This window comes from Coptis chinensis, chromosome 8 (assembly GCF_015680905.1).
Source record: "Coptis chinensis isolate HL-2020 chromosome 8, ASM1568090v1, whole genome shotgun sequence".
Lineage (NCBI taxonomy): Eukaryota > Viridiplantae > Streptophyta > Magnoliopsida > Ranunculales > Ranunculaceae > Coptis > Coptis chinensis.
This window is the reverse complement of record NC_141463.1, coordinates 77,589,501-77,707,752: the sequence shown is the minus strand read 5'-3', so window position 1 is coordinate 77,707,752 and position 118,252 is coordinate 77,589,501. Positions and strand designations below refer to the sequence as shown.

Here is a 118,252-nt window from a genome sequence, read left to right as displayed (position 1 = left end):
GATCAGTCCCAAAATGCACGTATGATTGTATGAAACACCCCACTACATAGTATGGGGTGTTTCAACAACTTCTGGATAGTCATAGAATCAAAATGCACGTATGATTGTATGAAACCCCATCAACAACTTCTGGATAGTCATAGAATCCAATCCAGATGATCGTGGGTCCTTTTCAAAGAAGAAGCCAATAATCAACACATGCAAGCCAGAATATGAAGATGTGTAACAAAGTAATGCCCCCTCAAGTACTTCTAACAAGATAGAAAGAATGAGAAGATCAATCGAACAAATGACACGGGAATATAAAGGAAAAAAACACCCAGGTATATAACATGATACAAAACAACTACATCTAGACGTATACATGAAGTTACATCCTAATCCATTTGCAAGGAGTTACTTTTATGTATCTCTCATACAAAGTTTACTTATTGATTGAACAATTTAGCAATGTTTCTGCTGTGTTCTAGTAACTAATAGCATTGTCAAGTAATCAGGAAACATGTAGCTGTTCCTTTGCATTGTCATACTCTACTGCAATCTGTATAGTACTTTAAGGTTGTAATTATTATCTTGTCACCTTGATGTAAGATTTTTCGCAACTATGAAGATGATAACAACAGAGTGGTGTACAGAGGAACGTAGTTTCATGATCTAGTATGGTAAAAGCACCTCGCAAACACTAACTTATTTTGAATGTAAAACTTAACATCAAGCATGTATTTATTTTCCAATTAATATCAGAGAGTCAAACAATGAAAAGGAGATGTAGCTAGGTTCTTTAATCATTAAACATTAAAAGGATCTCAACGAAATTCCAGAACAAATACTCACCATTTGCTTGGAACAGATCAAAATATTTCCCAGGGGAAAAGAAACAAACCCTAACACATTAATCTCATCATTTCTAAACCATGATATCAAAGCAAAAATAGAAATGCGTGCAGACTAAGCCTATATTCATGCAGCACCGCAACATCCAACAAATTAAGCTCAGACTACGCCTCTAAGAGTAATACATAAATTAAGGAGGCCCTATATTCCCAGAATTACATTCGATGTGACTTTGAATATATCTGACTATCAAAAGCTCCTAGACGTGATGAAAAAAATCAAATCAGCCAACAATGCCAGTATTTTGGTGCTGGATTCACACAAAAAGGAGTAGAATGACAGCAACAGACATTTATCAAATCAAATATCTCCCACTACCATAAATTCCTCAATTAACCAGGAAGACCAATTTGTAATCAAATAATACTTCCTAAAATCTCCTTTCTTGCAGTTGTTGTGAAGATAGAAATCAAATGAGTTCTGAATATAAGCTCATTTCATTATGGTTCTACTAAACATCTTTGAAGGAAGAAGTGTGTTTTTCACACTATCAACAATCTCCAGCAAAACACAAATAAAGCATTGCCTATCAACTTTGGTTTTCATGAAACAGGAATTATACTATTTCTTCATTACAGTTAAGTACGTTGGTACTTTACAATATTATATTGTCTAAATCAAAAGAAAATAAAAGTTTAGCAAGTAAAACTCACACTGAAGATATTTTGCCTAAACTTTCATCTTTGCACCACCTCTGATCAACAACCATGGACTCAAACACTTCCAAGAGATTCTCCAACTCCTGGCAATCATTCCCAAGTGCTTTCATGGCGCACACAATACTCTCAATGGTGGATAAACATATGAAGTCATAAGGTCTAATAGAGATTAGATGGCCACCTTGCTATGACAATGAATAACTGGAGTGATCACGAAAGCAAAACGTTAAGAAAAAAAAAAAGGAAAGTGCTTGGAAAATATGTACAAATATATGAAGTCAAAAATAATCAGACTACAAGGATACAATTGAGAAGAAGATAAATCCAACATGTGACCAGCTATGTTTTTCCATGGCTATATCAAAACCCATATATATGAATATGCAGAAAAATATGATTAGGTCACAATAGGTACTGAGATGTAATAAAGCTTAAAAATATTAATATCAGGTAATGCGACAATAATAAGAAACCAAGCACGGTTACTAATCACTAACACAAAAGTTTCTGCTAACGATGATATCAAATGGAAGAAAGCAGCAAAAATTTGTTGTGAGTTTTCTGACAGATTTGAGAAGGTGTAGTGCTTCATAACCTGAAAAAAATATTAAGAAACACAAATATAAAAAACAAAATAACCAGTAGTTATAGACTTTCTGCCAAGGATATTATTTTCAAATCACAAAACAACTTACCATTCCTATGAACAATATTGACACAATAGCATAAAGATCAAGACCTTCTGCAAGCATGTACCTAAGGATAAGATGATCATGAATTCAACCTTCTAGGAGATAGTTAAAGAAAATCCAGATATGAACAAAGTAAAAGCCCAGGAGATTGCTTACGAGAAATAAGGGAAAAGAACGAACAGGCAACACTCCAAGTTCTATAAAATGGACAAATTGATTGAGTTAGTTTTGGTTAATCAAAGGGCAAGAGTTAGAAGAAGAAAGAAAGAGAGGCAGAGAAGGAGAAGAGTGGCATACTTGCATGGCCACACAATCTCAAAGTTTATATAGTTTATATTTAACCTAATAGGGTGTGGGCTATGATCCAGTGGTCCTACACCTATTACACCCTTCCAAAACTCCCCCTCAAGCTGGAGCATATAAATCAAATATGCCTAGCTTGGAACATAACATATTAAGGATTACTCGACTCAGTGGCTTTGTGAAGATATCACCTAACTGATCTTCAGATTTGACATAGGGAGTAGCAATCAATTTATGCATCAAAAGGTCTCGGATAAAATGACAATCAACTTCAATGTGTTTGGTGCACTCATGAAACACAAGGTTATTGACAATGAAGATTGCAGCTTGATTATCACAGTACATCTCCATAGGCTGACGAGAACGTATCCCAAAGTCATAAAGCAAAGACCAAACCCATAACATTTCACTAGCAGTATGTGCCATAGCACGATACTCAGCCTCTGCACTAGATCGAGCAACCACACTTTGTTTCTTGCTACGCCATGTGACAAGATTACCACCAACAAAGGTGCAATAACCAGATCTAGAGCGTCTATCCATGATGCTACCTGCCCAATCGGCATCGGAATATCCAGAAATCAACAAATTTGAAGAACGCCGGTAAATCAAACCTCTGCCAAGAACACCCTTGAGATATCTCAAAATGCGGATTACAGCGTCCAAATGAGGCTGCCTAGGAGCATGCATGAACTGACTCACAACTCCAACAGCAGAGGTGATGTCTGGACGAGTGGTAGTTAAATAAATAAGACAACCAACCATGCGGCAATAGCGACCAGGATCTGGGAAAACCACCCCTTGCGTAGCATCTAGTTTTATAGCTGGATCCATGGGAGTGTCAACAAGTCGAGAGCCAAGAAGCCCAACATCAGAAAGAATATCTAACACATATTTTCTCTGTGATAATGTAACACTGTCCTTGGACCGTGCTACCTCAATGCCGAGGAAATAACGAAGAAGACCCAAGTCTTTGGTATGAAACTAAGTAGCAAGGTGAGCTTTCAAGTTTGCGATACCAGTAGAATCACTCCCTGTAATGATGATGTCGTCTACATACACAATCAATAGGATAGTACCCCCAATAGAGTGATGAACAAACATTGAGTGGTCAGAGGATGAACGCTTAAAGCCATATTGAAGTAGCACTGAGCTGAGTTTATCAAACTAGGCCCTAGGCGATTGCTTCATCCCATAGATAGCTTTCTTGAGACGACAAACCATATGCTCATTTCCAGACACAAAGTAACCTGGAGGTTGATCCATGTGCACTTCATTTTGAAGGTCTCCATGTAAAAAGGCATTTTTAATATCAAGCTGGTACAAAGGCTAGTTATAGTGGACAACAACAGATATTAAAATTCGCATAGAGTCTAAACGAGCAACTGGAGAAAACGTCTCCATATAATCCACCCCATAAGTTTGTGTATACCCCTTTGCTACCATCCTTGCTTTAAGACGTTCAATTGAACCATCTGGTAGATATCCAACAATTTTCTTCCCAGTGGGAAGATGAACAAGTTCCCTAAGTAATATTGGTATGAAGGGCATCTATCTCCTCATTCATGGCAAGCTTCCACCCTGTTGAAGAAAGAGCCTGTGTATAGGAAGTAGGAACAGACACAGTAGACAAAGCAGCAACAAAGGAATGGAAAGATGGAGATAGGCGGTGTCAAGATACAAAGTTGGAGAGCGGGTGTTGGGTGCAATGGCGAGTACCTTTCCTTTGAGCAAGATCAGAAGGAGGAATTTCTGGTGGGGGTTGTGATTGTTCAACTATTGGAGCCTTTAAGACAACCGAAGAAGGATTGGTGCAATGGCGAGTACCTTTCCTTTGAGCAATGGGTACATCAAGGTTAGGAGGGATCTCTAGCGTAGACTGTGATTGTTCAACAGTAGGTGCTTTTGAGATTACCGAATTTTCAACTCTAGGTGTTTTTGACACTGCAGAAGGAACCTCATGTGAAGACTGTGATTGTTCAACGGCAGGTACCTTTGAGAGCTCACGACAATTCTTTTTACGTTGATAAACCTGAAATGGGCTCGGAGTTACTGTGGGTGGAGGTGGAGACACTACATGTGGAGACAGAGACACTGTAGATGGAATCATTGGTAGCAAGAACTCCCCCTGGCCAGAGGAGACCAGGTCAGTATCATAAATCTGACCAGTGGACGAAAAATACGGAATTGACTCAAAAAAGGTAACGTCAGCACTAACAAAATAGTGACGAGTCGCAAGAGAATAACATCGATACCCTTTTTGGGTATGAGGGTAGCCAAGAAAGACACACTTGGTGGAACAAGGAGCTAGTTTATCTTGACCAGGACCTAAGTTATGAACAAAGGCTACACAACCAAACACCCGTGGTGATAAGGCAAATGGATTTTGGGAAGGATAAAGTAAAGAGAAAGGACTCTTTCGACCCAAGACAGGAGATGGCATTCGATTAATGAGGTAGCATGCAGTAAGGGCAGAATCAGCCTAAAAGGTTTTGGGAACATGTGTAGTGAACATTAAAGTGCAGGGCTACATCCAACAAGTGTCTATGTTTATCTCAGCGACACCATTCTGCTGAGACGTATGTGGACAAGTGGTCTGATGAATAATGCTCCTTTTAGTACAAAAGGCTTGGAGAGTAGTACTCCTAGCATATTCAAGAGCGTTATCTGAACGCAAAATCTTAATCTTTTTGTCAAATTGCGTCAAAATCTCATTGTAAAATGACATAAAAACACGAGGTAATTCAGATCTATCTTTTAATAAAAACAACCAAGTCATGCGAGAAAAATCATCCACAAAGATAACAAAATAAGAATAATCAAGAGTGCTTTTTATTCGAGCAGGACCCCAAATATCGGTGTGTATAAGATCAAAAGGGCTCGATTGACGTTGAACACCACGACTAGGAAAAGAACTATGGTGGTGCTTGCCTAATTGACAAGCATCACATTCCAATACATACACTGGACTCAACTGTGGAATTAACGCCCTTAACCTATCAACTGACGGATGACCTAACCGACAATGCCACTGGTAGGTAGAAACTGAAGCACTCAAAGCTGAAGGTGAACTTGACTTTGCAGCATCTAGATAATATAACCCATTTTTTTCATGCCCCGAACCAATCACAGTCCTCATCGTGAGATCCTGAAATACACAAAATGTTGGGGTAAATGTTATGGAACAATTCATGGACTTGGTCAATTGGCTCACGGATAACAAATTAAATGGAAATGTTGGAACATATAAACCAGATTTTAAAGTTAATTCTTGGTGGGTTGTAAGACTCCAGTTCCAAGAACCAGTCGAGAGGATCCATCAGCAAGAATAATATTGGATTGAGAAGGCACAAAACGATCAAAATGAGATATATTACCAACCATGTGAGAGCTTGCACCAGAATCAATCACCCATGATGAGGGTGAAGTACCCATAAATGTTGTATTACCTGAATCAGCAAGTGTTGCCGTTGCAGGAACATGATTAGAAGGCAACAGATTTGAAAGTTGGTGAAGAATTTGATGCAGTATCTCATCACGCGTACCGGCAGATGAAGAAGTTGGGGAGACACCTCCCGCTAAGGGAACAAAAGCATTAGAAGTATAAGATTCCTCAAAAACTTGATTAGCCCACTCAGGTTTGCCATATTTCTTCCAACACCTGTCCTCCAAGTGGTTAGTTCGACCACAAAAGGTACATTTTAGATTACCCAGGTTACCTCGGCCTCCACGACCACCACCACGGTTGCCACAAACATTACCACGACCACTACCACTACCACGGCCTCCACAAAATCCTGAAGAAATCAATGTTGAACTCCCCATAGGGTGTGGTAAAGTTACTATGTTTTCCTGTTTCTTCCTCATGAGTCGAGAAAGAGCTTGAGAGGCCATGGGTATGGTCTCACCAGCAAGAATTCGGTCTTTAAATGCAGTATACTCAGAATTGAGACTATGTAAGAACATCATAGTCTACATTTGATCTCGTTGTTCCTTTTGAATCTTAAGATCCGTGGTGTAAGGGTGATAAACAAGCCATTCATCCCAAAGTCCCTTAAACTTGCTAAAATGCTCATTAATATAGATGTACTTTCTGCTTGTTTCAAGTCAAACATAGTCGGGAACATATCATGAATTTTTGTGACATTATTTTCTTGAGAGTACATCTCGTGTAGAGAAACTCAGAATTTCTTTGCTGTGTCAAGCAATTGCACATTCACAGCCACATACGGCTCCATACTATTCCAAAGCCAAGTCATTACCATTGAGTTTTCAGCAAACCAATCATCATATCCTGAGTCCTGTTTATCCAGTGGTTCATCATTAACATACTTCAGTTTCCTCTTTCCAATCAAAAAGTGTGAGATAGCGTGCTTCCAGGTAAGATAATTGTGTCCATTAAACTTGACAGACGTAAGAGACTTACCAACATACGAGAAGTCATCAACAGGAGGGTAGTTTTGGGTTCAACCATAGGGCAAAACAGTAGCTCTCAAAAGAGAGAAACAAAGTGTAGCGAACGCGATAAGGAAGCACTAGACGACAATAATCAGATCACTAATCCAACAATCCATAGATACCCTATCATACCATCAAGTTGGAAAAAAAACAACGAGAGAGGCAGATTGAACAATATCAGTAGAGTATCATCATAGGATAAAGATCCAAGTTTGGAGCAGATTGAACAAGGGAGATCGGAATTCCTCCCCCTGTTAGTTGGAAGGGAGAGAAGAGATTTGATAGAGGAGATTGCTCCGATACCAAGTTAGTTTTGGTTAATCAAAGGGCAAGAGTTAGAAGAAGAAAGAAAGAGAGGCAAAGAAGGAGAAGAGTGGCGTACTTGCATGGCCACACAATCTCAGAGTTTATATAGTTTATATTTAACTTAATAGTGTGGGCCATGATCCAGTGGTCCCACACCTATTACACCCGTCCAAAAGATTGAACATTAGTACCCCAAAAGAACAAACTTGAACGCTAAATGTTAAAAAAAAAAAACCAATCATATAAAAGTACTCATCAACATTGAGGCCTGCACACTTAAAAAGGTGCTATGTGTTTAAGGGATCTCAAAATATCATTTAGCATAGATCTTTAAGTTTGAAATAGCATAAAAAGACATCACCATTAAGTAGGAACTTAAAATAGATATGTATAGAACAAAAAATTCAGTTGATGTAAGGTTAAAAAATACGAATTAGTGAAAAAGTCACTAAATATTGTCAGCTTCGTCTTCATCATCACTGATGTCAGCATTATTAGCAGAAATCGGATGGTCAAAGCCATTATTGTGAATATCCTCACAGTATTGTGCAGGATCACCAAATGGTTGTGGTCTACAGGAGAGAAGAATTACATTATTTAGACAAAGGAGCCAATATTTTTGCATTCCTGTTTTAATAAATGTGAAATATACCGCGGATTTCGGTTAGTTGATGATGATGTAGAAGTTGAAGCTGCATTTGTTGAAGGTGGTATTGGATGAACTAATGATGAGATAGTAGACACGCAGTTACCCGCACTGCAAAGAATATAGAAGAAAATATTATAGATTTTTTTAAAATGTCAACCAGGAAGAACCAAGAGAAAGGTTCATTGAACCCCGTACTAATCTTGCATTTTGGTGAGACCGCGTTGGCACGAAGATCTCATTGTCATGGGTACTTGATGCGACATGTTCTTCAGGGAGTGTAAACAGCCTGACAGGATTAAGGAATGATAGAGATTTCTGAAGAAACTCAGAAGAAGGAAGACGCCTATATGGTGTCGTACAAGGTGTAATCGTAGTACCCTGTGCTCGCCACCTATCAGTTGTAGATGGAGTGCGGGGAAGTGAAGGAGAGGTATTTAATGCTGAACCTATCAGCTGGTGGCCAATTACACGACGCGCTTGGTTGGCGAAGTCTGAGCTGCCTTTCTCTTGCCCTTCGAGCATGCTGACCTAGCATTCCTTTTGTTAGTTATGTCTCTTTGTTGGAGGAAGGGGGTGTTCTCTACACATAGACGGATGGGGAGAAAGAGGAATAAATTAGATATGAATAAATCAATAAACGGTAGTTATAATTAAATTTTAAAAATGTGGGGACCAGAAGGAAATGAATAAAACAGTAAATGGTAATAAACCAAACACAAAAATGGGCCAACAGTAACGACAACGTAAGTGGGGAAATATATATAGGCGAGATAGAGATAGAAAAATAGGAGCAGTAAATACCCAGAAGCCAGGAGGCGGTTGAAGACTGAGCATATCTTGGAGGGCAACAAAAGCATATTTGTTCTGCTTGGAAGGTTCATTAGAAGGGTCAAAAGGGCGTTTCCCTTTGTTGAGGATTGGTGGCGTCAGAAGCTATATAAACCAAATAAGCAGTTCAAAAATGTAATGTGAAACCAACAAATTGGCAACATAATGAGCAAATAAGCAGAGTTCAAAAACGTAATGAGAATTGGCAACATAAGCAGTTTTTGGTCAAGCGCAACTGAGCAGAATGGAGCCAGGCGAGAGTAATACCCGGGAGCGAGCAGGTCGTTGAGGAGTAGGTGGTTGGAGGAAGAGTCTATCTGCAACCGGAACAAAAATCTGGGTTTTCTTGTTCGATGGATTCTTAGAAGGGTCCATTGGACGTTTACCCTTATCCATGCGATCCTGTAAAACAGAAAAAGATTAACAACGAAAACGAAAGTTTGGAGTTTGCAATGGCAATAATACTGAAGTACGTACCATGGAATCGTAGAAAGTCGAAGATGTACTGTTGTTTTGGCCAAAAAGTGAAGTACGACACTGATGAACTCAACGCGCCTTTGGCGCTACCTAGTACGTACTATCTCCTCATGTTTTGAATCCCATATTCCCAACAGTGACGATCCAATGACATTAAGTACTATAAAAAATGAAGTACATACCATGGAAAGCCAAAGCGGTAGTGTCAGAGTGTCTTAAAAAACACAAATTAGCATATATAGAATTAATTAGTGATCATTGAGAACACAAACATATATCAGAGAAGAAAACAAAATTATGTGAATATTGTTTGGCAACAAACTTTATGTGAATATTGTCTGGCAACAAACTTTAAGTCTTAGTATTATAACTAACTAACCTTGAAGATGAATAGGTGAAAGTGTTGGATTAGTAACTTTATGATAAATAGATTCGGTCTCTATAACATTACTCTCATAACCCATTTCACAACACCTGATCATTATAAAGAAAAAAAAACAAACAAAGGGATCAGTTACTTATTCAAACCAACTTGAAATGAAGAAAACGGGAGTTCATGAACTGATTGTAGAGCAAGGGCAAAAGTTGTAGCCCCTCTAAGTCCTGTTACAAACAAAACTGCTGATATTTCGCAAAACCAAAAAGTATTGTCCTTTCGTAGGATAGTTTGACCTTGATGAGGACGAAAAAAAGGATGGAAAAGGTTGTTCTTTTGGGGGTTTTTAAAACCAATAAAAAAGAAAAGAACTAAGAGAATCAAAAGGAATAAATAAAATGGTAGCAAACTTACCTTAAAACAGCTAGACTGAAGAAGGTAAGAACGACCAGTAAGAAGTCGAGCACTAAAAAAGAGTGATATGGGAGAGAAGCAGATGGACCCAGATATTGCGAATAGAAACAGCATACCAGGTGGAATTCGTTTTTTCTGCCAGGTCATAATTTGGTAAAAAAAGATTTTGGGCCATTGGATTGGGCCCTTCGGCCCCACACCATTGTGCTTTGTTAGAATACTAGGGTATGCCCGTGCCTACGGCCCGCGAGGCGTCGTTGTGCCTGCGGCGCTACCTCGACGCTCGACGTGCGTTGCGTTACGGTCGGTCTATATGGGTTCTTTCGTAGCATGCTCTTGATCATACGTTTCCTGCAAAGTGAACGCGATTCCATCTTAACTGTAATTTTTCTAAAAACTACATTTAAGATACAAAGTCTGAAGACATGTTTCTGACAGCGACAGTCAAGTACCCTCATTTTATTCTGACCTTCATTTTCCGAAGCATCCACAGAAAACATCCCCTACACTAAAGATCAATATTGCGAATAACATAGAATCAATGATACAATAACCACCACCATTATACTAAACATTCTGCCAAACCATTTCTAATCCAACCCCTGGGGCTTGACACTTTCAACATCCAGATTAAGACAAACTCATAGTAAGAAATCAATATACTACAATAACATACCATAAGTTTTGGAATTCTTATCAAAACTTGTATAATCACAGAGACACCAATAAATGCCATCCCCTGCACTTTAACTTCTAGAGAAGCACCTACTCGACCTTTGTTTCAGCAACAATCACAAGAAAAACTTCCACTTACGAAGAAAACATGACGAAATGTAACCATTCAGAATTGCCTTTTATTGGGTAAAACTACTCCTAAACAAATCAAGTCCAGCCTTCATTCTTTGTGCAGAACATCAAGAAAATATTCATAATAAGATCATGGATGATTAGATATTGTGACATAAAGCACTAAATATCGCATACTGCCCTAGTACACTTCAAGGTATTCACTTAAAAAGCACCTCCTAGTCCCCTTTCATTCAGAGAAATGACCAGAACCAGAACCCCTATATAAATCCAATAGTAACAATATGAAAAAGCTGATGCCTGATGCAACTACCATTTGAAGAAAATATTTCAAACACGAAAAATAGTGGCATTTTTCACAATATATTGACCATCAAAACAGGAATAGCTCATCAAGTTGTCATGCCTACCATGCCGACAACTTTATTCGCCTTAGCAAACTCATCTTCATACATTCCCTCCCCTTCCCTCACATGCCACCATGTTCGTATTGCTTCAATCTCGAACGCTGCAAGTGTTGATCCAATATCAGTAGCCCTAGCTCGTGAACAAAGGTCCTCATCATTTGTGAGCACCATAAAATTTTTCATCAGCTCCAAAACCCTTTCAGCATATGGAACAAAGGCTTGTTCTGCTGCAGTGGCTACAGAACCAATTGTAGACTGTGCAAGCATCATCGTCGTTTTAGAAGAAAAAAATTACTTAAAATCAAAAACACTAAACCAGTATTTAAAAATTAAAAGTTTAAAACTTATCACAAAAAAAGCAAAAATCAGATGGCAAGTATACCATGCATGTCTCCTGTAAATTTCGGGAGCTATTCTGGAGTGCTGTGAGTAATCTCCCCATCAAGGGATCAAGAAAAGGAAGTATTTCCTCACCCATGTTATCACAAAATGCAGCCAGTGCATAATATGATTTTTCCTGTAGAAGCAGGTAATACCATTATGCATGTGGTGTACATAAATAAACCATGAAGCATTTAACCTCCATCCAATACTTACCTTCACTTCATCAGACACATCCTCAAGGGCATTTAAAATGCATGGAAGAACGATTTCATAGTGAGATGTAATTTAGGGTTTAGGGTTCAGGCTGCAAATGCTCAGCAAATTAGCCTAATGCAAATGATGCTGCTCCTCTTACCATTTGTTCTTGATACCTTAGAGTTCCCAAAATGATATGAAGGATGGGTTCCATTTTTTCTTTCATCGGTTAAAACAACCTTACAAACAACACCTAAAGCCGCCGCAGGCGGGGTTCACATTTTGATCGCTTTCAATGAAGCAAACTCCAAAATTGGTGGAAAGACAAGCTTGGGAAGGTTTATAGCCATTGTATCGATGACTTCAAGGCTCGCTCTGCTTTGCAAGATCATCCAATTCAACTCCTTCAGTTGCTTCTACAAGTGAAGGGCACATAACTTTGCAAGCCATGAGATTATATGAATAGCGATGTGGAAGCAGAGAACGAGATTGTGGGACATGAGCATAGCTATAAAATTAATCTTGTTGAAATAATCAATTCATAGATAAAAGAGAATTGATGCATTTGACATTTCCAACCCTGATGGCGTGTATTAGATTCCAAATTTTGACTTGAACAAACTCCAAGAGATTCAATTAGCTCATCAAAAATTTCAAAAGCAATTGCAGCAACATCCTCCTCACCGTTCGCAAGGCATTGCCTTGATACGTTCAGGATGCTCGGAATGAATTCTAGAAATCTCACCTACAAAGCAAATTCCAAAAAGAAACTTGTCTTGTGGAACATTGAAGACATAATGAAGAGCCACAGTGAGTTCAACCACGCCGAGCCTTGAACCGAGGTAGCTACCAGTCTTGGAGACGTTAAAGATACATCGAGCTGCCAGATTCATTAGTGAGTTACTTCAGTTCCTGGATCAACATATAATATTAAGGAGCTTATAAGTTGATTCCCCTTATTTTGGACTTGGGTTTACAGGAAAGGAAAATGGCAAGAACTCGTATTGGAGGTAGACTATAGAGGGAGACTTTAGGGGTGGGAGTGGGAGTGGGAGGGACTGATGCGGCGGTCAGGGCAGATGTTGGAAGAGAGATTAGAAAAGAAAATCTAATCTCATGGATCCAGACGCTATGGATGAAAGTAGTATACCAGGTGGGATTCGTTGTTTCTGCCAAATCATAAATTGCTGAAAAAGAATTTGAGCCTTCGGACCCCACACAGTTGTGTTTTATTAGATAGATTAGATAGATATATAATATATATATTAACTTACTCAGTGACGAGCATATTATTTTAGCTGCTTGGTAACAGTAGGAATAGATAGTGCAAACAAAAATTGATACATTGATACTATAAATCTTTGTAACTATGAAGAAGAAAAGACCCCACCCCAACAAAATGAATAATAATAATAAAATAAAAAAACCTAATTGAGCAAAGTAAGATGTATCTATACGGTGAGAGGCAAAAGTGAAATGCATGTCCTCATTAGAGTCTCGACTGTATAGTGTATTCTCTACCATTTTTTTCAAAACGAGCAAAATACAAATTTCACACAAAATTCAACTTTTCCCTGGCAGCAAAAGAAACTGTAGAGCAACATCCTTATGTATATAATGGTGCAACGCAAGATATACAGCTGCAAGCCACCCTACAACCGTTCTACTGCATCGTAACATGGCTGATATTGCACTCCCTTCTGATGTATACTTGTATAGTAGTCCACCATATTTTACAACACTATATCAGTGCAGGCATCCGGCTCAATCTCCCTCCCTATTGTTATGGACCAGATGTGCAGCTCATGAATGTCCACCACCTCAAGCATCTCACAAAAGCTTGCCTTGATCCTCGATACGTCAATTTCCCTTGGCGTGCTCTCCATAAGGACCTCAAATATGTTGCTAAGCATCTCGATGGTTGTCCCTAGCACTATCACAGAAAAGGTGAAGGTGCATAGCAGATCAATAATCTTCAATTCAGGTTTGTGCCATAAAATTGCTTAAGCAATCATTGCCCCTATACTCTGGATGGAGTCCCCAATTACATGAAGATAAACACCCTGCACACTTATATTCCAATGCCGCTTTTCACTGTTTACGACCTCTGTATTGTTCGCTTCTCTAGTGGAATCACGATTATCATTGCTGTGACCACGGCTATGATTGTGGCACAATACCACAGCCATTACGATATTAACCCCCAAGCCAATAGCTGCAACAATAAACATCAGATATCCCTTAACTTCATGCGCAGTGTGGTTGATCAGTCTGCAAATGGCTTCATAGACTAGTATACCAATTAGAAGCCATATCAGCAGGATGGAAGCCCAATGTGCCCAGAACTTCATTTCTAAAGAACCCGTAGGAGTTACAAGGAGTTGCCTCCCACCCTGACGCCCACAAAGGAGAACAAAGACACAAAAAGAAGCTACATCTGAACTGAGATGTGCTGCATCAGCTAAAAGTGAGATTGTTAGCTTTAATGTCTCCAATAACTTCCACTGTCATAAAGATGACACAAAGAACAATAGCAATCAAAAGCTTTGCATAGATGCCTGTCATGCTTTGGCATCTCTTGAGTTCATGAGTTGGTTAGGCGATTTGCAAATTCACAGCCAGCAACTCCACAAAACACATTTAGCTCCCACACTTGGTCTCCCACTTGGTACAACATTGATTTCTATGATTCTTTCGAATTGGTGATGTGCCTCCATTTCTGAAAAGTATTGATGGAAGGTTCAGAAATAAAAGGAAACAAGAGGTGAGTCATTGTGGATCATTATATATATAGAATGTTTGGCTTCTATTTTTGTTAAACATGAAATGTCAACAACCTTGGAAACTGGTACATACAAGGGCAGAGCAAAGAGAGGGCAACCCCAGGGTAACTGGTAGCTGTGCTTGTAACTTTACCCAGTCACTACTCTCTCTTCTTATTTTTGTAGAATACTTTTTCTGAATCTCTCTCAATGACATCAGACATGATTAAAATTACCCTCTAATATTGCAACACCAGATATACTTACAGAGTAGATTTAAATCGATAGAATTCAGATCAAAGCTAACTTAGCTCAATATATAAAGTATTAATACTGCATTTAGCTCAAGATACAAACACATAATACTTATTCCTTTTCTAACCAAATATCATTTTACACGCTCATTTTAATTTCCTTTTACTATAAATAATAATAATAATAATAATAAGGGGATAAAGATTAGTTGGAGATAGGAAACGTGGGTAAAGAGGATAAACCATCTTCCCTGTTTTCGGGGGTTTTAAAAACATAGAGGAAAAGGGAGAAGTTTTGTTGGAGATCTACTGAGAAAATGAGGAAGATTGCGCAACACTTTCGGTCTCGGGTTTTACAACAAATAAGTTTCCGTTTAATGAGTGAGTAGATTTTATCTTTCACTCAACTTTTTATTGAAAGTTTTTTCTCGAAACAAAAGGTTTACTGTTTATATAAAACTGATTATATATAACTGGGTTAGGATTAGAATGCTTAAATTGTGGAGAAGTTATATTCATTCTGTGCCGTTCTATAGTTATTTTGCATGCTCTGTCAAATTGTCTGAGAATTGTTTGCATACTGTTGAATAAGGTGCATTGATAACAATTCGAATTACTTGACTCTAATCTAATGGTTACATATACTGCCGAAAATTGTTATGTTAAATTAATTGAGTTTTCGCATGTTATTATACTGCCATTTGTTTTGGTTGGTTGAATGGGTTGTTGGTTGATGTCAGGTGATAGGTAGATGTTTGGTTGGGTACTGTTGAAGCCGCTCAAATGGTGGTTAATGGCGTCGAGATCGATTTTTGGAAAGTGTTGGAATTGGGTTTTGGTTATGTCAGGGTTTTTTATGATGTTGATGGTCATGCTGTCTCGGCAGTGGAGAAGGAGTTGTTGGAGGAGATGACCGAGAGCATATGATCCAGTGCTCTCGGTCTTGTTTAGTTGAATCAAATTGGTCTAATTGAGTTGGGCTTAGGCCGAGATATAAACATGTGGGCTTAAGTTTTGTTTAAGTTTATTTGGGGAAGGCTAAAGACTTTTGGGCTTTAGTCTTTGGTTTTGATTAGATGGGTTTACAACTTGTTGACCCTTGGCATGTTGACTATTGTTGACCAAGTTTGACTTTTAGCTAGGATTAGGTCTATTAGGATAGGTCTAGGACTATTAGTGTGTTGGCTTTAAGCTAAGACTATATTTTTGACATAATTGTATACGTGTATTAATTACTACGTAAATTTTCATTCTTACTATAATTCTTTTTTGATAAACGACACTATGACACTTAGACATAGTGATAATTAATAACGCGTGAACAATGATATACGAAACAAGATACTTCTCTTTACGCTGAAAGAATATACGCAATACGATTCAATAATGTTCTCAACAGGTCAACCACACCCTTTAGAACTCTCCATACCTCCAGATTTGGAAATGAGATATTATGACTTGTGATGTCATGTGATAGGTGGGCATTTATTGAATGTGCTATGAATGACCCATGTTTGCTTTGTTTTGGCAACGTTGGTGTGTTCTGGGAACATAGGTGGAAGGCAGTTGAACTACGGTGTTTGATTTGGATTCGTTTCTGGAACAGTCCGTTAGTTTATTTTATTAGGCCTGATCCTTTTTGGAAGTATGTAATAATGTAATTTTCATATTCATTATGATTTGAGAATATGATGTTGAGGACTTAATTATTCTTAGAGTTTTGTTTGATGATTTTTGGACGGAAGATAACCATTTAATAAAGTGATGGCGAATCCATATTTGGGATTATTTTTTTCTTAAGTTGATTCTATTATAATATGGGTTTTCGGTGTTTGTATGTGTTGTATCCACCCCGTCATAGCCTGGGTTTTAGATTGAACATAGTGATGTTTGAGATATTTATATTTCAAATATTTAATTTGTAATTGTTTAGAAATTCGGGTCGTGACATTTTACATTTTACATATTTGAAATATAAATATCTAAATAATTACAAAGTGAATATTTGAAATATAAATATCTCAAACATCACTATGTTCAATTGTCTACAAACCCAGGCTATGATGAGATAGATACAACACATACAAACACCGAAAACCCATATCATAATAGAATCAACTTAAGAAAAAAACTAATCCCAAATATATATCCGCCATACTTTATTAAAAGGCTATCTTCTTTCCAAAAATCATCAAACAAAACTCTAAGAATAATTAAGTCCTCAACATAATATTCTCAAGTCATAATGAATATGAAAACTACATTATTACATACTTCTCAAAAAGAATCGGGCCTAATAAAATAAACTAACGGACTGCTCTAAAAACGAATCCAAGTCAAACGCCGTAATTCCACTGCCTTCCACCTATGTTCCCAAGAACACACCCATGTTGTCAAAGCAAAGCAAACATGGGTCATTCATAGCACATTCAATAAATGCCCACCTATCGCATAACATCACAAGTCATAATATCTCATTTCCAAATCTGGAGGCGTGGAAAGTTCTAAAGGGTGTGGTCGACCTGTTGAGAACATTATTGAATCGCATTGCGTATATTCTTTCAGCATAAAGAGAAGTATCTTGTTTCGTATATCATTGTTTACGCGTTATTAATTATCACGATGTCTAACTATCATAGCGTCGTATACCATAAAAGAATTATGGTAAAAATGAAATTTTACATAGTAATTAATACACGTACACACTTATGTAAAAAAATATAGTCTTAGCTTAAAGCCAAGCACACTAATAGTCCCAGACCTATCCTAATAGACCTAATCATAGCCAATAGTTAAAAATCAAACTTGGTCAACAAGTCAAAGGGTTGACTGGTCAACAACAGTCAACATGTCAAGAGTCAACAAGTTGTAAACCCATCTAAACAAAACCAAAGACTAAAGCCCAAAAGTTTTTAGCCTTCTCCAAATGAACCTTAAACAAAATTTAAGCCCACATGTTTATATCTCGGCCCAAGCCCAACTCAATTAGACCAATTTGATTCAACTAAACAAGACCGAGAGCACTGGATCATGCTCTCAGTCATCTCCTCCAACAACTCCTTCTCCACTGCCGAGACAGCATGACCATCAATGACCACCAAAATAGTTCGGTTTTACTCCCCATCAAAAACCCAATATTTTGACATAACCAAAACCCAATTCCATCAGTTCCCAAAAATCGATCTCGATGCCATTAACCAATAACCACCATCTGGGCAACTTCAACAGTACCCAAACAAACAACCAAACAAACATCTACCCATCACCTGACATCAACCGACAACCCATTCAACCAACCAAAACAGACGGCAGTATAATAACATGCGAAAACTCGATTAATTTAACATAACAATTTTCGACAGTATATAACCATTAGATTAGAGTTAAGCAATTCGAATTGTTATCAATACACTTTGTTCAACAGTACGCAAACAATTCGCATACAATTTGACAGAGCATGCAAAATAACTATAGAACGACACAGAATGAATATAACTTCTCCACAGTTTAAGCATTCTAATCCTAACACAATTATATATAATCAGTTTTATATAAACAATAATCCTTTTGATTCGAGAGAAAACTTTCAATAAAAAGTTCAATGAAAGATAAAATCTACTCACTCATTAAACGGAACCTTGTTTGCTGTAAAATCTGAGACCGAAAGCGTAGCGCAATCTTCCTCCTCTTCTTAGTAGATCTCCAGCAAAACTTCTCATTTTTCCTCTCTGTTTTTAAAACCCCTGAAAACAGGGAAGAGGGTTTATCCTCTTTACCCACGTTTCCTATCTCCAACTAATCCTTATCCCCTTATTATTATTATTATTATTATTATTATAGTAAAAGGAAATATAAAAAAAAATACGGGGTGTTATACTCCTAAAGATTCTCGAAGCACTCAATTCACAATGTCATAGTTTCGGTGTAAATTCATCATGTTCATGCTGTCAGATTTCTTTGTTTTTGCATTGCAGATTTTTTCCCAAAACTCGGGTTATCACAAGATTAAATGTCTGTTTTTCCTTCCTCACAAACTGGTTCAGCTTGTTTTGGCAATTGGTGACGGCTCCACTAATGCTTTGCATGACTTACTACAATAGTAACACATAGTATCTCTTGCACTGGCAATACTTTAGTGTTCAATGAAAACTCAGGAGGCGTTAAAATTTGCAGCACTCATATTTCAGAAACTATCGTCTGAACACATTTGATGCAATTCTTTTCATTCTTTTTCGCGAGATCGTTTCTTTTTGTATAATAAAGTCAACTGTTTTACTGACAATAAACATTACGATAAGACAAATCTAAAACAATGATTTTGTGTTCCATTAATTACATCATACAAACATTACAACTGTGATATATGTGTGAGGAGGAGCGGGGGGATTCATTGTGCATTAATTTTTTGATGATTTAGATTCTGAGCTGAACACTGAATCCTAAAACGTGTGTTAATCTTTAATTGCTAAAATGTCTTAATAATTGCAACTTCTCTTCAAGATAAGATAAATAAATAAAAGAGAAGAAAATGGCATAAAAGATGAAGGGTTAATCTAACTTGATATTCAACAGTAGTCGGCCTTCTGTTTTTTCTCTAACATTTGTTTTCATTTACAGCTATTTTATGACTAGTTCATGACAGACTCAATTCAAGTGAAGAACTGGTTAAGAATTGTTTCTTATACTAACAAGATCCGTCCTCCAAATGGAAGGATTGTCTTAAAATCTCTTCTTGAATAATATTGTTGATGATAATTAACAATTTGATGTTTACTCTTTTCAAAAAAATTATAGAGGAAGAAGAAAACAACCTGATGTTTGCTCTTTTCTGAATTTTCTTGACCCCTCGAGTGAAAATTACCAATAATCCATGCAAGAGCAATTGCCTTCTTTAAAATGGTGGAACCGATACCGATCCCTCAACAGTATCTCCCTATCATAAAGCTTGGAAATTAGCTTAGCAACTGAATGGCAGTCCCCACATACTCGCAGATTTTTCACAATGCGAATTGGAACTGGCGATCTTATACTAATTAGGCCATAAGCTATTGCTAACTTCTCACTATGCAGATATAATGCCTGATCTTTCATATCCTCTTCTTCAACATCTTGCAATAAATGGGATTTGTCTGCTATATAACCAACTGATTTTAAATTTAGTAAGATCTCATCCAACTTCAGATAAACTTTTTTGCATAAAGGGTGCGAGTTGTCCCCCACTAGAAATTCATGAACTGAACCATCAACCTCTATTGAGCTACAACCAGGCTCTTTCTTGATCCCAAAGTCTCTCATACGCTTCCTTAATCTTGTAACACCATTCCATAAACCAAACTTGGCATAAATATTTGATAACATTACATAAGCCCCATGATTTCTAGGCTCCAAGTCAATGAGACGGTTAAAAGCATTTTCAGCTAGCCCAACGTTTCCATGGGTTTTACATGCTGCAAGTAGTGCACCCCAGACAGAAGCGCCAGGAATTATTGGCATTTTCTCAATAAATCCGTTAGCTTCTTCTAAGAGGCCAGCACGGCCTAGGACATCAACCATACAAGCATAGTGCTTGACCTGTGGTGTGACTCCATACACTGGTTGCATTTGGTTAAAATAAAGTCTGCCTTCTTCCACTAATCCAGCATGGCTACAAGCAGACAAAACGTTAGTGAAAGTGACAGCATTGGGCTTCACCCCAGACTCTTGCATCCGCACAAATATATCAATTGCATCCCTACCACGCCCATGCATAGCCAACCCAGCAATCATGGCACTCCATACATAAACATCTTTCTGTTTTGAAGATCGAAATACCTCAAGTGCTTTTTCGAGATCCCCACACTTTGCATACATGTCAATGAGTGAGGTTGTGAGATGACAATTCCACTTTAAACCCTGCTTCTTTACATAAACATGGATCCAACCACCTAGATCCATAGCACCCAATTGAGCACAAGCTGAAAGTGTGCTAACAAGAGTGACCTGATCAGGTTTCGCGTTCTTACTGAGCTGCAATTCATTGAAAAGAGCCAGAGCTTCCTTTGGATGACCGCTCTGTTCATAAGCTGAAATTAGAGAATTCCAAGCAGTAATATCTTGACTCGTCATTGCATTGAAAAATTTCCGAGCAGTAGCAAATTCCCCCGATTGTGCATACCCAACAAGCATCGTCGTCAATGAAACAACATCCTTCTCAGGCATCTTATCATACAAAATCTTAGCTTGTTCTAGACTACCGCATTTTGTATACATATCAAGCATAGCATTACTCAAAATCAAGCTCATTTCAATCTTATTCTTCTCAATAAAAGAATGAATCCATCTTCCAAGTTTCAAATTCAATTTCTTCGCACAAACCGAAATAACACTAACCGTAGTCACATCATTCGGCCTCATACCTTCCCCTTGCATTCGCTGAAACAACTCCAATGCCTCCTCAAGGCACCCTGCCTGCACAAAAGCAGTAATCATAGAATTCCAAGAAACCACATCTTTCTTAGGAATCATCAAAAACACTTTATAAGCTTGATCCAAATCTCCACAAGTAGAATAAAAATGTACAAGAGAATTAAGAATAAAAACGTCGGAATCTAGCGACATTTTCACCGCCATACCATGAATAACTTGCCCCTCAAGTAACCCCAAAATCTCCGACCCAGCTTTAATCAAGAAAGGAAAAGTATACTTATTAGGAGGATCAGAACACTGACAAAGCATTTGGTTAAAAATGAAGAAACACTGAATGGGATCAGAACTAGAAGCATAAGCGCGAATGAGAGTATTCCAAGTGTAGATATTTGGCTGAGGAATTTGATCGAATAGCTTGCGAGCGCATTCAAGACTTGTCGAAAAAGGAGATACAGTACAGAGAGTGAAGAGTCTACTAGCTGAGTATGGATCAAAAAACAGGCCAGTTCGAAGCATGTGAGCGTGGATTTCTTTTACTTGCTTTCTGTTTGAGCATTTGTTGATTAGTGTGATAACCGGGTGGTTCGACAAGTATCGGTCGTTATTATAGTTATTGGTGGTGGTTAAAACGGTTGGTTTTGTTATGTGGTTGTTCTGATTTGGGAGGGAAATGATTGGGGGACTAGTATTTAAAGTTGCCATTAGCTTTTCTGGTTTCTAGTCCTTGCCCTATTTCAAAGATCTCAATACCGATATTTCATCCAAAATTTCAGTCGAAATCTTATCATTGTTATCTCGGAAGTTCTGCAAATAAGCACAAGAACAACTACATAGCATTGGGCGTGAGCAAAACCAAAACTAGTAGCAGCTATGGGCACATCTAGAAAAGTGTCTGTATGTAGGAGTATGCCCTGAGATGGGTAAGAAGGGCTTGAGAGAGTGGTAACAAATATGTGAAATAGCAAATTCCAACTTGAGTTCATGCTATTAGCAGTAGTGACACCCTCATAACCGATTAACTCAACCAGTCAAAGCCAACAAATACCCAAAATTCAGATGTCTAAATATGGTTTCACACTTTCACCAAACAAGCAGTGCAGATGAGGGCTATTCACTATAACATATTAACATCAGAAGTTCAGAACATACAACTCCAGTGACTATTCACTATCAGTGAGATTGATTACGATAAATAATCATGCGTATATAAGCTATCCAAACTTAAAAAGCAATGGCAGGAGAAAAGGCCCTGCAGTGACAAACAAAAGGATGAGATGATGCAAACAACTACCACGGAACATATGGGATGAGACCAAAAGCCATGCAACTAAACATGTCAATGGGTGCAATAGTCCCTACAGAAACCGTATACAAAATATAAAGAAAACAAAACCCATTACAGATTTTGCAGTAAAGTGCGAAAATCAGCCAAACACACCCAATTCTGACATGAATCACTTACAAAGATCACTAATCATCACAGCAGAATCAAAGAAGAAAACTTGACAGTAGAGTCCATAATTTGACCCAGTGCACCTCAAGGTAAAAACTCTTCTGCAATCCAACCTGATGAAATGATGAAAATGCTATGGAAACTCTTCATGGCGCCTGTCACATGTTTCCAGTCATTAAACATGACTAAGAGCTGACTTACTGACTAATTCATTCACCGCATTGATTCTGACTGAACCTGTCATATGGTACTAAGAATTTCATTTCCACCTTATAGTGTCCAGTATAAAGAAGTAAACCAAATGTACTTCTTCAGCAATATCTCTCCTCAAGCTCTCTAAATATCACTAATCTACTGCCTTCAACATTATCCCTACATAGCAGTTTTCTGTAAATTCACCACAAGTTTTTGGTGTGTCAGTGCATTGCACTTCTCAAGTCACAGTTACCATCTTACAGATAGTGCAAAACTCAGAGTAGCATTTTGGCGCATATTCAGTATAGCTATTTTTCTAAATCAGCCTACTTGCTATATTTGAACCTTAAAATTATATGTAGAGAAAACCTATATCTTCTGAAATCAGCCTTGTATGTTTTACAGTGGTCTAGCAATCTGAACTGAGACCTTAATTTCTCACAATAAAGTTTTCTGAAACAATAAACCCAATCACACAATTATTCAAAATATAGCTAAAATAAGGCCAGAATGCATAAATAAACAGAGTTCTATACATACATCTCAAGCTTAAAACCCCAAAACAGAACAACATAAAATTACAGTAAACAGCCCCACCATCCAAAAACTCAAAACTAGATCCATATTCCATATTCAAGAAGAATCCTTGTTTTTTTTCTACCGTTTAAAATTATCATAATCAACAACCTCAGAATCCGTAACAGATCTAGAATGCTGAACAATTGATCTACCAATAGAATTAATCCACTCTTCTTTCTCCTTCTCAGAATCAGCAATAAAATACATAGTCTCAGCATTAGTAGACAACTCAAAAGCGAACTGTTTATTCAAAACATCTTCAGCACCTTTTACGGTTAAACAAGAACTAACTGGAATAACGCCACGTGGATTTGAGGTACGATTTATGATCGACTCTTTGAACCAGAATAGTTTTCCTTGTTTAAGAACAAACCAACGACGTCTCCATGTTTTTATGTATTCTCCTTGTTTTGTTAGCCAACCTGTTCGTTCTGGGTTGACCCAGAATTGGGTTCCGTCGTATTGGGTTTCTTCGGTTTGTTGTGTTGATGTTGATGACCCGGTTGCGTATCGCCAGAAACTTGCTATCATCTTTTTCTAGTTTTTGGGGTCAGATGAGAAGTCGATGGAGAGAGAGAGAGATAGACAGATGGATTGTTGGAGTGATAGATATGTTAAGTTGGAAAGAAGCAGCGTACTTTTTAAGAATTGTATTGGTGCAGACCATCTCCAATAATCATTGAACAACAAGATGCCTTACCAATCAAAATAGATGTCCCTCCTAAGTCCTAAGGCTAATTCTAATGGTTTAGTGTTTAGATTGTAGGGTTTATTAAATATTTTGTGTGCTGAAAAAGCTTTACCAAATGTTTCACACAAATTTTCGAATCAAAATATTTTTTATTGAAAATAAACTAAAATACATTAATGAACATCGATTATGGTGTATAAGTATTTGGAAACTAAGGGATCAAATTGAGATAGCATCTTCATTTTGTGGTTTAGGATATTAATCCGTAATTTTCAAATAAAATTATCTTAAATTCGATCTAGCTTGTATAATAGTTTTATTATATTTATGGTGATTTAATTAGCGATAAATCATCACCGCTTAGCTTATGTACTAATGTGTACAAATCACTAAAACAGATTGATTGTTTCCATATCCTCAAAGAATAAGCTACTCCCACTTGAAAAGATTTATCACATGAACGTGTCTTACGAACGGGTGTCATTATATTAAATCATTCTAAAAATATTAGCAACTATGTATAGCTATGAGATATAAAAATTATATTAATTACTCATTTAAATTTCTTGCACCCCTTTCTATAAAAAGAAATCATCAAACATTGATAAAACTCATCGGCTTCTTTTTATTGTTAGGTTTAACAATAGAATTTTGATTGAAGTTTTGTGAGAATGTCCAATGTGGCGAAGATAATATTGAAACTACTTGAATAGCAAGACATTCTCAATCACAATAAAATAATTATGATAAATACTACTTAAAACGCAAAACTATATTTGTCGAGACATTTATTCCCCTTACATATAATACAAATATGTTTTAGGGTTATTAGTTCAATGCAGTTCCATCAAATTTCTGATTTTCCATTAATTATTCTTTGAGGTTAGTTTAATATAGTTCGTTGCATCCAGTTTCCAATATCTCATTAATTATTCTTTGAGGTTAGTTCAATGCAGTTGCATCAAGTTTCCGATTTTCCGTTAATTATTATTTGAGGTTAGTTCAGTGCAATTGCATCCACTTTATGATTTTCCGTTAGTTATTCATTAAGGTTAATTTAGTACAGTTGCATCCAGTTTTCGATGTTTCGTTAATTAGTATTTGAGATTAGTTCATTGCATCTGCATCCAGGTTCCAATCTCCCGTTAATTACTCTTTGAGGTTAGTTCAATACATCTGCATCCAGTTTCTGATTTCCCGTTAATTGTTTTTCTAGGTTAGTTTGATAGTTTACAATTTCTATACATTTTGCATACATGTAAGAGTCTGTTTTTATAAACTCACTTTCGTTTTGGGTTCCTAATTACTCGTAATTACTCATGTGAGAATGCTAAAAAAGCGAACATTTACGCTTTGAGGTCAGTGCGATGCAGTTACATCCGACTTCCGATTTCCAGTTAACTATTTTTTGAGGTTATTTCAATGCATTTGCATCCAATTTCTAATTTCCCGTTAGTTAATCTCTGATTTTAGTTTAATGCAGTTATATCCAGTTTTTGGTTTTCCGTTAATTATTTTTTGAGGTTACTTCAATGCATTTGCATCAAGTTTCCGATTTCCCGTTAATTATTTTTTGAGGTTAGTTCAATGTAGTTACATCGAATTTATAATTTCCCGTTAATTATTCATTTAGGTTAATTCAGTACAATTTCATCCATTTTTTTTAATATTTCGTTAATTAGTCTTTGAGATTAGTTCATTGCATTTGGATCCAGTTTTCGATTTTCTGTTAATAACTCTTTAAGGTTAGTCCAATACATCTGCATCTAGTTTCTGATTATTTATGTTTTGAGGTTAGTTCGATGCAATTATATCTGGTTTCTAATTTCTCGTTAATTATTCTTTGCGATTATTTCAATGTATTTGCATTTAGTTTCCGATTTCCCACCAATTATTATATGAGGTTAGTTCAATGCAGTTGCATTCAGTTTTTTATTTTCTCTTTGAGTTTAGTTCAATGCATTTGCATCCAGTGTCCAGGTTCCCATTAATTATTATCTGAGGTTTGTTTGATGTATTTGCATACCGTTTCCAATTTCCCGTTAAATATTTTTCAAGGATTTGCATCTAATTTCTAATTTCCCGTTAGTTATTATCTTACGTTAGTTTAATGCAATTGCATCCAGTTTTCGATTTATAGTTAATTACTTTTTTAGTTTAGTTTATTGCATTTGCATAAAGTTTTCGATTTTCCGTTAATTACTCTTTGAGCTCAGTTATGTATTTGAATCTAGTTTCCGATTTCCTTTTAATTATCCAATGTGAAGTATAATACCAACTTCTACTGATCTATATGTAGTGTCCTTGCAAACATGACATAAAAAGTAAATTATGTTTGATTTACTATGTGGGGTCATCGAAGATTATCCAATTCCTGATTTTCCATTAATTATTCTTTAAATTATACATGACTCACTATGTGAAATCTTCAAAGATTATCTACGAACGGGTGTTGTTATATTAATTATTCTGAAAAATATTTGCAAATATGTAGAACTATTATATATTAATATTATATTGATCACTCAACCAAATTTTTTATAACGTGAAAACCTCACTCTCTATTAAAAAAAAAACTCATCTTTGATAAAACCCTTCAACTTCATTTTGTTGTTCAATAAAATAAGTTTGATTGAAGTTTTGTGAGATTGCCTAATAAGGTGAAGTTCATATATATTAAAGGTACTTGAATAACAAGGAGTTCCCAATCATACGGAAAAAGATAAGATAAACACAATTTAAAATACAAAACTATACTTATCGAGACATTCCCACAACATATAACCCAACTATGTTTTGAGGTTAGTTCAATGGATTTGCATCCAGTTTCTGATTTTCCGTTATTTATATTTTGAGGTTAGTTCAATGCACTTGTATCCAATTTTCAATTCCTGTTATTTATTTTTTAGATCAGTTCAATGCAGTTACATCCAGTTTCTGATTTCTCGTTAATTATTCTTTTCGGTTAGTTCAATACATTTGCATCCAATTTCTAATTTTATGTTAATTGTTCTTTGAGGTCAGTTCAATACATTTGCATATAGTTTCTGATTTTCCGTTAATTATTCTGTGAGATTAGTTTAATACATTTGCATCCAGTTTCCAATTTGTCGTTTATTATTTGGTAAAGTTGCATTTGTATCTAGTTTTCAATTTCCCGTTAATTACTGTTTAAGGTTAGTTCAATTAATTTGCATCAAGTTTTCGATTTCCCGTTAATTATTTCTTGAGGTTAGTAGAGGTCTCTGCTTTAGTACATAGATAATAGATGTTGGTGCAATAAGGCGTACAAGACAAAACTAAATTTCATAAATTGCTAGCCGCCACTCTTAAAGGCGTATGTCAATTTTTTTTTTCCTTCACATTTTGCCCTTTCTCATATCTGTCTTGCTTTCCTAGCCGCCATTTGCAGTGACGTGGCAGCCCACGCTTAGCATGTAGACCTTACGCCATTTTGCTAAAAATTGTGTTGTATATAAGTAAATTAATAGCGATAGCGTTGACGGATTGGTGTTTGGTGTTTTGACGCATCATTAGATCACAATTTTCGTTATATTTGGTGGGATGGCGCACCATTGGACCTAAGTCCAATCCAATAACGGGCTTTGGGCCAAAATTGTTGAATCCTTTCTTTCACTCAATTACTTGTGCTCCTATGTCGATAGAGAAATGCTCCAACAGTCCACTACTCAGAAATTAGAACAAGAAGAGAATACAGCATACTAGATGAAGGCATATAACGTAGATGATATTTTTTTTTAAATAGTTAAGTGAGGACGTTGGAGAGACATATTCAAACTTTGTCTCTAAGCCTGATCGGGGTGGGGGGAACTAGTTTCTTAGGAGCAAATGGAAGGATGCAATATTCCAAATTGCCGGCCTACGACTCATTTATTATACTAAGAATTTGTTCTTTCAAGGTTCTTTCTTGTCGTTTTTTGAAGGTCTGAAATGGATCAGATCATGTTCCTTTATCAACCAACGCATATTTCTTTAACATAAAGATACTAAAAACTATGGGTCGGGTGCTGATCCTAATTAGTCCATTTTTAAGACTCTAATTCTGCTGTTCTTTTGAGTTGTGAACAGGGAACTACATTGATTTCTTATTCAAATTGTGAAGCACTTGATATTATTTTTAGCCATCAAAACACGTTCTTGGGCATGTTGGAGATAACAGAAGAACATGATGAAGAAACTTATTGGACTAAGAATACAGAAGCGCAGAAGGAAAGGATCAGACAGATTATCAAGTACCAAAAATCCACGTATTTATCTTCATCTTCCTTCTCCTCAGCTGCTTCTTGTTCTTCATTCTCTTCTTCAAGCAAAAGCAGTAGTTTGTTAGAACTAATGAAAGGAGGAAGTACATCTTTAAGAAGATTATTTGATATGGAACATATAAGTCTAGCAGCTCATTTCAAAGATTATAGTGGATCACCTATAATAAAACCTATACTATTATGGGGAAGTGATAGTGAAATTGATGGTGGCATTGGAAGGTCTATATCATGGAACGCTATTAAGCAATTTAGACATAACAATGTATGTGGTTCAGATGATCTTAGTCAGTTTGCTTCTAATGGTAGTTTTGTTGACGGAGAGCCTGGTTTTTCAAGTATGAAAATAATGAAGAGTAAAGGAAGGTTGATAAGAACAAGGTCATACAGGAAATTACCTGGTACTAATTTATGGATATGCAGAGGTTTCAAGTTCAGGTTGAAATTGAGAAGGTTGAGGATCATGGTTTGTGGCAAAAAGTTGTGACCAAAGTCTCATTTAGCTCAAGTTGCAATCAAAATTCAAAACTAGGTAGTTGAGTAATTCATACTCCAAATTCTTTCACGAAGGTATGAAACTAATATATGTAGTCATGTAGATATGCTTTGTGCTCAGAGAAATATCAACTTAACGTTCATGTGCAGTTTCAAATTCACTTCTGTTACTTTAACAACTTCCAATGCACATAGGCCATTTTCTTATTGTGCTAAAGAAGTTTGATGTACCATATGATCAAGAAAGACTAACTTTAATTAAGTTGTATGGCTTTAAGTTTTGAATTACTATAAAGTTCTTGTAAAGTTAATGCAAATTATTTTGCATACAGCAGGGCGTGCTTAGGAATACTCATTTCAGGAATCTTTATGAGTTTCACAAGACATTAGGCTTTAAGTTGGGTTCTTGGGCATGGCATCACTATGGAGTTGGGTCATGGTCATGGGCTCGTTGCACTACTAGGGAAGCTGGAAATGACGATTACTACGTGCAATGGGCATGTTCAGCCTAGACCCAACAATTTAAAGCACCCAAAAAATTGGCCTGGGGAGTGTTATTGGTGTTTGCCTCTGCAAGGAGTGAGTATAGTTAGCACTTTGCACCGGATGGAGCGTCTAAAGAGCCCACTACGCTGAAGTATGCCATGGTTCTCAACCAAGGCGTCGGTCAAGCCTAAAGGATCACCTGCCATGGCAAGCTTGTCGCTCGTGAGTGGACGACTCATCTACTTAACACCTTATTGGGGTTTTATATATATATACATTTTCTGTTTATGAAATGCAAATAGTTCACAACTTCACATTCGTCATGTGTAACTTGCCATCATCAAATACATTTTCATGTGAGACTTGCCATCAAATATGTGCAGTACAAGTATACAACTCACCGCCTCACCGGTCAATTTTGTAAAAGCGCATGATTGGTTTCGGTATCAATAACTAGAAAAAATAGTTAGTAGGACAAACATGATGGGTCAATGTACAATTGCTGTTGTAATTTGTGATTCGGGAGTCTCATGTGTGCTGTGTGGCTTGTAGCAAGTCACCATTCATCCTCTCTACTTCGGCTTTATTTTTTAAGTACTAGATATTTAGATATTGATTGAGGAGGACATTCATTAATTATTATATCGTATAGCAATATCCCTTGACACGCAAAGGTAAGCATCGCAAGAACAGCAAATTACGTAAAATCAGAGTTAATTTAAGGGATTTAAATGACAAGCAAGTAAGCAAACATCCAGATCAAATAATGACAACCAACAGGGCAATGTGATCAAACTTGAAACAAATACAGAAAAAAGCCATATGCGGCATAGAAAGTTCCCAGCTTGCAACACAATTAAGGGACATATTTAGGCACTGATAGTTCCTTTCCTCTACCGAACCCAGCTTTATCATGAATACCTAAATAATTGGCCAACTTCATCACTGGAGTAAGGTCTGGCGTGCATATTCTACTTTTAGTACATTAATGTGGACATTGGTGCCTTTGCTTGCATGTCTCTTCTTCCATACCAAATTTTTTGCCTGCAAGACATGTTAGTAGCAAAAGCATTTCATATGAATAAATAGCACATTTACACTTACCTAGCTAGTAGATGGATCGAATTAAAAAGAGGAGAGAGGGATGGAGAAGGAGAAAGACATTTGGTGATGATGACAGGAGAGCAAAGAGCACACTCCCAACAAAAGAAAAGACTCTTTAACTGATGCTGGCTTGTGCTCTCTCTCTTCTGTCAACATATCTCTCTAGCCCTCATCTCATAACCCGGCCTCTCATGAATCCATGTGCATCCATGCATTTCCACCAGTAGCACACATGTTCCTGAAACAGAAGTAAAAATCCATCAAACTTATCATGTTATATATATTTGCATGTGTAACATAACAACTAACTACACTGTGAACACATAATGCGTGTGTATATCCAAATGGCTCGAGCCGGGGAGCTGCCAGGGAGTGCAAATTTGAGGAAAATTTTTGCAGTAACTCGATCTATAATCATACTTAAGCTGGTATGAATATTTGAAACTACTGTATACGGACAATCCCAAGATTTCAAGAAAATTTGACTTGCTGCATCCACAGTCTAACTTATATTCCTAGATCCATCACTCTATGCCTGTATGAGTGTAAATTAATGCACGATCCAAATGGTTTGAAACCTTTTAGCAGCATATGCCTGTAGGCATGCCCATATCATCATCCAAATGATTGAGCTATTTTGGTCCACAATATATATTGGGTATATTTAATAAACAAAAATTTAAAAAGCTGAAAAGGAAAAAAGTTTGATCAATGATGGAAGTGGTAAGTTGTACAGGTGTAGAGTGCTTAGATTCTATATACACTATAGACATATGCATACATTCCACGTGCAGCACATGAACCCATTTAGCATTACTAATCATCTGTTATGCATGCATGTAAGACACATGTATTTTAAAGATAAACAAAACATGTACACATATAAATATATGTATGTACATACATATAGTTCGCCTTGATAAATAAAGAACAATAACAGATTAAATGAGGATTGAGGGGATAGTTTTGAGATCATGATCGAGAGCATATTTTGAGGCTCCAACCCAAATCCAAGTGATCACAAACAGTTAAGCTAGCTAACCCAAAAACAGAGAAGACCCACAAGGACAACAAAAAACTAAAGTTATTAGAATCAGTGAATAAACGCACCTAAGTAATGTTATTAGCAAAGAAAAGAAAGAGAACTTAGAAGAGAAAGATAGCCAATAGAATGAGGAAAGAAAGAAACTAAGAAACACACTTGTATAGAGAAGCACAAAACCTCAAAACTCCACTTCATAGAATGGAACAATGATAGTCTTGCCTTCTTATAGAGAATAGAGAGCAAGGGGCAAGGGCCATGACCGGTTGCAGGAGGTTAAGTGGTCCACATAAGCAGCTACATTTGTCACTATTTGCAGTTTCTCTGCATAAGAGATTCTTCTCAACATGGCAATAACTTTGCTTTCACATTTATTTGATTTTCCTAACCACATTAATCATATCTCACCAGGTTAAATGAGATTGAGTAGCAATTACTAGTAAAGATGGTGATGGATACCGGTTTTACAAGTTTGCAACAGTGGATCTGTTTTAACCCTACATTACTACTTCTTGCGTCACTTGAGCTTGACCACTTCAGTTCCCCTTTTTCTCTACTTTCTATAGATACCATTTCACTATCTACCAAAGTACCATATACGCAGTACCAACCAAATAGCTCTTTGATGATTTAAAGGGTTCCAAATAACAATATATATGACTTAATGAGTGATGGCTTTTGAGACATGTAGCGTAGAATGATAAGAGGTGCGGCTCATGATTTATATATTGATTGGCTAGGTTTTAGACACCCGATATAGAATTATAATCTCAACACGCCCTATGTCGCTTAATCTTGAGCCTAACATATAGAAAATTTTTAAACGGGTGACGTGGAATATTGAAGATGGACATCCAACTTAAAATCAATTGGTGATAAGTGGAGCGGTCTAGAATTTATATATTGATTAGATAGGCTTTAGACTCTCCATATGGAATTATAATCTCAACATTCATGACCCTCGATTCACACATTCAAACCTATTGGTACTTCGTCATGTGTGCGTATACTTTTTTGAATAGTAATAACTAATAAGTGTGAATGTGTGCAGTGGCCTTCCCTAGCTAAGGGTTTTCCACAAACAAAAACGTGTGAATAGTATTATGTGGTCACTATGTCACCCATGAAACTTTTCTATAATGTTGAGATGTTGATAGATATACCCTTGGGATTTTGTGAATTATTAGGGCGCTCAAGCCGCAATTTTTAGGCTTAGGCTATTCGACCTGGTTTTATATCAACTGCTTAGAGCAAGTCCAATGGGGGGTTATATGGGTTGCTAAAGGCAAATATAGCACCCTAACCACAAAAATGTCATTCTAATGGGGCTGCTAAAAGGGTCTTAAATTTGGAAGGAGTCAAAAATCCAACCAAGTTAAGACCTTCGCTAGCAGCTACCATAATAAGTTCCGGGAGACGGACATCATAGTTTCTGCCGTCTGTTGGTTATTTATGTACAAACGGCATAAACTATGCCGTCTGTCTCCTGTTTTAATTAAATGGACGGACGACAAACACTGTATCGTCCGTACCTTCTAGACACTCAACACGATTTAGACTTAGCCAAATTCAACCAATTTTTCACTCACATACAATTACTTGTCATCAAAAGCCTCAACCCTCAACTCCTCAACCATCAACTCTTCAACCACCAACCTCGTTTCTTGTGTCAACTTTATAGACCACAAATTTCTCAACTTTACCTTCACTCACACTTTTTGCATTCATATTCTCAACTTTGCAACTTTTTTTCTCACATTCAAAATGGCTTCTTCTTCTCTCTATGTTGAATCAAGCTCCTCATCCGAAGATGAGAATATGATGAATGACGATGAGAACATGTTTGTACCTATTTTCTCGTTGTTGCAAGACATGCATAAAGCTACTCGTGATCATCGAGGCTCGGTCCTCGATAGATCGTGATCAAATCGAGGCTCACAATAAGATTATGAGGGATTATTTCGTATAATACCCGAAGTATCCCCCGATATCTTCCGTAGGAGGTTTAGGATGCACCGTCATCTCTTCTTCCGAATCTTGAAAGTCGTCTTCGACCATGACAAATACTTCACATACAAGGTTGATGACATTGGAAAGCCATATTTGACGAGTATGTAAAAAGTGGTTGTTTGCATTCGTTTGCTTGCATATGGTTGCAGTGCGGATGCGTGAGATGAATATGTTCAAATCGCAAAGAGCACCCTTTTCGAAAGCTTGAGGCATTTTTGTGATGTCATATTGGCGGTCTTCGAGAAAGAATATTTGAGGGCTCCAAATGAAGAAGACATTCAACGACTACTTGCACAAAGTGAAAATCGTGGCTTTCCGGGTATGCTTGGAAGTTTGGATTGTATGCATTAGCAATAAGAAATGTGTCCTACGGTATGACAAGTTACACATGTAGGACATAAAAAGAAACTTACAATCATTTTGGAAGTTATTGCCGATAAAGACTTGTGGATTTGACACGCTTTTTTTGGTATGGCGGGTTCAAACAGCGACGTCAACGTTCTCACCTCTTTGACAAATTTATGCGTGGTGATGCTTCTCATTGCAATTACACCGTGAATGGTCGGCAATACAAAATGAGTTACTATCTAGCCGATAGAATTTATTCTAAATGGTCTACACTTGTACAAACAATCCTTCACCCAACAACTCAACGATAGCATTCAGCTAAGTCGACTTCTCCACCAAAGGTCTAGGGTTCAAACCCGCTTGTACACTATGGAGAGTTACTGGTCTCTTTAAAAAGTGAAAACAGAGGTTTGCCCACATTTTACAAGCGCGAAACTGTAAACTATCAAAGTTGGTAAAATATATGGGTGATGATACCAGAAATATGAGATTAATCCCCGAATTAATGCTGTCATTTAAAACTTACAAAAACAGGTTTGCCAAAAAAAAAATACAACGACTTCCCCACAATCAAAATTTGGGAAATACGGCCTCCATTCATAAAGTGGACCGTGGGAAGTACACTAGTCAGATTCATCATTTACATTCTTTTCGCGAATCGCACGATTACAGAAATCACCTATATCCCCACTTTGTCGAAGCTATAAAAGATCGCATCAATTCATCATCAGTCCATCACCCGAGAGCTGATGTTCAATACTTCAACCTTTGCTTCCAACCTTTTCCACAGCAAAACTTATGCAAAATTTTGAAATATTGCAGTATCTATTGAGTCTCACGAATTGGCATAGTTATCTAATTTTTTTTGGTAAAGCATATCTATATAGCAAACCCAATGTTACATTGTAGAAATTTCGTAATTTATTCCGCTGAGAATGTCCACAGTCCACACATGAGACATGACATATCGATAAGTATTAAAGAAAGCTTCAACATTTCAGGAGTCACTGAGTAAGAACTTCCACGCATATATGTCATTTTTAACTATTCCCATTATTCATAGTTAGCTAGCTTTCCATGTCGATAATTCATAGGCTAAACTTACGGTTTGGATACAACCAGTAAAAGCACACCACACATGGTGAGTAAAGTCTTAATTATCGAAAAAATACATAGTGAGTAAAGTCTTTCAAATAGTACAACAAAAACACATCTCTCCAAAGTCCAGAGTCATTTAAGAGCAGTGCACCTTGAAAGGAAGGAAAAGGAAAAAAGAAAGTGAGGAAATTCCATTTTTGCGGATCCACATCGTGTTGGGGGATTTAAACCCAAAGCAGAGATCCAAAAAAGAGAAGAAGAGAACCGAATTTGGGATGTAACCACACAAAAAACACACAACACAGAAAACCAATTCCACACTATGTCTACATCCACGGGCAGCTATGAAATACTTCCCTCATTGATAGAGCATTATAGGAGAATCACAAGAATGATTTCTCAATGACGCTCGAAAGATCTCACACCTACCCTGACATCTCCTCACAACAGCCTCAAGGATCTCTCTATTAGCTCTCGTCAAAAAATATATTATAACTTCCTTTTACAATGATAACTTTTATAACACCTCGTTTTTTTTATTATATTCTCCTAATACAATAAATAATAATAATATTAATAATAATAGATAAAATAAAAAAATGATAAAGATAGGAAAGATAAAGAGATAAATTTTGGTTCCTGTGTTTTTGGAGGATTTTCAAAAAAAAAATGACACATAGAGGAGTTTATACAGGAGTTCACACGGAGATTTTTTTTTTAACACAGAGGGAGTTTTATACAGAGAAAAAAAAAAAAAAAAAAAAAAAAAAAAATAGTTTTACACATAGAGAATAAAGGAGGCTTCTTACTAGAAATTTGTAGATTATATTTACTTGATTGAATTCCAAAGAGATTACAATTGTTTATATAGAGTTTACAAAATAGGAAACAACAAAATTCGGTGGCTTGAGAAACACGGGGCGCGAGTCGCGCCCTGTTTACACTTGAGACGAGCGCGGGTCGCGCTCAAATCACTAGAGTCTCGAAAGCCTGAGGCGCAGGTCGCGCCTTATACACACTATATCTAAGCGCAGGTCGCACCCTATACACAGAAAACAGAATACTGCTTTCTACACTCCCCCTCAAATTGGTGCATAGATGTCAATCATGCCCAACTTGTCAACTGAGCTGTCAAACACCTTGTGGGATACACCTTCGGTAAGAACATCAACTAATTGCTCCTCAGAGGTTACAAACGGAAAACGAATAACCTTCCTGTCAAGATTTTCTTTAATAAAATGATGATCAACCTCCACATGCTTTGTCCTATCATGCTGAACTGGATTATGTGCAATTTGAATGGCGGCTTTATTATTACAATGTAAATCCATAAACTTTTGACGTTCGAAGCCCAATTCCATCAAGACAATACGAATCCATAACAATTCACATACTCCCTGTGTCATACCTCGAAATTCAGCTTCTGCACTCGATTTGGCAACAACTTTCTGTTTCTTACTACGCCAAGTAACAAGATTTCCACCGACAAAAGTGAAATATTTTGATGTAGACCGTCTATCAGTTTTATCATTAGCCCAATTTGCATATGTGTATCCAACAATATCCAATGCATCATACTTTCCAAATAGTAAATCTTTGCCAGGTGTTTTTTTCAAATACTTCAGTATACGAAAGACTGCATTCATATATTCTTCACTAGGACAATGCATAAATTGACTAACCACACTCACAGCATAAACAATATCAGGTCTAGTATGAGATAGATAGATTAACCTTCCTACAAGACGCTGATACCTGCTTTTATCAGTAGGAACTTGGTCAGAATGAATGGCGAGTTCGTGATTCTTCTCAATGGGTGTCTCCATCGGTTTGCAATCCAACATCCCGATTTCAGCAAGCAAATCAAGGACATACTTCCTTTGTGAGAGTGAAATCCCCTTTTTAGACCTTGCAATTTCAATACCCAGAAAATACTTTAGTTGTCCTAGATCCTTCATTTCAAATTCCTCCAACAAATACTTCTGCAATTCATTTATTTCCTTCAGATCATCTCCTGTAACGATCATATCATCAACGTACATAATTAGAGCTGTAATCTTACCATCCTTGTGTTTGATAAACAAGGTATGGTCAGAATTGCTCTGTTTGTACCCAAAAACTTTCATTGACTGTGTAAGTCTTCCAAACTAAGCTCTTGGAGACTGTTTCAGGCCATACAAAGCTTTCTTCAGTTTACACACCTTTCCAACATCTTTGGGATGGTTTTTCACACCTTGAGGCATATCCATGTATACTTCCTCCTCCAAGTTCCCATTCAGGAATGCATTCTTCACATCAAGTTGGTGCAAGGGCCAATCTCTATTTGCTGCAAGTGAAATTAAAATCCTGACTGTATTGATTTTCGCTACAGGTGCGAAAGTCTCCTCGTAATCAATTCCATAACGTTGTGTGTATCCCTTGGCAACCAATCTCGCCTTATATCTATTAATAGTTCCATCTGCATTAAGCTTCTCAGTAAACACCCAACGACATCCAACAGTCTTCATTCCAATAGGTATATCAACTACCTCCCATGTTACATTCTTTTGAAGGGCTTCCAATTCTTCATTCATTGTTTTTTTCCATTTTGAATATTTCAAAGCATCCTGCACGTTACTAGGAATAGATACAGTAGACAATTAATTTATGACAAGTGCATGAGTTTTAGAAAGGCTATGGTTAGACATAGAGTTAGCTATAAGATATTTAACATTGGCTTTGATGTCTGGTTCATATTGTTTCTTAGGAACTCCCTTACTAGCTCTTTGTGATTGTCTAGGTTCAAGACTTTCTACCCCAACAGACTCATTAAATGTTATAGAAGGTACCTGAGGCAGAGCATTCTGATCGAGATATGTAGTTATTAATGTAGAAGAGGAAATGTCATGTACTACAGTTTCAGATACATCCAGATCATGTGCTTCTATGTCTACTATTATAGGATCAATTTCTGCTTCAGGAACTTCAAATCGTTCCTCCAAGTGTTCCAATTCTTCAAAGACATCAGGATTCCCTTCACCGCCACTCTCCCCTTGAAGGGAAGACTGGGAAACTCCCCCTGAGTAATACGGGTCTGATTCATGGAATGAGACATCAAGAGATATATACATCTTGGCATTAATCGGATCATAACACCTATACCCCTTCTGAAACTCAGCATAACCCACAAAAATACACTTCTTCACACGAGGATCGAGTTTACTTCGTTTTGGTTGTGGAATATGAACATAAGTTGTACATCCAAATACCCGAGGCTCCAAGTTAGGCATAGATGGGATGGACAAAAGTGTATGGAGTTTCTAATAAGGATTCTGGAACTCAATTACCCGTGAGGGAGTACGGTTGATAACATAGGTTGCTGATTTCACTACTTCATCCCAATAGGATCAAGGTACATTCATGCCAAACAAGGAAGCATGAACAACCTCCAACAATTGCCTGTTCTTCCGTTCGACTAAACCATTTTGTTGGGGGGCACCAGAATTGGAGGTTTGATGACGAATTCCAATTCTTTTGCAAAATTCAAACATGAGGCCATTCACAAATTCTCCACCATTATCAGACTGATAGACCCTGATAGATTGTTGATACTGCGTCGCAACCATTTTGTAAAAATCAGTAAACATCCCATATACATCACTTTTGTTTTTCAGTAACGACACCCACGTAATGCGAGTGCAATCATCAATAAAAGTCACATAATATCTAGCTCCAGAAAAAGAAGAAACTTTGGCAGGACCCCAAACATCAGAATGAATTTTCATAAAAGGAACATGACATCTATTAATACTTGGTGAATATGAAATACGGTGGCTCTTGGCCAGTTCACAAATGTCACAATGAAACTCAGACTCACTAACAACTGAAAATAACTGAGGTTGTAACCTCTTCAAATAACTAAAAGATAGATGACCTAATCTACGATGCCATAACCAGACAACTTCTTTTGCATTCTCGACCCTATTAACCTAATTAGCTTGCCCCAGAAAATTCTTTTGTTTCTCACCAGTTTCTGTCAAGTCCAGGTAGTACAATTTCCCCTTTCTAACACCATAACCAAGAATCTGTTAAGTTAGAATGTCTTGAAAAACACAGAAAGATGGATAGAATGTCACAGTACATGTAAGTGCGAGGATAATTTGACAAACAAACAATAGGTTATAAGCAAGGGATGGAACAACTAAGACAGATTCAAGAGTGAAGGTTTTAGATAACTCAATAGACCCTTCTCTGCTAACCGGAGTTGGAGTACCATCAACAGTAGAAACAGCGGTCTGAGGTGAAAGTCTAAGACTTTTCACAAAGTTAGGGTCATTTGTCATATGGTCAGATGCACCTAAATCAATTATCCATGTATTATTCGAAATAACCTTACCATTTATACCTGATTGCACGACACTAGCCGAAACATTGTCTCCATTCACAACATTAGCAATGGCGGCCTTGCTTAAATTCTTTTGTGGCCTCTTCGAGAAGTCCCACCAATCAGGATAATCAATCACTTCATAACATCTCTCCTTGCTATGACCCAAATCTCCACAAACATCACACTTTTTATCTGCCCAAGGATTTGATTTACCTTTAGGATGGCGTGGAGGACCAGAAAAAACTGGAGGAGTTGTCTTGCTATGAACAGCCAAGACAGAGGATTCAATTGATACCGAGCGCCCCATAGCCTGTTTATCAGATTGAACCTTACGAACGTAAGCATAGCTTTGTTCCAAGGAAAATTTAGGTTCTTTCCGAAGGATCTCTCCACGCACCTGATCATACTCCTGATCTAGGCCACGTAAAAACATATGAACACGCATTCTGGACATCGTGGACGTTTCATGGACTACAACTTCAACACTGTTATTATGGGAGGTCACCCTCTGATCAATCTCCTAGAACATAGCCACTAATTCGTTGTAATAGGAAGGAATAAGTCTCTCATTCTGCTTTTCTTCAAAACACTTTGTATTCAATTCAAAAATTCGAGTTTCATCAGAGTCATCATAGAAGGTCTTCTCCACAGCCTCCCAAATATCTTTTGCAGTAGGAAGACGAATATAACGGTTCATAAGAGAAATTTCCATAGAATCAATAAGCCAACTTTTTACCTTTTCATTATCTGTTGCCCAAACTTCATATTCGGACGAATTCCTAAGCGGTTCAACCTTTGCATTAGTCAAATAACCAAGCTTTCCCCTTGCTCCAATCTGCATCCGCATGAAAGGAGCCCAGATGGTATAGTTGGACTCATCTAATGGAACAGTTTTTGGGAATGCTGAGTTGTCTTGTGGGGTGTAGTGGTGATGAATGATCCTTGAAGAATTGTTGTCAGATTCAGCCATTGCAGAAAAAAAACAAACAATTTAGGTTTTTGAAGAAAATAAAAAATAAAACTTTGTGAGAGGGGTTTAAGATTCAAGAATTCAAGAATGGGTTTAAGATTCAAAGATTCAATGCAACGAATTTCAATGGTTTGGCTCTGATACCATGTAGAATCAGAGAATTCAATTCAATTCAGTGTATATTTACTTGATTGAATTCTAAAGAGATTACAATTGTTTACAAAATAGGAAACAACAAAATTTGGTGGCCTGAGAAACACGGGGCGTGGGTCACACTCAAATCACTGGAGTCTCGAAAGCCTGAGGCGCAAGTCGCGCCCTATACACACTATATCTGAGCGCAGGTTGTGCCCTATACACAGAAAGCAGATAGCAGGAGCGTATCACGAGTGAGTAGATTTTTAAATCTTTCATTGAACTTCATTGAGTGTTTTCTCTCGAAATAAATTGATTTCATATAACTGTGCTTATACAAAAATGATTTCATATAACTATAACTGTGTTAGTTAAGTGTTATTCATTCTGCTGTCGTTATAGATTATTTTGTGTGCTCTGTCAAGATTGTTCTCTTTAAAGTTAAAACAATGTGTGTTTGAATACTTTTATACTGCCGGTGTAGATTGGCTGTAAGGGTTGTGGTATACTATCGAATGAATATATGGGTTGTTGTGTTTTAATCAAGTGTTTGGCTGTTTAAATTTCTTGGTTGTTGTTGTAAAGTGTTGGGTATGTTAAATTGATGTTTTATTGGGTACTGTTGAAGCTTTGAAGGGTAGTAATGGAGCCAAGATCGAATTCGGTGGAGGTGAAGAAATCGAGTTTTTAGTATAGCATAGTGTTGGGTTTTGTTGGTGATCAAAACCCAACTATTTCGGTGGATTTTATGGGTGCTGTTGAAGCTCTCAAGGTTGTTAATGGCGTCGAACACGATTTGTGAGAAGTGGGGGAATCGAGTTTTGATTGTATCGAAAGATTGGGTTTTTGGTGAGGGTTAAAAACGATGGGTTTAGAGGGGACAAAGGTTGGTGGTTGATCGGTGGAGGGGTGAGCTGTTGATAGGGCTGGAAATGGAGCGGGTTCGGGTCGGATTTTCACTCAAAACTCTTTACCATATTTGGATCCATCCGAATTCAGGTTGAATTTCGGATATCCATATCTATTAAAAAACACCAAAAAATACACTATTTTAATGATTTTTATATATAAATGTAAGATATAAATTAATTTTTAGGCATCAAAATATAAATCTTATTAAAATGATTCGGGTTTTCAGACATTCGAGTCGGATTCTTGTCACAAACATAGAAACCATATCTATTAAAATGGATTCGGATATGTTCGGATTCGGGTTGCATCTTGTACCATTTCCAGCCCTAGCTGTTGAGGAAGAAGGAGGTGATGGCATTTTTTTTTTTTTTGTTGGGCTTGGGCCGAAATAGAACTTGTGGGCTTGAGTGTTTTTTTTTAGATATTAACTTTTGGGCTTAAGTTTTGTTTGAGTTGGACTTGGGCCGAAATAGAAACATGTGGGCTTAAGTTTTGTTTAAGATGGGCTTTGGGTGAGAGTTTGTTTTTGGGCCGAATTTGTGTCTGGTTTGGAATCGAGTTTTCACATAGCTAGAGTTAGATTCAAACTCTTGCCAAAACATGAAAAAGTGAGTTTTCTGAGGCTTCTTTCCAACTCAATTGGCCTCGTCACATTCCGAGGTCTGTGGAATTAATTATGGTGTCTGGAAGTTTGACTAACATAAAATAGTACGTCATAAATCAATTTGTGCACTGTGTTCGAGCCTAGTTTTCGAACTTTTAGAATGAGATTGAGTATTTTTGTAAAACATAAGAGTAATTTCTGTGTGTTAGATTTTCAACGCAAAAAGCCTTGATGCATTTGGACACCTGTGGAAAGCGTTGTGTCATTCATAAGATAGTCTGTCATAAATCTAATTTGCTGAAAATTTGGATTTTTACCAAGTTTGAACTATTTTTACTCTGAGATAGAATGACATTGGGACTTTGAGTTCTACATGAAAAAGTAAGTATACCTATCTTAGTTTTCAAATAATCAAGTGGTGTATCATTTGGATGGCTATAGGAAACGTTATTGTTTTGGCAAGTTACCTCGATAACCTACCATGGTTTCTTTTTAAAGGAGCTCTAGTTAACTTTTCTTATTGTAATGAGATAAATGATTTTACTTAGACATATGAGTGTCTGGAATCTTGATTGCTTAATTTCACATTTGTATTATATTCCAAGTACAATTGTTGCATATACACTAAATGTTAGTATAGATTTATGTTATATCACGTGACAAGTTACATTAAAATTTGTGCTTAATATATATATATATATAATTGAGGAATGAAAGGGAAATGAAGTGTGCAACCTTAAAGCATGAATTTTTATTGTTCTTTGACTTTGACTATGTGGCTGATAAGAACTACGAAGGCTTGATTCTATTCTTGAAAGATTTGGATACGTAAGCAGCTTTGAGCAAAAGTGCAGCCACTATATTATATATTAGTTATTAGTTATTAATTATTATGATAGCTATATGTGTACAATGTTAGTACTTAATTGTATACGTGATTGTGGTTGTTTAAAATGTATTCACGAGACATTTAACTAATACGTTATTCCTGATTGAACATTTTGATATCTATGATTTATATAATTGATAATGAGGTGAGTTAATTAGTTATTGTGTTTGGAATCTTTAGTAATGATTCTATTATTGTTTGAGACAATGTTTGTTTTGTAATGAAAATATTATAATAAATGAGAACTCTTGTATAACGCCCGTATTTGTAATTTGTATTTATTAATTTATTAATTTATTATTTTAAATTCGGTTGGATTGAATTTGGGATAGGTGGGCCTGATTTATGGGCCCGAGTCTGTGTCGGGTTTAGGTTTCAAACCTAGGTATATATTTATATTTTTCCAGAGAATAAGGTTTTTGGATAAAAATAAAATAAAAATGGAGACGGCTCGCTTGCTAGAGGGTTGGAGCGCGACGATTCGGACTAGGAGATATTCGTGGAGCTTTTACTTAATGTGAGTAGTTATATTTTAAATTTATTTTACCGAATCTACGGAAAAAGCTTTACTGTTAGAGTTTTGTTTCCGCTCAGTATACATTTTTATTGTTATGCTTACTGTCACTATTTTTCATCCTGCTGAATTGTAGTAAATGTTGTTAGCATATTGTTTTGCAACTGTGAACTGGGGAACTCTGAAAAATATAGTACTGAAGCTTAATGGGCTCGTTAATGGCAGCGCGAGCCCAAGAATCGTCCTGCCTTTATTTGTTTGAACTCTTTGCTGTGGTTTGAACTTGTAGTGTTGTGGTATGATTGAAGAGTGTTGTGTTGTTATTGTAAAGGGTTGGGTATGTAAATGGAGGTTTGGTTGGGTTCTGTCGAAGCTTCGAGAAGTTGTTGATGGGGGCGCGAATGTGATATTGCGATACTGTTGTGGTGGTGGTGGTATATTAATTGAACTGTTATATTTGTGTTATATGTTGGTTAATTTACGGTTGGTGGTCGTGGGTGTGTGTGAGTACTGATGGAGAGTGCTGTTGAAGCTTGAGGTGAGTGTTAATGGCGGTCGAGATCTAGATTTGGGAGTGATCTCGACAGTGGATGAAAGGGAGTGGTGTGTGTATTAAAGTTGGTTGGTTTTTGACGAGGGTCAAAACCGCTGGGTTGAAAAAGGGGGAGGAGGAGAGTTGGTGGCCGGAATTTGAGCTGGTGGTGGAGGAGAAAAGCTGGTGAGGGAGACAACTTGGTTGGGCTTGGGCCTGGGCCTGGGTCAGAACTAAGTGGGTTGGTTTTGTTTGGGCCAAAAACTAATTAGTTTTCTTGGGCCGGTTTCTAAGTTTTGTTATGGGCTTAAGTAATTTTTGTGGACCTGTGGGCCGGAACTAAGGTTTGTTTCTTTGGGCCAGTTCTATTGTTATTTTGGGCCGGTCCATATAAATTAGAATGGGTCAAGTTGAGCCTTTAAGTGTTTAGACTTTTGGGTTTTGGTTTTGGGCTTTGATTGGGGACTTTTGACTGTTTAATTGTGCTACGTTTTATGTTGTAAATTGTATGGACAAATCAAATGCTAAAATGCTATGGAAGCTTGTATAAATTTATTTGTCATTATCTAATTAAGATTGACGTGAGTAGTGTGTAAAGCATATAAATATTGGCACGTAACAAGAGGGTAATTCTTATAAGACTTAGGGGCTATTTGTTTTTTTGGGTTAAGTTATAAGAGGGTCTTATAAGACCATGTGTTATAAGAGGGTCTTATAAGATGGTCTTATAAAGTGGTTTGTTTTTCATTTTAAGTTCTTCTTATAAGCACTTGTAAAAATAGAAAAAACAAATACATAACATCTTATAGATGGTTATTTGACAAATATAACCCTACTTTACATCACATTTAACATGAATAGATTAATTTGAAACAAAAATATAGTTTGATTTTGATTTCAAATCAATTTTTAGTTTTGGGAATTTTTAGTTGGCAGATTGGTAGTAGTGGTTTAATAGCACGGTGATTTGCATGTCGATTTTATCTTTGTGTGCCTCCTTTTAATGATCTAATAAGGATAATTGCCTTTAACCCCATAACTATTTCAAAAAAAAAATATGATAGTGGTTTGGACTTGAGTTGTTTTTCTTTTAAAGTCGTATGTGGTAGTGGTGGTTTCATTTTGACATTGGTAGAATAGACATATAATTTGATTATGGTGGTGGTTTATTTGGTGGTGGAGGTGATGATGGTGGTGGTAGTGGTGGTGGTTTTATAGCACGGTGGTGGTGGTGGTGGTGGTAGTGGTGGTGGTGATAATGGTGGTGGTAGTGGTGGCGACAAGTGGTTGAAAAGAAAAGAAGAGATAAATGAGGTTAGGGGTATATGGACGGGGTGTTTGAGTCATTTTTCAAGTTATAAGACTTATAGAATTGAAGTAGATCTAATTTTGGTACTTATAGAATTGGAGCCACTTATAAGACATTTATAGTAGAATGCCTCTAAGAGGCAAAAACAAACCAAAAATAATCATTGTAATGAAAAAAAAAAAAAAAAAAATTGGGCCACATCTTATAAGAGGTTATAAGACCTCAAGGTCTTATAAGAGGCAAAAACAAATGGCCCATCTTAGATATATACGTTTTATGATAATTAAACTACATATGGACTTAGATTCATGGACTACATTTAATTGAGTTCATTTGACTTGTGATTTAAATAATTATTGAATTTGAATTGTTTTTCTTTTAAAGTCGTTTCATTTGACATTGGTGAATAGACATATAATTTGATTATTTATTTACTATTTATATGCACAATGGTTTGAGCATAAATATATTGAAAATGATTGATTGAGTTGTATTAAATGAATTGTAGTATTTATGAAGGCTTGAGATATTCCATATGGTGTAGTGCAATATATGATTGGCACGTGAAATAATAAGTTTTTAGATTTGATATAGAGATGCTTGGATATCGTGCAATGAATAGTATTGGCACGTGATAATGTAGATTTTTATTATAACGAGAAACATTGAGCTTCAGTACAATTAAGTATACTGACATGAGATAGAACAAGAATTATTATTGAGATTTTCCAAATATGGTGGCTTAGTGCAATAAGTTATTTAGCACATGATAGAGTGAAATGGTTATGAGATACTAAGGTATGACACCTGAATAAATTACGTAACGAAAATCCTAGAATCTAGCTACCACAACTCATGTGATTTGGCCCTAGTGATGGGCATATGTGATATGATTGGCCCTTCTGGCGTTTCAGTGAATCTGAATGGCCCTTCTGGTGTAAGTAATTTGATTGGCCCTTCTGGCGCTTCAGTGAATCTGAATGGCCCTACTGGCGTAGCCGAATAGTGGTTTGATTATTCCGTTCGCAAAATTAGAACGAGACGCGCGATATTTTTATGCCGAATAGTAGCAGTACTCACATAATGGCTTTTGTGTAAAGGTTACCTGGTATGCGATATCCCGCTTAGGGTAGCTACGCACGGAGTGGTTCATTATGTGAGGGGAGGCATGTGGATGTACATGTTCGGCGTTGGGTAGCGATTGTGGTAGCCAGGGAAACTAGATAAGACATAGATACGACGTGATTTTAGGGACATACAAAGAAAGCCTTAAATAATATAATTATGGTAATATGTTGGTTAATGATATATCTTTAAATATATGATTGTATATAGTTTTGCAGAAGGGTGGGTCAAACTAATTACTTGTGTAGAGACGAACCACTCTATAATTGAGCATGAAATGCGGTAAGTATAGAATATGTTTGACTAGTTTTTAGTTTAGTTAGAACCTAAGGTGCCTCGGTGGAGAAACTAAATGCCTTTGTATTATGGTTGGGAAGTTAAGGCGCCTCAATGGAGGAACTACATGCCTTATTTATTATGCATATTGTTTGTTGTGTGGTTAGTGGAAAGTTAAGGCGCCTCAGTTGAGGAACTACCTGCCTTAATTTTTGTAATTAAGAATGTTGTATTAGTCGTTGGAAGTTAAGGCGCCTCGGTGGAGGAACCAAATGCCTTATGGATTGTGTATATATATATGTATAAGTATAATTTGTATTTTAGGGCTACTCACACCAGCATTATTTATAATGCTGACCCGATTTGCATGTTTGTTTATCGGGTGTGTTCATTAAATGAACATAGTTGATAAGTCTTGGCAGGATTAATGTTGAAGAAGGTTGGTTACTGCTTGTGGTTTGCATTAGCGTCGCATTCAGGATATGTTTTGTTTTCCCTTAAGGTGTAATAGATTTTAGCTTAGACAAATGTTGTTTTGTATTTTCAGTTATAATTATAATTAAAGAGTTGTTGAAAGGAGATTTGTAATTTAATCATATTTGTGAGTTCTTGGGAAATGAAGAGGACTTTTGTTTATCTTAAATTTTTATTGGTTTTTAATTATCTGCGTATTTAAACTGATTACGGATTTTTGGGAGTTGAGAGTGCATCACACCTCGAAAATCGAAGAGTCGGGAACAAATATTATTTTTTCAATTCTGTCGAAATTTAGGGTGTGACATCTTGAGTGTTAAAATCTGGTGTAAAAGTATCCAGTGAAAATTTAATGTGTCGCCCACATCTTTAGATCTCTCCACGCCTCTTTGATGAAAAGAAATGAAAAGAAATACTTATGACTAATGATGTCATGTGAAAAGCCGCCTTAGAGAGGAACCAAGACATTCGTCTTGCGGGTGAGCTATATTTCTTAAGTGTACGAGAATGTAGGTCTGAATTCCTTGAATGTGGCGGGAATGACCTAAGGTATTCATTGAATGTGCAATGAATAATATGTTAGTGTTATGATGGGTATTCTTTGAATGTGGTGGGAATGACCCAAGATATTCATTGAATGTGCCATGAATGACCTGATATTTTGTTATGCCCAAAAGAGGCTTTGTGTATGTGTATGGAAAGCCCAGAGATGGCTGTGACTACAAGTTATGAGTTTATAAGATGAAAATATGTTTTCTGGAGGCAATATTCCCACTTGGGACATATGTCTTGTAGTGGTACTCGGTGTGAGTGAGGCACACGGATATGTGTGATTTGGCAAATGTGTGAAGTGCAAATCGTGGAGTATGAACTAAAGGTTGAGCAGTGTCTTTTAATAAATGAGTCAACGAGATAATTAATAAGCAAAGTAAAATATTGATTTTACTTGTGACCGAGTTATTGCATATGAATATTTATGTATTATGATGTACATGATTTCTTATGAGAAATATATACGTGGTTTGTGTGATGTTGATACTCACAAGGGATGAATGTACTCCTTGGTTGTGATATTTTTCTCGTTCTCATAAGCAGACGAGTGGTTTTTAAGAAAAATATTGGCTTTAAGTATGAGCGAGTTGTTGGATATGATTGATGATATATTATGATATAATGGATATGGTGATGTGACATGAATGTTAATATTGGCAATATATTATGCCGTATTATATACTCATGATGGTTGCAGTGAGAGTGAAATAGATGTATACTATAAATGATTACATTTGGGAAATCTAACTTTGTTTTGCAGGAGGGTAGGACTTAATAACTTTTTATGCACAGATGTTGTCCTACCCTAAGACGACGTGCTAACTTAAAGGTAAAGTGTATCAAACTCATATTTAAATAAGTTGTCATATGTGTATGTAATATGTGGAATATAAGTGGTAATTATATTGTGAGTTATTTTGGAAAGTAAGAATGATAAATACTGTTATATGAGATTTCTTGGAAATATATATTGGTGGTTGAAATCTTACTTGGGAAGAAACTGCATGCCATTTTGAGAATACGAAACTAAATTGTCTTCCAAGTTGAAATGATTGTAATAGTATATTTCTTGATTTGAAAGATTGAACATACTACTATACTATTTTATATTTTTAGTCTTACTCATACCAGCAAATTCAATTTGCTAACCCATGTTTGCTTTGTTTTGCAACGTGGGGTTGTTCTTGGAAACATAGATGGTGGAGTGCAATGGATGAGGACACGTGATTTGGATTTGCTCTTGGAGTATTCTAGTTTAATTTTTTTTGAAGTGTACAGTTTTGTTTTGAGACAGATGTAATAGAGTTAGTTAGTTTCTTTGTAGTTTAATAATGTGATTGAAGGATTGTCCCTTTTGGTTTTAAATTTGATCTCAGATTTTAATATTGTGGTTGATAATATGTTATTAGGGTTTCGTTTCATCCTGACTTTTCAGATAATTGAATAGGGTGACAATTGAGATAATTATATCTTGGATAATTCTCTATTTTAAATTTTCTGTAAATTTGGGGTGTGACAACTTTGGATTACATAAACTCTCCACCGTTTTCCTAAGCCCCGAGACCATATTTAAACTTAATAATTGGAGCCATAATGGAGGCGGTGCTGAAGCCATGTGTGAGGTTGGTTCCAAAAGCCCAAACTGGGATGAAGCCAGGTATCTAAATTCTCATTGTGTGCAAACACAACACATGATCCTGTCCACTACACAATGCCGAGAAGGGCAATCACTATGCTCTCTCAAATTCTTTGGAGCATATACAGAGGAATACCTTTACACCATATCACCTTATGACCCCGAAACACCATCAAATCGTTATTGTTTCCATTCAAGCCAGTTAACTTGCAAGATTGCATGAAGAAGCGCAACTGTAGCCGATTACCTTATGAATAGAAAATGTTGGGGCCATTACATAAGCACGTCCATCACCTAAAAGCCTTACAAACCTTGATGTATCGCTTGGTGGAAGAAACGTTGTTTTTCTATCGAATCAGTTTAACGTCACAATAACGTTACCTGAAACTTGACGAACTTCCTTTGAATCAATTGAAATTCACAAAGAACTTACTTAAAAATCGAAAGACATCCAAGACTTGTTGATCCTACTAATAGAATACCAAGATATGGGGAGATGAACAAGAGAAAACACTTCTCTAAACAATTTTCACTAATCAATAAGCTAATTTTGTGTTACATCGTAAAGCCATATTTATAGGCTTCCAAACACTTTAGAAATAGAAACATCCATAAAAATCCTAAATTGATACTACTACCTATCTAAAATGACTTAAAACTAAATACTTAAAAAACAACTTTGGAAACTTCTAAAAACACCCTAAAATCCTATATAACGAAAATACATAAAATAAGTAATTTCTAAGATCATATATATTGATAACCATAAAAATAATAGAATCCTAAATATTTGCTACAAGAAATTCCATCAAATCAATTTGATCAAAACATATTTGACTCTTAAACCCTCAAGACTTAAATGAATTCAATTATTCAAACCTAGTGATGTTTGGTGTTTAAACTAAAATTAATTATAAATTTAAGACAACTAAATCTAAAGATTCTAAATGAAATTTAACAAACAATAATTAAAATCTAACATCAATAACGAAATGACTAACAACCAAGAAATAAAATTAGATAATAGATAAATGACAAAATCGAATTTGATCAATAATAAAAAATCTAAAAGCAATAACCCTTTAAATTAAAACAAGGGAAATGAAAACTAATAAAAAATGGAGATTCAAAACTAGATCTAGATCTAAAACTAATCTAGATCTATCTTTTCTAACCCTAAACTCCATTAACATTAGCTTCCTAACCTAACTGCCATTAACAAAGATTAAGCTTTTGATAGATCCAAAAATCGTGCATGGGCTTGGAGCCATGAGACATTGGGCAATGTTCGACAGATGTTTCTGTCCACTTCTACTCCTCTGATTGGGTCAAGGCTTGGACCATTAGCTCTTTCCGAGCCGGTCGCCTAGGCCCATTCGAGGTCCGGAGGTCTTTCCAAAGAAGTTATTGGTACGCTAAGCCGGTCGTTTTGACGGGTAGGGCCCAATTCGAGGTCCGAGTCCAAAGATATGGCATGAATCTTTGCCTGAAATGCATAAAAAACACGGGCTTATTATTCACATAATTGGTCTAACAGTATGATTATTAAGGGGTTAAAACTACAGTTTTGGGCTCTTATCATATATATAGACATAAACTTTGGAATTCCATCAATCTCATTGATCTTGACTTGCATCAAACCTAGATTAAATACTTCTACAAAAGGACAACCTAAATACCTAATAAAAATGATAAAACAAAGCCCCATCCCTCCTCTGTAAGTACTTAAGTGATAGAAATTGAGACATTGCAATGTTCTAAAAGTCTGCCTATAAGGCCGCCTAGGCCGTGCTTGGATGATTTGCCTTAGGGCTGACTAGACAGGTTACTAGGTAATCTAGGCAGCCGACTCAGTGGTAGGTGGCCTGCGTTGATCAGGGTAGAAACTCCCAACCAAAAAGGCCATAAAGGGATAAAAACCAAAAGCCTACAAAGGATGATCCAAAAATACTGAATCTATGTTTTCTAAACTTATTAAAGACACATAATCCACTTTTTAGGAAAACAATGAACCGGATTTTATAACTAATTACCAGTTCTACCACTATAAACCAAATTGTGAATTACAATTTCATTAGTTGGACATAAATAGTATTTTCTAAACTAAGAATCTCTAAATTAGAGTGGTAACTAGTAAGAATCTCTAAATTACAGTATATATAAGATTATACAATGCAAACTTTAACATAAAAAGTGGAGGGTAATCCCCTAAATACACACGAAAAAAACACGGTCAACCAGTGGGGGGTAATATTCGTTAACCCTTTATGATTAGAAGAGGAAACCTTCATTTACAAACAATGTGAGAGTCTATCTTTCAACAAAACATCTATTATATATACACATATATGGAAGTGTTATAGAGACTTGAAAAGGTTTGATCGTTTGTAAGTTATAGATGCTTACATATATATCCTCGTTTCAAAATGCTCTTCCATATTCTGCAAAAAGATACGCTCAATAAAAACTTGAACGTAATCGAAATATCAATACAATTAACTCTGGCCAAAAGCTTACAAGTCTCTAATATAAGCAAGTTATAAGACCGAGAAATAGTATTGCAAAAAGTATCTCAACTTTAAGTGGATCCTACCACACTCTTCCCCACTGATTTTTTTTTCCCTATACAATAGACAAAGTAGACATTAAAAGATGGTTCAATGATACTATTTTTGCAGAGTATGTAATAGATTACTGAAAAAAAAGATATATTATACTTCAGTAATCTCACCACCCTCGAAAATCGCATCGTTTCATGGATATGGAAATATTGGTCCCTAATGAAATTGACCAAACCACACATAGAAGGATAATAATATTTTTTTTAACCGTCAACACATGCTCCAAACAAAGTTTCAAAAATTCATGACTTTCAACTTTTGTATCTCATCCTCATGCAATATTGCTTCCTAGATATATTATTATAAGTGGCAGGACGGATACAATATATTACTTTTTTCAGCTTTAGACAAGTAATTAACAAATGTTCTCACCCCACGCCCACATAGCTGGATGTTTTGAAATTTTGCGAATAACATCCATGTCCCTATAAGACAATATACGGGTTAAGCAAGTCAATAGATCAGGTTTTCAATCATTAGAATAGTTGCAAATATCAAGAAAATGTTTTCAAACAAAAGATGAAAAATGGGTATTTTTATTGCAGGATATTTTTTTTGCAGGATGTTCAAGAAATATACGAAAGATGTTTTTATTGAGTGTATGTTTTTTGCAGGGTATTAAAAAGTATTTTGAACCGAGGATATATATGTAAGTATCCCATTCCAACATATTGTGTATGCCAAAAATGCTCGAGTGACAAATGATCAAACTTTTTTGAGTCTCTAAAACACTTCCATATATGTGTGTTTATAATAGGTATTTTGTTGAAAGATGCACTCTCACACTGTTTGTAAATAAAGGTTTCCTCTTCTAAATCGTTTTTCTTTATAATTTAATAACATAACATATTTTTAACATACTTTGTTTTCTCAAAAGAACTTTGTTTTCTCAAAAGATTGTTTAACCATTACATCCTCTAGTAGCGGCTATCACTCTAATTTAGAGATTCTTAGGTTGGAAAATACTCGGAATAATCATTAAAATTAAAACAAAAATGATTTCTTAAAAATTTGAGAACGTTGAAAACCGCCCTCCTGTTCAATTCAGAGTCTGCATTATAGAAGTCAAGGATTAAATCTTTAAGTGCCTTGTACGACTTTACTTCCTCTAGTTTCGATTTCTTCCCCTTCCCCTTCTCCTACTCCATGTTGGATTTTCATTTCCCCATTTTGAGCGAATTTGTTTTTTAGCTAGGGTTTAAAGTATGAACGTGAGAGAAAACTACAAAAGAGTGAATAAGACAAGTCGAATGATTTATTTATATATAAAAGTAAAAAAGGTGTAGTCATCTAATGGTGTAGATCATGACACATGTACGTAAATGTAAGGAATTGAAAGTCTGAAAATATTTCATGAAATGTTCATTTTCGATGGGCACCTATGACGTAGAATATTCTCAAAAACTATTCTGATATTTAAACTCTTCAGCATAGATGGCATAAACACAAGGATGGTGAAATTCTGGCTCTTTACACTAAAAAGTAAATTTGGAATAAGGATTATTGCACTTTCAAATTTACTAGCCACTATGCACGTGGTACCCACGTGGGCCCTATTAGATTTTTTTATTTTTGGGTTTTTTAGACATACCCCCCACCCCACTTTAACGTTTGATACCGGTCAACTAGATTTGACTCTCATTAACCGTTAGTCCAGGTTTTCTATTTTCTTCCAATAAAAAAAAAAATAATAATCTAAAACTCTCATATGAAATACCGAATGTCTTCAATAATTTTTATTCCGTATGCAATTTGCTATTAAAAATCAAGTCTTTCTATTATACTATTTAACAAGCATGAATTGATGAACGCGCTTAATGGGTGTTTAAAGTTTTAATTCATGTATTTTATAGCCATTGAGGGCATATTCGATATTTTATCATGAGAATTTTAGATTATTATTATTATTATTATTTTATTGTAAGAAAATAGAAAATCTGGACTAACTGTCAATGAGAGTCAAACCTAATTGACCAGTATCAAGTGTTAAAGTAGGGGGGGGGGGGGGTATGTCTAAAAAACCCTTTATTTTTTTTCACTAATTTATACATATGAAATTATTATTATACCCCTAGGTGTAAAACTTTCTCTAGACACGAGACCCACCGACGCCAACACATTTTACAAAAAAAAATTATATTAAAAAGAGCAAAATTACCATTTTACCCCTCAAAAATTTAAAAAAAAACGTGAAATAAGGATTTTGCCTCTGTGACCTACGCAAAAGGTATTATTACTAAAAGCATCTCTAGGTGGTGGAGGCATCCAGTGTCATGTTTGAGGCTAAATTTGAAAGAAGCATCCACAAATAATGACCAACTCTAAGTGGTAGGAACAAATCAATAGTTGGACCCATTTTTATTTTAAATATCTATTTTGTTAAAAATGGGTCTCAAGTTAGTTTTTTAAATTAATAGAACTTTGTTTTTGCCTAAAAAATTGGTGAGAGTTGCCCAAATAAAACCCCACAACACTCTCAATGTCGCACAAGACTTGGAATGTCACCCAAAATGTTAAAAAAAACACACACACACACGACAATTGGAGTGTCGCGCCGCATCCGCATCCGCATCCGAAACAACAAATTTGCCTCCACGGATGCAGCCAAACACTTGATGCCTCTATGTTTGCCTCCACCTAGAGATGGTTTTTGCCGATATTCCTAATAGTTAAGGCACACTTAACGTATCCACCACCTAGAAATGCTATAAGACCCAAGTAGTTAGATTTGGTCAAATTTTATTCAGGGTAAAAAACCACTAAAAACTAATTATAGGAGTCTTCATCTGAATGAATACTATTATAAGGAGAAAACTTTTGGATTCTACTGGGTATCAAACATAGATCAATGTAAGACAAGATAGGCAGGAAAACATTTACAAAAAGAATTTAACTAACGGACTGAATAGAACAATTTCCTAACTCAAATCTGCTCAGATGCTAACCACGTAAAGGAAACAAACAAATGTATACGCTGTAGATGCAAAAATTGTCTCACTATAACCCCCTACAGCAACGAGTTATTTTATTGACTTTTTTATTTTTTGTTCCCCCCTTTTACTTCAATAAAACATGTATGACAAATCCTATTAGTTCATCAAGGATTCGGTTTCCATTGAGAAAGGTAAGGGATATGGTAAACACACAAGTAGACCTAAGAGCAAAACCGCGATGCCAAGAACCACAGACTTGTTGTCAGGATCAGTAATTTCCTCAGAGAGTGGAGCAATCGGCCCTCTCTGCAAGAAGAATATCAGAACCACCCAGTAGAACGCAACATCATTAAACAGTGACGATAATCCCAGCAAAGCAATGGCTGCACCTGTGACACGAGTTGCAGCCTGCAAAACAAACATATTAGTTTTTACTTTTTAAGATGTTTCTTTTTATGATTTTACATTTGTATGTCAAGATCAGATCAACTGTGAACTTTGAACTTAAACCACCAAATCGGGTCTGGCACCTTCATGTGGAAAACGTTAAGCCACTTTAAAATGCTAGAAATTACATTGCGCATGTTTGGCACTCCGCAAATAAAATACTCAACTTGAATTTCCAAACAATAAAAAAAACAATGATATTCAATAGTCACTCAGGATGAAACGAAAACCTAATATCTTGTAGGCTATCAAACATGATATAAAAAAAACCGAAATCAAATGAAACCAAAAAAAATAACTCTTCATTCACAAAATATTACAATAATTTCAACTTGGAAAACAAGTAAGTTCCGTTTTCTCAAAACGGCGTGTATTTTCTTCCCAAGTAAGATTTCAATCTCAATATACATTTCCAATAAACTCATATAACAGTACTCATCATTTCCATTTTCCAAATTAACTCACAATATAAATACCACTTTCCTTCTACTTATTAAATGCACATATGATAACTTATTTAAATATGAATTTAATACACTTTACATTTACATGCAAGCACGTCGTCTTAGGATAGGATATGTACGTCCCTGCATACAAGATTAACGGATCCTACCCTCCTGCAAAAACAGAATTAGACATCACAATAAAAAGATTTATCTTAACCAGTCAAATTTCCATTCATAATCAAAACCTCATTTAATACATTTAATCCTAATTGATACCACATGGTTCGTCATACATATTAGGGAATACCACTTATCTTTACACTAATAGGTCATTCAAGGCACATTTCATAAATACTTTGGGTCATTTCCGTCACATTCAAGGAATACCCATCATAACACCAACAAGTCATTCATGACACATTCAATGGACATTCAAAAAATACCTATCATAACACCAACAGATCACTCATGACATATTCAATGAATACATTTTTAAACAACCACTATCACGTACACAATTTAATACTAACATTGTACACATATAGTTATCACTAAAATTAATATATAATATGGTGGCTGCACCTTTACATAATGCTACCTACGTATCCAATCTTTCAAGATTAGAATTAAGCCTTACGTAGCTCTTAACCAATAAATATCAATATCCTTGTATATACTTTTAAAGAAAACAACAATTTATACTATATAGAATCACAAACAATCAGTTTCAAATACTCCCACAATCATATACGTATAGTTTCATACCCAGAGATACAATGTGAACCTTTAAATCCAAAAACTCAAAAAATAGATATTTCTCTACTTTTGATTCTCCAAAAACGATCTTATGAACCATGTTGGTTCCAAATAAAACCACAGTCTGAAAGTAGACTACAAATACTATATAAAACCCTTAAATTAAACACCTAACAGTTTCCATTACAACTTAACAAATATCAATAGGCTTGTCTTTCTATACTGCATCGACAGATAACAAACCGTTGGATCTGTCTACCATTTAAATATGTCACACCACTATGTATGATAACTTTACTGATTAAATTTCAAGTCAATCCGGTAATGGATAAAACTCCATTTAAGCAAAATAGTACAACTACACACTGCAGTGTTCTACTGTAGTTTCAACTACAACCAGTCTGGCTAATGAAAGCCTCGACAGATATCCGACCAGTGGATCTGTCTTAAATTATAATATGTTATTATACTATGAGTTATATATCTACAAATTTAATTCGAGGAAAATCCATGACTGGGTCATCGTTCATCTACGCCTAAACATATGACTGCGCAGTGCAGTTTTTTGACATAGTTTATACTTCGACCGGTCACGCTTATGCAGGCCTCGACAGAAATCCAACTATTGGATTTGTCTATAATTCGAATATGTAAAACCACATAGTCTTAGAAAACTTCAGATTAAATTTTAAATTCATCCAATAATGGATCGACCTCCATCTAATACAAAAATTTTGACGGCACAGTGCAGTTTTCTATTTACCTTTTTACTGTTCTAATAATGGCTTCCTAGTCATAGTTTTTCATATCAAAACAGTTACACATGATTTAAAACATCTACCATCACCAAATCATCAAAAGAAAGTATGTTAACTTAATCTAATAAAGTAGTACATAAACCTATGCATGAATCATCGTAATTCAAATCTCTTTAACATCTAGTCTCTAATTATCATCATATGAACAACACAAAAACACAACATATCATGTTTCTACTAATAACATAAATTCTAACTCACCTTTTTAAAGCAAGAATGAAGACAACCGAAAATAAAAATAGTTACGGCGAGCCAACATGTTCTTCTTTCCTCCTCTTCCTATTCTTCTTCTCTTTTTAATCCTTTCTTCTTCTTTGGGCAGTACTCTCTCTCTCTCTCTCTAGAAACGTGGGAAAGAAAGGAGAGAGAGATACGTGAGTTTGTTATTCTCCACGATTTTCTTCTATTTTAACTAAACCGGTTTTCTATATTTACTAAATTACTAAAAATTATATCAGAATGAAAAATGCGGGTGTTACACTTCTGCTCTTAATCACTTTTGCAGCCACAATATAAAATGTGGGGTCAAGATTTATACAGAGTAGAAAGAGTACCTGTGATTAGAAGAAGCGCATCTTGGAGTTGTGTGTTTGTGAGCAATGGTTTGCAGGTAGATACAATTATACAAATATGTGTTCTTTGTACTTTGCATAAATCTTGACCAGACATTTCATATATATATATATATATACTAAATTACTAAAAATTATATCATAATGAAAAATTGGTGTTACATACAGCTCTCAATCACTTTTTGGGAAAAGCCACAAATATAAAATGTGGGGTCAAGATTTATCTGAGTAGAAAGAGCACTGTGATTAGAAAGAGTTGTGCGTTTGTGAGCAATGGTTTGCGAGGGTAGATACAATTATACAAATATGTGTTCTTTGTACTTTGCATAAATCTTGGACATTTCATATATACTAGCATGATGCAATGCGGTTCCGCACATGATCTTTGAGTTCATCCCAAATAGTTGACTAATCCAAAAAGTAAACATAACTAAATTTGTAAAGGTATAAAGGTAAAATTATGTTCGGACAAAAATTGAAGAGACCAAGAGGTACATAAAATAATAATATTTCTTGCCCAGGAGAATCCCCGTAGATGAGAGTTCATTGATTATTATAGTATTTTAGATATATATATATATATATATATATATATATATATATATATATATATATATATATATATATATATATATATATATATAGTGTCAGATTTACCACACTTTTTATACCATAGTTTATACCATACCCCCCTACAAAATGAGTTAAGGGCTAATAATTTGTGGATATAATCTACTGATCATAGATAGCATCTACACAAAAATTCATCTCATTTGGAAATCTCTAATCTAGTTAAAAATCATTGTCAACTTTGAATTTTTTTTAACGGCTCAAATTATTCGATTTTGCAATCATCTTTTGACATAGTTAAACATTATCAAATGATGTATTTAAAATACATGGATCCCATGGCATCAAATGGTCGATACAGTCAACTATAGCAAGAGAACCCACGGAGATCCTGAAGGCAAAGAGTTCCACCTTATGGGCCAGAAAGTAACAACGCTTCGTTTTTGTGCAAAAAATTCTCACATTTAGAAGAAAAGAAAAAAACACTGGAGAATCATGGGCACTGCCGACATAATGATGCACAAGTCCCTTGCTTGTGCAACACATGTCCAATTATACTTTGGATAGATAGTTGTCAGAATAGTTGTTATCCAATTTGAACACACCTGAATTAGCAAATTCAACCTTGAAAGTAAAGAATATACCTTTCTTCCCCATAGGGCAAAAGAAATCCGGCCTCCATCAACTTCCCCAGCAGGTATGCTGTTAATGGCATTGATAAGAAGTCCTGCCCAGGCCCATATTACAAGTGGATTAACTGATAAAGGAGTTCCTTCTTTGAGAAGATCTCCAAATAGAAGCTTAGCTGCAGAAAAAAAAATATACCCCATCTCAGTCTCCTTCAACATGTTATCACATAACGTCAGGCGCTTATCAAAAGTCATTGGAAGGGTAGATGAGCTCGGCATGAATAACTGAACGACGAATCATAAGTGTAAAACCATAAGTACACAAATTATAAATGTTTGAGCGTGAACCACTTACCAATCCCACCAACAAGGAATGATTCGTGGAACACAGATGCATCAACCACTACCCCAATACCATCACTAGGGGGTAAGATGAACCCCACGAGGAGAAGAATAAGACCCAGGGAGAATCCAGCCAAAGGTCCAGCAGCTGCAAGCTTCAAAAGGTCCTCACGGTTTGGGACGATGTTGATAATCCTTGTAATGGCACCAAAAGAGCCTATCTGCCACAAGTCAGTTCATCAGATATTCCATACAGCTATACAAAACATTATTCTTCTTCTTTTCGATTTTGTGAAAGACCACCTAAAGCCCCATGTATTCTATTTTTTTTGCACTCAGTGAAGCATCTAACTAAGAGAAGACATGTGACATTATCACATTCCCTTTAAGCATCAAACTACAAGAAGACATGTGACATTCCCTTTGAGTGTTTTGTGTGTAGATGGGAACAATATACAACAGCAAAGCACCCAGTATATTCCCACACCCACCCTCATGCGAGTCTCTCAACTGAAACAGAGTAACACAACAGCTCCTACCTGCCAACTAGGAATAAAGTATGGCACCCCAAGTTTGATACCAGTGCTCCTTGCAACAATAATATGAGCAAGTTCATGCACCCCAAGAATAAGTGTGGTGACAAGAGCTCCGGGAAGGCCATCCTTCAACGAGTCAAGATTGTCAAAAGTAGATCTGAAAAATCAAAGAAACTTTGTATTAGGACTAAACAAACTGTTTACTACATAGCAAAGTCAGTAGACATGAGTAATGAATGTATTATGTATAGCACATATCCACTAGAAGAAGGTCTAAATGTAATAGTGTAAAATGATGCAAATGGTACTCTGTACTCAAGATTTTCATGAATACAGGTTGGGGTCAGCCTAACCCCTAACAGTTTCAAAAAAAAAAGGGGGAGGGGGGGACTGAACAAGCATTAAATATTGTTGTTGAGATGTTTAGTTTAGCCCCCACATGTTTAAAACCTTGCAGTATTGGTTGTGAGTTGGATGTTCCTAAAGTTTAAGATGGTATCAAAGCAGACTATTGTGTTCGGCCCAAAGGGCCCGTTTACTCCACGTAACCCAAGTATGTTCACGTGCAAGGTTCAAGTAATGCCACGCATCACGCGTGAGAGGGCGTGTTAAGATGTTTAGTTAAGTCCCACATGAGATGTTTAAAGTGTTGCAGTATATCTAAATGTTCAAGGGCCTCTCTCGACCTCCACTCATCACCAGTTGTTTTTGAGTTAGATGCTCCTAAAGTTTAAGAATTGCTATAGACATCTACCAATCAACAAACCTCAGAGCTCAAAACTTAAGCATATAATAGAGAATCACAAGGAGTCACGGAGATAATGTACGTGGATTAGATGAGCAAAAGGGCTAGAAAATTGATTCTCTCGTTAATATTAAAATAGCATGGGAGATAGTATTTACTAGTCTTAGTAGCACATGTTGTAGGGATTGGTGTTGACTCGCCATAAACCTGTTGGGTATTTCTTTGCTGTTGTTTCTTCGTTAAATTTCTCTTGGTTCTCGATTCCTCGTTGATGTCTATGGATACCCCTGCTAATGTTAATGCCCAATCCATCACCTCAGAGAAGTTAAATGGAAGTTGACACTATTTAAATTGTGTAATAGAGATTTAAACACAAGCACAAACTTAAGAGAAAACAAAAAACTCGCCACCCTATGGAAATCCACCAAAGGGATAAGAGTTGTGTCACTAGAACTCGCCACTCTATGGAATCCACCACAGAGATAAGAGTTGCCTCAGTAAGAAGAACTCCTCCTTCTCAATAAAATTACAATAACTTCATTCAAAAATACATCTCTCCTTTTCCACTACAAGTCCTACATATATTTATAACTAAATACAAAATGTGAAACTCAAAGCCTATGGGAAATACGAAGAGACAAGCATTAAAAACTGGTGCAGATTTTTCCCTAGGTTCACAGTCAAAACTGAATCTTCACAGTAAGTTTTTCAAGGCATACCATATACCACTTTCAGCTCTAGAAGTTTCCAACCCAATTTATGGTTCGCAAAATGGAGGTTCCTAGAAAAAGATATGATCATTTTTCCACAAGGTGTTAATCTGGAATCCAAAAACGAATTAGGCCTATTTGAGCTGTTTCTTGGACCTTTGATCAGATGTTTCGTCATCAGAAGTAACTTTAAGACATGGTCTGTGGTGATTTTCTATTATTTGACCAGTAAAGCAGTTGAAGGATTGGTGGATGGCACTTTTATATTCGTCCGAGTGAGACAGGAGAAAAACTTCAGTCAATGGAAGAAACACAATAGTATGGTTATTTAACTCTATGGACTCCAAGGTTATTCAAATGTTTCTATATCATAATAAAGTGGATGATTTATGGGCTTCCCTTACGGAGACATATGCACACAAGAGGAATGATTCCCGTGTGCTTCAGCTTTATCGCGAGATCCATAGATACTCGCAAGATAACAAATCCGTCGCAGAGTATTTTGGGTATTTATAGACTCGTTGGGAAGAAATTAGTCGCCATGATGCCATTGTAGAGCTCATTGGTGAAACCGCAAAACTTATTGCTCATTCCATGTGTGCTTTTATGATGGATTTGCGACCTGAGTTTGAGCTGTTGTGCTTACAAGTCCTTGGTACTCGTCATTTCCCGTCCTTGATGACTGCCTTTTCTATCATTGATGATGAGGACAGGCGACAAATGCTTCATCATAGTATTAGTGAAAACAAACTTGGGCCAGACTTTTGACATCAAGGACTTGGGACCCTATGAGATATTTTCTTGGGATTGAGGTAGCTCGTTCAAGACATGGCATTTCTCTCTCCCAAAGGAAATATAATTTGGAATTATTACATGACATTATGACGCTGGCATGATGGGTTGTCGTCCCTCTTAGACTCCTATTTCCTCTTATATACTTGACTAACACGAGGCCAAATATTGCTTTGTTGTTAGTATGGTTAGCCGATTCATACATTCTCCTCGTACTACTCATATGGATGCAGTTGACCGTGTTCTAAGATATCTCAAGTCCAGGGCTAGGCTTGTTTTATCCAGTAGGAAGTTCTCCTAATCTAGTTAATTCTGATGATGATTATGCCGGTTCTCTTTCTGACCGTCGCTCTACCTCTGGTTTGTGTACTTTCTACGGTGGCTGTCACATCTCATGGAAAAGTACGAAACAACGTGTTGTCTTACGCTCCTCTGCAGAAGCCGAGTACTGGCTATGGCCCATGGAGCTTGTGAAATCTTATGGTTGCGATCTCTCCTAACCGACTTACGTCTTCCCCCCCCCCTGAAGGGGGGGTGCCCTCTTCATTGTGATAACCTAACTATTCATGTTCAGTCTTCAGATCAGTTGGCAGACATGTTCATAAAGTTTTTAGGACCTACAGTTCTCTGCTCCAATGTAGTCAAGTTGAGGGGGAGTATGGAAGTTAGTATTTACTAGTCTTAGTAGCACATGTTGTGCACAGTATTTACTATTCTTAAGTGCACACGTATATATCCCAAGGGGATCTTTGTAAAGTCTAGTGTTTTAGACATAATATATGAACGGGTATCTCTCTCACTTGAGGGAGTTGAGGGTTACCCTAATAGTTCCATCTATTACTTTTAATAGAATAAGGATACCGAATGTTAATACGTTTACCAAGCATTTTTATTCTAAAATATAGTAATTAAAAAGATCCACAGAAAAAGGAACATACAGCAAATTTGACTGCAAAGCAGGTACACTCCGGAGAAATAGCGTGAAAATGGTGACCAATCCAAAAGCACCTGCTGCAAACCATTCTGGAACCACTGCAACAAGAATGCCAACCAAGTTACAGTTTAAATTATAAAAAAAGTAAAAAACTATGGTTAAAATTGTTACACTCATATTTCGGAATTCAAAATAACAAGAATGCTTGACAATTTAAAATACACACGTACTTCTCTGAAATGACGGGGGAGGGGGGAGTTAGCACGTTCCATTAACCTGAATGAATTTAGGGACTAGATAATAAGAATTACCAGTTGCCTCTGGCTGCAAGGTCCTCTTTGGAACCACTACTGCAACCGGCTTATCATCTTCTGGATTGATGAGAAGGAACAGCGTATATTGATCCTTAAACTTATCCTGCAAACAAGATAGGCTGAAGCTGAATATGCAGATGGAGCCTGGATATTTAATTTGTCAAGTTTCAAACTGTGGAAACAAGAGGTAACACCTACCTTTAGCCTTTTTGTTATCTTCTCATAACTCTTAGCTGCCTTCCCTCGCAAATTTCCTTTGAACAATACTCCACTCTGGTGAAGTAAAAGTGTAAAACACAATAAACAAACAAAATGAAAGACAGACTTAAAAAATAAGGAAATTATAAAGAAAAGGTTACAGACTGGGTGTTTGTTTTTAGTACTTATAAGTAGTTTGCCACTTATTCTAACTTGTATGTGGTGGACCACTTTTTTTTGGGCGTTTGTTTTTCAACTACTTATAAGTGGTATGCTTTACTTTGGTATATTGTGCTACTTATAAGTGCTAAAAGTGCAAGTAGCAAAACTTGACTTACCCAAACTTATAAGTAGTAAGCACTTATAAGTCATAAGCACTAATAAGTAATAAAAAACAAATAGGTAATTATAGGCCGAGTAAAATTGTATTGTTGTTAGTGGAGAGGAAGTTTGGAGAGGAAAGAGAGAAAGAGGATACGGCTTTATTAGTTTCAGCCTTGTATCACTTTACAATAATAGAAACTTCCTAAAATATTCGGGTCGGGGGCGAAGAAGGGCATTAAGAAGCAACATAGCTACCAACTTGATGGGATTTCATCCAACTTTTACTGGGTCATTCCACAGTGCAAGAGACTAAGAGACAATGGTCTCAGCTCTCGACCAACAATAATACTGCTCTTCTTTTTGGTTAGACATGAAAAGAGAATTATACATACTTTAGATTGTACTCTGTTTAGAAAGTTTCCATAAAGGTTAAAATAAAACAAAAAAGGAAACTGATCCACATTATAAGCTAACCTCATATGGCTCTTGACTTGTTACGAAAAATGTATCAAACCCAAATACTTGGTCCTTGAGAATGTCAATGGTTTCCTTTGGAACCCTGATCGGCTCACCCTGTTGCTGAGGATTACAAAGATTTTAACCACACCTTAAGTCACTACACAGAGACAAATGAACCAGAAAACAAGAAGATGTAAAACAATTAAGTTCTTCTTGGTTCTCATTGAAGATGAGCTTCCAACTTAAAACGAATTGGTTTTAAGTGAAGATGCCCCAAGATTAATATACGTTAATGCGTGGCTTAACATATCCTGTGTGGGACTAAACATCTCAGCAGTTCTTAACAAGAATTATCGAAAGAATAAAAGAAATCCATCTTAGTCACCTTCAGACCTGGCAGAGGAGATCCACTCGCAACTTCTAAATTATCATCCTGCAGTTGTAAAAATAAATAAATCAAATACGCCTAGCACAACAGATTTAATCAAACAGAAGTAAATAGGATACAATTATGCTTTATGACTACTAAATATGCATTTGATAACAAGTCCAGTGAAAAGTGTTAGCTGATAAATCACTCTAAATGCTCAAACTTCTGGAGGACAGAACTTAATGAATATCAAAGGCAGTCAGTCATAGAACTGACAAAACAATCAGACTTGATTTGCTACTAGAATTTAGACACAACATTTCTCACATTAAGGTTCAAAGTGATGCTATTGATTTGATTAAGGAAAATCCAATAAGGATGAAGAAGGTAACTGGGCTCAATAGATGTTCGCTGATATCAGAAAATTGGCATAACTCTTCAACTCATGTTGCTCTTCACACAAATACGATAAAGTAAACTAAGTGGCAGATTAGTTAGCGGGTTTTGGAGTCCGAGCTAATGAGATTTTATTAACTCTCACCTATGTTTAGATAACTTCAGCTTTACTTTACCTAGGAGAGCCATTTGTGCTTTCAGATCTAAATCCATACCCCCCACCCCCCAGCACCCTTAACCTCTCCCTACCTGTTTCAACGACACGCGCCTCCAACATTCCAACTAATACGACATGTCCCAAATAATTAATTTAAAACAACTACCTGGCTGCTACCTTGAGAATTAAGCTCCTGATTACTTCCCACCGAGTCCGTCACTTCAAGCTTCCCAACCTCCGTGGGCATCTCATTCGTCTAACAAACATTGACACAAACAACGAAAACTCAATATTTTTGTCAGTATAATAGGACACAGGAAAAATGTAAACATAAAAAATATAAGGATCAGCTCTTACTTGATCAGGTTGGGTATTAAGGTGATGCCCATTATCTTCTCCAACTGAATCAATGGATGGTGAAACTATTTCATCTTCATTTATCTCTTTATCCTGAAAAATAAGCATACCTAGCATTACTAAAAACAGCTTAAACAACAAAATTTAAAGAAATGACTTGGTAATACCTTATCCTCATTGCTTTCAGGTTCAAGCTCTTTTTCTGTTACTTGACAAACAAGTACTCTTTGCTTTCTCTGATACAATAATCTAATGCCAAATAAAATATATTAAATTTTCATCCTAAAGCTTATAATAATAGTAACCAAGAATATATATATATAATATACCTTGAGACTGAGTTTACTTGCAAACTACTCTTTCCATTACAATTCTTTTTAAGTTGAAACGAAGAAGAAACAGTAGTAGTGAATGGATGAAACTTAATATTATTACAACACGTGTGACAATGTAAAATGGGAGGGAAAGACAATGTTGCAGGGAAACTCATTTTTCTGGTGAGTTTAAATACAATTCACGGAAAAATGAATTTGACTGGGAAATAAATGATGAAGAGTTTGACAACCTCTTCTTATCTTGTTTCGTGTTTTTTTGTGTTTTTTGGGTTCGTGGTACTCGAAACTCGAAAACCCGCTCAAAATAACTGTTTTCTAACTCGAGCATATTCTGCCACGTATTCTCCAATTATTATTATGCTACCGTAAGTCGGTACTGTTAATTGTGAGCTTTGGGCTTTGGGCTTTTGCCTTCTTTAGTCGGGTTTGTGAGTGGGCAGGCCCTCCACTGGACCTTTCGAGAAAAAAAAGACATGCCATCATTGTGTTAGGAGCATCTCTAGGTGGTGGTAGTAGTATCACCTCCCAAATTCTTCAAATTTGCTTTTAAAATTCGGAATTTTACGGAAATCCAACTTTAGGTGGAAGCAAATTCGGTCACATCACCTATCTAGCCGCATTCTTGTTCGCAAATTTGGGATTTCGGATGCAGATGCAGAGCGATAGTGGTAATGTCGCGCGTCATTGCAAATGTTGTCCCAATGGTACTGTTGCGCACCACTCCTAATGTCGCGTGGATTTTTTTTTTTTTTTTACTTTTTCAATTTGGCGCTACATTGAGAATGTCGCATGTATTTTTTTTTTTCACTTTTTTCAACCTGGGCGACAATAGTACTGGCGCGCGACATTACCAATAGCACGCGTGGTAGGGTCTACAATCACATTTGCGGTCGATATTTGTGACTACTTAGAGTTGGTCAAAATTTGCGTCCAATTTCTTCAAATTTTGCTTTCAAATTTGAAGGAAATACTACCACCTTTTTTTTTTTTTTTTTTTTTTCTAAGTTAGCAAAATTGTATTAGAATGGGAAAAAAGGGGTACAAGTTACATGTAGTAGTTGGTTTGGGTTTGTACAGTCCCGAACCACCTTTAAACAAACCTATAGTAGGTCGCCGAGGGAGATTCCCATCTAGTAAGCCATTCGGGTCTTCCCTCATACAAAAGCGTGATCCCGTAACCGAAGTGAAAGCGCATGATTTGCGGCTAAATCGGTACAAAGTTTGCTTCCGCCAAATGCTTGTAATCCGCAATAAGACAACCTTCTTTGAACTCTCTTCCACCTTTGTTTTAAGAACCATGGGAGTTGGTCCTCTCAGAAGGCCATGATCTGGTTTGTAGAATCCGATTCCACCCAAACTTTATTCCACCCTTGCTTACTGCCTCCTCAATACCCTCAAGAATACCCCGGATTTCAGCTATGTAGCAAGTGTTAAAACCAATATTTCTACACAGAACTTGTAAGATTTCACAATTCGAATTCCTAAAGATTGCACCATAACTTGCTTCACCGGGATTACCTTTGGACGCACCATCTGTGTTGATCTTAATGATGTCGAGATCGGTGGGTACCACTTTACGTTCGATTTTTGGGCTCTCGGATGTCTTGCACAGAAACCCCATTTTTCCGGAATCCTCATATCGCCGCACCATGCATACTTCCTTTTTAGAGGGAGTAGGCATTGTGTATAAGGTTTGGAGCTTTATCTTGCACTGCAGTAAGTGAGGTCGTTTGTTGTCAAAGACTATCAGGTTCCTGTGCTTCCAAAGGAGAACCATACCTTCCATTACGGTTGCAGTCCACAAATGTACAAATTGATTGTATTACATCTTGATATTGCCTCTTTTAGATTTGTAAAGCCTCGGAAACCAAAACCGCCATGCCACCCACTCCCATAGGTCCTTTGCGAATCTGCGGTCCCCCCATATGTCTTTGCCGGAGATTTTCTTCCACTGACAACCCAAGTAGCATTTGGGCCATCATCGAAGGCCTCTGCGTTGCATGGCGGCGTCTGTTGCCGCGACACTTTTGGCAAAGTTTCCAAAGCCGTCCCCTGCAGGTTCGAGGATGCACATACTCATTCCACACTTGTTGCCGCCAATCCATCGTCGTGTTTTTTCTTGGATGGCTTGAAATCTTTGAAGAGACTGAAAAGTTTCCCTTAAGGTCCTCCTTCCGCACACTACAATCCCTTTCATCTTGCCTTATGACCGGAAGGTTTCTCAGGTCCACTCCCATATGTTGCAACAACACCAAAAGTGGAGGAGGTATATTCCATACACCATTATGAATTATCGAATCGAAGTTTTGACGCAATTCTTCAATTTGGGTTGTAGAAAGTTGTAAAGCTGTTGGATCGATTGCTTTCACCAACCCGGACATCTCTCCAGAGGTCCACTTTGTTCCCATCACCTATAAGCCTTTGGGATCTTGAAGTAACCGTCGTGTAGAGCCCATCCGATGCCCTGGCCATAGCGATGACTTTGTATACTATTCGATGGGTTCATTGTCTCTAGTAAAGTATTTACCATAAACACAAAGAAAGTCATCTTCTTTATATTTGACATGCCAAGCCAATTTCATTAACAATGCCATATTGAGCTCCCGTAACCTTCTAATGCCCAGCCCCCCTTCCTCCTTCGGTTTGCAAACTTTATCCCAAGAGACTGTTACACATTTCTTGATCGCAGGATTACCCGACCATAGAAAGTTTCTGAATATAGACTCTGCTTCTTTAATGACGCTAGATGGCCACTTGTAAACCCCCATATTGTATACTGGGATGCTAGAAAGAACCGACTGTATAAGCACACGTCTCCCTTGAAAGGAGAGAAGCTTGCCTTTCCATGCAGTAATCCTTTTCCTGATTTTGTCCAGTAACGGAGTCACTGCTGCCCTAGTGATTCTACCTGCTATCAAAGGCACCCCAAGTACTTTTCGAGGTAAAGCACCTATTTGAATGTTTAAAATGTGATGGAGATGATCCTGCCTTTCTTGAGCCATACCACCTAGAAACATCTTACTTTTTGTCTTGTTGATTATCTCGTCACGAAGATACTTGGTATCTTTCGAAGAATTCCGCTATGTTAAGCCACACTTCTATAATCCCTCTTGAAAAATAATGATATCATCTCATACGGTAAGTGTGTTGGTGCACTCACTCCTTTTGCACTAGTTAAAGGCATAGTTTCCCTTATTTTCTCGAGTTTGTTCAAACCCCGACTTAGTGTATCCTCCGCTTAACGAAAAGAGAGTGGGGATAGGGGATCCCCTTGTCTCAAGCCCCTACCAACCGGTATATACCCAACTGGTCCACCATTTAGAAGGACGGATAGTCTAGCAGTTTTTAACAAAGCCATCACCATCTTTATCCATTTTCTCTGCAAATCCAAATCTCTCAAGCCGCGACAACTAAGAACTCCCAACTTAGGGTATCATAGGCTTGGGATATGTCGACTTTCAAAGCAAAACTCCCCCGTAGACTTTCTTGTCTAACGATTCATCATCTCGAAAGCAAAACCAATCTTTGGTTTGTGGCTCTCTCCCTTGATGAAACCACTTTGCTCCTTTGAAACCAATACCTCAATGAAGTTGTTCAAATTTAATCTGCAGAATCTTTGAAAAGATTTTTATGAGGAAGTTACTCATGCATATAGGCCGATATTGGGACGACTTACTTGCATTTTTATCTTTTGGAATGAGGGCAATGAAACTTTTGCGTTAAGCCCTTTGGTATGATGGCCTCTGAAAGAAGGACTTGACTGCCATACAAACATCCTTTCTTATGATATCCGAGCATTGCACATAAAAACAGCCTTGGTAACCATCTAGGGCACGGGGAGTCATGCGCATTACTACTCTTAATGGCTTCGAAGATCTCTATATCGCAGGGGATCGAACATAGCATCTCGTTCATATCAGAAGTGACTCTCTTAGGAATGAGATTCGTTAAGGCATCATCGATCTTTACTTCTTTGTATTGGAACTTCTCTGTGTAATATTGAACAATGTGCTGGGCTATCTCCTGCTGGGTGAACAAGACATTTCCATCTTCTGTTTTCATCTTTGTTATCATAGATTTAGCTTGCTTGATGTTGCATACCCCGTGAAAATAAGCCGAGTTCTTTTCACTCATCGAGAGCCATGAAACTTTACTTTTCAAACTTCAATGAATGCTCTTTGCCTTATAGGCCCGATCCAAAGCTTGTTCCTTACTTCCCATATCATTCAGAATATTCAAATCCGTAGGGTTAGTATCAGCTGTTTCTTGGGCTAGCGCAAGGTTGTCTTTAGCTTTCTTGATGTTATCCTCTATATTCCCAAAAACGTTAGTATTCCAGCCTTTAAGAACCTCTTTAAGCATCTTAAGCTTCTTACCTACCCTGAAGATAGGTGTACCTGCTATATAGTGCAGCCAACTCGTCTTCATCAGATCTAGAAAACTTTCATGACTGATCCACGCCTTGTTAAATCTGAAGGGCACATTACTCGGTCTTGGAATATTTGCCATACCTCCAATTAATGGTGCGTGATCTGACCCTGCCTTACTATCCACCCTGTATCTCCACTCTGGGAACTTTTGTAGCCATGCTTGGTTAAAGAAGATTCTGTCCAACTTAAACACGATTCTTCCCTGTCCATGCTGATTGTTGCACCATGTATACCTCGAACCCACAAAAGAACTTTCCTGAAGATTACAAACATTGTACCAATCATAAAATTCCGACATTGCAGCTCTTCTTGGAATCAATCCCCCTTTCTTTTCCGTGAATTGTAGGACCACATTAAAGTCGCCTACCACAACCCAAGGAGCAGAGGGGTTTAGAGATGAGAGGTCCTGCCATAAAGCTCTTATGTTAACCATCAGACAATTGGCATGGACAGCTGAAATAACACAATTGTTTACCATAACTGTAATGTGCTGGGAGGATGCCTGAATCAGAGCTGCATTGATGCCCCGTCTCCATAAGAACCAAATATTTCCTATTCTACTATCAGAGTCATTGTGGAAAAACTGATAGTCAAAATATGCTAGCCCAAGACTTAGCAGAGTACTACTAGTAGGCTTAGTCTTGGGTTCTGCTACACAAAAGATATCTGGACTCACCTTCTGAATCATGTCCTTTATTCTTATTAAAACTCGCTCCTTCCTAATTCCCCTCACGTTCCAATATATTATCTTCATAAGGAATTAATGAAGTATTTGGTACCTGTACTTTAGCTCTAGTGCAATGCTCACCAGTGCTGACGTACTTTCTGTTCTTACTGCCAGGGGGTCTGCCAATTCTTCTTGTACCCTCCTCTTGTTCCTGTTCAGTCATGTTAGCCCAACTCTTCGACACTTGTTCGATTTCTTTAAGGAGTTGCCCTTGTCCACTGGACGTAAGTGTTTTTGCAGCAATCTCCATTTCCTCATATCCCTGTTCAGATTCTAGAAGCACAAAAGAATTTTGAAGCTCAACTGCATGCTGTTTACTGAGAGATTGTTGGCCATGTCCAGTAATGGCCATTACCTGAGCATCCTCCTGTACCACTGCTAGATCATAACCCTCTACCCATGTTGTCTCTTCATCCTGCAAATCAAAACCTTCATCATGCATTTCATTATCCCCACCCTTGTCCACATCATAAAAGACCTCATTTTCCGCATTAGAAAGGGGCATGTCGGGGTCTGGAATGACATTTATTACTGCTTCTTCCATTAACTCCACACTCACTCCATTAGCTTCATTCTGTACTTGGATTTCCCGATCACACTAGTAACACCTGCATTATCGTGTTTGAAATCTCGGCTTGTTTGTTCTTTTGTCTCCACCTTTTCTTCTGCCGTTTTGATGCTTCTGCTGTGTCTTTTGTGATCAGTTCTCCCTCCTGGTCTTTGTTTGATTCTTTTGCGCTAGGAGCTCCAGTTAGATCCTTCTTCAACTGGCGACATTCAGTGACCAGATGACCCACAATCTTGCAGTGATTGCAAAACTTGGGTATCTTGCCAAGTTTTACCTCTTGCCAGAATTCATACGACTCATCAACCTCCACTAGTATCTTATCAGAAATGTTTTTTGAGAGATCAATATCAACTAGGACGCTCGCATAATAGCCATTGTCCCTTTCCAGGGAGTTCTTGTCGACTCTCAGTGGACACCCAAGAGTACGACCCATCGCCATTAAGGTTTCCACCTCCCAATATTCCAAGCTGAGTCCCGGGAATTTGACCCAGACATGAGCAACTGAGTTTCTATGGCTTTCTGGTGAGAAATTTGGAGTCTAGTTAGACAGCCTAAGTAACTGGTTGCCAAGGTACCAAGGACCCCCAAAATTAACTTTTTTGAAATCTTCCTCATTGGAAAACCGTAATATGATGTACCCCTTACCTAATGGTGAGATTTTTACTGCATCTTTCAAGCCCCACTTAGTGTTAGCTTCTTGCCTTATGCTTTCCAGCACTATGCTCTCCATATCCAAACCGAGCAACCAACGATTGCATATTTGCACGCTTCAAGTCCCTTCTCATGACCTTGCGGAAGTCTTATGGAAGGTGTGTCTCCTTGCTTGTTTGGTATAGGTAAGGGACTTGAGATCAACCTGATTGAGTCATACGATTCTTTGCTTTCTCAAAGATATGTAGGTTTGGTCTTTGCTACACCACCGGTGAACCTGCTTGGTTTGTGGGCATTAAACATGCCGTAGCTACCGCTTGTTGTACTTCAGATGTTTGTTGTTGGAGCACAACTACCCCTCTTTCAGTAGGACATTCAAACTCTGAGAGGTCCATATTCTAGCAAATAGGAGGAACTCACACTGTAATTCAGTGGAGGATTTTACCCTAAGAAAAGAGGTAGATCACCCACCTTTTCCGAACTCACAAGAGATGCTCTGACACCTGCATATTTGCATCTGAAATTTGACAAAACTTTCCTCAAAATCTGACCAACTTTGGGTGGCCGCAAATTTTACCCACAAATTTCACCTCGCGCTTTATTGGTACTGTGGCGCGACACCAATGTCACCCCAAGTTGAAAAAAGTCCCCCCAATAGATGAGCCAATTAGGATTCCCCCTCCCCCTACTAAATGGGGAAATTAGGGTCTCCTCCCAAGTACAAAAAAAAAAAAATCAACTTGAGTTGACTGTGTTTTTTCTGTGTATTTGGGGGGAGACCATAATTGGCCATCTAGTGGAAAAAATCCTAATCGCGCCGCATCCACATCTGCATCCGAAATCGAAAATTTGCATCTAAACATGGGGCTAAATAGGCAGCTGTGAATGTTCCACTTAGAGTTGGAATCCACCGAAATTCCGAGAATTAGAAGCAAATCTGGAGGTGATGCGGCCACCTAGAGATGCTCTAACATACTTTTAGAGTGGTCATTATTGAAAACGCACACGCTAAAAGTATGCCCGCTTCCCCTGCTCTCATGGTGTTTTGCTTACGACATTGGATGGACGAAAGAAACATTACGTACCGCATCCTTATTTTATTGTTGCTTTATTCTTTTACTATTTCACTGACTTTTTTTATTTAGCATCCTCATTTAGCAATAGACGAAATGAACAGTGCTTCCTTGTTTTTAATTATCTATTGCTTTGACTGAAAAAGGAAAACAAACAATAATGGTGGTGTGAAGGCCCGTCACTTTACACGGCCAAAGCATAAAGAAGCCCAGTTTTTATGGGAGAAGTGGGAATAAAGGCATTGCTATCCTAATTCCTAAGAGACTACGACCATTTTTCAGTCCATACCATGGATAAGTGCGAACTTTATAGTAAGATCTTCAATTCCTATTTCCTAGCTATCAACATCTGATAAGAAGCCAAAACACAAGCTCTTCATCTTTCTATTGAGCAATCCTAAAGAACAGATTCATTTTCAAAAAACCAATTCTCTTTGCTAATCAACCCAAGTAAAGCAGACATTTGACTAATTGAGACCAAACTTTTGTTTCAAAGTTGAAATGCTTAAACAGCTGGATGACACCCTAATATGCTTTCATGTGATAAACCAGATTGAAAAGTATAAAAAGTAAAGGAGTCAATGGCTATATACATGAAACTTAATGGATACTATCAACTCAATTAAATAACAATATGAAGTAAACATAGATCATGTGGTGATCACATGGGATAAATAAGAGTGGCAAGTGACAAAGAGGTGCATCAACACGCAACCATGTGGACAGACCAAAACTTACTCCCCTCCTTAGAAATGAAATCAGAAGGTTCTTAGAAATCAAGTCCGTGTGGACTTAAATAAGGTTCTGCTGCTACATTACAGGTAACAAATGATCAATTATTTCCTTCGTCGTCTTCAGAAGTAGGAAATAAGCCAAGTTTTAATGACCAAGTGCAACTCTATACGGTCGTATCATTTAAATATACAAGAAAAGAGGGTGAAACAGAATCTATATTGATTCAAGTACCCTACGTTTTGATAGTGAAGTAACCAGCACCACACAACTTAAAAAGAAAGACAAAAAATAAATAAAACTAGAACCTAGCACATCATATGAGAGCAGAAACACTGCCTATGTCCACCATGTATATCACAACTACATTAAGAGAATAGTGTTGGTTTGTTCATGTATTCGACTCAATATGAATCTTGGGTTCAGTGGTGCTGTGGTTGAAGTGGTGGAGCGGCAACTGGGGCCTTCGGACACTGGTAACATTTAGCAAAGAGTCCAAATGTATCGACTTGCTTTACAAAGTTAGTCATGCTGGCCCAACCACCAAATCCAAAACCAACGATGAATACCCATACAACAATGAAAGTATTGAGTATGTACATGGCTGTCCAGCTTGGGAGGAAGAAAGGTGGCTTCTCTGCAGCATTCTGCATAAGAGAGAATACAAAAGCAAATTAGTTTGATACTCTGATAGAGTTTATTAGTTAAAACTCAGCAGCAAGCTGTTGACTGTTAGTTGAAATTCAAACCTCACAATTAACAAAACATTAAGGCATTAAACAATTGACAGGATTCCAAATTTATTTCATCACAACATATTCAAACAGTTTGCATTGCATCGAGAGCTCACAGTTCATTGTAACTTTTAAAAATCAATTTGTACATCAAAATCAATAATTAGACATTTAGACCCTTTGGTGCTATACTAATTATTGATACTTAACTCCCAAAGAAAGTTATACAATAGAAAGATCATTTAAGTTCAATCTTCCCAATTTGTCCCCCCCCCGTTTGGCATTTGCTTTTAACAGCTGTAATGATTGACAATTTGCATCTAATGAAACTTTTAGGAAGGGTGTATCTTCAAGTCTTCAACTAACAAGTGACAACTACACTAAACAGGGCATACATTTAACAAAAGGAAGCACTGTAATAGCTATATACATCTGAAAAAGACCTAGAAGAAGGCTTGAACAAATAAAATGCACTTGAAGGCAAACTGTGACCTAAAAGATTATGTTTGATCTAAATCTTGACTGATGTATAGGCCCTGTTCTAATATGTGATTTTAAGACTTTATTGATGTATGGTCCCTATGTATCGACTTTATCTAAAATGTGACATAATGTTTGTTCTAAACCATCACTAATTACTGTCCCCCAGCAATCTAGCCAGGGACAACCTAAATTTTTGTAGTGCGAATCCTCATAGTTTCAGATATTCATATATGGAGTTCATAATGGAGTTCTTTTAAAACCCCACCTTTATTCTAGCCCTACCACAATTGACACTGGTAAATACTAAATAGTGATAAACGGGGGACAGCTCAACTCTATAGCATAATTGAAATATTTCAATGGTTGTGATTTTCAATCAATCAAAGTGATGTTTGACTAGAAGATCAGAATCAACCTTAAATTTTGAATGAAAGGAATTGGGCATATTCTTGAAATCCAAAGCTTAAGAAACTTGATCAAATGGGAAATTAAAACTTCCAAACTGTTGGCTACCATAGAAAGTTGGATATGTTTCTGTCATTTTCTGGAATCATGACGACATTTTAATGATCAAGTCACCTGAGTACCGATCTGATCTTTTACGCTTAAATCATTTCCACCAGTTTTTATTTTGGTAATTGCAATGAAGTGAATGAACGAATTAACATCGACCAGTATTGGTGCCTTATATCACAATGATATTACAGAACTTAATGACCAATAGATCCACAAAGTCCAAACACATCAAGCAGACAGTAAATGACAGGTCAGGACCTTTTAGTCATTAGAACTAAAATGGAGCATTATCTATTATTGTGGACTTTACTTTTCAAGTGAAAGCAATGAGAAAAGGGTATCAGTTCATTACCTTACGAGCAGAAGCTGTTCTGTAAGTGAGCATATGAGCAAGAGAAGGAATAATGTATACGGTAAAGCTGACCAATAATGCTCCCACGGCAGAGTTGATTGGCCCAAAGAAAGGGAATATAATAGCCAAGAACCATATAGGAATGACCACGGGAAGTCGAGCAAGTGCTCTTAGACATATACTTTTTGTGTCATGCATCCCTATCACCTTCTCCCACACGAAATATAATGGTGTACATGCAAATCCAAATGTGATAAACTGCACAATTTTCATTTCCATCAACACATAAGTGACTAAAATCAATTAAGAATAAGACTTCTGGACCATAAGTGTCATTATCAGTAATTTTGAATTATGAGAAAAAAATGAAAATTTGAAAGATATACTTGCCTAACAAAAAAGTTTTTGAGTGTAAGAAAAAACCAAATACTTAAATGCCTAAAAAAGATAAAAGTCGTATTGTGGTGTCACAAGAAACCAATACACGTGAATGATTATTTTTCCACTGAATTAAAGAAAAATGAAAATACCTGGTGGATGAGCATTAAGACAACAGCCGCATCACGAAATCTGTTTTTGGGAAGGAGAGCAAAGGCATTAGAGTGGTTGAGTAGTTCATCTCCAAACGCCCAGTAAACAGTGGCAGCTGAAGGAAGCGTCAATGTGAAAACATAGAGAGTAGCCAGTAAATATATGGTCTTGAACTTTTGTGGCTTCCACATGGCGTGCATGATCTCTCTGTTTTGACCATCACAACCACATATCAGTAAAGGAAAAATATGTAAAAGTGAATCTCAATTTGTTTACTATTTCAAGATTTCGGAGGGAATGCACATTTCTTCTAATTCAGATGACTAATACTGAATGGTTTACTGACTACTTCTTCAAACACAGTAATAAAAGACAATGCAATTTACAAAGATATTTGTATATTAGTTGAGACTGTGTTGAGATGTTCTTTCACTCATGCTATATAAATTTGGAGAGTCATATCTCACTCAAAATCAATAATAAATGGAATGGCCGGGCTCTCATAGGCAGGACTCAAGGCTTCAGATGTCCAATGTGAGATGTATATATCTCAACAGATTGTATACTTAATTAACTAGACAAACAAAAAAAATTAACTTTATTTCCGGGAGCAGCTGATCCCAACCCAAAACTAAACGCTCAACTGAAACATTATACCCTTATCAAAATTTTAATGTTATAATACTCAAAACTTGCTTATTTTCAGGAAAAGGGGTCAACACATGATTAAAATAATTTGCACTATTTTTTTTTTCAGAAAGTACTTTCCATTCACTTACACAGTAACAGCATGTCCGCCAAATGTGTAGAGAATATTAGTAGCTCCAGTGAAATACAAAACCAGCTTTGATGGAGCTGAGTGTGTCACACCTTCAACCTACCAGATTACAAACCCAACAATACAAAAATTAATCACAAGTCACTACCCAGTTTGTAGACAAACCAAGAGGACTTTACCAAACAGAATAATTACCTGACCATGAACCAGAGCTGCAATGGTCATGTACCATGCTGTATATGTAGTCATCCCAAGTCCCAGAAATGACCAAATTCTATAGTTGTGGAAAGATGGAATGAACACAGTTGTAGCACAGCAAGCTCCAAATATGTAAGTCCAAGTCCTCTTGTCCAAATGATCATTTACATAGTATATGTTACTGATCCAATAAAAACAAATAAATAAGTTATCAGAGCAAGCAAAGACTAGTATACTAAACCCATATTATTAACATCCCTAAAAGTAGTTGTCTATATTACAATGTTTTGATGTAATTATTGGTATCAAATAATATCAATTTCTATGCCTAGAAGTGGTCATGATTTGTTTGGTGCAGACGCTTATGGGAACTTAAACAACGGTAAAGGCGGATGGTCCTATATCCAAACGGCTATACTATTAAAAACTATGTCAAGTGGCATGATTAATTTAAGCATAGCACAAACTAGGGCGACTGAGGGACCAAATCATAAAGGTGGTGAACTTAGGGATCCTAAACATACATGCTCCTTGACACATTCATTTTTTAAGACGGACGGATTTCATCATTCCGATTTAGGGAGATCGAAGCCCATAGGCAGCCTAAAAAGTCGATGAAGGGACTAGCCTAGTATCAGATGCACAAGCAATCACCTGAGAAGGAAGGATTCTGTAGTATGAGATAAAATTCCAAAAGACACAATTTATACTGGGTCCACCAGAAAGTTGGTGTGATCATATGATTCCAAACATATGTGCTCACCAACATCAGAGTACTCTAATAAACAGGTAGTATACGAATGAAGAGTATATTTTAACACTTTGCCAAACAGGGACTAACCTTGCACATCCAATAAGCTGTATAACTGACCCAAAGAGGAGAAAAGTACAGTTGAAAGCCAGTCCAAGAGCTTTCCAATAAGGACCCAGTAATCCTTCCAACACTTCAAACCACTGCAATTGAAAAAGAAAAAAGAAAAACACAGAAAATTGGGTCTGTATGTTTTCAAAGATATTGTCACAAATTTATCTATACTGAGTGTTCTATGTTACCTGAATGACATGATTTTTGAAGCTAACATTCTCTTTCTCCTTTCTACTTCTGTACTCAAGATATAGAACACTGATGAGATAAGCTGTCCAGCTTCCAATCAAGCCATAAAAGACTTGAAAGATTATTCCTGACAACATACCCAGTTGTGAAAAAGAGTATGGAAGTGTTAGTAGCACTTGGGCAACCTGCAGAACGGAAATATTTTTTCAAGAAATGAGAAGAAAAGATTTGTAACGACAAAAAATGATTCTTTTCAGTTTTTCAAAGTGGGGGGTTTGTAAATTTTACTTGATTTGAAGCACAACTAAACCAAGCATCATAAACAGAACCACCATGCCAAAGAAAATTCTTGACATCAAACTTTGAAGAGTGGTCTTCTTTTTCCTCCATTGTTGATTCATGTTCTGTTCCATTATTATAACTTGAAACTATAGCTTCTTCACCCTGCTCTTGTGCCATTCTTTAAAAAAATGATGTAAAGATCTGAAAACAAGATAATTACAGTAAATGAGACAAACTCAAACAAAGCCAAGTACACAAAAAGAAGAAAAACACATCCCCAAATCTCAAAAATCTCCCAAAAAAAAAACAACAACAACAGCAACGCTTTACATAACAAAAAGTGTATCAGCTTTAACACAAACCTCAAAACAGGACACTACAACTCACTCACACTTTAACTCACCGTAAGAAATATATAACACACTTGCCTTCTTCAAGAACTTTCCAGCCAGTTAGATTATTTTGAAGAAAAAGGACGGAGTAAACAGAGGCAGAAGTTTGGGTTTCAATGACAAATGTATGCCTGTATCCTTCCTTCTTTGGATTAAATATTGTTTACGTTATAACTCTCTTTCTCTCTTTAGAGAACACGCGGAATTGCAAATTTAATGCAGGTTATTTTTGCCAAGTGTTGAAGAAGAAAATATATGCGTTTTACCTAGCTGTGTACTAAAAGTCTACACTGTAGTGAGGAGCTTGTTTGGGAGAGAATGAAATGGACGTTGTTTTGATACTTAAAAAAAAATTGTGTAAACTAGTCTTGCTTTTATAGTGCGAAAATTCCATCCAAACGGCTAGCTACAATCACAAATTATTTACTTCACCTAATTTTGGTGAAATTAATTAGGTAAAACAAATTATGGTTTACTACTTTACTCAAGTTTTAACTTTTAAGTCAAGAGAAGAGGCGGCCTCCAAGTTCTCAAAATGCGGTAGAATATCACATGTACAATTTCATCTCGACGCTATGGTTTGCATCTAAGCAGAACATGAGGTTGACTGGTTGATGACTTGATGCCCATATTTTCATTATTGTTCATTTAATTTTCATGTAAGATCTAAAAGGGTAAAATACAACTGAAAGTTTGTTAGTGTCTAATTATGTGTACTGTCAGTCTGTAGCTACTGTGATTAGTATCTAATTACGCAATGTAGGTAATACTCATAATCAATTACGGTCAAATTTGATGTAAGAAATACTCATAATCAAATATATATGGTTAAGATTTGATGTAAGAAATACTCAAAATCGGAAGGAACTCCTACCAAATCATTGGCGCTGTGATTTGGAATGTAAATACAAAATGTGATATCAGCAGCCATTAATCTCAAACATTAGGTGCTAACAATTTATATCTTGGTATCCCAGATAAAAGTCTATCTGGAAACTGATTTTTGACCCCTAAGATTTATTTTTTTCAATTGAATGGATCTAATTTACAAATCAAGTTAGTAGCTTCACTTTTAACTACGATGTGAAGAAGATGTCAGGGCGTGGAAAGGGACTAGGCAAAGGAGGAGCAAAGAGGCACAGGAAGGAATCACAAAGCCAGCAATCAGAAGGCGTGGTGGTGTGAAGCATATCAGCGGTCTGATCTACAAAGAGACACGTGGCGTTCTCAAGATCTTTTTTGGAGAATGGTCATCCGTGATGCTGTTACTTATACTGAACTACGATGTGATCTATGAGACGCTCAGTCACGGTACTGTAAAAAAGTGGTCCATAACAATGATTAGATTCTTCCACCTTAAAATTTGTTGTGTGATTAGCTTCTTTAGCTGTCAACTTGAGCCAAGCCAAACAGGTCCCGCCACCAACACTTTTGAAGCAACACGCGCATTTGTGCCTTTTCCACCATTTGGTTCACTTTATTAGACGGCTTTGATGGACCGGTACGCCGATAGATAGGTCCCATCACATTCCCTTTGTTGAAAGTGAAGTGCAGCAGCTCTTCAACCGAACTGATTGTTTTTTCTGTTCACACAAATAAAGATTGTTTGATACACACTCTCGAATTTGAACGGAGTTTGGCATGTTTTCATGATGTATTTAAATTATCGCTAGGCAACTGAACCAAAAATGTTTAGATCAAAAAAATCAAAATAAAAAGTGAACAAGAAACGATAACCACTGCATGTCTAAATTTAAACACCACCACATATAGTCCAAGTGCACCTAAACAAAATGAAAACAGTAGCGTGATTCTTTAGTATGCTACTTAGTTATTCACAAAAAATATTAATCCATACACTATTAACTTATTAAGTATCAACGACTTAATCTTAATGGAATATAATCTATTTGTTTATGTATCTCAATCCTCAACGTTATCCAATTAGAGAGTCAGTGTAGATTGTAGTAGTGCTCTAACAATTGCGCTTAAACAAACTGGAACTAGTACTCATTCTTTTCTTAGCCAATTGATATTAAATTCTTTTTTATTCCTAAGTTCAAAACTGATCTCATCCTAAGGGCGAGAACATATATTGAAAAATAGTGAAAATCGATCCATTCGAATGAATAAGTAGATTTTTCCTCTTTGAATTACCACTTGACTTGTTAGTAACTTAAAGTTTTGATAAATTAAATTAAACTGTGAGATGCAGTTGACTTCTAAGAATCTTCTGCGAGTTCAATCTACAATGAACCGTTGTCTGACTGCACTAGTGCACTACATACGAAAGAGAAAATATAAAGCCTTTGTTCTAAAAATTAATATTCAAATGATCAATTAGATTAATCTGAGTGAGATTCATACTTTTTGGACACTAAATCAAATTTTGGTCAATATCTGAATCATCTATGCAATGAAAATGTGCTGATTGGTAATTTATAAGCATTAGAACATATCCAGGAAAATACAGTGTCCAAAGCCAATGAATAGAATAAAGATTATGTGTAAGGGTTTGGTCTGCCAATAAATGTACCGTATTATGTGATCCAATGAACGAAAGATGGCGCAGTGCCATGGTGGGTAATGAACAGAAACCAGAATCTAAAATATCTACTGTTCCTTTAAAAGCCACACCTTCTCCTTTCAACTGGGGATTTGTCTACTCAGTGAGGGTTCTTAGTTTTAGTCCAACCCCAAAGGCCAAAACGCACTATAGAAGCTCACTTGCATGTGTCTCATCTCATATGTTCTACTAATTCATTTCTTGCTTTTTCTTTCGGTAAATAAGCTTATTGTAGTGAAATTAAAGGGACCCTCTCTTACAGGTTGTGATGCTTTATCTTATCTTACCTAATCACCTTCCATCTTGTCTAATCCCGGTCATTTTCTCTTGATTTAGAGACAGTCATTTAGACTAACTAAAGTGACTCATTTTGTGGTGCCCCACAAAAAATGGTCTTTTGATTTTAGTAAAATTAGCTTTGGTTTAGTGGGAGATGTAATGATTAGTTTTGCATTTATCATCCGCCATGTTGAAACTTTGAAAGTATCAGCAATTCAGCATATGTTCTTCTGTCACCAAATACATTGTCCCTATAGCAGTAACCAATAGACTATAGATGTATACTGCACTAGACGCGTATTTTCTATGGCTATGGATCGAGTAGCCCCAATGATATTGATTTGCTTCAGAACCCTTGCAATTTATGCCAGATTAACTACCTGCATTTGGCATTTGGCATTTGGGTTTGGTGTAAATCTCTATCACTTTGTAGAAATTAAGTAGGCCTTACTAAATGTTCTATTGAAAGCAACTGGAAGTGCTCTGGTGTGTTTTCCAATTTTAGCTCACCTAAAGCTCTATTTATATGTTAATCAATGAAAGTCTTTATTGAATTTGTTGTTTTGTACTACATGCTCGTTTGGCTAATTTTAGTTTCAATGTGCAGTATTAAGACACTAGTGAATGCCAGTGCCAGTCGGCCGGCACTCTATACGCAATGTTTGTGTTTGTGATTCTTTTCCGTAAAACAACTCCCCAAAAGACCATCTCCATTGCTAGCAGGGGATATGTTGAGAACAAGAAAACAAAAAACTCAAACACAAAACTGGACTGAATGACTTACTCATTTGCTCTAACACATCTCCAGCAGTTAAACAACATGGATCCAACACATTATCAATTGATCAATGTTTTGTTTATGTTAGAGAAAACAACAAACATACAAAAAAAAAAAAAATCTAAAGCTAAAAGGCATTTTAAAACAGGACTCCACATATTATTGTACCAATTCAATATATTTATACATTGGAGTATTTCTTGTAACCAAAGGGGAAAACAAATACTTAGGTCCATTGAACTCTTCATTTCTCTCATTCTTTCCTCTATGCATCTTATTTGATTCCAACTTGAAATTGATTTGGAGGTCTTGGAACAACTTCAAATGGTTGCATACTATTATAAATGCGGGGTAATGATTTTACCAACTTCCAACTATGTTCATGAAAGTTTTTAGCAATTTTAATTCAGTACCGACAAACAAACCACATAAAAATAAAAATAAAAAAATCCCTAACCTGTGTATATTATCCTTCGAAGTAGAGCACATAATTACTAAATAAATTGAAAATCATTAGCTCATTCAATTAATAGTATGCCTTCAATTTGTGTGCTTCATCCAACCCAAGCGTAAAAAGGTCCTTGGACTACTATACAATAGCGAACTTGCACATCATATGTGGATTAGAAACACGTTCACGTCAAAATAACCTAGTCCACAAAGCTAACTAATAAAACGAACAAGGGCAAATATGTAACTTCATCCCAAAATTTCTTCTATTCTTTTCCAATTTTTTTCTCTTTTTGCGCCCTTAATTAGTTTTCAAATTTCACAAAAATTCTTTTTGGGTATCAAATCACGTTGTTTTGAAGATGTTACGGCACCCAAAGGGGGACAATTGTTTTAGTGCTATGTTTAATTGGTTTGATATTGGGCTTATAATGAGAACTAAAGAGAAAATCGGTGTACTCAAAACCGATATAAGATATATCCAGGTAACCAGGTTCAAACTATTTAAAAATGAGAACGGAATGGATACGGAGTTAATTGGATGACCCACAAGAGTTGATTTGTAGAATTGTAATAAAATTTCCCAAAAAAAAATAAAAGTTTGAAAAAGTATGGTTTCGGTGGAACCTGCGAAATTTCGATATGTGTACCAAAATGGTCCCGATTTTCTATGATAATTAAAATTAGCAAAATGAAAACGGAATGGATAGCCGTTTGATTTCTCTCAAATCGATATGGACCGTCTTTTGTTGTTATTTTGTCCATTCAACAATTAAAAAAAAAGCCCCATCTTATCATATACCGTCTTTTTGTTGTGAATGTCTGATCACGGAAAAAAACCCCATCTTATCATATAGACTAGTGAATGCTCTGTGCCAGTCAGCACTGTAGACACATTGTTTTTGAACAACACCCTAAAAGACTGGTAGCATTGGATCGATGATATAACTATTTCCAATAGTTTTATACTTCATAATCATTTCATACTACTCATACTTAAGTGAGCTTAATTATTGCAATTCTATGCATTTCATTTCTCACAAACCAACTCATTACACATACCCTTATACATTCATTAATTAAACACATATCAAAATGAGAATGAGAAAAATAAGGGGAGAGAGTCTTCAATTAAGAGCATCATCATTTTTATTTTTATTTTTTAAAATAAAAAAATCCAACAGGTCTCCTTTTGTATTTTCAACATTTCAAAAACCTAAATATTATCATAACCTGAAAATCAAACAATACAATCCTCCTATATCAACCAAACCAAAATACTCTAAGAAACTTGTAATATGTCACAAACGATAGGTAAACACAAAGCATCGGCACATTGACAACATCTCTAACCACTATCCCCTCAAAAAGCTCTCGAGCAGCCTCCATATCGTCGACTCCAACATACCACGCAATCATCGAATTCCAGCTCTAAAAATCTCTTTCAGACATCACATCAAAACACTCTCTTGCAATACCAACTTCCCCATTCTTCACACCTCTCATCAAACACCTTCCTCGCATCCCAAATTCTCCTAATCGAAGAATACATATAAATTAGAGAATTCTGCCCAAACAAATCTACTGCAAACTCTCTTTTCACAATCCTAGCATAGCGTTTCTCCTTAAGTAAAACCAACCTAAGTTCCGCACAAACCTTAACTAAAAAAGGAAAAAGTATACACTGAACATAGATTTAAATTTTATGTGGTATACTATAGGCTAGACTACTTACACACAGTCGACTCTCTCAAACATATTTATAGTTAATAGAATCAGGGGCCTATATACTTGGGGTAACAGTCATAAACTCAGCATAATTAATCAATTGCACTTGATAACACAATGTATAGAATCAGGGGCCTATATACTTGGGCTAACAGTTATAAACTCAGCATAATTAATCAATTGCACTTGATAACACAATGTTTACATTTGAGAAATTCGTCTACTATTTGCTAAACTTCAAATCCAACAATAAACTTACAATTTCCGCGTTTATAGTTATCAAACTTACAACAAAAATCAAAATAACTAAATGAGTAAGCTAAACAACTAATTATTATATGAAAGTTCAAGAAAAAAAAAATGAGATTACACAAACTATCATTAGTTCTGGAAACTTTTTTTCTATGCTTAACATGTATGACTCACCGGACATGGAGGCAGATCGGGATTTCCTTAGGAATAGTGGATCGGGAGCTTCCTTCCTTCTCTTGAAGAAAGACGACCTTCTATGGGCTCGAGCTTCTTTGGAGAGAGACTCGATATTGGAGAGAAAGAGTCGAGAAGAAAAGTGAGGATGAAGAACAGTCGTTTGATCTTGCTCAAACAGATCTAAGCCGTCCTTTGTCTGTTATTTTGTCTTTTAGTGGGAAAAAAACCCTATCTTATTAAATAGATACATGCACAATTGCACACTGATAGATAAATCCAAGGATGGCCGAGACTCCGGGGGGGCGGCAATCAATTGAAGAATTAAAGATCTAATTATTACCACATTAGTAATCCATGCATACCCCAAACTTATTAGGTGTTCTTCTTAGACATTTCAAAAATTTTAACGCCCCATATATATGTTACTTGTACAGTTAGACAATTACCCCCTCACACTTATATGCCAACGAACTTGACAAGCATTTATATGTATATAACAAATTATTAAAATTTGAACATACATATATACGTATGACTGAAAATAAATAAACATCATTTAGTATAGTTAGATGTAGGGTTGTCAATGGATCGGTTTGGGTCGGATTCTGGAAAATTCGAACCCAAACTAATAAGAAAATTGGAACCCGAAACCAAATTAAATCGAACTGATAATATTATATTTCATCAAAACTGAAAAGATATATTACAAACCGAAACCAACCCGATCCCAACCAAAAAGTATAAAATCAATTAAATTCTAAATTAAATTGATTAATTAAAATTGATAAACATATACAAATTAATCATAAATATTACTAAAATGTCATCTTATCAGTTCGGTTCGATTTTGGATTGGTAGAGGGCAAACCAAATTATCAAAACCTAAACCATTTTTTATTGGTTTGGTTCGGATTGGTTATCGAGTTATCGAAATCCATTGAAAATCCTAGTTAGACCAATCAATTGACCCCATGGAATTTTTTTTTTCAAGCAACGGGTGCCATCCCCAAATGGGGATCCCTCGAGAGGGACATCTATTTATCTTTAGATATATATTATAGCTATACTCTCTTGGCTCTATTTTTCAAGGCTTCACAGAGTCTCCAATTTTTTGTAAACTCTAATACTAATTATGAAAAAAAAAATCAAAATACTTAGATATATATTATAGTTATACATTCACCAATTGATTTTTTGGAGTTTTTTCTAAACTCTATTACTAATTACGAAAAAGTAGGATATAAATAGAGAAACAATCTCATCTAAAGTTTCACAGAGTCTCCAATTTTTCCTAAACAATATAGCTAATTACGGGAAAAAAAACAGAGACAAAAAACTAAATTGCTAAAAACAATACTTTCAACCAAAAACGATTTTCCTACAACCCTTACGCCACAAAGAATAGTTTTCACACTAATCTCAGGTGAAGTTTAAACATAACAAAGTTTCTTTCTAGAAATTGACAATGAAACTTTGAAAGAACAAAGGAAAAAATGAATTGAGTTGCTTTAACATTTGTTAACCACAAATGTGACTCAGAAAAAAGGAAAAAAGGTAAACTAATCATAAAATAAGTAACAGTGTACACCAAAAACAAATAAAATCGTATTGTATGCACTATATATATGGGCCTAACAAATAAAATTGGATCAATTTGATGTGTCATCCATTATGGGATTTAGACATTTAGTCATAGTTAAGGATTTCAAAAATCATAATTCCGGCCACAATAATTACAACATATTCCAATCAAATTTATGAATTTTATAATTTCCAATTTTAATGGAATAACGAGATTCAGTTAAAGCGGACGTTGGCTTAAATAAATTATATAACTATTGATTTAGTTAAAGTGGACGTTGGGCTTAAATAAATTATATACCAAACAAAAACAAAACAAATTATATGTGGAAAATTAAATTATATAAAAAATAACATCACAAAATATATAATAGAAAATAAAAATAAATAAATAAATAAAATAATAAAAGTTTTCATCTAACGGTCATATATATTATATATATATATATATATATATATATATATATATATATATATATATATATATATATATATATATATATATATATATATATAGATCATTTTATTTATTTATTTTTTTTATTTTCTATTTTTTGAACATTTTTTCATTTTTGAACTTTTCATCTAACGGTCTAAAAGTTTTGTGAGCATGTTCTAATGTTAGACTTCTTTGAATGAGCTTAATTTTTGTGAGCATGTTCTCCATGGTGGGGAGATTATATCTACAAAAAATCAGCCATTAATTCAACTTTTAAGTCCATGATTTTTCTTGGATTAATTTACAATGTGGCTATAATGTGCGCATAATGAATGTGCCTTTATATATATATATATATATATATATATAATACTGCATGAAACTAACGTCAAAGAACAATTAACGGGAAATAGAAAACTAGATGCAAATGCATCGAACTAACCTCAAATAATATTTAACGGGAAATCGGAAATTGGATGCACATGCAAGCATTAAACTAATTTTAAAAAGTAATTAATGGACAATCGGAATATGGATACAACTGCATTAAACTAACCTCAAAGAATAATTAACGGGAAATCAAAACTTGGATGCAAATACACCGAACTAACATAAAAAAATAATTGTCGGGGAATTGAAAACTGGATGCAAATGCATTGAACTAACCTCAGAGATTAAATTAACGGAAAATCGGAAACTAGATGCAAATGTATTGAAAAACTAACCTAAAAAAAAATTAATTATAAATTGGAAACAGGATGCAAATGCATGAAACTAATGTTAAAAAATAATTAACGGGAAATCGAAAAGTGGATGCAACTACACTTAACTAATTTCAAAAAATAAATTGGATGCAAATGCATTGAACTAACCTCAAGAAATAATTAATAAAAAATCGGAAACTGGATGCAAATTCATTGAACTAACCTCAAACAATAATTAACGGGAAATTAAAAACTGGATGCAAATGCAACCTCATCGAATAATAAACGAAAAATCGGAAACTGGATGCAAATGTATTAAACTAATATTAAAGAATGATTAATGGGAAATCGGAAATTGGATGCAAATGCATTGAACTAACCTCGAAAAACAATTAATAGGAAATTGAATGCAAATACATTGAACTAATTGCAAAGAATAATTAACAAGAAATCTAAAACTGGATACAACTGTATTGAACTAACCTCAAAATATAAATAACAGAAAATAAAAAAATTGGATGCAAATACATTGAACTAACCCCAAAATATAGTTGTGTTATATGTTGTGAGAATGTCTCGATAAGTATAGTTTTGCATTTAAAACGGTGTTTATCTTATCTTTTTTCATATGATTGGGAACACTTTGCTATTCAAGTAGCTTCAATATGAACTTAGTCTTATTATACAATCTCACAAAACTTCAATCAAACTTCTATTATTAAACAACAAAATGAAGTTGAAGGGTTTTATCAATATCAAGTTTTTTTTAATAGAGAGTACGTGGGGTTTTATCAATGGATAAGTGATCAATATAATATTTGTATATAATAATTATGCATATATAGTTGCATATATTTTTCAGAATAATTAATATGACAAGATCCGTTCGTAGATAATCTTTGAAGATCCCACATAGTGAGTCAGGTATAATTTAAAGAATAATTAATGGAAAATCGGGAACTGGATAATCTTTGATGATCCCATATAGTAAATAAAGCATAATTTATTTTTATGTCATGTTTGCAAGGACACTACAGATGGATTAGTAGAAAATTGGTATTACACACCACATTGGATAATTAAAAAGAAATAAAAAACTGGATTCAAATACATTGAACTGAGCCCAAAGAGTAATTAACGGAAAATCGAAAACTTTATGCAAATGCAATAAACTAAACTCAAAAAGTAATTAACTAGAAATCGGAAATTGGATGTAATTGCATTAAACTAATGTCAGAGAATAACTAACAGAAAAATTAGAAATTGGATGCAAATCCTTGAAAAATATTTAAAGGAAAATCGGAAACGGTATGCAAAAATGCATCAAACAAACCTCAAATAATAATTGTCGGTGAATTGGAAACTGGATGCAAATAATGCATTGAACTAACATAAAAAAAAAATTGACATGAAATAAAAAACCGAATGCAATTGCATTGAACTAACCTCATAGAATAATTGGCGGGAAATCAGAAACTAGATGCAAATGCATTGAAATAACTTCAAAGAATAGTTAACGGGAAATCATAAACCGAATGAAATTGCATCGAACTAACCTCAAAACATAAATAATCATAAATCATAAACTAGATGCAGATGTATTGAACTAACCTCAAAGATTTATTAATAAAAAATCAAAAACTGGATGCAAATGCAATGAACTTTTCTAAAGACTAATTAACGAAACATCGAAAAATAGAAGCAACTGCACTTAACTAATCTCAATGAATAATTAATGGGAAATCATAAATTTGATGCAACTGCATTATTGAACAAACCTCAAAAAATAATTAACGAAAAATCGAAAACTTGCTGCAAATGCATTGAACTAACTCAAAACAATTAACAGGAAATCGAAAATTGGATGTAACTGCATTGAACTAACCTCAAAGAATAATTAACGGAAAATCAGAAACTGGATGTAACTGCATTAAACTAAAATCATAGATTAACTATAGTCTGGGAAATCAGAAATTGGATACAATATCTTTGATGAATATTTAACGGAAAATTGGAAACTGGATGCAAATGTATTGAAATAACCTCAAAGAATAATTAACTGTAAATCGGAAATCAAATGTAATTGCATCGAACTACCCTCAAAGCATAAATAACCGAAAATTGGAAGCTAGATGCGAACTAACCTTGAAAAATAATTAACGAAAAATCAGAAACTGGATGCAAATGTATTGAACTAACCTCAAAGAGTAATTAATGGAAAATTTGAATATGGATGCAAATGCAATGAACTAATCTCAAAGAGTAATTAACGAAACATTGAAAACTATATGCAACTGCACTGAATTAACCTTAATGAATAACTATCGGAAAATCGTAAATTTGGTGCAACTGCACTGAACTAACATCAAAGAATAATTAACGGGAAATCAGAAACTTGATATTACTACATTGAATTAACCTCAAAGAATAATTAATAGGAAATAAGAAACTAGATGCAACTACATTGAATCGAACTAGCATCAAAGAATAATTAATGTAAAATCAGAAACTTGATGCAAATGCATTGAACTAACCTCGAAACATAGTTGTATTATATGTAGGGAGAATATAATGTCTCGACAAGTATAGTTTTACATTTTAAGTAGTGTTTATTATAATTCTTTTATTATGATTGAGAATGCCATGCTATTCAAATAACTTCAATATCATCTTCGCCACATTGGACATTCTCACAAAATTTCAATCAAACTTATATTAATTATTAAACCTAACAATAAAAATAAGTCGATGGCTTTTATCAAGGTTTGGTGCTTTCTTTTTATAGAGAGTGGTGCAAAAAAAAATTTGAATGAGTGATTAATATAATTTCCATATCTCATAGCTTTACATAGTTGATAATATTTTTTAGAATAATTTAATATGATAATATTTTTAGAATAATTTAATATAACGACTCATCCCATTCGATCCAAAGGTCTATATCCTCTGGTTCAAAACTAGTGCTCATATATATATATATATATATATATATATATATATATAAGTCTCTCCTCACTATATCGCTCTATTTTCCAACCCAAGCAATATTAGTGGTTCCTAAAAAAAAATGAGGTCCTAATAATTAGAAACACCTCCCCAGATTTGTTTAAATCTCTCTAATCTATTCTTAATTTTCTATGGCCTCCTCAAAATAAATAGTTTATGGTATAGACCGTCTGAACTTTGATGCACTATTTTAAGATTCGGTGCATGATGCCACACAATCTTAAAATTTGCACTGGTTAAAAGACAGAAGTCCAAATGTTTACAGTGTCGAATGATGAGAATGAGACGGCCATTGAACAAGCAAAACCGTATCAGACAGAAAAAGTTAATAATGCTGCCATCTATCGATTATTATCGAGAGTTATAGATAATAGTCTAACTCACTCACTTCAACAGAGCCTTGAGAATGTTAGATGAGAGAATCGATACATTAACCACTATAACCAGTATAATCAATAGAGATCCAGTTCAATTAAACTTAATTAGTTCGTCCTCCATTGGAATTGAATTTATATCATCAGAAGAACTTAAAGTTTGTTAAATTCTGTGTTAGTGGTGATGCTAGGAGAGTTGTGATATTGATATATTAAAGACACCAAGAAGAAGACCAAAGAAGACTAGAGATTTATTAGGGTTAAAGAGGTTGAGAGAGTCTGAGAGAGATTGTTCTCTACCCGAGTTACATACTTATACTAACCCTAAAACATAATAATAGAAACTACTAGATATGGATGTCCACACTTATAGAAACATGGGACTTTCCATATTGGACATATTATAATACTGACATATTCTAATACTGATATATTCTAACACTCCCCCTCAAGCTGTAATTACGCAAACTATGCAAATTACAACTTGGATTACAAAAAACAAAAGATAAGAATACTGCTCCCCTTTCGCATAGAACTGTCTTCAGTTGAAGAACTCGAACAACTGTTGAGACGTTCTGGAGCTGAAACTGTCGGTGTAGGCAATGACCTAACCTGAATACTGAAGGTGTACCTCAGTCACAAACTGAAATCATAACACCAGTGTAGTGGCGTGCTGCTTGGCTACTACTCACTTCATTCGTTGTTATGGCTGTCATAATATAAATTGAAAACAATAACAGTGACTTGATGTGCGCTTCTTGGCTGCTACTATCAATATCACTGTTAATGTCAACAAAATACTATTATGGGTACTCCTGAAACATCGTCTGATTGAGGCTTGACTGCTACTGAAACATACGTGCAGTTGAGGCTTGACTGCTACCTGAAACATACTTGCAGTTGAGGCTTGACTGCTACCTGAAACTTGTTTGCAGTTTAGGCTTGACTGCTACCTGAATACTGAAGACTGCAGAGTGGGGATGTCATACTGAAGACTGAATAGTGGATTGCCTTGTCATGAAGAGTTCGTCAAGGCTTGTTGGAATATGGAGACATGAGTACTCTTCCTCATACGTCTCCATATTCTCCTTCCTTCATATACTACTGAATGTCTTCATATCTCCCTATTCCCCCTCTCAAGTTGGAATATACAAGTCTGTTGAAACATACAAAGGCTTGTCTATTCCGACTTGAACTTGAAACTGAGAAAACTAAATACCAACTTATACAACCAACCAATGCCCACTTCAAAAAACAATACTTCATACTCTAATTCACAAAAAAAATTCTAATAGAACATGCATCAAACACAACTCACGATAGAGAGGGTGGAGGGTGGGTCGCCTTTTATGATCGCGAACTTCGAACGGGTGGAAAATGGAAAGAATAATTCCTCGTGAGATAGAGGTCATGTGCCCCTATAATACTTCAAACAAACAACTTGATCATGTTCTAGAAACCGGAGATGTAAGACGGCATCAATACCAATTCTTGTGAGCGAAAACAATACTAAAAAACCAATACTGAGAAACTTCGGATCTCTCTCCTAGCATTCTTCAAACAAACTTTAAACACTAGCGAAATCTCAAAAACTTACTTTAACATGACGATGAACAGTACCGTGAATAGTAACTATGAACAGCGTTAGTGAACAGTAACCGTGAACAGTGCCGGTGAACAGTAAACCGCCAGAGAAAAAAAATTGAAACTTGAATTGAGATATAAGAACTTCTTCTTGTGAGAAATCCTTCTTCTTCTTGAAACTTGACTTGAATACTATACTGAAAATTAAAACAAACTGATTTTGATTTTTTTTCTTGGTGAGGGTTTCCTCTCCTAGCATACCACTGAACCTCGCTCCGATACCATGTTAAATTCTGTGTTAGTGGTGATGCTAGGAGAGTTGTGATATTGATATATTAAAGACACCAAGAAGAAGACCAAAGAAGACTAGAGATTAATTAGGGTTAAAGAGGTTGAGAGAGTCTGAGAGAGATTGTTCTCTACCCAGAGTTACATACTTATACTAACCTAAAACATAATAATAGAAACTACTAGATATGGATGTCCACACTTATAGAAACATGGGACTTTCCATATTGGACATATTATAATACTGACATATTCTAATACTGATATATTCTAACAAAGTTAATACACTACCAGATACTAAGATTAGAAACATGGACACTATCGACAATGCTAGATTGTCAGTAAACACTAATCTGCAATGAGTCAAGATGCATGTGAAAACAAAAGAATGCTTCAAAGGAGAAGTACAAGGAATGCTACTAAGATCATGAAGTTTCAACAAGCTTTGCTAGGTCGGCCTCATGCTGCATCTAGGAAATCATATACAGGATTGCACCACGCTATAATCACATTGTGACTGAAATTGTAAAATCAAGAAAAACATAAGAGGACAATCAATCTTTATATATTATCGATCACCTTAAGTAACTGTAATGAGAACCATGAGAGATTTACATTATTCAATCACGGAGATTATAAGAGATTCAGTTCAATCAGTGTAGAAAGCATTAATAATGCATGATTTTCAACAAGGAGCTGGAGGCCGGGCTTCTCAAATTCCAGCTGATTACTTAAAATGGTGTAACAAAAAAAAACCACGAGTAAAAAACCAAAAAGTTTCATCTGTCAGCCGGCTACTAACAAACCTCTTCTCTTTCACCACCACTAAATCTCATCCTCCAATCATGGCAACCTAGATGAGCAAAAAAGAAAGAAATATATATTCCCTCTCTTCCCATTCTCTTACTAGATCTAATATTATTTTTTATTTTTATTTTCTAATGTGTTCATTTTGGGTTAATAGTTTGTGGCTGACGGAGTATTTTTCGACGAATTGAACTAAGTATTGATAAGAGAACTTGCTGAAGATGGTCACTCCCATGTGTGCTGAAATCATCATCCGTGACACCCGTACCCAAAACGTTCTCGGTGAATTAAATTAAAATAAAAATCTCAATTTTTCCCCGATATTTATATTTTGCTAATTGGGTTATTTAGTTTGTTAAAGGTGAGAAGGGGAGGAGGATTAGGGAACTGACATATGTCATTCAGAAAAGGTTCAAGTTTCCTAAAAACAGTGTTGAGCTTTATGCTGAGAAGATTAACAATAGGGGTCTTTGCGCTATTGCTCAAGCTGAGTCTCTTCGATATAAGCTTCTCGGTGGTCTCACTGTTTGCAGGTATAATCTCATTTCTTTCATTAGAAATTAATTATATTGATTTTATGTTTGTGATTTGAGTAGTATTTTGATTAGGTCATTATTACAGCGTCTTGGTTATGTCTTTCAAAAACTCAATGGAGCAAGTACAAGTGGAAGCACGTACCAAAAAATTTACAACTTCTACTAAAAATTTGTTGTTTAATTTTGCATGGTCTGCCTTTTCAATATCATTTTGTTGATCGTGTTTTTCATTGCATTTATTTTTATTTTCTTGCTTATTCAATATTTTATATTGGTTGTTTCTTTATTTTTTTTTAGTAACGAAACAATTTCAGTCAACTTGACATAATCCTTATCAAAGATATTATCATTAAGATCGTTGAAAATTTATTTTTGGTATAATATATTTTACAAACTTGTGTTTTTCAGAATTTTTGATATAATATGATTTATTGTGGTATAATACAAGTAGAATTTCCACAATTTTTGTTGACTTAAACAATTTGGGTCTCTGTTGTACTAAACTTTACAGGGTTTAGTTATTATCTCTATAATATCTTTTTAAATTTCCTAAATATTTCTCTGAAAAAAGTTTACGTAATCTAGGAATCTGTTGCGTAACAAAAATTAGGATATGAGCCGTGTCCAATTTGGATTTATATACAAACCTATTGATCATGATGCAATGAAATGGGTTTATAGTTTCCATCTGAAATGGGTTTGACAGTTTTGTAAATTCAAGATTGAATACTTTATAGTCATGATGATTGTTGAATAGACACGTCTTAATGTGTTAAATGACAAAATGTGTTCAAATGATATTAGTAGTACAAACTATTTGGCTACTGCCTAAAGTTTGAATGTCTCCTTACAGTTGTATTTTGAGGTAAAAAATATTATAGTTTCATGGCATTAATTATTTATATTTGGGTGTTTCATTGCATTATGAGTAGGTTTACACACACCAAGCATAGTAGCACTTATACAAGTATGCATTGGTAAGTATACATTATGCATTTTCACCCTTCAGAAACTAGTTCACGTTCAACATTATAGATGCATAAGAATGCATTGGTAACTTTATTATAGTCATAGTAACTGTAATAATGACCGATAAAATATTTCAAAATACCGTTGATTAAACAAATCTCCAATTCCATTCCATCTTGCTCTAATGCCTCTGTAAGGTTTCCACATAACTATATATAGTGCAAGTTTAAGGAAACCTTCCCATAGGAATAATTGATTCGAGCGTTTCACACTTGATTGAGCAATTGGACTTAATGCTTTGAGTTTCACAATAAAATTAGTATATATTTGTTATAAACTTTCTGCCCCTTTGATCTCTCCAACTTCACTTTAGTGAAACAATTATGGACTTTTACACAAGAAAAAGATTTGGTGTGGGTGTGATGTTGAAGAGGTCTTCTAAAGAGTTTGGATTGAGTTATTCACGTTTTCATCTGACGGAAATGTCATACAAGGAGGCTCAATAATGTTGAGGCTTCGACATATATGACCAAGAGTACTCTAGCACATGATTGCTAAGGAAAAAGAATTGCATTATTTTACTAGCACAACTAGCGTGGTAAATAATGTTTCTCATCTATGTTTACGGCAATGCAGTTAGAGAAAAACAAATAGGTTGGGATTTTTTTTAGCAAGTAGGTAGGCTCAATAACTTTTGAACTTCTTTCAATGGAAGATGTAGTTTTTTTAGACAAAATGTGATAAAAATAAAATCATTTTGTGGTATGTTTGAACTTTTATACCATAAATTGTATCAGAATTCAGATTATTCTTGAACTTAATTGTTGTTGTATACTCGAAGTAAATTAAACGTCTGGAGCATTTTTTACAGTACATTTCCATTACAATTCAAATTATTGAATATCCATTTGGATTAGAGTATTTTACAAAATGATCGACATGATATTTCTGTATAATGGCTCTATTTGTGTGTGTGCGTGTTAAATTTGTTAGGATACTTTGCATCTCCGATCTGAATGTGGCTGTTATAATATGTGATCTAATTGGAGAACCCCAACCGTATGTGTCGGAAAGTGGTGCTGGTTTTTTCAGTGTTTTTCCTCTGCAGGTATATGTTGTAGAACGATTAGTAAAACGATTCTAAATTTTAGTAGAACTCTACATTAGTAGAACTATTCTAAATTTTACGCCAGGTATATGTTGTATAACCTTATTGATTTTTCTTTGTTGATTTTACCTATGGCCGGTGTTAGACTTTGAATTCCCTCTTCGTGACTCATTCTATAATGTAGAAATTTAATGTGTCCTAAAACATGAAGCGAATTGGGAAAAAAAAAACGATATGATATATTGAAAAAAATACAAAGTTTTTGGTATGTGACCAATTGTGTTAAAGGAGTTTGTTGTTCAAGGAACGCAACAGGGAGCTCTGTCTTCTGGTGGCTGCATCAGCGCTACCCTCCTTCCTGGTCCTCTTCTTGCACCAAAATCAATTGGAGAAGCTGCTATACAGGTTAGTAATTTTCCAAATAATAAGCTACTCTTTAGTATTCTTAGATTTTTTTTTCTTCTTCTTTTGGTACCACCTTGCTCATATGAATTATTCAATGCAATAATTGTCTTTTTACCGCTAAAATAGCCACTCAAATTAAATATTTGATTGTTTCTCCCCTTAAAGAAAATAGTTAATTTTAAAGATATCATATGTTTTAAAGAACGTAACATCAGTATTTTGGTTCCACACACATTTTATAGCAGAAAGACCAAGGCATTAAGGCAGTAGCGTCTTTGGGCATAAATACTAACAAGCATTTCCTTTCAACATTCAGGTGGAGGTGGACAATGGGTACATAGGTAAAGAATGTGATTTACGTGGTGGTTGGCCTCTTAATATTGTTGTGAAGGGTATTATGCAAGATGTCGACCCTGTCACAATATTTGGCAATAGGAGACTTGGGAAGGGGAACTTCAAAGTTTATGTGAAATATATTATTTACAGAAGTACTGAATTACCATTTCCTCATGACTAGCAATCAAGTAGAATGCTTGGGCAGATTGGGCTATAAAGTGTCATTTGGCCTAAGAGTTTGTTAATGCCACTTACACAATAGCCTGCACTTTTGGAATACCAACTTTGATCTCTTACTACTCATTTTTTTGTTCATATTATATCTCCACATACACTTGAGACATTCTAATAACTGATAATGAGTAGTCCATGTAATTAATTTGGCTTTTCTTTTATGATTAGTTGATAGCGAGCAATCCATGTAATTAACCTTTTTTTTTTTATGATTGGCTGATATTGAACCATTAATCAGGAAAATGAATATGAAATGAGTCCACTTAAATGGGTGATAAGACCATATAGAAGAAACGAAGGCATGGAAGGAACATATGCATAAGCAAAGGGAGCAAGTAGGTGATTGTGGGTTCGAGTCCTACTGGGTGTGGTTTTTTTAAAAAAAATATGAAACGTCATTGCTTATCATTGAAAGCAACAGAGAAGGGCAGTGAAAGTTTAGTGTTAGAGTATACTCTATCAAGTTGGGTGTTCACACCATTAATTTGTAGGTATGGTGTGTGATGTATCCAGCTAGATGTTTTTTGGCTTTGTTCCAAGTGTTTATTTAATCCATAATGAGGAATAAATTATCAGATGTGGTAACCAATTAACTATTCCAACCAAAAGGTGGCTTCATGCCTTAACCAAACCCTATATAATAGTGATCATTTTCATAGTAAATAACTTTTCACTGACTCGAGAAACGTTCACGCGAGTGAAAATTCACTAAGGTGCAGTGGCCGTTAGTGTGTTTTGAGCTCGTAAAATCTCCCAGTAGGCGGGAGACGTGTACAACCTATATGAGCCAATCACTAATGAACTCATATGTAAATAACGATTAAAAGTTAGTGATTTTATATGTGTTATACAAGTAAAATCATCTAAGGATTAAATCAAATTAGTACGTTATGCATTCGTACAAGAGTTGCTAGAATTGTTGAGAAATAATCAGTGACTAACAATGGTATGACCTCCTTCTCTCTTTGCCCCACTTTTCAAATAAAAATAAATAGTTCTAAATTCTAAAATACATACCAACTCAATATTATGGTTGGCGATTATTTGCTTAGATTATTAACAATATTTAAACAATTCCTGGAAAGTGAATCAATTGAGGGATTAGCTCTGATATATGGTTCATGGGATTACAAATCTTTTTCGTGTAATAAAATTCATATATGAAAGAGAATGTGGGGATTTTAGAGTGTTTGTGAAGTTGTTTTGACTTTTTTTTTACATAATATAGAAATTGATGTGCACCTGTTGTGCTGATGACCTATATGTTTAAACTTTAAATATAAGAAGCTTTCACCACCACTAAAGCAACACTGAAAAACTGCTTATGTGCTGAGTGGTAGTTGTATTTGCTTTAGTATGTGTACTTAAATGGGTTTCATTCTATTTTTAGGCTGTTTTGTATGGCGTGGTAAATATAATTGCTGAACCAATTGGTAAAGAGATGAGATAGAGCTAACAAAGATTTGCCTGTGCTTCGATTTAATCAAGAAGGTAACATGAATAACTATAGGCATTGATCATTCCCTTAGGTTTCATATACCTTTAATGTCAGGTCAATAGTACGTCGACTCCTCAAATTCAAGCACCGCCAATATATTCTCTAAGAGGTGTTGTCTTCTACACGACCACATTTTATTCGATCTACGTCTTCTTTTAGTTGTGCATCTTCTTCACGAGTCCATAGAGCATTTTCTTTCTTGCACGATACTGTTCTAGCATATTGTTCTTGATTACTTAATGGCTTCTTAGATTTTTGGGGTTCTCAATTGTTGTGTTTGATTATGTTCTTTATGGTTAATCTTTGGTATTTGGATTAAAATTTTAGTAGATTGTTTAATTTCTTTTACACTCATACTCATAGACAATGTTAGTATCTTTTAAATTGGTTTATGAAAAGTAGAAAAATATATAATATAAAACGAGGAGTTGTGGTGTCTAATGATGCATTTAGATTGATTTTTTTTTATGGTTTGAACTTCATTGAGACCAAAATTGGTTTTTTATAAAAGATTTGATGATTTTATCGTAAGTGTAAGTGTGACTAATTAGGCACTTTTGATGTAAGAGAAACTGATCAAATCTCAAATATCTTTTTTGGGAGTGTACTCGACATGCATGTAGAATAAACAACTTATATATTGATATGTAAGCAGCTCTTTTTTCACTTTGTTTATTGTCTTTGGGTTGTTTGATGAAGTAGTGATTTTATTATGTTTGTATGAAATGGTAACTTAGTGTGTCTTGGGCTTAAGGCTCCCAAGTCTGAAGTTCTGAATGTTTGCGTCTTAGTGTATCCAAGCAAAGGCCTTAACTTAGTTAAACCCTGAATATATTGAATATATGCCAACGACATAGCAATAATATAGGTTTATTTACTCATGCATGTAATCCACTATTTTCTTTGTTGTTGTTTCTTTTATGCCAAGTGAGGATAAGATGTTTTATTCTTTAATCGGGATTTTTTTCATCTATACAAGTATTTATGTTATTAAGGGATTTTGATTTTTCATGTGTGTATGTGTGACATTATTTTTGATGCAAAGACCTTATATGCCTATATCTTTTAGCCTTAACCATCAAGAAAAAGTGTCAATAATAACGTATGTAATGTACCATCACTACGTGGCAGATCATCCAAAAAATCTGGCTAAGCATAATTGTCTTGGTCAACTTCACCTGAACTACCCCAGTAACTGCTTACAAATCGGGCTACATTCTTGCTACAAATTTGTAAAAACATGTGTTGCGCCTTGAGCATTTATCTTTTTTTTTTCTATTAAAATATTAATTATGTTATCTTCCTGACAATTCTTATGAAAGAAAGCAAGACTAACCGAAAATCATTACAATATCTTGGAGAATTGTATTGCCAAAACTCTAGCAATCCTTTATAAACTAGCTCCTTCTCATGTTGTTGTTGGGCGCTTCGATATCCTTTTGAAACATGTTTTCTTTTTGTGGAATTGTTATTGGGCATAAGTTTTAACTATTTATTGGATCCATTAAACTTATCTTTATAAAGGTGTATTATGCTAATAGTACACTCTGTTTTGCTGGAATTTTGTTCAAGTCCATTAACATATGAAGTAGATATTGAATTATGTGTATAATTTCTTTTTATCATGTAGTTTACTTACCTTTGACATTTTCTACAGGTTGATTACATCATAAGCGCATTGAAGACCAAGTTTGTTTTCTAATTCAGCTGTGGAGTGAGTTGAGTGACCTTCTCATCCAGTCATCCTTGAACACTACTTTATTATGTTATGATGCAAGTGATTTCTTATTCCTAGGAAATGTGTGCATGGGCTGGCATAACTGTGTTTGGCTACTACCCTAATCTCAATTCTCAACTAATACGTACAAGGACTGGGTTATCCATGTATTTGGCTGAATGTTATCTACCTAACATTTAAAGGATTTTTATTTTACAATCGTGTGTCAAGTAACTAGACATTTTTAGTATTAGTATTAGTATTTTAACCCATGAATAGTTTATTTTAGTCATTTCTTAATAAACACAACCAACAATTTTTACGTGTAGGTATATATCTATCATTGCGACAATTTGTGAAATATTGTTTTGGATGGGTAACATCAAAGAAATCTATTTGCAATGTTTGATGCTATTGATATTGGGTTATTATGTTTGTTCAATTATTAGTTAACTGAGAAAGTGTGGACTTGGGGTTTAATACTTTGTCGCATAATTTTACTTGAAATATAGATTTTAATACACCTTTAATTTATTTTATTTTATTTTATTTTTTAAATACATATTGAGTGAGGAATGTGAAACCCTGTTTGATGTTAAAGACGACGTGAAACTCCATCTTTACAAGGTTGACTTGCTAAAGAGACTAAATAATTGGGTTTTCATGCCAAAAACAGGATGTACCAAAACACAGGCGGTTTCAAGGGAGTAGTAACTAAATGCATCCAAAACCAAAAAAACTTACTCATACACCCACAAGCAAATTATAAATGTGTTGTATGTGTTAATCTGTTTATACGAATCTTTGCATAGGAAATTTCATAGATCTATGTCTATACCTTTCTGAAGAAATTATAAAGGCTTTCTCTCACACACACATTCAAATTGGAAAAGTCATTGAATTCAAAATTGAACTATTGAAATGATTTTATAGTGGAACCTGTTCACTTCACATTTTTTACAAAAAAACAGTATTTATTAATTTTTTCTTCCTTTACATAAATTAAGTAAAACGGCACCCGTTCAATGCTTAGTAAAATGTATATTAAGTTACATAACTGATCTACACTGTCCATTGATACAAAAAACAGCCTTTTAGTCTAACAAATTATTGGCGATGGAAACTTTGATCAATTAATTTATTGTCTGAGTTTTAATATAGTTTAGAAGTAAGATTTTTAATACATAATAATAAAATGGAAAAAAAAAAATTATATAAAAACGGTCCCGTTGGGTCCAAAAATCTAGTACTATATATAACCTCTTACATACACAGGTCACCAGGGATCTTTCAGAAGCATGATCCAAAAGAAAGTTAACCCAATCATCATCCGACCGATTATTTGACCATTTACCATAGATACCGTATTATGAAACTGAAAACAAAGTATACTATACAAACTACAAAGGCATACACTACACTTGAAAGCTATGGACTCCCACTTACAAAGCATGCGTTGATACATTTACTTTCTTTATGGCTATCCATCATTTTAACACTAATTGCATTTTCTTTTTGACATTCACTGGGAATCTTACTGAAAATGTTAGGATTACAAAAGTAGGTCCAACAGAGGACAACTATGGTTTGGATTCTAATGTTGCATCCGCACTCATTAGTGATACCTGCAGGTTAATACCATGAATACCATGAATACAAAAGAAGGAACAACAGAACTTTGCAATAACAACATCTGCATGCTACTAAGGCACGCCAAATCATAAGGTCACTGTGAACTTGAGAAGTCATTATGACATTATTTGTTTTAGGTCACTCATCAAAGCTCAAAAGTAGCATTTTGCTTGGGTTGGGCTGTGATTGAAGTTAAACTCCAATGGGCCAGATCCCATTGTCTCGCTATGCTTAATCCAAGCCCAACTTTAAGTGAGTAATGTTCATTTCAACTTTAACGTAAGCTCGCAAGGGCATCTATCCTCAATGGTTGTGTCAAGTGTCATAGCATAGGGGTGCCCAAATGGTTGTGTGAACCATAGCACAAAATGTCAAGATATGTTAAAATATCGATCTTTAATTTATGGATATGTATCGTGGATATATTCTTCTCTTTGGAGATATTTAACATTGTTTTATATGTAAATATCGTGGATATATTCAAAATATCGACAAATATCGTGGATATTTCTTAATATATCATGATATATAATTTATATTTATTTGAAATATAATAGTAAATATTAAATAAAATTAGTACATACACAAAATATCGCCAAATATCACAATATATTCTAAAATATTGATAATATCGTCAAAATATCACCGATATTTACAGTTATAAATATCTCTAAGCATATCGCGATATTTACTTATCCTTTGCTAAAATCGCGATATTTTACGATATATCGTGATATTTTGTACTATGGTGTGAACTGCCTAAAAAAACATTTGTCATATTTTTAGGCTAAATTTGGCCAGAAATAAGACATGATTTTGTATTAGTTTCAGCCACCATGCGGCCAGGTCTTTGGCTGTACAGCAGGTCTTCTGCCACATGGTGAAGAACCATGACAAAAAACAATAATAATTCATTGATAAAAAAGGATTTGTGACTAAAATAAGTACATCGTGCGCCATAAGACTTGTCGTATGGTAAATAACTATGACTAAAATCAACTTTTACAGTTGTGGTTGTGATTTTTGTTGATGGTCGGGTTTTTGTGTTATATTCAAATATGACTTGCCTATGTGGCAAGTCATATATGACACAACCAATAGGGGTGCTCTAAGGCTAAGTCCAATGGTGCGGCAAAACACCAAATTTCACATAAAATGTGATCCAATGGTACGTTAAAAAGTTAACCCGCCAACGTTATCGATATAAGTTTCGTTATATATACCGCTAATTTTAACGATATAGCGTATGCTATACATGCTAGAACTAGTGGCGGCTAGAGAAAAAATTCAAAATAAATCTACACGCCTATGTGGGTAGCAGCTAGAATTTCGATTTAATTTCGAAATAAATCTACATGCCTATCATTGTTGTCACAGCCCAAATTTCTAAACAATTATAAAGTGAATATTTGAAATATAAATATCTCAAACATCATGTTTCGACCAAATATGATCAAAACACCAAGTGTTGATAAAAAGACGAAGAACGTATAAAAGTAATTAGAAAAATGATGGTGATCGGGGGAATGATGAGACTGTACCTTGCGGTTGCCTACGTACCCAAATTATCAGTGGGATCAAGTCTCAAGAACGTAGTTCTGAATGAAAAATAGTTTGGTATTTATATAGGTAGAGTAGAGAGTCCTTGTAGATCAAGTATTCTTGTAGTTTGAGTCATTGTGATAGAATATAACTCTCAACTGATAATTATCTCTTTGATAAGAAATGAATCTGGACATAAATCAATGTACATTAGTGGCAAGCCATGTGGCTAAGGTTGATTTTTAGACACATGAGTTAATGGGCCTGTACATTGATCCATGGTATTGCAAATTGGGCTTTAGCCCTGTCGATTAAACGAATAAAGTGGAGACTCCTACCAATGGACGTTTGCCACGTAGGTGGGGGTCGAAACACCGCCCCCTCTTTGGCATGCGAACAAAGTTCATATGGCAAAGAAGAAAGAAAAATGAGCAGAATTATAACGAAGTGTCGTGCGAAAGGAAATGATAGGAAAATTGACTGTCGAAAAAAAAAATCGTGAATTATCGGGAACGAAAAAATGTCAAACTAGCGTATATGAAACGCAATATAATTAAATAAAAGATGGCCGAAAATGCATAAAAAAAAATATGCACAGAAATAAAATTGCAAAAGAAATCGATTGCCGAAAATTGTACCGAACGCGTTACGTAATAATACGAAATTTGAATTCGACGATGCGTGCCAACAGAATAGCGATACTTGGATTATACCGTTACAAATTAAACGTAGGGGCAGTTTAGTAATAAAATAAAATAAAAGGTAGTTAAATATGAATTGGACTCAAAGTGTTCGGATGAGATAAGAATTGAGAGTCTAGATAAAGTTGGAGTTGGAGAAGAATCCCACCAGCATTGGAAAACCCGCGCGTAATCCTATATAAGTGCTGGGCTGCATATCCCAATCCATAAAAAAATTGTATTCTCATCCAACAGAATAGACGCCGCAAGAGAAGTTTTGAAGCTTGTTCCGTCTGCGCTTTGACTAGCCAGGTATGTTTTCTCACCATCATAGTCAAGCTCGTTCTGCAAATAAGAAAAAATATCAGATGTTGTCACTCTTGAACTTTCCTCCTGCTGCCTCAAGATCCATTCATATAGTTTTTCCAGTGCATGTCTTTCCCCGGCTTGAAAAACCAACTGCTCTAGAAATAGCTCTTAGTTGCACTTCTATTATGCCAGAGAAACGGCCAATGATGTTGGAGGTCGTCAGATCAATTCAATATATCCACTCTAGGAATCACATCACAGGTGTATTTTCCAGTGAAGGAGAATTTTCCTCCTCTCACGTGCAAATTTTACAAAACACGACTTAAGGAAGTTCATCCTTTATCGCACTATTTAAAATCCCAATCTCGGGATTCTCGGTTTGAAGTTCATATGGTTATTGCCCATTGTAATTTCTGCGCGTTTTGAATTATGTGGAACCTCCGGATTTGAAAAGAATGAGGAAGAAGACGCAAGTGTTTTTTTTTTTTTTTTTTTTTCTTAAACCTGTTGAAGCTCGGAGGAGCCATTAATGGCGTCGACCTCGATTTTGTCGATTATAACAAAATCGCGTTTTGGGTATCGGTGGATAGGGGTTTTTACAGAGAACCAAACCGCTGGGTTCTTTTTGTGTAAATGTGGCGGTGGGTGGCTGTAGTAGTGGTGGCGGATTGTTAGTGGTCGATGGAGCTAGAGAAGATGAACGAGCTCAAATCGAACTTGGGCTTGGGCTTGGGTCAAGACTAAGTGGGTCGGTTGGGTTTGGCCCCGATTCTATTTTAAGTTGTGTGGGTCGTAATTTAAATGTTTTGTTTGGGCCCAATTTAATTAAGTTTTGGGACCAGTTCTATTTTGTTTTGTTGGGCCGGTTTCTGAGCTTTCTGACCCGATTTTCGACCTATCTGACCCGATGTTATGTGCTTTTTTTCAGGTAGAAACTACCGTAATATACGGATGAAATATAATCGAGAAGAAAAAAACTCGATGACGAACGCAGACTTGGTGAGGTGGAAAGAAGGTGACAGATACAGCGACCATCTGGAACCGCGTCGATGGTCGCTTAAGGAAATACAGAAAATACTAGGACTCGAGAAATTTGAGATGGATGAAGTGTACGAGTTTGAAACGAAAGTCGAAGAAGATGAAGTAGTAATGGCTTACACACAATTAAATTGCAGGAACGCAATTCCGTTGAGCAAAGAAATAGCGCATAATTCTTGGAGTGGTGGCAAATTGCGGGACAACCGCCAATATCGTTCGGCTAATCTTTACGAGAAAAGACCGTTTACAAAATGAATTTAACAGAAGGTTCGGGGCTCAAGAAATCTTCGCGTTGATACGACCGAAAGCCATACTGACGAAAGGGTACATAAAATTTGAAATTGAATTCAAGGATTCAAATAGAAGTTTTAAAGGGTTTCCAAAAGTATACACCGGATGGGATAGATTGCATACGCCTTGCGAGGAAGTGGAATCCGGCTGTGAGTTTAAAGTGCGAACAAATTTCGAGGTAAGCCAAAACATAAGTATTGAAAACTATACTACGAGTAAACTGTTGACTAACACGAGTTATTTTTGTGTCTAACAGAAAACGCGAGTATGCTACCAGACATTGAATTGGACAAGGAAGTGGAGAGCAATCTTCGGTTCTTCTTTCATGAATGCTCTGATGAAAGATTGGTAGATCTGAGCTACTTTGATGATATCGTCGATTTCCGAAATTATGGGGGTATCGAACAACGGCCCGATAGGTCCAAGGAGACACAAAGCGAAATGGCAAAGAAGAATAAGAGTCTCAGAAATGCAATATTCGGCAGCGACAGTGATAGTGAAAAAGAAGATGGAACGGAGTTAACACGGCGAGAATTAGTGCTGAGTTTGCCAAGCAAAAAAAGTGAATTGTACAAAAGAAGATGTGTCACAAGAAAACGGGCGAACGGAGACCAAGAGAGACAACCAACGGTACAATGTATGATGCCTCGAGGGACGAGACTACAATGCACCAAACATCCCAGACGAAATATAATACATCACGGAACACCAAGAGGAAAAGGTATGCACCGTAGAAAACATAGATATGTAAAAAGTGTGGTGAAATGTAATATCTCGTTACGGGTTTGGTATATCTGAGGAAAAGAATGGAACAGTTGATACGGACAAAAGATAGTGCAATGAACACAAAGTCGGTGAAAGAAAATAAACGGCAAAGCAAAATGCAGGAGCAACGAATCCAACAACCACTGGCAAGTGGCGTCAGGGGTAATACTACGCATGGAGGAAAACCACAGAATCTGTTAATGGTAAGTTGATCGTTGATTTTTATAATTGCGTTAGGACGGTAAAGAAATGAGTGTCCAACACTAATCCGATGAAATTGGTAGTTGAAGCAGAGATGTTCAAGTCCGGAAGACGAAGTGAAGGAGTCGCCCGGGATTACGCCAATGGAAGGGCTCAAAAAATATCAAAAATGTGACCAGAATACGGAGAACATCGGAGAATATGACAGAGCAATGTCAATGATCTTCGATAGTATAAACCAGGTATGATAATATTATTTTTATCAGTTATTGCAAACTTGTGTTTAAGTCAGAAAAATGATGAACTCAGATATATATTTTTTTTTCCAGGTTAAAAGCGGCGGTAGTAACGGGCCAAAGAAATTCATGAAAAAGTCGTGAAGAAAAATATCCTTCCGAATGAAGTCAATGTCGTAGAAGAAATAGAGAAAGTGAAAATACTCAACCGAAAACTGGAAGAGACAAACAAAGCGTTAAGCGGAACCAACAGAGAGTTAGAAGACGAAAACAAAAACTTAACCGAGCGGACGGAAGAAGCCGAGCAGAGATCGTACGAAGACTTTGGGAAAGCCTGTGAAATAACGGAAGAACACAAACACTTAAAAGCAGATGTGATAGAATTAAAGGCACTCGTGGCGACCAAAGATCAGGAACTTAAACGCGTCGAAAAAAAAAGAGAGAAAAATAAAAGCGAATGACCGATTTAAACGGCGGCTTAGCCAAGATCACGCGTGCAAATGGCACATTGTGAATCGTCCGTAAAAGACAATTGTGAGACTTTAATAGAAACGGGAGATGAACTAGAACGTGAGAAGATGAATTACAAAGATTTGTACGAGTTGTATATGCGAAAAGTTTGTAAGGAACCATTGGATTTGCCCAAACCAATGAACATGTGATTTTGCGTTGGTAATACCATAGAGCTAAAAATTCTTTTTGAATAAAATAAAGTATGTGTTGGCAATTGAATATCATTGTGTTGTCAGATAACATACCTGTGGAAAACTGACAATGTTGTTGAATTATATAGATGACACGAAATAGAATGAAACGCCCCCAATGCTAACTTTAAGCTTGCAAAATTATATTGAGCGGAAAAATGCTCCGACGCAGAACTGACGAAAAAGAAACGGGGTAACGTCATCAGATGTTGACATAGCGTGAGTAACCAACTAAGCGAGCGTAAAATCGTTCAATTTAGATTGACGAAATTAAACGTGGTAATTTCGTCATATTTTGTTGTAGCGATTATACGACTAAGCGAGCGTAAAAGCGTTCAACTTAGACTGACGAAATTAAACGTGGTAATTTCGCCCGATTTTATTGTAGCGATAATACGACTAAGCGAGCGTAAAAGCGTTCAACTTAGACTGACGATTTAAATTAAACGTGGTAATTTCGCCCGATTTTATTGTAGCGATAATACGACTAAGCGAGCGTAAAAGCGTTCAACTTAGACTGACGAAATTAAACGTGGTAATTTCGCCAGATTTTGTTGTAGCGATAGTAACGACTAAGCGAGCGTAAAAGCGTTCAACTTAGACTGACGAAATTAAACGTGGTAATTTCGCCAGATTTTGTTGTAGCGATAGTAACGACTAAGCGAGCGTAAAAGCGTTCAACTTAGACTGACGAAATTAAACGTGGTAATTTCGCCAGATTTTGTTGTAGCGATAGTAACGACTAAGCGTAAAAGCGTTTCATCTTAGACCCAATTAAAATTAAACGTGGTAATTTCGCCGATTTTGTTATAGCGATAGTAACGACTAAGCGAGCGTAAAAGCGTTCAACTTAGACTGACGAAATTAAACGCGTGGTAATTTCGCCAGATTTTGTTGTAGCGATAGTAACGACTAAGCGAGCGTAAAAGCGTTCAACTTAGACTGACGAAATTAAACGTGGTAATTTCGCCAGATTTTGTTGTAGCGATAGTAACGACTAAGCGAGCGTAAAAGCGTTCGACTTAGACTGACGAAATTAAACGTGGTAATTTCGCCAGATTTTGTTGTAGTGATCATACCATTGGAACTGAAGTGAAAGAACTGCTTCTTTATTGATTACCAAGTCTTAAAAAATGCAAAGATAACAACGGAAAATACATGCTTGAACTGGAAACAAACTAAATATTGTATTATTTTATTTCTCCAGGATAACGGAAAAACACAACTAAAATCTACTTATAGAACTTGCGCAGATGAAACGCATTCCACGGCTTATCGAGAACATTCCCATCTAAATCTCGGAGAAAATAAGATCCTTCTTTGGTGGCAGGGCGATCTATGATGTATGGACCTGTCCAATTTTCTCCAAATTTACCGGAATCTATCAACCTCGTCTTTCGACAGAGTACCCAGTCATCTTTCTCAAACACTTTAAGTCGAACTTTCTTGTCATATTTTCGTTTCATATCAGCTTGATAACGAATTAACTGTTGAAGACCAACATCTCTTGTCTCATCTATCAAGGCTTTGGCTTGAGCAAGTGCTTGATCATTTGACTCTAATTCCACGTTAGAAGTTCGTGTGGTTGGTGTCATCAACTCTGTAGGCAAGACCGCTTCCGTACCGTAAGCAAGATTAAACGGAGAAAATCCAGTTGAATGCTTAGGTGTGGTTCGATAAGCCCACATAACCTTGAGGAAGTTCCTTAACCCAATTTCCTTTGGCTGTTGAAGTCGCCGCTTGAGCATTGCAAGAATGGATTTTTGTTAGTAGCGGCTTGTCCATTAGCTCGAGGATGGTATGGTGCCGAGAAATTGTGACTAATCTTCAAGTCAGAACAAAACTGTCGAATTTCTTGACATCAAATTGTTTGCCATTGTCGGAAGTCAATGATGTTGGAATACCGAAACGACAAACAATGTCTCGCCATAAGAATTTTTTAACATCCGAAGCATGGATCCGGGCTAAGGGCATAGCTTGACCCACTTTGGTAAAATAAGCGATTCGCGACCAGTAAGAAACGAACACTTTGCCGGGGAGCTTTCGGAAGAGGACCGACGATGTCAAGACCCCACTTTGCAAACGGCCAAGGGCTCAAAATTGGATGAAGTTCCGTTGCTGGAAGATTTCCCATGTTAGCATATTTCTGACAAGGAACACACTTCTCGGACAAACGCTTTTAGCATCCTTTTGCATGTACGGCCACCAAGTATCCTTGTGTCATTGCTCTATGAAGCGAGACTTCGCCGGAGTGGTTCCCACATAGGGCTGAATGAATTTCCGCCCGGGGCGAGCAAACCACTCTCTGGCGAGACAACGAAAGCATAGGGTTAAGACTTGTGCCTTTGCGATAAAGTTGCAATGTAATCGTTCAAGTCGATATGAGACAATATTTCCAAACATCATCGCGTTTACTTAACGATCACCCACTTTATGATCCGGGAGGCAAGATGTGATCATGTAAATATGTGATATAAGGAAGACGCCAATCATCTTCGTCCACAAGGTGTAAGTGGAAAACTTAGCTCTATATCGGGAACCTACGGAGCATTGTCGACTTCATGATGCGTCGTCGGTATGAACCGAGACAATATCATTGAACCGGGATCATTGTGGTCATCGATAGCATAAGTTGTGGATCAAAGCGTTTTTCTGCAATGACAAATTTTGATTATCAAGATCGCGCTTGCGAAACCGACGGAGATATCAAATTGGCATAACATGATTCCTCGAGAAAATGTCTTGATGAAAAACAACTCGAGTGATGTACATATCGCGCATCCTCGATGGACCGGTCGATACTTCGGTTCCTTTTGAAATTCAATGGTTATCTGGCGAGGCTTATCCGACTTAACCGCGCGGATAAATAAGCAAGAGAATCCGCGATGTCGCGACGTCATGACGCGGACGCCGCACGCAACCGATAGAATCAAAATTTCGAGCAATCCGATGAATTAAGTCCACATAAGCCGCCATTCTATCGTCCACGAGCTGCATAACGATCCACCAAACCGGCTAGCGACTAACTTAGAATCTGTGAATAATTGTAGCTTAAGCCCCCAAGTGAAAAGCGGTCGCGCTGAAGCCGCAAATGACAACCAGACTTCGGCCTCATTATTTGAAGCGTCAAAACCCAAACGCACTGACTTCTCAATTTTTTCTCCATTCGGTTGCAAGATTACACACCCAATACCGGAGCCATATTTATTATGCGAACCATCAGTGTAAACAATCCAACAATCAGCAGATACATCTGATAAGTTTGGCAAATCATCATCCCTGAGAGGTAATGGCGTGTTGTCGACGACATTCTCTTCGTCTAGTAACGCGTCAGACATAAGAATATCCTCAATTGGAAAATCAGCCATTAGCGAAGCCAAAGCTTGTCCTTTCTCACCGTATGCGAAGTTTCAAAACACAATGCTATAAAGCTAAGGTAACTTTCCCATTCTCATGAGGCGACTTGATTCGAAAGCATTACGAAAAGCTTTTCGCAGTGGATATTCCATTATAAACTTTGACGACTTCGTCCACGGAAATAAGGTTTAAGGCGTCGGGCACCATGAACCAAAGCCAATGCAATTTTCTCCACTCGAGAATATCTTGTTTCAGCGGGTTGTAAGAGTCTTGCTAACAAAGAATATAGGGCGCCCATCGCCACCGTTGACAAATAAGGCGGCACTACGGCATGATCGGTGGCGGCTAAATACGACCTATAGCTGCCCGTTCTTTGGGACCGGTAAGAACTGGAGGTTGGACTAAGTATGCTTTCAAATGGCGAAATGCAACTTCACGGTCCTCATCCAAATTGATGCGTCTTTCAATGTTTGGAAAAAAGGACGGCATCGATCAGAATACCGAGAGATAAAGCGATTTAGGGCAGCCAAGCGTCCTGTAAGTCGTTGAATTTCTTTCTTTGACGTCGGAGAAGGCATTTCAAGGACAGCTCGAATCTGATCCGGATTTGCTTCAATTCCGCGTCTAGTCATCATGTATCCTAAGAATTTACCAGATGATAAACCGAAAGAACACTTAGCCGGATTCAAACGCATGTTGACATTGGAGAGTCTGTCGAAAACAGCTTGCAAATCAGTAAGATGATCAGGTGCTTTTGTAGATTTGACAACCATGTCATCGATGTATGCTCGAATTTGTCTTTCAAGTAGGTCGAGAAAAATAGTGTTGACTAGCTTTTGATATGTGGCTCCGCGTTTTTTCGGACCGAAAGGCATTACGGTAACGATGAAATGCCTTGGTGCGTAATGAATGCGATGAACTCTTGGTCCTCAATGAATAACGGAATCGATGATAACCGGAATAAGCATCCAAAAAGACAAACGCGAAAACCGGATGTTGCATCGACCATTTCAGATATCTGAGGCAATGGATATGGATGAACCGGACAAGCCTTATTGAGATTTGTGAAATCGATACAAACACGTAATTCTTGTCGTTCTTTTTAGGCACTGCGACAACATTTGACATCCATGTTGGATAAGTCACGAGGCCTTATAAAGTTAACGGACAAAGAGGCGGTCGATTTCGTCTTTCACTTTCATCTTTCTATCGGGGGCCATCCCGGGGCTTTTTGTCGAACTGGTTTTGCATTAGGATCAATGTCGAGTTTATGACAAGCCACCGAAGGATCTATACCGAGGCATTTGCTCTATTAAGCCAAGCAAACACATGATTATTCTTCATGATAACAAAATAAGCTCTTGTCTCTCCTCTTACGGAAGTTCGATTTGAAATAAAAGTAGTCTCTTGAGGGAGTTGGCCAATTTGAACTTCTAAAAGTGGATCGACCGTCGGGGTCCTTCAACATTTCGATTGGCGAGTAAACTGAAGGTCCGGATCGTAATTGCTATTTTGGCGTTGGAACTCGAATAGTTCGATCCAACAACTTCGGACTTCTTATAATCCTCGAGAACATTATCGTGGCAAATTAGAGATGCGGTTGATCATTGCGACCTTACATACTTTTTATTGAAGGGAACTTGATGGCTTGATGATATGTTGAGGGCGGCGGCTTCCATATAATGAATCAATCTCGACCAAGGATAACATTGTAAGGGGATTTACAATCCATCAATAAGAAATCAATATTGACTTCCTTCTGCATTAGAGTGACCGGGAGAGATACCTTTCCAACGCAATGAGTAGCGGTACCATCAAAACCAACGATAGGCGCATTTTCAGGGGTGACCAAGTTATCAATAAAAGGAATCTTCGCGATAACACCCGGAAAACATGACGCCTTAGCTGAACTACGATTGTCGATCATTTATCGTTGTACCGCGATACAAGCGATATAATGATTATCACGACAAACATCATAATGAGGAACATGCACGCCCATTAGATCTTGGTCAGTGAAACATAATGGTTCATCTTCAATAGTCTCCGTCGCGAAAACCTTCCACAAAATTGATCCGTTAACCGCATACAAATTAGACGGATACTTGACTTTAGAACGGCGGCGGTTTTCGAGTATTGGACAATGAATCAATAATGGCATGTCCAACCTTAATGACATTGTGATCGATTGATAGTTAAAGCTTGAGTTGTTACTTTCTTACGCACATATTGATCAAGTTTCCCATTACGCACAAGCTTTTCAATTCTTCCCATAAAGACCGACAATTCTCCGTTTCATGACCATAATCATTATGAAATTTGCACCATAACGATTTATCGCGAGTTGGTTTAGTGTCGTCATGAGAGCGGAAACGGCGTGAAAGTGGACTCTCTTATCCTTGATTTTTGTAAACTAAACTACGATATTTGGTATTAAAAGCGGAGTTAATTCAAAATCGGTAAAAGGCTTTCCATCACCTTTCGTGGAGTCGTCTTTCTTATCACGGAGGCTTTCATTTGGGTTCTTTGTTGATCAAAAGTCGGATTCTTACGCTTTTATTTATTGATCATTGAAATCCTTTCCTTTATTATCTTTGTCACGAGAAGTTCGGCGGCCGTGTGTCGTCTTCAACATTGATAAATTGTTGAACTTTTTGGTATAACGCGACGTCCGGAAGATGGAATATCGAACAAGAGAGTTGTATAACCCATCTTTATCAAACAAGATAGCTTCTTTAAAAGCGTAAACCACCATTAGATCGGATTGCTCGAAATCTCTTTTGCGGCTTGGCGGAAACTTAGCGATAAAACTACGGAGAGTTTCCTCGCGTTGTTGCTTGATGTTGAAAAGAACTTCGGACTCCATTTGGACGTTTGAGATTATGATGAAAACGATCTTGAAAACTTTTCGGTTAAGTCCTTGAATCGACAAATGAAGCGGAGGAGGTAATTCGCTAAAACCATACCAACGCTTCCCTTTTTTTAATGTAGAAGGGAAAAGTTTGCATTTTAAAGCGTCATCACCTCCCGATAAAACCCGGTTTGTTTGTGAAATTAATCACATGAAGCATAGGGCAACCCTCGACATCATCATATTGATCAAACTCGGTTGTTTGAAGTCTTTGTTATGAGTAGCCCTTTGACGGGCGAGAGAAAATTTGTCCAAAATACCATCTTCAACCGCCAGATTTTCTAGTGTCGATTCAAAAGGATCGTCGAGGAAGAGCTTTTTAATCATTTCTCGACCGTTGAGGAGTCATCGGATCCGTATCTGTTTGATCGTGATCATAGTCGCGATGGCGCCTATGGGAGAAACGAGAGAGAAGAAAACGGCGAAGATTCATCGTTTCCGTGTCGAGATGATTGTGGATGGTATGTTGGGCTTTCGATGCGATAATGTTGAATGATAAGAACAGCGTTCTTTGAAGTGTTTCACCATCGATGGTTACGATCATGAGTGCGATCATTATTACATTTCACCATTTGAATTCCTCGGGACTTGCGAAAATTTGTAGGACCGTGGGGTGCGATCGGACGATTATGAAGCGGTACCTTGCCTACCGAGAACGTGACCAAGTGGGTGGAGATTTCTCGGAGGTCGGGAATTCGTAAGCCCATTACTCTTAACTTGTTGGTGGCTGTTGCGAATATTGCGAATCTCATCCTCACCACTTAAAGCGATCCACACACTATTATGTCGTTGGCGTGTGTGGCGTTGTGGTGTGACGGATACAACATCATCTACGAGTGGAGCGCGTCGTTTAAGATGGCCTTTGTAGTAATTATTTCGTTTTGGGACGATCTTTAACTTTTGAAGAAGTGCTTCTCGAGACATATGACTTACATTATCCGCGATCGATCTTGGAGAATCGTCGGAAGCAATAACCTCCGGCTGAATAATTTGGCGCATTGGTGGAAGCAGCGGTATTTGAAGGTATTATCTTTGTCGGTAGCCAAGTTGTCCTTGACCATCATGTTCGTGATGATCGTCGTCGATAATCACATCGGGACCTTGAGCTCTTGGTATCGTCATAACTTTCGCAGAGCGTGATCGAGGGTGTAGTATAAGAACCGCAGACGAGCGCCAATTATGTTTCGACCAAATATGATCAAAACACCAAGTGTTGATAAAAAGGCGAAGAGCGATAAAAGTAATTAGAAAAATGATGGTGATCGGGGGAATGATGAGATCTGTACCTTGCGGTTGCCCTCATTACCCCAAATTATCGGTGGGATCAAGTCTCAAGAAACGGTTTGAATGAAAAATAGTTTGGTATTTATATAGGTAGAGTAGAGAGTCCTTGTAGATCAAGTATTCTTGTAGTTTGAGTCATTGTGATAGAATATAACTCTCAACTGATAATTATCTCTTTGATAAGAAATGAATCTGGACATAAATCAATGTACATTAGTGGCAAGCCATGTGGCTAAGGTTCAGCCTTAGACACATGAGTTAATGGGCCTGTACATTGATCCATGGTATTGCAAATTGGGCTTTAGCCCTGTCGATTAAACGAATAAAGTGGAGACTCCTACCAATGGACGTTTGCCACGTAGGTGGGGGTCGAAACACATCACTCGGTTCAATTGTCTAAAAACCCAGGCTATGACGGGGTGAATACAACACATGTCAAAACCTAAAACCCACATCATAAAGAATCAATTTAACAACAAAATATCTCCAAAATTTCTCAACCATCACTTTATTAAAAGACTATCTTCCGTTCAAAAATCATCATATAAAACTCTAAGAATAATAGATCTTCAACATCGTATTCTCATGTCATATGAATATGCAACTACGTTATTACATATTTCCAAAAAGATTAGACCTATTAAAAATAAACTCCCGGACTGCTCCAGAAACAAATCCAAATCAAACGCCGTGGTTCCACTGCCTTCCACCTATATTCCCAAGAACACACCCACGTTGCCAAAACAAAACAAACATGGGTCAGCAAAAATAGAATTTGCTGGTATGAGTAGATTAACCACATATAAACATTCTCATACTTTAATTATTCAAACAATCACTTTATATTTTCCCATAACTTAATCCTTTTCAGCTTGGAAGACAGGTAGTTTCGTCATTTCAACCGGCATAGTTTCTTCCCAAGCAAGACTTCCATTCTATTAACTCATTATCATAACTCATTTTAATAACTAGGTAACTGAATTAAAACTTACCGATATCCACTTCTGGATAAGGGTAGGACCGCGTCCCTGCACAAAATATTATTAAGTCCTACCCTCCTGCAAAAGAAAGTTAGTAATTTTATATAACATATGTACATATCTTATAGGTATGCAAATGCAAGTCCAAGCACACCCGTACAATCAATGAATACAACTAACCCGCAAGGCGAATACCTTAGTTCCTCTCTAGGGTAGTCCAAACAATCTAATCATTCATGACACGTTCACTGAATACCCGGGTCATTCATGGCACAGTCAATGAATACCCAATTATAACACTAACGAGCCATTTATGACACATTCAATAAATGCCCACCTATCACATGACATCTTCAGTCATAAAACTCCTTTTCAAAACTTGATGCGTGGAGAGATCTACAAGGGTGCGGTAAATTGTTTACGCATTATAGAACTTTATTGCATATATTATTTCAGAGAACGAAGAATATCTTGTTTCTGTTATTATTGTTTACGCGTTATTAATATATCGATGTCTAAGTGTCATAGCGTCGTATATAAAAACTGAAATATCACATAGTAGTTAATACACGTACACACGTATATATAAAGGTCTTAGCCTAACGTCAAGCATGTTAATAGCCCTAGACCTATCCTAATAGCCCAAATCATAATCCGAGTTAAAAGGTCAAATTGGGTCAACTGGTCAAAGTCAATCCTGGTCAACAGTCAAAGTCAACCTACAAAAAGTCAACAGCAGTCAACTAGCCAGGTCAACAGCAGTTAACCAGCCCCAAACTCCTATAACCCAAAAGCCCAAAGTCAAAGGCCCAAAGTCTAAAACTAAAATTCAAATACGAAATTCTAAAGTTTAAAACATCTCAACCCACATGCCGGCCCAAGCCCAAGCCCAACTAAAA

The 118,252-nt window shown here is 36.3% G+C and overlaps 7 protein-coding genes, 2 long non-coding RNA genes and 1 pseudogene across 15 annotated transcripts; 1 reads left to right on the top strand and 9 right to left on the bottom strand.

Annotated features, from left to right (window-relative positions):
* Positions 1-1,400: 1,400 nt before the first annotated feature.
* On the bottom strand, positions 1,401-10,159 carry LOC147483194 (sodium/hydrogen exchanger 6-like). Of its 3 annotated transcripts, XR_015206787.1 has the most exons (8): positions 10,057-10,159; positions 9,646-9,740; positions 9,267-9,426; positions 9,057-9,191; positions 8,763-8,894; positions 2,249-2,309; positions 1,859-2,148; positions 1,401-1,754 (listed from the first exon to the last, which is right to left on the bottom strand). XR_015206787.1 is itself a non-coding variant. In XM_086581245.1 (7 exons), the coding sequence occupies exons 5-7, from the start codon at positions 8,840-8,842 to the stop codon at positions 1,951-1,953; spliced, it is 339 nt and encodes a 112-aa protein (XP_086437371.1). In that variant the 5' UTR covers positions 8,843-8,894; positions 9,057-9,191; positions 9,267-9,426; positions 9,646-9,740; positions 10,057-10,156; the 3' UTR covers positions 1,401-1,950. The 3 variants fall into 3 exon arrangements, 2 of the variants coding, with proteins under 2 accessions (XP_086437371.1, XP_086437372.1); XM_086581245.1 differs by having other exon boundaries at positions 1,401-2,148; positions 10,057-10,156; XM_086581246.1 differs by lacking the exons at positions 1,401-1,754; positions 1,859-2,148; positions 2,249-2,309 and adding an exon at positions 8,400-8,541.
* Positions 10,160-10,744: 585 nt separating this feature from the next.
* LOC147483193 (importin subunit beta-3-like) lies at positions 10,745-11,935 on the bottom strand. The gene is made up of 3 exons (XM_086580914.1): positions 11,868-11,935; positions 11,653-11,787; positions 10,745-11,525 (listed from the first exon to the last, which is right to left on the bottom strand). The coding sequence occupies exons 2-3, from the start codon at positions 11,746-11,748 to the stop codon at positions 11,256-11,258; spliced, it is 366 nt and encodes a 121-aa protein (XP_086437040.1). The 5' UTR covers positions 11,749-11,787; positions 11,868-11,935; the 3' UTR covers positions 10,745-11,255.
* A 1,239-nt stretch (positions 11,936-13,174) lies between these two features.
* Positions 13,175-23,259, bottom strand: OTP81 (Tetratricopeptide repeat (TPR)-like superfamily protein). Its single transcript, XM_086576557.1, has 3 exons — positions 19,677-23,259; positions 13,452-14,568; positions 13,175-13,366 (listed from the first exon to the last, which is right to left on the bottom strand). Exon 1 carries the CDS (start codon positions 21,970-21,972, stop codon positions 19,723-19,725), a length of 2,250 nt encoding a protein of 749 aa, XP_086432683.1. The 5' UTR covers positions 21,973-23,259; the 3' UTR covers positions 13,175-13,366; positions 13,452-14,568; positions 19,677-19,722.
* On the bottom strand, positions 13,474-14,414 carry LOC147483192 (metal tolerance protein 1 pseudogene; annotated as a pseudogene).
* Positions 23,260-23,409: 150 nt separating the features above from the next.
* Positions 23,410-24,210, bottom strand: LOC147483190 (Pleckstrin homology (PH) domain superfamily protein). Its single transcript, XM_086576558.1, has one exon. The coding sequence runs from the start codon at positions 24,026-24,028 to the stop codon at positions 23,576-23,578; it is 453 nt and encodes a 150-aa protein (XP_086432684.1). The 5' UTR covers positions 24,029-24,210; the 3' UTR covers positions 23,410-23,575.
* Positions 24,211-28,063: 3,853 nt separating this feature from the next.
* On the top strand, positions 28,064-29,857 carry LOC147483189 (uncharacterized). Its single transcript, XR_015205142.1, has 2 exons — positions 28,064-29,038; positions 29,296-29,857. It is a non-coding gene; the product is annotated as an uncharacterized LOC147483189 (long non-coding RNA).
* Positions 29,858-30,144: 287 nt separating this feature from the next.
* Positions 30,145-31,793, bottom strand: LOC147483188 (uncharacterized). Its single transcript, XR_015205216.1, has 2 exons — positions 31,664-31,793; positions 30,145-30,791 (listed from the first exon to the last, which is right to left on the bottom strand). It is a non-coding gene; the product is annotated as an uncharacterized LOC147483188 (long non-coding RNA).
* An 8,144-nt stretch (positions 31,794-39,937) lies between these two features.
* LOC147483187 (uncharacterized) lies at positions 39,938-40,387 on the bottom strand. Its single transcript, XM_086579509.1, has one exon. It carries the CDS (start codon positions 40,385-40,387, stop codon positions 39,938-39,940), a length of 450 nt encoding a protein of 149 aa, XP_086435635.1.
* Positions 40,388-54,841: 14,454 nt separating this feature from the next.
* Positions 54,842-66,401, bottom strand: EGY2 (ethylene-dependent gravitropism-deficient and yellow-green-like 2). 4 transcript variants are annotated; one of them, XR_015205521.1, is made up of 14 exons: positions 66,101-66,401; positions 65,939-66,020; positions 65,772-65,864; positions 65,581-65,670; positions 64,877-64,924; positions 64,507-64,611; positions 63,709-63,783; positions 63,508-63,613; positions 63,201-63,294; positions 60,019-60,172; positions 59,493-59,700; positions 59,153-59,313; positions 55,896-55,963; positions 54,842-55,307 (listed from the first exon to the last, which is right to left on the bottom strand). XR_015205521.1 is itself a non-coding variant. In XM_086579573.1 (13 exons), exons 1-13 carry the CDS (start codon positions 66,259-66,261, stop codon positions 55,056-55,058), a joined length of 1,629 nt encoding a protein of 542 aa, XP_086435699.1. In that variant the 5' UTR covers positions 66,262-66,400; the 3' UTR covers positions 54,975-55,055. The 4 variants fall into 4 exon arrangements, 1 of the variants encoding a protein (XP_086435699.1); XR_015205520.1 differs by having other exon boundaries at positions 54,975-55,307; positions 55,890-55,963; XR_015205518.1 differs by lacking the exon at positions 54,842-55,307 and adding an exon at positions 57,568-57,704 and having other exon boundaries at positions 55,911-55,963.
* An 8,088-nt stretch (positions 66,402-74,489) lies between these two features.
* LOC147483185 (auxin transporter-like protein 2) lies at positions 74,490-79,951 on the bottom strand. 2 transcript variants are annotated; one of them, XM_086576639.1, is made up of 9 exons: positions 79,619-79,951; positions 79,222-79,416; positions 78,933-79,118; positions 78,721-78,833; positions 77,877-78,060; positions 77,683-77,780; positions 76,903-77,110; positions 76,373-76,630; positions 74,490-74,934 (listed from the first exon to the last, which is right to left on the bottom strand). In XM_086576639.1, exons 2-9 carry the CDS (start codon positions 79,390-79,392, stop codon positions 74,710-74,712), a joined length of 1,443 nt encoding a protein of 480 aa, XP_086432765.1. In that variant the 5' UTR covers positions 79,393-79,416; positions 79,619-79,951; the 3' UTR covers positions 74,490-74,709. The 2 variants fall into 2 exon arrangements, with proteins under 2 accessions (XP_086432765.1, XP_086432766.1); XM_086576640.1 differs by having other exon boundaries at positions 79,644-79,951.
* Between the last annotated feature and the right edge of the window lie 38,301 nt (positions 79,952-118,252).

Coding starts and splice junctions, on each gene's coding strand:
- LOC147483185 (XM_086576639.1), bottom strand. CDS start 79,392: ATGGCACAAGAGCAGGGTGAAGAAGCTATAGTTTCAAGTTATAATAAT. Junction 78,834..78,932: donor TCAAAAATCATGTCATTCAG/GTAACATAGAAC, acceptor TTTCAATTGCAG/TGGTTTGAAGTGTTGGAAGG. Junction 74,935..76,372: donor GAACAGCTTCTGCTCGTAAG/GTAATGAACTGA, acceptor TCTCTTATGCAG/AATGCTGCAGAGAAGCCACC.
- LOC147483193 (XM_086580914.1), bottom strand. CDS start 11,748: ATGGGTGAGGAAATACTTCCTTTTCTTGATCCCTTGATGGGGAGATTA. Junction 11,526..11,652: donor ATTTACAGGAGACATGCATG/GTATACTTGCCA, acceptor ATGCTTGCACAG/TCTACAATTGGTTCTGTAGC.
- LOC147483190 (XM_086576558.1), bottom strand. CDS start 24,028: ATGATAGCAAGTTTCTGGCGATACGCAACCGGGTCATCAACATCAACA.
- EGY2 (XM_086579573.1), bottom strand. CDS start 66,261: ATGAGTTTCCCTGCAACATTGTCTTTCCCTCCCATTTTACATTGTCAC. Junction 64,925..65,580: donor ATTCTCAAGGTAGCAGCCAG/GTAGTTGTTTTA, acceptor TTACAACTGCAG/GATGATAATTTAGAAGTTGC. Junction 63,614..63,708: donor AGATAACAAAAAGGCTAAAG/GTAGGTGTTACC, acceptor TCTTGTTTGCAG/GATAAGTTTAAGGATCAATA.
- LOC147483187 (XM_086579509.1), bottom strand. CDS start 40,387: ATGGCTGAATCTGACAACAATTCTTCAAGGATCATTCATCACCACTAC.
- OTP81 (XM_086576557.1), bottom strand. CDS start 21,972: ATGGCAACTTTAAATACTAGTCCCCCAATCATTTCCCTCCCAAATCAG.
- LOC147483194 (XM_086581245.1), bottom strand. CDS start 8,842: ATGAACCTTCCAAGCAGAACAAATATGCTTTTGTTGCCCTCCAAGATA. Junction 2,310..8,762: donor AACCGCCTCCTGGCTTCTGG/GTATTTACTGCT, acceptor TCTTATCCTTAG/GTACATGCTTGCAGAAGGTC. Junction 2,149..2,248: donor CAATATTGTTCATAGGAATG/GTAAGTTGTTTT, acceptor TATTTTTTTCAG/GTTATGAAGCACTACACCTT.